The 143,768-nt window shown below is 44.5% G+C and overlaps 5 protein-coding genes across 9 annotated transcripts in view; 2 read left to right on the top strand and 3 right to left on the bottom strand.

Moving 5' to 3' along the window:
* Positions 1–32,725: 32,725 nt before the first annotated feature.
* FASTKD2 (FAST kinase domains 2) lies at positions 32,726–51,073 on the bottom strand. Its single transcript, XM_081921396.1, has 12 exons — positions 50,953–51,073; positions 49,442–50,273; positions 48,544–48,647; positions 46,880–46,988; positions 45,557–45,680; positions 44,810–44,949; positions 41,826–41,998; positions 40,488–40,651; positions 37,716–37,937; positions 36,134–36,212; positions 34,659–34,773; positions 32,726–32,912 (listed from the first exon to the last, which is right to left on the bottom strand). The coding sequence occupies exons 2-12, from the start codon at positions 50,171–50,173 to the stop codon at positions 32,814–32,816; spliced, it is 2,061 nt and encodes a 686-aa protein (XP_081777522.1). The 5' UTR covers positions 50,174–50,273; positions 50,953–51,073; the 3' UTR covers positions 32,726–32,813.
* Positions 51,074–51,095: 22 nt separating this feature from the next.
* MDH1B (malate dehydrogenase 1B) lies at positions 51,096–75,825 on the top strand. Of its 5 annotated transcripts, none has more exons than XM_081925043.1 (14): positions 51,096–51,257; positions 55,199–55,311; positions 56,107–56,241; positions 57,943–58,085; positions 60,205–60,707; positions 62,949–63,090; positions 64,405–64,568; positions 64,886–65,025; positions 65,871–65,922; positions 67,212–67,268; positions 69,454–69,519; positions 70,132–70,182; positions 73,404–73,484; positions 75,131–75,825. In XM_081925043.1, exons 1-14 carry the CDS (start codon positions 51,236–51,238, stop codon positions 75,145–75,147), a joined length of 1,686 nt encoding a protein of 561 aa, XP_081781169.1. In that variant the 5' UTR covers positions 51,096–51,235; the 3' UTR covers positions 75,148–75,825. The 5 variants fall into 5 exon arrangements, with proteins under 5 accessions (XP_081781169.1, XP_081781172.1, XP_081781171.1 ...); XM_081925042.1 differs by having other exon boundaries at positions 51,097–51,257; positions 73,395–73,484; XM_081925046.1 differs by lacking the exons at positions 73,404–73,484; positions 75,131–75,825 and adding an exon at positions 72,783–72,898.
* A 1,630-nt stretch (positions 75,826–77,455) lies between these two features.
* Positions 77,456–112,177, top strand: DYTN (dystrotelin). Its single transcript, XM_081890245.1, has 16 exons — positions 77,456–77,676; positions 78,693–78,750; positions 80,955–81,029; positions 81,671–81,872; positions 84,025–84,110; positions 85,438–85,535; positions 86,147–86,218; positions 87,772–87,935; positions 88,646–88,757; positions 89,942–90,087; positions 93,937–94,159; positions 95,660–95,730; positions 99,445–99,604; positions 102,390–102,843; positions 107,803–107,957; positions 112,096–112,177. Exons 1-15 carry the CDS (start codon positions 77,668–77,670, stop codon positions 107,946–107,948), a joined length of 2,076 nt encoding a protein of 691 aa, XP_081746371.1. The 5' UTR covers positions 77,456–77,667; the 3' UTR covers positions 107,949–107,957; positions 112,096–112,177.
* FAM237A (family with sequence similarity 237 member A) lies at positions 112,136–120,457 on the bottom strand (the record flags this gene model as incomplete). The annotated part of the gene is made up of 3 exons (XM_081899236.1): positions 120,287–120,457; positions 116,701–117,123; positions 112,136–112,281 (listed from the first exon to the last, which is right to left on the bottom strand). The coding sequence occupies exons 2-3, from the start codon at positions 117,107–117,109 to the stop codon at positions 112,136–112,138; spliced, it is 555 nt and encodes a 184-aa protein (XP_081755362.1). The 5' UTR covers positions 117,110–117,123; positions 120,287–120,457.
* Positions 120,458–133,670: 13,213 nt separating this feature from the next.
* Positions 133,671–143,768, bottom strand: part of ADAM23 (ADAM metallopeptidase domain 23) — a 67,703-nt gene continuing 57,605 nt past the window's right edge. Inside the window, exon 25 of the mRNA XM_081899560.1 lies at positions 133,671–134,014. Coding sequence (XP_081755686.1) covers positions 133,782–134,014 — 233 coding nt within the window. The 3' untranslated portion in view covers positions 133,671–133,781. The remainder of the gene's footprint in view (positions 134,015–143,768) is intronic.

The raw sequence follows: 143,768 nt of genomic DNA, 5'->3' as shown, positions 1-143,768 counted from the left end.
ATCCCGAAATGCCCTCAAGAAATATGTCTCATAATATAACAGTTGCTCTGAAACAAAGAAACACAGGCAAATGAAGCAGAGACCAAGTGACTGGAATCAAAGCACTTGGGAAATAAAGCTTTGTTTGCATTTGAGAAGCTGGCTGTTTTTGGTTCTTTGCAGTGCCTGTTCCTAACTTTGAAACAATCTCCAGTGGCCTTTTGTTCTTGTAAAGAAATTGCCAGGAAGAGAGAAGGGTGGCTAAGATCAAACCAGAATCCTCATTGACAGGTCTCCCTGTCAATGGAAATATCGCCTGGTTTTGCCTTCAGGCTTGCCGTTCAAAAGGCTCCCAGTAATTGGTTCTCTTTCTTTCACGTCCTGCTCCTCTCGCCCAATGAAGTGATGGGGGCGGGGTTTTAAGAGAACTTCTGTGCCTCTTAATCACTTTGCCTTGGTGCTAGTGAGAAAGCAGCTTGATGCCAACGTGTTTTATTTAATGCTAACTGGACATAAATATAATTGTTGACAGAAACCTCAAATGCCAGCTTTGATAGGTAAAGGTCCCGTCCATTAGGTCCAGTCATGACCGACTCTGGGATTGCGGCGCTCATCTCACTTTATTGGCCAAGGGAGCCGACGTACAGCTTCTGGGTTATGTGGCCAGCATGACTAAGCCGCTTCTGGCGAACCAGAGCAGCGCACGGAAACACCGTTTACCCTCCCGCCAGAGCGGTCCCTATTTATCTACTTGCACTTTGACGTGCTTTTGAACTGCTAGGTTGGCAGGAGCAGGGACCGAGCAACAGGAGCTCACCCCGTCATGGGGATTCGAACCACTGACCTTCTGATCGGCAAGTCCTAGGCCCTGTGGTTTAACCCACAGCGCCACCCGCGGCCCCACCAGCTTTGATAGATACTGGATTACTCCAGAACCCCGGCACATATGCATGTAAACTTTTGCAGGGAACTTATCAAAGGACACTTCTGTGCTCCCGGTGTCATGCAAATACTTGCCCAAAATACCTTGTGAAAAGGTCGCAGAAACTGCTTTACTTACTTTAAAATTTAAAGGTGCCTGGCACAAAATCTCTTGGATCTATCTGGCTGAAATTTGGCAGGCTTCATCCATGCAGAAGATTTCCTCCAATTTTATTTTTTGAAAATGTTACTGGCACATTGGTGATTTCCCCATTTCAACACCAAGCACAGTTTATGAAATGAAGCAATCCTATGAAGTGGGAACGAAATGATGCAATTTATACCTGCAAGTGAACAAAACAAGGTGGCTTCCCAAAAAATCTGAATACCATTCCCCTCTTGCCTTCTTGCTTTTGCAAAGCCTTAGAGAGACTCTTGATCTCAAGGCCGTGGGTTTGAGCCCACATTGGGTGAAAATTTCTGCATTGCAGGGGGTTAGACTAGATGACCCTTGGGTCCCTTCAGCTCTGCAATTCCATAATTGTGAATTCACTCATTAATGAAACAGCCCTTATTCCTCATCTTTCTCCTTCCTGGTTTCAAAGCCTTTTCAGTTCTGGCGCCTATCCTATGGAAGATTTGAACCACCAATGGCTTGGTCTGTTGATTCTTCCTATACCCTGGGCTACAGGGACCCAGATGGTTATATCACATTTCCATCATTTGTGCCTTTGTGTCACCAGGGAAGTCATTCGTTGTGAAAGATAAATCTACTTGGGGAGGGAAGGAAGCCAAGGAAGGTGTTGCTTTGAACCATACTTCACACCAATAGCTTCCTTATTGTTTTGGGTAACAGCACTGCAAGATGTTTTTACCCAGAGGATATGTACTGTATCATGAAGTTCAATGGAGTCGAAAGATGACGTTCATTAGCTTCACATTTAAGACAATTAGAGCGGAGAGGGCCATAAGAGAAGCACTTACTTTGTCGTTCTCTCGCTGCTTCTTGCAAACCAAACAGCTTGGAGTCCCTCGCCAAGCTTAATGGCTCCCTTTTGAGTCCTCCCGCTTAGACGCTATCGCCACGGATTGTCAGCCTTGGAGAATGGAGATGGATGGCATCTGAAGGTGGAGCGTCAGCGAGCCCAGGTGACCTTTGCGCCGACCTCTGTTGCCCATAAGGAGAATGCATTAAAAAGATGTTTGAGCTGGACTGGAAGGGAAAATTCGAGGTACCATAGAGACCAAGCCGTTGCTAAGGATGTGATCAGAGTTCTGATTGCAGCAGAGATAATTGCAGGGCCCTCATTGCAGTTCTCAGGGGAATACCTGGAGGGGAAAGGGGGAGGTTGGTGTTTTAAAAATCCATCTGCAGCTGTGTACAGTGGTACCTCGGTCTACAAACAGCCCTGTTAACGAATTATTCGGTATACGAACTCCACAAAACCAGAAGTAGGTGTTCCGGTCAGTGAACTTTACCTCGGTCTACAAACAGAAGCCGAACGGTGGAAGGGCACTAGTGGTGGGAGGCCTCATTAGGGAAAGCGCACCTCGATTTAAGAATGGTTTTGGTTTAAGAACAGACTTCCAGAACGGATTCAGTTCATAAACCAAGGTACAGTGGTACCTCTGGTTACATACTTAATTTGTTCTTAACCTGACACTGTTCTTAACCTGAAGCACCACTTTAGCTAATGGGGCCTCCTGCTGCTGCCGCCACGCCGCCGGAGCACGATTTCTGCTCTCATCCTGAAGCAAAGTTCTTAAACCGAGGTACTATTTCTGGGTTAGCAGAGTCTGTAACCTGAAGCATATGTAACCTGAAGCGTATGTAACCCGAGGTACCACTGTACCACTGTATTTGAAAAGTCTAGAAATTGCAACATTGAACAGTGTGTCTTGGCGTGTTTGTGTGTGTTTTAAGCATCTTTCTCTTTTATTTCTCTATCCTCTCTACACACACACCTGTGAGCAACACTTTATTGTGGTTCCTTCCTATTCCTTGGATGCTTAGGAATTCTCACCACCCCCTTCCCCCAAAAAGCCTTTCAGTTCAGCTATTAAGCTGAACGTGGCTCAGGGAAAAGAATGGGAATGTCTGGAAGGAGAAAGATAGTCTCATGAAAGGGGAGGGGGCTGGCGTAGCCTGAGGTAATAGAGATGGATCACTTAATCTATCCACAGTCTCAAATAAAACCAGCTGAATTTAACATGTTAGGTTACAGTTAAAACAGCCAAGTTATTTTGCTCCCTGTATCACCGTTTCGAATGATCATGGGGAGTTATTTTTTATTTTCGCATTTCTAAGTCATTTTGCAGTCCCCTGTGTGGATGAGAGTGTATTTATTATGTTTGTCCCTGCTGCTGTGTGACCTATTAATATCAAAAGGTGGGGGAAGAGATGAAAGCAATGAAATGATCTGGTGTCGGGAATTATTTTCAAGTTTTGCTTTCAATGTAGCTATGTTTAGAAAAGCGTTCCAGATCTCTTAGGCAGCTTCCTCAAGTACGTTTCCAAACTCTTCTTTTGCGGGCCTCAAAGTTTTAAACCACAGAGCCTAGGACTTGCTGATCAGAAGGTTGGCGGTTCGAATCCCCACAACGGGGTGCGCTCCTGTTGCTTGGTCCCTGCTCCTGCTCACCTAGCAGTTTGAAAGCACGTCAAAGTGCAAGTAGATAAATAGGTACCGCTCTGGTAGGAAGGTAAACGGCGTTTCCGTGCGCTGCTCTGGTCTGCCAGAAGCAGCTTAGTCATGCTGGCCACATGACCCGGAAGCTGTACGCCGGCTCCCTCGGCCAATAAAGCGAGATGAGCGCCGCAACCCCAGAGTCGGCCACGACTGGACCTAATGGTAAGGGGTCCCTTTACTTTTACACTAAGTTTTAAATCACAGAACCTAGGACTTGCCAATCAGAAAGTCGGCGGTTCGAATCCCCGCGACGGGGTGAGCTACCGTTGCTCAGTCCCTGCTCCTGCCAACCTAGCAGTTCGAAAGCACCTCAAAGTGCAAGTAGATAAACAGGTACCTGCTCCAGCGGGAAGGTAAACGCCACTGCTCTGGTAAGGTAAACGGCACTGTACGCCGGCTCCCTCGGCCAATAAAGCGAGATGAGCGCCGCAAGCCCAGAGTCGGCCACGACTGGATCTAATGGTCAAGGGTCCCTTTACCTTTAAGTTTTTAAAACGTAGGCCCTGTTTGGCAGAAGCAAAATAAAATATCCGATTGATCCAAAGTAATAAACATTTATTGAAATCTGCACCTCTCCCTCTGTTAAACCACAAGGGTCCATTTAAACCCACAGCTTTCACAGACTCTGAAACAAACTGACTCTCGCCATGGAGGAAAAGCAGGTGGCAGAATTGCACCTTGTCCAGTGTTTCCAATATCTCTTCTTTTTGTGAGACTTTTGTGGGTCTACTTGAGAGTTAGTTGGGACCCTGGGTGAGAACCCAGAGGAGGAAGGGTGTGTCAGAAGGAAAATGAATTGATATTGACATATCTTTGCTGTTTTCTTACCTTGTGACATTTTTTCTTTAAGACGTGTATTTTATCTTACAACATTTCTCCTCCAGTAAAACAAGTGCTAACTCAAGCAGTTACTAACCTTCCCCCAATCAGCAAAAGCCATCGTGGAAGAGCCATCATGTTAACTTTCAAAGTATAGATTATCATTATTGAGCTTGTATTACTTTTGGCTGGCAGCCCAGCATGTCCTTGGTAACTCAGGGTCACCAAAAAAGAAATGAATAATACTCTGTTGCTACTCTATAATGGCATGGGATTCATAGGATTAAATTGGTTTTTGCATTCAGACATTCTTTCAACACCACACTCTAATTAGGTTTAAAGTGATTTGGCTTCTAGTGACCCTAAATTGCTGTTAACCTCTTGCAACTCTCCATGCCCTTACTGGACATCTCTATTAATTCCCTTTTGGTCAAGAGTGAAATGTGAAAGACTATTAAACGACTCTGGGAATTGCAGCTCTGTGAGGACAATAGGGGTGCCCTAAAATCTCTCAGTGCCCTTAACAAACTACAGCTCCCAGAATACTTTGCGAGGTGCCATGGTATCGTGGGTGGTATGGATGTGGCCCATATTAAATAATATTTTTGATTTAATTGAATATCTAGACGTGCATTAAGTTATTTATAATAAGATTTGGTTTGAATTATTATTAGTGAATATCAATATACGTATCAAGGCTTGGAGATGAGACCACTGAAGAAGCCCGGAAAACTACCTTGGGAGTGTGCTACCTGCAAGCCCCAGTAAAATTGGGGGCAAACAGCGGCCTCTTGACTACTTCGACTGCCAGGGCGAAACAGGTGCAAAACGCCGGCACCCTGTCTACAACTTTATCAACATCCATCTACAACTTCACTAGCATCTCTCGGTATTGGGAACAACACCGAACTTACCTTTTGTTGGTATCTTCATGAACTTACCTAAAAAGATAAAGAAAACAAAAGACAGAGTTAAGCACTTGAAAAATCTATTGAAATCAGACATTATAAGTTCATCTTAGGTTGGGTAGTTCACAAGTCTCTGTGGCTTTGCATAAGGTTTCGTATTTTTCTCAGAAGATTGATAAAGAACGTACAATCATTTTAGCAATTCTTGTGTGTATATTAGTCGCCAACATGTTGCATGAGTTACATGTTAAATAAGCGGGTAAATAAAAATATTTTAAGTTGTTCTGCAAAATATTGTAATACAAGCTCCACTTGCGAAAGCTGCCTCTGTCCGATTCTTCACAATTCCCCCATGCTGCAAACCCCTCAGTGCTTTGCAGTGGCGTAGCGTGGGTTGTCAGCACCCGGGGCAAGGCAAGTAATTTGTGCCCCCTAACCCGTGGATTTGCGCCCCCTAACCCTAAGCCCCAGATGTTGCACCCGGTGCGGCCGGGCCCCCCTGCACCCCCCCCCACGCTACGCCACTGGTGCTTCGAGCAGTTGCTCCTTGCTTTCTCCGGGAGCAAATAACACCACTCTCTTGTCTTTGCATCAGACAAGGGGAACCCAGCTCACTTTAGCAGAAGGAGGTATCTCCATTTTACAGATGGAATCGGAATTCAATAAGCCACACTTAACACCATGATGGTTGGTTGAAAATGGAGCAAGCGCTTCTAATTTCCGTGTGGCCAAGCTGGTTAAAGAAGAATGGAAGAATGGAAGTGTGTAAGTCCAGGGCTTGCGCCTAGGTAAACTAGGCCTCAATACTGGAATTAATATGCATATTTTACAGGTAGGGTTTTTCGTTTGCTTTTAATTAAGTGGATTTTCATGTTTGGGTCTCTGCTAAGCAACTCTCAGCTCGCACAGGGGTTAAGTTCCCAGGATAGTGCATAAAGCCAAAATCACATCTAGTCAAAACACACTGGGTACGATCAGTGCTTTTTTTCTGAGGGGGACGCAGGGGTACACATACCCCTAAACATTTTGTGAATCTAATTTTGCCTCATTGAGGGGCAGTATTTCAATATGAGTAGGAAAATGAGAGTACCCCTAAAAAAAATTTTAGGAAAAAAGTACTGGGTGTAATGGTGGGTGGGGTTGCCAAAGTCTTTTTTTCTAGATGCTGGCCCACTTTTTAATTTTTAATTATTATTATTTTTTGCCAAGCATGTAAAGCAGAATGCATGAAGGTGAATGTGCTTAAGTTGCACACTACCTGTATGCAACTGTTACATACTGAAGGTATCATTGTGAGTTCCCTTTGATTTCTGAAGGCCAGGAATCTGCAGAGAACAGCAAATAACATAATTCACAGTCATTTTGGCACAGCCAAAGGGAGAGAAAGGCAAAGAAACTCAGATCCAGAATATGAAGCCATTTGCTTGCATAAAAGTCCCTCAAAGAAAATAATCACGAAGGAATGCAGGACAAACAAGTGATGGAATTGCACCCTAAGACATCGACATGGCAAGTTCAAAAGTTCACCTCCCTCAGATCTCCCTTGAGCATAATGCGCTTGCAAGGCATGTCTCTTGTGTCTGGCTCCTTGCATAACGTTAACTAATTTGTGCAGAAACATAGTGCCTCTCTTTCTTTTTCAGAGCGTAGGAATGGATCCTCCAGTTCCATAAAACCATCTCAGAGCTGTGGCTTGATTTAAACAGCAACAATGTGCAGCTCTAGGTAGGTCCGCCCCAACTGGATTTCAAATACTCTTGGTCCTTTTAGATAAAAGTCACAGGAGGCTAAGTTGAGCCATTGGTGGGGTGGAAACAGAAAGGTAATTCCTTGTGCCTCAAATAATGCAAAGCAGCGAGCATGCTTTCAGGTTCCTCAGAACCCTTCTTCAGCAGAGAGAGACAAAGAACGGTGACAATGCCAAGTGTACTTTTTGCAAGATGGAGTGGATTCGTGCATAAATTATTTATTATTCTAAAACATCTTAGTATTTTAAACACCTATAAGCAAATAACAACAACAACAACAATAATAATAATAACGTATACCCGGGCCAGGCCTCCTGAGCCACTCTGGCAGCTTCCAACAGGATTTTAAAAAACAAAATAAAAGATCAAAAATTAAGAACGTCCCTAAACAGGGTTGCCTTCAGATGTCTTCTAAAAGTCAGAGAGTTGTTTATTTCCCTGACATCTGGTGGGAGGGCCTTCCACAGGGCGGGCGCCACTACCGAGAAGGCCCTCTGTCTGGTTCCCTGTAACCTCACTTCTCGCAATGAGGGAACCGCCAGAAGGCCCTCAGTGCTGGACCTCAGTGTCCGGGCAGAACGATGGGGGTGGAGACGCTCCTTCAGGTACATTGGTACCTCAGGTTACATACGCTTCAGGTTACAGAATCCGCTAACCCAGAAATAGTATCTCGGGTTAAGAACTTTGCTTCAGGCTGAGAACAGAAATCGCGCAGTGGCGAGATCCGAGATCTCCCCCACCCACCCACTCCAGCATAGTCTCACCTAAGCCGAGACCACATAACACCGGACCTGAAAGCCCTACACTGGCTCCCAATACATTACCGAGCACAATTCAAAGTGTTGGTGTTGACCTTTAAAGCCCTAAACGGCCTCGGCACAGTATACAGTGGTACCTCGGGTTAAGTACTTAATTCGTTCTGGAGGTCCGTTCTTAACCTGAAACTGTTCTTAACCTGAAGCACCACTTTAGCTAATGGGGCCTCCTGCTGCTGCTGCCGCGCCGCCGAAGCATGATTTCTGTTCTCATCCTGAAGCAAAGTTCTTAACCTGAAGCACTATTTCTGGGTTAGCGGAGTGTGTAACCTGAAGCGTATGTAACCCAAGGTACCACTGTATTCGGGCCAATATGGTAACTGATCTTGAAGTGGTTCCCATGGACTCACGAGAAATCGCGAGGCGCAGGCGGCATCAGGGACTCGGCCAGCGCAAGGACAGAGGAAGTCAAGCCGGACAGGAGGGCTTCCTTTCAGAATCTTCCCCTATAAACTGCAGTTGACCCCATGGCTGATGCTTAATATGGACCTTACTGGAAGCCTTTTGCCAGTCTGCATTAGGGTTTGGCTCGAGATGGCGCTGAGCGGAAACCGAGAAGCTTTCACGCAGCAGAGTGTTATCAAAGAGGAGCAAACCCCTGCAGCTTTAACCCTTTGCGTGCTGGCCTACGCTTTTCCCTCCTGGGCCGCAGCCTAAAGGGCCTGCATATCACCCCAGTGTTTTTGCCATCAGGAGATTGCTTCTTCCCGGGGAGAGGGGGCTGACTCGTCCTACTCCTCTGTGCGGGATGTGTGTGAGGCATCACTGTCAGATCCAAGGAATGGCAAGGACAGGGAGATGACGAACATTGCTGGCAGGCTAGCAGCGACTGCAAGGACACCTTTCATTCTGGGGAATCCTATAAAGGAGCTTTTTCCGAAGGCTGAGCTGTTTTGCTGCTCTCTTTCCCTGTTTCAGCGACATGTTAAAAGTCTCCTGCATCAAGAAACTGAGGCTAATTTGCCTTTTATCCATAAACTTCCCCCTTTTATCAAATTTAAGAAACAAGGGATGGAGGGCAAGGCTGGACATATACTCGACTTTGGGTAGGCAGCCTCCAAAAGCCAATGCCCGTTTTCTTTTTTTTTAAAGTAATATTTATTAAAGATTTAAGGATTACAGGGGGGGAAAAGAAGACACAAGATTAAACAAAACAAAACAACACATCACAATAAAGAAAAAAAACCAGAAACCACTACTTATCTTAACAAAACAAAAACAAAAACAATTAAAACCACAACAAATATTCCCATAACTTATCTTTCATTTGCTTGTTTCGTTGACCTCCTCACACCTCCCTTTTTTGTATTCTAGTTCAGTTAGCTATTTCAGCAAATCCTTTCCATCTTTCCCAGTTTTTGCCCTATAGTTTGTCTTGACATAATCTAACTTTACTTTTCCTTCTTTAGCCAATTAACAATCTATTTTTACTTAATCCTTTATAACATTTCTGCTAAAGCCATATAACTTCATTCCAACATCCTTCTAACATTCATTAATTTTACAATGTTTCTGTAAATAATCTTTAAATTTCTTCCAATCTTCCTCCACCGACTCTTCTCCCTGGTCTCGGATTCTGCCAGTCATTTCCTCCAATTCCATGTAGTCCATCACCTTCATCTGCCATTCTTCCAAGGTGGGCAGATCTTGTGTCTTCCAGTACTTTGCAATAAGTATTCTTGCTGCTGTTGTAGCATACATACATAAAGTTCTATCCTTCTTTAGCACCAATTGGCCGACCATGCCCAGGAGAAAGGCCTCTGGTTTCTTCAGAAAGGTATATTTAAATACCTTTTTCATTTCATTATAGATCATCTCCCAGAAAGTCTTAATCCTTGGGCATGTCCACCAAAGGTGAAAGAATGTACCTTCAGTCTCATTACATTTCCAACATTTATTATCGGGCAAATGATAAATTTTTGCAAGCTTGACTGGTGTCATGTACCACCTGTAGATCATTTTCATTATATTCTCTCTTAAGGCATTACATGCCGTAAACTTCATACCTGGTTTCTCTTCAGATCGTATAAATCTTTCGCCTTGTGCCAATGCCCGTTTTCGTTTCCACGAGGTGGCAAGGACCGCTTGAAATCTAGTGAGAACTTTGCACAGCTGTTTTTCCTCTTATTATGGCGCAGCACCACCTGGTGGCCATGGGAAGTGCTTCGTTACATGTTTAAGAAAACATTTTACCCACAAGGCAAACACTGGAAAAAAAAAATGTCTTTGTGGTCTACAAGCTATTCCATTGTCTGAAAACAAACAAACGACTCTCCCACAAAAATAGCAGTAATAGGTCGACTTAATGATACAAGTATTTTCTTACTTTCATTCGTTTTTTAAATGGAACAAACTTTCATTATCTCTTACAAAACATTTCAGGCCATGTCTCCCGTACTGAAAATGCAGTGAATAGTGCCACTCATTCACTCTTTGACATGCCTCAGTGGCAGCAGCATTGGAAGGGGAAAGTGGAATATTCCGGGATCAAATCAGAAGCCGGGATGGCTTCTGTGATTTTGGGAATGTCCTGGGAAAATCGGGACATTTGGAAGTGTATGCAATATCAGGAGGTCATATATTTGTGGAAACCAGATGTTGTTTCACATTTGGTGGACTTGTAAAAGGGCAAAAGAGTATTGGGAAATAATCCATAATGAATTGGAAAAAAATGTTTAAAAGTACCTTTCCAAAAAAAACAAAACCCAGAGTCCTTTTCATTGGGGATAATTCAGACAGAAATTCCCAGGAGTCAAAAAAAGGTTATTTATTATATACAACGAATTGAAAAAAATGTTCCATTTAACATTTGTTAAAAAAACCTGAAACATTTTTGTTAGGGATTGTAGGAAAAGATCTGCCAAAAAAGCTGAAAAACATCTTCATGTATGTGACAACGGCCGCCAGAGTTCTAATAGCACAAGGATGAAAGACTGAAGAAACCCCAACTAAAGAATCATGGCAAGAAAAATTGATGAACTATGCAGAACTGGCAAAACTGACATATAAGCTACGGGACAAGGATAACTGTGACTTTAAGGATGAATGGGAACCCTTTACAAAGTATCTGAAGACGCAACAAAGCGAACTGGACTCCTCGGCTGGCTTTGAATAAACATTCACAAACTTTTTATTGATAATAATCAGCTAAATAGTTTGAGGATCTATACAACTTTGTAACATGCAGAAAACAGCATTATCAGAGAAACCAAAGACTGGAACTGAGGGAAGCCGGGGGTGGGGGTTCTGTGGGGGGGGAGGGGGAGGGAAAATGGGGGTGGGAATAAGGATGATATGTTTCTGGATAATATATTTTGTTTTAATTTTGAATAAAAAAAATGTTTTTTTAAAAAAGGCTATTTATGTATGCCACTACTGCGGTCCGTGTTTTGTTAGCTCAAAAATGGAAAACGAACAAGGTCCCAACTAAATAAGAATGGCAACTAAAACTGATGGAATATGTGCAGCTGGTTGGAAAACATCTACTGAATATATGGGAAATAACTGTGTAGAGCTGAAAATGCTGGCAGCATTAAGATAAATTCAACAGTGTAAATAAGTTTTTATGGGTGTAATAATGGAATACTGAATGGTTTAGTTTTTGTAAAATATGCAGGGATTTATGTTATGCAAAATGAACCATGGAAAGTCAAAACCTGGCCATAAATATAAGCTCCAATTCTGTGAATTGGCCATATTTCCACTGTTATTTGTAGCACAATACTACTTATAATGTCATATTTTTTATAAATTGCTTTCTGGTCATTGACCATATTAAAGATATTTGATTTTGAACCATGGAAAGAGAAGAAGGAAAGTCACTTATATTTTAAGGGTGTTCAAATGAGTATTTTAAATTGTAAAACAGAAAACTTAATAAAATTATATATACGTATAAAAAGGAATACGAGCAAGGGATCGTGCTTTTACGCTTATGGGCTTCCCTTGGGGATCTGGCTGCGGCAAGAACAGGATATTGTACCAGAGAGACTGAGCTGCCCAAGGGAAGAGGCCACTCAGGAGAAGTCCCTGCGCGTCTTCCTCCAGTGTGGTGTAGTGGTTAAGAGCAGTGGACTCGTAATCTGGTGAACCAGGTTCGCGTCTCCGCTCCTCCACCTGCAGCTGCTGGGTGACCTTGGGCTAGTAACACTTCTCTGAATCTCTCAGCCCCACTCACCCCACAGAGTGTTTGTTGTGGGGGAGGAAGGGAAAGGAGATTGTTAGCTGCTTTGAGACTCCTTTGGGTAGTGATAAAGCGGGGTATCAAATCCAAACTCTTCTTCTTCTTCTCCCCAAACTCAGCACTGGTGGCACCAGGGGCGGGGTGGATAGGGACATTCTGGGATCAAATCAGAAGCCGAGGTGGCTTTTGCAATTCCCAGACTGCCCCTGGAAAACAGGGAGACTTGGAGGGTATGCATCCCTGCTCCCATAGAGAGGATGTTGCCTAAGCTTTACTCAGGCACATTCCTTTCTAGAAAGTTAAACAGTCCTGCAAACACCCCCAAGTAGTTTCCCCTGAAACAACGATGGCCCTTAGCTCTTAAACCAGCAGTTCCTGACAGCCTCTCCAAAGTCCCATGCCTCTTCTTCTGTTATTCCCTCACAATACAAAACAACAAACCCCTGTGTTGCAAACTTAACACAACAAGCAACACAAGCAACACGATGACCATTATACTAGATAGCACTGCAATTCCTATTGCATAATATACATAATTTAGTACAACAAAAACAAAATGTGTACACTTGTAAATTCTCTAATATATTTGAAATCAAATGAACACACGTCTGTCAATCTTTGTATGACAGCTCAATCTTTGAAAGTCCGTAAAAGTATAATAAGACTATAGTTGAAACAAAGTAATAGATGCTATCCTGTGGGCTAAGGGATAAAACGTTTTAGGTGTTCATGGTGCCGAAGTAGTAAGTTAATAACAACGTAGGACAGTGATCCCGGATAATCTGACTGTTTCGCTGGAATCTTCTTCTGCACAACCCATAGGTTAGAAAAAACGCACAAGGAGCAGTGGTCATAAGGATATGTAACCGGCAGTTTATGACAGCCTCTCCAAAGTCCCATGGCTATTCTTCTGTTATTCCCTCACAATATGCAGACGGAGGCCTCCTGAGAATGGACATGAAACAATGATGCTTTCCCTGTGAGGCTTCTGCGCTGTCTCACACGACTTCATTCCCATAGGAATGCCTCAGATTTAAAGAAGGTTACAGTGCAATCTTGTTCGTGGCTACTCAGAAGTAAGCTCCTTTAAGAAGAGTCCTGCCACAGCCTCATCTGCCCCATCTCATCTTTTTCTACCACTCCACTAGGCCTTACTGTCAGGGAAGGGTGCCTAGGGTTGCAGCTTGAGTTTAAAACGCACAATATCTTCAGGAAGGAAGTTTCCCATTGTTACTTCACAAAAAAAGTGGCGCCCCATGCAATTCTGTGCAAGTTTGTTCAGAAGCATACATCTCCATAGGATTGCAGCCTGCCTTCAAACAACGTACAAAGACAAAGTCGCTACATTCTCTATCCCACTCGTCTGTCAGTACTAGATTTCTTCTTTCTCAACTTGTCTCCGCTGGTAGAATCTGAACAATTCATTACAAATGCATCAGATTATTAGCAATTCCAGGATCTATATCTGGCTGGTAAAAGCTCCTGTTTCCAAAGCCCTGAGATTTGCGGATGAAGGGCAGTATACAAATTATATTATTTATTATTATTATTATTATTATTATTAGCTAGTTCCTTTTCCTAGTTCTGGGTACAATTCTACCAGGGAAATAATTCCTTCAACTGAACATATGGCTATGGAACGTACACTCGTGAATTTCATACCATTGTCGTTTTTTGCTTTCATTTTTCGGTCTGAACATTCCGTCCCCAGCATTTCCAGTTACAGGGATCATGAGAAGGAGGATTAGCCTTCTTTTTCTAGAAGTGTGAGAAAAATAAAACTCTTGTGTCCTCTAAGGAATTTTGTGTCAGCCCTAGGCCTCTGTGCAAGACCCTGGAGAACAGCTGGCCAGTGTCAGAGTTCACAATACCAGCAGCCTCGGTGCTTTGATTTGGTGTAAGGGACGTGGGTGGCGCTGTGGGTTAAACCACAGAGCCTAGGACTTGCTGATCAGAAGGTTGGCGGTTCGAATCCCTGCGACGGGTTGAGCTTCCGTTGCTCGGTCCCAGCTCCTGCCAACCTAGCAGTTCGAAAGCACGTGAAAGTGCAAGTAGATAAATAGGTACCGCTCCGGCGGGAAGGTAAACAGCATTTCCGTGCACTGCTCTGGTTCACCAGAAGCGGCTTAGTCATGCTGGCCACATGACCCGGAAGCTGTATGCCAGCTCCCTCGGCCAATAAAGCGAGATGAGCGCCGCAACCCCAGAGTCGGCCACAACTGGACCTAATGGTCGGGGTCCCTTTACCTTTAAGGCAGCTGAATGTGTATGATCTCTCACTCATAATGTTATTGGATTCCATAAATGCAGACCTGCAAGGCCAGGCCTTAATCTGGAGAGAACTAGTCAACTTGTACAGTATTTTTAAGGCTTTGCCCAACTGACACTGGTCCATTGAGCCGGCGATTGTGTCCTCCTCCTAACCGACTAGTGTTAAAGAATGTTCCTAAATGATTACAAATCCCTTCTCTGCACAGGTCCATCTTTCCATGGCCCTAGGTGGACCTCTTTCTTTCCTAGATTCACAGTGCAAATATTCCCTAAGGCCGTGATGGGGAACTGGTGGTTCTCCAGATGTTGTCAGGCTACGCCTTAAATCATGCCTGACCTTGCTGCCTGGGGCTGATGGGAGCTGGAGTCCAGCAACACCTGGAGGACCACAGGTCCCCCACCTCTTTTGTGATGGATGCTTTCCTCATTCATGTCCCCTGCAATTCACCAGGACTCTCTGAGTTCACTTTGCAAAGGAGTATCCGGTTCACTTCCTGCCCACAGATATATAGCAGCAACCTGGCAGGTCCCTCCAAAAATGCAGCCTTCTTCCATTAGCTCTAATTAAACATTAAAAGCTACCAGATATCGTCAAGCATCCTTGCTTCTTGCAGCTTGCAAGCCTTACAAGATTAGCGGGAACAACAAAGAGAATCTATTTTCTCTGACAGGACTGTCTGCTTCTCAGTGGGGAACAGTCACTTTAGATAGAGCAATCTTGCCAGAGCAATAGAATAGAGCCTCGTTGATGTCGGATAAACTCTTCTTTTATGCCGGAAACAAACATCTCATCCTGTATTTGGGAGTTTTATTTCCCATAAATGCTCCCACTTGCCTTGCTCTTTTTTCTCCCCCTATCGGGAGGGAAACAATCGAGATGGATAATGACTGTCTGTCCCCACTGGCACTGCATTTTAATTACCACCCATAGAAAACCATGCCAGCTAGTCAAATTGCTGCCAGATGGCTAGCCCTTATTTACTGATAAAAGCTTTTACAATGGCTATTTTGGAGACAGACAATTTTTAAAAAATATGGATGAGGTTGTTCAACAGATACCACACAAAAGTCATTCTGCGTGGCCTAATTTGAGCAGGCACATTTTCCAGAATGAGGGGGTATAATCTGACCCTTCAAATGAAGCCCCTGTGGTACGGTTGGGCTTCCTGACATTGTCACAAGGTGGAATAACCACCACTAGTGTTCATTACTAGTATTCTTCATTTGTTTGGGGAGTTAAAATGGCATGAGCAAGCACAACTGAACTTCTATGAAGCAGTCATAGGCCATAGTAAAGGTAAAGGGACCCCTGACCATTAGGTCCAGTCGTGGCCGACTCTGGGGTTGCGGCCCTCATCTCGCTTTATTGGCTGAGGGAGCCGGCGTACAGCTTCCGGGTCATGTGGCCAGCATGACTAAGCCGCTTCTGGCGAACCAGAGCAGCGCACGGAAACACCATTTACCTTCCCGCCGGAGCGGTACCTATTTATCTTCTTGCACTTTGACGTGCTTTTGAACTGCTAGGTTGGCAGGAGGTCATAGGCCATACCTCCTCCCCAAATAGTGATTTTAAGTCTTTGGAGCTTTTTCCATCGTGTTGCCATGCACCCGGGGTTTCCCTGACATTTTGCCGATTCTGCAAAATTCCCCCTGGCGCCATTTTTACACACAAAAACTAGAACGTATCAGGAATTTTCCTGACATATGGCAAGCCTAGGACTTCAACTCCCATCTTCCCTGGCTGGGGCTGATGGGAACTGGAGTCCAACAAAGCCTGGTAGGCAGCCACAAGTTCCCCACCCCAAGTTGATTGCCACGTCTTGATTGGCCCATGCAATTTGAGAAGAAATTGTGCATTCAGAATAAAGGCAAGGTGCAGTACTCCTAATTTTGATCTCACACCTTCGAAGCTTGGTGCCTGGACTAAAATCTCATGATTTGGCCCCTGAACTATAGGAAATGAATGGAACAAACAGGTGCCCTTCGGAGTAGGAGTCTCAGTAGAAAAATGGCCCCATGAAGAAGCTTAGACCTTCTAGTGTCCTGACCCCGTGGCCTACCTGGCAGACAGACAGTGCGCCAAGACCAAGTCCAAAATCTGGACATAACATAATGTTTGCTGACTGGGAACAGTTGTGGACCACAGGTATGAAATTTACGGCATGTAATGCCTTAAGAGAGAATATTATGAAAATGATATACAGGTGGTACATGACACCAGTCAAGCTTGCAAAAATATATCATTTGCCCGACAATAAGTGTTGGAAGTGTAAAGAAAATGAAGGTACATTCTTTCACCTTTGGTGGACGTGCCCAAAGATTAAGGTCTTCTGAGAGATGATCTATAATTAAATGAAAAAGGTATTTAAATATACCTTCCTGAAGAAACCAGAGGCCTTTCTCCTGGGCATTGTCGGCCAATTGGTGCCAAAGAAGGATAGAACTTTATGTATGCTACAACAGCATCAAGAATACTCATCGCAAAGTATTGGAAGACACAAGATCTGCTCACCTTGGAAGAATGGCAGACGAAAGTGATAGATTATATGGAATTGGCGGAAATGACTGGCAGAATCCGAGACCAGGGAGAAGAGTTGGTGGAAGAAGATTGGAAGAAATTCAAAAACTATCTACAGAAACACTGTAAAATTAATGAATGTTAAAATGACGTTGGATTGAAATGGCTTTAGCAACAAAGCTAAAAAGAATATGTAAAAATGGATTGATAATCAGATGAAGATACGAAGTTTTAATATGTTAAGATATAGAATTAAGATAAAAACAAAGAGGGAAAGGATTTGCTGAATTAACTATGTGAACTGGAATACAAAAAAGGGAGGTGTGAGGAGGTCAGGAAACAAGTAAATGAAATATAAGACACAGAAAGATTGATCTGTTTTTAATTGTTTTTTATTTTTCATGTATTTTGTATTTTTCTTTGTATTTTTGTATCTTTTTTCTTTTTCTTTGTATTTTTGTATCTTTTTTCTTTTTCTTTTTAATTTTTTTTCTTATTCTGTAACTTTCTTTTGTCTGTAAAATTTCAATAAATATCATTTTAAAAAACAAAAACAAAATCTGAGGGTTGATCAGCATCACCAAAGTCCACAGTCCGAGATCCAAAGTTGAAAGGCCAAAGGTCAGGAGACGAGAGTCAAGGTCAAATCCAAGTCCAAAATCAGGATGCAGTCCAGTGTCAGGTCCAAAGTACAAATCTGTGGAGGTCCAGGAGCATCCAAGACAATGTCCCTCAACATGGGCAGTTGAGCAGACATAGCACCTCAGCTCTGCTAATTGATTGCAGCATCTGGGCTTGATGAGGCAAGTGGCCCTCACCTGTGCTCAGCCTCCTCCAGCTGAGGAATCACATGCCTGCTTCCCCACCTGGCCAGGTAGTGAACTGGGCTGCAGTTCACTACCTGGCCAGGTGCTTGGCCTGCCTCTGCTTCCTGGAGTGTATCGCCTGAACCAGCATCATGGGGACATGGTCTCCTCTGGCTCTGGTGAGGGATCCAACTGCTCGGCTTTCTGTTGTTGTTTTTTTGAGGGTTTTTTTTAAATAGATATTTATTAAGGTTTTGCAAAACAGAAACATAAGTAAAACAGACATACAACAAAAACAGACATATCAAAAAAGAAAAAGAGGGGAAAAAGAAAAAAATCCATTTTTTTAACTTCATAACTCTATAACCCTCTTTCCTGACTTCCTCACATCTCCCTTTTTTGTGTTCCCCTTTACTCAATCAAGTTCAGCAAATTCTAACCCTCTTTCAAACCTCATTTATAATTATATGTTTCAACCTATTATGTCTCTAATTTTTCTTCTCTTTCCACATCATTTTTTACCTAATCTTTATATCTTAATCCCTTATACCACTTTATATACCTTTGACATAATATTACTCTGGTCTTTCCCACCTTTTCTTTTTAATCATTTTTGCATACTCCTTCTAACCATGTCACTAATGCCATATTACCTTTATATCCAACATCATTTTAACATTCAAACATTTTACAACGCTTCTGTAAATAGTCTTTAAACTTCTTCCAGTCCTCTTCCACCGACTCTTCTCCCAGGTCTCGGACCAACTGCTCGGCTTTCTGTGCACTGGCCCCCGTCCCCTCATCATCCTCTGTGAGTATTACCTGCACCAACCTCCTCTTCCCCATCCCCAATTTGACCCGTGTGTCCCAGTCCCGGCTACACCCCTTGCCAGTATCCTCTAACTCCTCCCTGTAGTGCTGCCAGTTCGTGACATCTAGAAAGGTTCTGGAGCGGAATCCTTTTAGCTCAAGGCAATGGGGAGTTTTTCTATATCTATGCCCTGTCAAAGGATGTGGTGGCTCACTCATAAAGGAAGGAAATGACTGCAGAATTGGGTCCTGTCCTATAACCATTCACTTTTCTGATACTGAATTTCTGTGAACTAGCAAAACATCCTGGAAATTGGGAATAGGCTAATTGTACCCAGATGTTCCCTCCCCTCCACTATATATTTGCTACTTCCTCACAGCTACTTCCATATCCAAGAGACGTTCGCACTCACCTCAAGTGCAGGCAAGCATAATATGCATATTATCTAAATCCGATGGGTGAATTATGCAAATACGATCCACTACATTAGCCTGTTTAATTTGTGTGATTTCCACTTCATGTACTATTATGGACAAGGGAAGGCATTATTTTCCTAGTGGCATTCCCTGTCTGCAAAATTGTGGTCTGTCGTGTTGCTAAAAATTATGGAAATATGGAGGCTCACCTCCCAATCCAACGCATGTCTGCTTAGAGGCCGTGGTGTGTTGTGGGCTTAGTAAGGTAAAGGTAAAGGTAAAGGACCCCTGGACAGTTAAGTCCAGTCAAAGGCGCCTATGGGGTTGTAGTGCTCATCTCGCTTTCAGGTGGGGGTCAGACAGTTTTTCTGGGTCATGTGGCCAGCATGACTAAACCACTTCTGGAGCAACGGGACACCGTGACGGAAACCAGAGCGCATGGAAACACCATTTACCTTCCCGCCACAGTGGTACCTATTTATCTACTTGCACTGGTATACTTTCAAACTGCTAGCTTGGCAGGAGCTGGGACCGAGTAACGGGAGCTGACCCTGTCAGGCGCAGGTTCGAACTGCCAGCCTTCTGATCAGCAAGCCCAAGAGGCTCAGTGGTTTAGACCACAGCGCCACCAGCATCCCATGAAAAAGGAGCAATCACTCTACTCTGGTTAAGATAAGAAATGGCAATAGAAGCCTCAGTTCTAGATATATGGCGGTTGGTGTAGGGGTTAAGGTGTTGGGCTAGGACTTGGGAGAGGAGGGTTCAAATCCCTGTTTAGCCGTTAAACTCACCAGGAAGGGCACCATCTCTGAGCCCAGCCTACCTCATAGGGTTGTCGCTCAGAGGGGGAGAAATGGCAAGGGAGAGAAGTACATTTGCTGCCCTTGATGGAAAGGTGAGCTATATATGTAATAATAAATGAATAATAAACAAGAAAGGTAGCATACAGATGTAATAATTAACAAACCAATGCACACCTATGATTCTTCATTTTTTAAAAAAACATGTGCTTGCTGTTACTAATTGACTGAAAAAGAAGAAAAAACACCCATCCCAACTATTGTTGACAAGTAGGGAAAAATTCACTTTGTTGCAGCCTTCTCCTTTAAGCAGAAATGATTACGTTTGCATTGCTAACAGGTTGTTATAACAGCCGATGTGTCAGCGTGAGAAAGCCTTGTAGACGGAGGATAAATGTTTTGCTGCTTGAATATAAATACATCAATTTCACTTTCCATAAATGCTCCAGTTTGCTTTCCTTGTTGACTGGAGACAATATCCGGCATAATGTCTTTGACTTCCCAATTGACATTACATCTTAATTATGCTAAAGGAGAGAGATGCCTGCGAGTCAGATTTCTGCCAGATGGCTAGCACTTATTGACTGATAAACCTTTTACAGTAGCCATGGTGGACACATAAATTTTTAAATTTTGTTTTATTTTAACAGTACCACTGAAATTAGAGACTGCCTGCTCATTTATGGTTATCGGCTAGGTTTACAATCGTGGATGAGGCTCATGACAATGGCTAGACATTCAACAATCTGTCTCTCGAGGTCCAGAGCTGTCCCTTAATTGGCATGAGAAGTCTCCGTAAAGTAGATCACTTCCACAGTGAAGCGATCAGCCACACATGCCAACCTAGCAGTTTGAAAGCATGCCAATCCAAGTAGATAAACAGGTACCACTGTGGCGGGAAGGTAAACGGCATTTCCGTGTGCTCTGGTTTTCGTCATGGTGTCCCGTTGCGGAAGAAGCTGTTTAGTCATGATTATCTGGGACTTATAGGTTCATGATAGAATCTTTGGGAACATCAGCTTTTATTGTAGAACCCAGAACTATGTTGCGAGCTCCTATTATTGCACAGAAAAAAACAGAAATGCTGATTAACGGATGAGGCTTACTCAGAAGCACAAAAGCTTAATGGCGTGAGAACTAAATGGCGATTTAAAATATATACGCAAGCTTCACAATTTCTAAACTCACTGCATTGATTCTGAGGGGGTGACTGATGGATATGAGCATTTGGTGCGAGATACACCAGGGATCTGGGTTATCTCAGCCAGTTGGCAAACTCAGCTGGTGAGAGGGCATGGATCCACTGTCCATATTGCCAGGACTGTTTTTTTAAACCCATGAAATTGAAAGGGCCTCTCAGGCACGTAATAATAAAATGCATGCAGAGAAGCCACATTTGGCATTTGACAGCACCCTTGGTGTTCAAGCAAATGTTATGCAAACTGTTAATTATGTTAATTAAAGTATGCAAATCAGATGCTATCTTCCAGTTTATGACACATTTCAAGCCTGATCAAGCTGGCCACCTTTGAGATACTGTACTGTCTGCTAACTCCAGCAAGTCGTCTTCTTTTCACAATGATCTGGTTTTGTTTGTTTTTTTCAAGAGAAAAAGAAAAGTGTTTGGTCCAGGTTCCAGGGGATTTGAGGGCTGAAATTGTCTTCCGCCTTATAGTTTCAGCCATTCACAAAAGGAATCCTCAACAATCAGTGACTGTGATCTGGATTAGTTGCTGTTTCTACTCCTTTGGCAGACCCACGTTCTGCCATGCCCCCTATAAGTTGGCATAGCAGGGGTAATGCCATTCTTGCCTCATCACCCACTAAAGGTCCTTTAAACCCCTGGGCAGCATCTTGACACAGAATGACCGTATTTTTAACTCTATAAGTCACACCCGACCATAAGATGCACCTAGTTTTTAGAGGAGGAAAACAAGAAAAAAAAATATTCTGAATCAAATGTTGTTGAAGAGGCTTTGCACGGCTATCCCTGAAGCCAGAACAGCAAGAGGGATTGCTGCGTAGCAACCCCTCTTGCTGTTCTGGCTTCAGCGAAAGCAACGCAGCCTGCATTCGCTCCATAAGACACACACACATTGCCCCTTACTTTTTAGGAGGGAAAAGGTGCGTCTTATAGAGCGAAAAATACAGTAAGTGACCGGCAGGATTTTGCTCTGGATTTACACATAAGGATTATAGGCTTCACCTTTCATTGCGTGGACAGGCGGAGTCCCCCAAACCCTGGGCAGCCCCGAAGTGGAATAACGACTCAAGGCAACATGCTATGGGATTAAAATTGGCCACAACTTTATTATGCTTCAGATCTAGGTAGACCTTGGCTCAGGCACTGGGTGTTATCCCTCCCAGTCCCCCACTGGGGATCTGGGGACCATCAGGGTTATCCAGAGTGTGGGGGGGATGGGCTGGCTCTGGAGAACGTATGTTGAAGCAGAGAGCCCACCCCCCTGTTACGCTGCCATCACAGGGGAGAGCAATGAGATCCTTTCTGCCACTGGGGACATGAGTAAATAAAGATCTTAAAGCATCCAAGCACTAAAGAAATAGAAACACATAAAGCACACAGATGTATTCAAATAAGCCTTTGGGTGGTTCTGTTAAAAACATCTTTTTGCTAATGCCTTACTTGTAATAACCTCATGGAATTTTGTATGTATATGGAAGCTTATTGCTATCATCTTGCCCGTAAAAGAGCAACCCATTATTATTCTATACCAGTCTAAAAGAGATTACTGCAATGTACTGTGTGATAACCAGCCACTTAAGTTTTTATAGGTTTTTATCACGAGCAATAAAACTGCATATTAACTATTTAAGCACAGTATAAATGACAGCAGTTGAAAAGTCTGGGATATTAGCACAACGCCCAGGCAATATACCGGTATTTATTCTCTGTGTAAATTATCTGCTCATGATCTGTTCAATTTAGCAGAATGTTTATTTTAACTCTCAAGCCTGCATGCATTCCACTGCTTGGGAATGATTTGGGTTCTGTCTACAGAGTTCCCTAGTGAATATTTTCCAACAGCAACACATAAAAAATTCAGAATTCTACAAAAAAAGCAAATAAGCAAATCCAAAGTTAAGAATAAGAAGGGGCTAACTTTCTGCCAAGGGACACAGGTGGTGCTGTGGGTTAAACCAGAGAGCCTAGGACTTGCTGATCAGAAGGTCAGCGGTTTGAATCCCCACGATGGGGTGAGCTCCCGTTGCCCGGTCCCTGCTCCTGCCAACCTAGCAGTTCGAAAGCACGTCAAAGTGCAAGGAGATATATAGGTACCACTCTGGCGGGAAGGTAAACGGCGTTTCCGTACACTGCTCTGGTTCACCAGAAGCAGCTTAGTCATATTGGCCACATGACCCGGAAGCTGTACGCCGGCTCCCTTGGCCAATAAAGCGAGATGAGCACTGCAACCCCAGAGTCGGCCACGACTGGACCTAATGGTCAGGGGTCCATTTACCATTTTTAACTTTCTGCCGGAAAAAAGGGGGGATATTTGCATGCAACTTCAAAATGCATTATCAGTACAGAATTTGAATGGCATCTGATACAAATATGGTCCATCAGTCATGACCTGATGTCCATCATGTCAATTCAAATGCTATCCAAGGACTCATAAACAAACATTTATACAATGGTTAAGCTGCTGAATTCACCTTTCTGGCACCCCACCCTGAACAATCTCATTCTCATTAGCACACTTGAATCTTGAAAAACACATACATTTCATGTGCTTGACAGAGGCTGTTTGTTACAATTCTTCAAGTTCCTAAAATCTCTTTACCCAGTCCTTTGAAAGCTGAGATGCATATATTTTAGGACCCACCTGATGCTTTTGACTGTAAGTCGTTTTAACAGATTTTAATATTGTATATCTATATTGTAGTGACCTGCCCTGGGGCCTTATGGTGAAGGGAAGGAACCCAATAAAATAATAGGAATAGAGAGTAGTAAAAAAAGACTGTACCGATCATAAAACAGCAATTATAAAGCAAAAAGAAGATTGCAGTCCCAGTTGCAGCACCAGTACTTCCCCACCCCCCTGGTGTGTAGGATATAGTTATGGTGTAAAGAACAACAATCTGGGATAAAATTGACCACAACTTTATTGATTACAGATGTAGGTGGACTTGGGTTCAGGCATTGGGTTTATCTCTATTTTAGCCTCCTACTGGGGGGCTGGAACCTCTTACAAGGTCGTGCCACAGATTGTGGCCTCCCCAAGATGGCCATGTACCGAGGTGGCCATACTCAGGCCACCGCTGAGAGCCCCAGTCTACCCCACACTTGGCTTCTGGACAGAGACTTCTGCCTAGACCCCTCCAATGGGGTACCCTGAGTACGTACCTGCTCTTAGCTCAGGCACCAATTCACTCAAGACCTTAGAGACAAGGAATCCACCCAATTCCTTACCCACCAAAAATGGGGACATTTTGCTATGTGGAAGTCAAAATCTGCAAACGGGCCCAATCTGCTTGCAAGCAAATTCCTTCCTGGCTCTGAATGTGGCAACCACTGGGAACCATAGCAAGGTCAAGCAGAGTGCAAAGGAGGCGGAACAAGGTTGTTGTTGTTTAGTCGTGTCCGACTTGTCGTGACCCCATGGACCAGAGCACGCCAGGAACAAGGTTAAAACAAGTCAAATACAGTAAAGGCAAAAAGCCAAAAAAAGATAAAGGTCCCCTGGATGGTTAAGCCCAGTCAAAGGCGACTCTGGGGTGTGGCACTTATCTTGCTTTCAGGCCAAAGGAGCTGGCGTTTGTCCACAGTTTTCTGGGTCATGTGGCCAGCATGACTAAACCGCTTCTGGTGCAACGGGACACCGTAACGAGTGCCAGAGCGCATGGAAAACCCGTTTACCTTCCCGCCACAGTGATACCTATTTATCTACTAGTGCTGGCGTGCTTCTGAACTGCTAGGTTGGCAGGAGCAGGGACAGAGCAATGGGAGCTCACCCCATCGCCGGGATTCAAACCGCTGACCTTCTGATCAGCAAGCCCAAGGGGCTCAGTGGTTTAGACCACAGCGCCATCCACATCCCTTAAAATAAAATATATATTTTTTCTTCTTCAAAATACAATGCCACGTGAAAGCAGAGGAGAGGTTGCTCTTTGACCAACTACGCTGTAAGTGCTGGGCGCAGTTGGCTTTTATAGGCAGTCGACGGACCAAAATGAAAACTTGTGCGTCCTGGTCCTCCAGCTAAGCTCTTCCCCCTATGGTGCTTGTGATTGGGCAGTTCACACTGGGACAATTGGCAGGCAATCCTGCCCTGCGATGCGGCCGACCAGCGATCTTCCACGTGGATACGACTCCCAGCAACTGGGAATGGCAGCCAGCCAACAAGGGGCTGCAACTCTCACCCAGCCAGAACAGAGTAAAGCAGCCCCTCCAGCCCTTGAGATTTCACAATGGCCAAGTTAAGAACAGAGGAGGGTTTGTGGTCGGGGAAACATATCTGTTTTTTTCTCCAGATCAGATATCTTGCTGCCGTAGGTATCCTGAAAGGAGGGTTGCAGCATCAGAGTCCTGTCTTATCCCAGTGAAGATCTAAGCATAAGGCAGGAACGCAGAGAAGAAAAAGAGGAGTTTGGATTTGATATCCCGCCTTATCACTACCCGAAGGAGTCTCAAAGCGGCTCACATTCTCCTTTCCCTTCCTCCCCCACAACAAACACTCTGTGAGGTGAGTGGGGCTGAGAGACTTCAGAGAAGTGTGACTAGCCCAAGGTCACCCAGCAGCTGCATGTAGAGGAGCGGAGACGCGAACCCGGTTCCCCAGATTACGAGACTACCGCTCTTAACCACTACACCACACTGGCTTGACAAGAAGGCATTCAAAAGAAATGGCTCCCTACCACAGGCTTCTGACACAATATTCAGTATCTGCTGCCTGCCTGATGGCATCCGCACGAAGCTGGCAGGCGATAAGGTGTTTCACTTCCACAGTTTCCACCTTGCAGCAGAGCAGGCGCAGTGCATGGCTGCTATGGCAACTGGGTTTCTTGGGGGTTTGCACAGAAATTTCTTTTATGCAACTGGCAGCCGCGCAGGAATCTTTGCTAATGTTACGGGCTGTAACAAGCACCTACAAAACATGTCCTTTCAGCACAGAGCTGCTCCAAGGAAACAGAACAGAAACTCACTGGGAAACAAATCTCATTAAATTCAGCAGCACTTTCTCTGGGTGTGTTCAAAAGGCTAGACAGCAAGGAAAGTAGTTTAAAACCTGAAGGAGGAATTCCATTTGTAAATCCGCAAGCAGCAGATTCTGACAGAAAATGTGCCTGCATAGCATTATTAACAACTGAAGACTTCAGCTCTTTTTTTGACTGTACTTCTTTCATTGCTAGTGGCACTGCAACATGGGCTTTGTAATCTTAAAAAGCGTCTTACAAGAGGGAATTATTATCTCTGTGTATGTTTCATGCACAAAAATGAAGATAGCTTGGGCTCCAATAACCCCAAAAGGCAGATTTTATAGCTCAAAAGCCAAAATGTTGCGAGAACACAGGCTGTCATCCAAATTCCTGACTGGTTTTTTAATACAACCATTGCCTCTGTGTTAGGATAGAGCCACAGGCTGCACGATACACTGCAATGCAAAAATCACGCCTAGCTAACAGCCTATTGTTTCTCCACTTCCACTTGCTCTCCACTCGGCCAGAGTTACTCCCAGGCAGCTTTAGAAAACAATCATCTAGTGGCCGAGAGTAGGTCAGAAACCAGAAACGTCATAGCCAGACACTGGAGAGACCTGTCAGGAGTAAGCATGGACCAATGGTACCAAATAGTATGGGAAACAGCCTTACTAGACAGGAGAGCAATCCTGAAGCGTTTTGACTCTCCCAATGACCTCAAATATTCCTCTGCAGTAAGGGAGGAAAATGGGGAAAGCTTTCCCATTATTTTTGCTTAAAAATCCTGTCTTAAGGGGTATTTGTGTATGACTAGGGTGAGCCTGTGACCTGGATTCAAGAACTAGAGTATTAACCATCACAAAAGAATGCCCAGGCTGCCCAGGTAATGCAACCAGTGACCATTATCAGGTATCCTGACAGACAGGATTTCTGCTGTAGACCACCTCCTATGATGTATGAATGATGATTTTGCGGTGGTCTTTGGCTAAAGGGGTTGGGCAATGTCCAAAGTCTTTAAAGGTTCCTGCACACTTTTAATCAGGGTCGCTCCCTCCTTGCAAAGAACTCACGACCCACCTACTTTCAGCAGCCAGAAACACCATAGCCAGATACTGGAGAGATCTGTCAGGAGTAAGCATGGACCAATGGTACCAAATAGGATGGGAAACAGCCTTACTAGAAAAATTAAGCAATAAACTGAAACTGACACAGGGACAAATAGAAGAAGATAAAGGTATGGCTTCCCTTTATCACATACACAGCCCAACAAGACAACGACAAGAATCCACCAACAGCATATGAATCAATATGGCAAACCTGATTCAAAAATACCCACCCACTCCACTCACACACGAAAACAAGGTTTACCACAGCCAATCACAAACAAGCAACCGCACCCTAGGCCAACCCCAACCTCTCTCACCACCAAAGGAATACAAGTGAATAGCAAAGAGAACCCACACAAAGGACACTGACACAAAACCCCACACATACATTAAGCAAATGAGAAACATCGCCTCCCGACCCCCCCCTTGCCTTTCCCCCTCCACCTCCCCCCCCTTTTCTTCCTAATGTAACCCTAACGTCTCAACACATGAAACTGACCTATGGAAAATGGAACTTGAAAAAAGAGACATTGAGCATACCTTTGTAAACCAAGAAAACTTTAATAGAAAATAGAAAACAACCCACTGCTGTTCCATTGCAAAACACGAGGGGCCAAAAGCAAAAAAGAGGTGCTGAAGGATTGGCGCATCACGATACACACACAGCTCATTGTAAGTGGTACAATGATAGTTAAAGGTAAAGGGACCCCTGACCATTAGGTCCAGTCGTGACCAACTCTGGGGTTGTGGCGCTCATCTAGCTTTACTGGCCGAGGGAGCCGGCGTGGCGCTGTGGGTTAAAGCCTCAGCGCCTAGGGCTTGCCGATCGAAAGGCCGGTGGTTCGAATCCCCGCGGCGGGGTGCGCTCCCGTTGCTCGGTCCCAGCGCCTGCCAACCTAGCAGTTCGAAAGCACCTCCGGGTGCAAGTAGATAAATAGGGGCCGCTTTCTAGCGGGAAGGTAAACGGCGTTTCCGTGTGCTGCGCTGGCTCACCAGATGCAGCTTTGTCACGCTGGCCACGTGACCCGGAAGTGTCTCCGGACAGCGCTGGCCCCTGGCCTCTTAAGTGAGATGGGCGCACAACCCCAGAGTCTGTCAAGACTGGCCCGTACGGGCAGGGGTACCTTTACCTTTACCCTTAGGCTCTGTGGTTAACCCACAGCACCACCCGCATCAATGATAGTACTCTCTGCAAATTTGATTAGGTTTAGGAAACCACATGCCCACCTCCCGGTTTATGCTGTGGGAGTGGATGAGAGTGGACACATTCCCATGGCAAATGGGGTGCTGCCCCACCAACTTCAATCTGCCCTCCACCCGTTGACTTAAATCCAGTGCAATATTGGCTCTGCATGTAATTCAGCAGGGAGTGGGACTTCCCCCTAGCTGTTAAGTTCCACATTATATCCACATTACACCTGAGCTTTCACATGACGTAAAAGCCACTTCGGAACTATCACGGAATACAGCTTAAGTTGGATACTCATTTCCGTGTTACTCGCATCTAGAGACACACTTCTGTGATTACTGGGCTTGTGGGCTAACTGTGCAGTTGCCTTAAAACTGTGGCTTCTGTTATTTATTTCAGTATTTATATTCTGCCTTCCTATGGAAAATATTTAAGGCAGAAACTCTCTAGTGATCCTGTTTGCAGGAGGGATTATATAGCAAAAAGGAACAGATAGGGCTAATTCATAGACATAAACTACATTTCATATCCTGTACGTGTAACCCATTGGAAAATACGATGGTGGTACTATTGTGCAAACTTCACTCAGTCGGCTCCTGTGCCATTCCATGAATGGAGCATCTTTTCCCCCCAGGGTTCCTAAAAGTGTAGTGTATCTCTCATGTATAGTTGTGGATATGCAGTCTTCAGATCTTACATTTTAAAATGTATTTATAAGAGCATATATAAAACCAATTATATTTAAAATATTACGGCAGCATAGATGAAAACCATTAAGTCATAAAATACCAAATGAACCAATTTAAAATGCATGGCGAAACAAAAAACATTTACAGTAGGTAACGGAATATTACATTTGCAGGTGTGTCTCTGATTCCAGTACCAACAGGGCTCCAAAATACTGGTGCCACAATGCTATAAGCCTTTACCTGCATAGAAACTAAATGAACACAAGATAACTGTGGGCCAGTTACAATGAACATGCAGAGTTTGGGGGCAGAGCCTGCCACTGCAATGCGTCTCTCTCTCTCTCTCTCTCTCTCTCTCTCTCTCTCTCTCTCTCTCACACACACACACACACACACACACAGACAGACAGACAGAGCTGCAAAAACATTCTCATTGTTCACATAAATAATGTGTGACAAGAGCTAAAAGCTTCTTGTGATCAGCTTAGGAATGCTGCCTGATGCAGGCATGCAAGACTGCAGTTCTATGTGCAATTAAGCATATTTAAAACCAGGTGTGCCTAACCCAAACTACAGTCAAGCTGCTATAGACAGAAATCGACCTCTGTGCTGAAATATTTTCTGTATCAGGACTTCTGTACCAAAGTACAGTTAATAGGAATGCATTATTTTCATTTGTTATAATACACATGTGTATTTATTTTATTGCTGAAACCCCTACTAGACTACAAGTATTTACCTAATCCTTTTCCCACACACACACCTGTTGAAAAACCAGACTAGTTACTTTGACCATTCAGCAGTAATTCCAACCATAGCAAGAAAACCAGCGTTTCTGTCCCCTATGATCGGAACAACTGGCTAGGGAGTAATCATCCAAAGAAATATCCTGCATATTATCTTGGGTGACCCTGCGTATCACAGCATGAAGATGCATCAAAAGTAGTCTCAGGTAGATATACCTGGGGATGGTAATGAGAAGAATCTGTGGGGTGGTGGGGTTTTTTTAGGGGGAGGGGGGATACTGCAGTGCCCAACTTTGAATCTGTCTTTTTCTAAAATGTGGCACGGTTCTTATTATCTTTTTATACCCAATAACCAGCTTTTCAAGCCTTTTAACAATGGATATTAGTGGTGAGCAGATAATATAGCACAAGAGGTTGACAACTTTCAGTTCACAGTAGAATTCAGAAAACGTACTCAAAACCAAGCGCGCTGGGGGTGGGGGTGGTTTGCGGGGTCGTATTTCCCATTTCAATGATCACACAACGAAGTGCACTCAGGATGAATCTGAATGAGATGCCCAATGCAGGGGGTTAGACTAGATGACCCCTGGACCCCTTCCAGTTCTATGATTCTACGTAATGCTTGCAAACATGACCCTGTGAAGCATCATACATTCCTTTTGCTCTGGTCAGACCTCACCTGGAGTACTGTGTCCACTTCTGGGCACCACAGTTCAAGAAGGACACTGACAAACTGGAACGTGTCCAGAGGAGGGCAACCAAAATGGTCAAAGGCCTGGAAACGATGCCTTATGAGGAACGGCTAAGGGAGCTGGGCATGTTTAGCCTGGAGAAGAGGAGGTTAAGGGGTGATATGATAGCCATGTTCAAATATATAAAAGGATGTCACATAGAGGAGGGAGAAAGGTTGTTTTCTGCTGCTCCAGAGAAGCGGACACGGAGCAATGGATCCAAACTACAAGAAAGAAGATTCCACCTAAACATTAGGAAGAACTTCCTGACAGTAAGAGCTGTTCCGACAGTGGAATTTGCTGCCAAGGAGTGTGGTGGAGTCTCCTTCTTTGGAGGTCTTTAAGCAGAGGCTTGACAACCATATGTCAGGAGTGCTCTGATGGTGTTTCCTGCTGGGCAGGGGGTTGGACTCGATGGCCCTTGGGGTCTCTTCCATCTCTATGATTCTATGATTCTTTTGGGACCATTTATGGAATCACTTTGGGCAAAGGCTCCCTTCAAACACCATGTGGGAGTCACTGCATACCCAACGCCACATCAAAAGGTGGTCGTGTGTGTGCACACACGGGAAACACGTAAGCAGCGCTCATGGGGTTGGGTCTCCCCAGGTGGTTATTGCTGTCCCTTCCACTGGGAACGTGGTGATCAGGCAGGAGAGAGCCATGCTTTCAGCCTCTCTTCCAAGCAGCTGTGAGAGGCACATATACTCCCCAGTGGGACTGCAGCCCAGGGAAGCAATTCACAGGCCATTCTGGGTCCCCATGTGCGCTTTCTGGGAACCTACTTCTCTATTTTGGAGTCCAATTTTATAGAATCATAGAATCATAGAGTTGGAAGAGACCACCAGGGCCACCGAGTCCAACCCCCTGCCAAGCAGGAAACACCATCAGAGCACTCCTGACATATGGTTGTCAAGCCTCTGCTTAAAGACCTCCAAAGAAGGAGACTCCACCACACTCCTTGGCAGCAAATTCCACTGTCGAACAGCTCTTACTGTCAGGAAGTTCTTCCTAATGCTTAGGTGGAATCTTCTTTCTTGTAGTTTGGATCCATTGCTCCGTGTCCGCTTCTCTGGAGCAGCCGAAAACAACCTTTCTCCCTCCTCTATGTGACATCCTTTTATATATTTGAACATGGCTATCATATCACCCCTTAACCTCCTCTTCTCCAGGCTAAACATGCCCAGCTCCCTTAGCCGTTCCTCATAAGGCATCGTTTCCAGGCCTTTGACCATTTTGGTTGCCCTCCTCTGGACACGTTCCAGTTTGTCAGTGTCCTTCTTGAACTGTGGTGCCCAGAACTGAACACAGTACTCCAGGTGAGGTCTAACCAGAGCAGAATACAGTGGCACTATTACTTCCCTTGATCTAGATGCTATACTCCTATTGATGCAGCCCAGAATTGCATTGGCTTTTTTAGCCGCCGCGTCACACTGTTGGCTCATGTCAAGTCTGTGGTCAACCAAGACTCCTAGATCCTTTTCACATGTACTGCTCTCAAGCCAGGTGTCACCCATCTTGTATTTGTGCCTCTCATTTTTTTGGCCCAAGTGCAATACTTTACATTTCTCCCTGTTAAAATTCATCTTGTTTGTTTTGGCCCAGTTCTCTAATCTGTCAAGGTCGTTTTGAAGTGTGATCCTGTCCTCTGGGGTGTTAGCCACCCCTCCCAGTTTGGTGTCATCTGCAAATTTGATCAGGATGATTATGTAGTCTTACAAAGCAGCCTGGGATTTAAAAGCAAGTTCTGCCACCAATTAAATACCTTAAATACCTTAAATACTAGGGATGTCAAGCAGCAATATAGTGAGTGTCTCTGAGCATATGCAGAACGCATTCTCACCCATTAAAGAGAATCACTTCCAACAGGCCTGCGTATAGTAGCAAGGCTTCTCATCAGGCTTGAACTCAGGCACTTCTCTTTTGTGAACTCTTGATGCTCTACTCCAGGCTGCGTCAACCTCGGCCCTCCAGATCTTTTTGGCCTACAACTCCCATGATCCCTAGCTAGCAGGACCAGTGGTCAGGGATGATGGGAACTGTAGTCTCAAATCATCTGGAGGGCCGAGTTTGAGGAAGCCTGCTCTACTCTCAAAGGACCACACCAAAATATCATAATGTTGGACTGGATGAGCCTCAGGGTCTCTTCCAATACTACGATTCTCTGTGAAGCTAGATGATTATGTCCTTAAAGTCTCATGTTAGGCAATAACTAAGAATGTACCGTTTCACAGCCAAGTTCTTTCTAAGGATGGAGGCAACTGATGATTAGTTTTATTTACTTGAAACATATGTTCTGCAGTCTTCACTAAACAGTGAGGACTCAAAAGTGATAAATACTACCAGAGGCAAAGAAATTCATCCTTCCTCAGTCTATAACAAATCTGAGTCAACAGAATTCTAAGGCAAGGACAGGCAACGAGGGAATCTTATTCATTTATTTTCTTAAAATGCAAAAAGGAAAAAAAGCAATGTGGTATGTTAATTTAAACAGTGATCCTGGATGTTCTAATCAGAATCCAAGCGTGCCTCTGTTGAAAATATTTCTCCCTTTAAGAACTCAACTGCCTCGTCTTTCTTCAGTTTCTGGAATTCCTGGTAATGAACCTGAACAGAAAAAAGGAAGAATGAAATCATGTCAGTTTTCATGCGAATTACAAAAGACCTGTACATTTTAGGTGATTTATATAAAAAATAAAGCAGGAATCCTAATCTCCCACCTGGGAGTGGCAGGCCAGAGCCACTGTTGAATCCACAGCCCTGCCATTCACACAAGCCCCATTCTTTTCTTTGCCAGCACCAGGCTTCATTGCAGAAGCTTTCGCTGGCTATTACCAGCAGAGAAATCACCATCTGCCCACCCATGCCCTTGGCGAGTGCGGCGGAGCTCCTTTACCAGTAGAGCTGAGCTGGGCAGAGGAAGCCCACCAGTGTGGTAGAAAAGGGGCTTGGATTGCTCCACAAACAGCATAATCGTCTGCATGTACGCTCATGTTTCCAAAGTTCAAGAATTAATATACACTGGTACCTCGGGTTACATACGCTTCAGGTTACATATGCTTCAGGTTACAGACTCCGCTAACCCAGAAATAGTGCTTCAGGTTAAGAACTTTGCTTCAGGATGAGAACAGAAATCATGCTCCGGCGGCGCAGCGGGTGCTAAAGTGGTGCTTCAGGTTAAGAACAGTTTCAGGTTAAGTAAGGACCTCCGGAACGAATTAAGTACTTAACCCGAGGTACCACTGTATCAATTAATATATCTATTCAAGCCATGTTCCAAACCAATATAAATACTTTGCCTTCTTATTGTGAAGTTTATGCAAAGCCTGTAAATACAGGGGTTTGGGTATTAAAAATAAAAGTGCTTTTATCCAGAGACACAAATTAATACAGGCAGCTCCTCATTTGTGTGTATCCTGTTTGCTCACGACCACACACATACACGGTGTCAAGTACCCAGAAATGGGGAGCACCCTCAAGAGGACGTCCTCTTTGGGCTCCACAGAGAGTCTCCTCACAAGCCGGAGGGGCAGCTGGGCTTTGTTGAACTGCTCAGCCTCCCTGGCTAACAGCTGACATCCGGGGTAGCGCAGCAGCCTCAGCCACTTCCCTGCCTGTCAGCTGTGCAAATATTAGGGGAAATAAAGTGGTGCCTCGCAAGACGAAAAGAATCCGTTCCGCGAGTCTTTTCGTCTTGCAGTTTTTTCGTCTTGCGAAGCAAGCCCATTAGCGGCTTAGCGGATTAGCACTATTAGCGGTTTAACGGGCTTAGCGGATCAGCTGATAAGCGGCTTAGCGGCTTGGGGAAAAGGGGGGGGGGAGGAAAAAAACCCCGCAGGAACTCACAAGACATTTCCGTCTTGCGAAGCAAGCCCATAGGAAATTCGTTTTGCGAAGCACCGCCAAAACGGAAAACCCTTTCGTCTAGCGGGTTTGCCGTCTTGCGAGGCATTCGTCTTGCGGGGCACCACTGTAAGGACAGAGGCGCTTCGTTGACCAGCTCAGCTGACGTGCTGGGAAGGTTCCCTGTGTGTTAGCTTTCAGCCTCAACAAGCCTCTGACTCATGAGACAGTGCCCAGGGCCCGAAGAGGACGCCTGGGCTTGCACAGTTAGGGGCAGGAGCCTTCAGGATCTGGGGAGGGTCTCTGCACTACCTGGAGAGACAGTGGGATTTTCTCAGCAGACACACAGGGTGTTCCCCATTTTATGTGATTTGGTGTATACACACAGGGGCCTGGAATGTCACCCCGTACCTTGTTTTGTTTTTAAATTTTTATTACAACCTGCTTGAGACTACTGAAATTAATAGAGTTCCACGTTTTCTGATGGAGCAGCATATTGGCTTCTCTTACCAGAATCACGCGATAGCCCAGAAGACGCAGGTGTCTCATCCTCATAGCCAACCTCCCTCGGGGATGTTTGGACGCAAAACAGAGCGCGGCCGCAGGAGCACACAGCACGGCTATCCTATAACCAAGAGAAGCAGTAATGATGTCTACAATAGTCATGAACTTGGCTGCACTAGTCGGGAGGACACTGCAGCTAACAGTGTACTGAAACAAGGATCACGGGGCTGAAGGCCCGTATGCATGCGTGTTCCGTGACAATTACATTGACACTTATTTTTTTAAAAACACGTCGCCACTTCTGACTCGCAAGGCACTCTTGAGTGTCCAATGGGGGGTTGTCAAAACCTCACATTTTTGTTTTAGTTATCAAATTCCTTGCCACAAACTATCAGGTGAGCAAGTGTCTATGATCTAGTTAGTAAATACATTTGTAATACAAATAGGCCAGAAAATAAGGCAGAGTGTTTGTTATAGCTCTCCACTGAAATTATGTTTCCAGCACATTCTGACTAACCTCTTCACTAAAATATATAATAATAATAATAATAATAATAATAATAATAATAATAATAATAATATATTATTTGTACCCCGCCCATCTGACTGGGCTTCCCCACTCTGGGCGGCTTCCACAGAAACCAAAAATACACTAAAATATCACACATTAAAAACTTCCCTGAACAGGGCTGCCTTAAGATGTCTTCTGAATGTCAGGTAGTTGTTTATCGTTTTGACATCTGATGGGAGGGCGTTCCACAGGGCGGGCGCCACTACCGAGAAGGCCCTCTGCCTGGTTCCCTGTAGCTTTGCTTCTCGCAACGAGGGAACTGCCAGAAGGCCCTTGGCACTGGACCTCAGCATCCGGGCAGAATGATGGGGGTGGAGATGCTCCTTCAGGTATACTGGGCTGAGGCCGTTTAGGGCTTTAAAGGTCAACACCAGCACTTTGAATTGTGCTCGGAAACGTACTGGGAGCCAATGCAGGTCTTTCAAGACCGGTGTTATGTGGTCTCGGCGGCCGCCCCCAGTCACCAGTCTAGCTGCCGCATTCTGGATTAGTTGTAGTTTCCGAGTCACCTTCAAAGGTAGCCCCACGTAGAGCGCATTGAAGTCCAAGTGGGAGATAACTAGAACATGCACCACTCTGGCGAGACAGTCTACGGACAGGTAGGGTCTCAGCCTGCGTACCAGGTGGAGTTGGTAGACAGCTGCCCTGGATACAGAATTGACCTGCGCCTCCATGGACAGCTGTGAGTCCAAAATGACTCCCAGGCTGCGCACCTGGTCCTTCAGGGGCACAGTTACCCTATTCAGGACCAGGGAGTCCCCCACACCAGCCCGCCCCCTGTCCCCCATGGACCACCCATGCAAATAAATTAACTTTTCATGTCTTTGAAGATTAAGAAAGCTAAACAGTTGAGGCTGGAAAAAGCCCATGAAATAAAAATGGAAAGAAACTCTACTCAAGCTAAAGGTACCTTTGAATGTCAGACTTATCTGTCACTTCAGCATTTGGTATCACTATTCCCTTCTCTGCATCCATTAAGATTTCAAAATCTGAAAAAAAGGGAAAATATTACATTCTCATAAAATAAATTGTTACAAGATTGCACTCTATTCAGAAATGTGCAGTAAAAAGAAAAGGTGCAAACACTAGTGTTTTAGTAACAGTTATACCAAATATACATTATCAGGGCTATAAATTTTTACAGCCACTAATAAAGGCAACTACAACTCTTGCAGCGGCCTGGGGAAAGGCAGGTTTAAATGGGGGAAAAAGGGAAATTGCAGATATGAGCCACAATCCAGCACACGCTGGATATTTTCCTCAGACCATGGGGTGGCGTTAATTTGTGCCAGGTGCAACCCAGGCACTTATTTCCAATGCCATGGTTTTATCCAGAAATGAAAGGTGCACAAATGGATAAAAATGGCATCTTGGCATACGCAACGCTAATTTCTCTCACTGCTGAGAAAGGAATCAAAGAACTGTACCGCTGGAAGGGACCCAGAGGGTCATCCAGTCAATGCAGGAATCTCAACAGAACCCACACTCAGGAGGGATTTGGCAAAGGGCAAGAGCTTCCAGATGAGAAGTTAGCATTTCCAGAAAGACCTGAGCCTCAGCTCCCCTCTTTCTGGCCCACTGAAAGTATCAGAAGTACCATATTTTTCACTCTATAGAGCGCACTTCGAAAAATTAAGGGGAAATGTGTGTGCATCCTATGGGGCGAATGCAGGCTCCCTGGCTTCAGCGATAGCAACGCGTTGCTTTCGCTGAAGCCAGGAGAGTCTGGTCTTCGCGCTGCTCCTCGACCTGGTTTTGAGGCTGGTGGTGGGGGAAAGCAGCGCACCCCCCCACGCCAGCCCCACAAGCTCGGTCGAAAAGCCCGCAGGAGCCGCGCACTCTTTAAAGGGTGCGCGGCTCCTGTGGGCTTTTGCGGGAGATGGGGGAATTCCCCCACCTCCCGCAATAGCAGGGAGAAGGTCTGGGAGAAGTGCACAGGCTGCGTGCAGCCTGTCTGCTGATCCCAGAGCTTGGGGGGGGGGGGATTTCCCCCCTTGATTTCCCCCTCTGTAAACTAGGTGCGCCCTATAGAGCGAAAAATACGGTAACCATCTCTCCCCACCAGATGATCAGCATTCATCCTGATTTGCATGCGCAAATGTGGTGATTAAATTATCTCCGGTCTTTTTTGAGCATTTGTTTTAATCTGTTTGTGGAGAGACGATACCATTCATGCTGATTATCTTGTGGGGTGTTTACTTGTCTTCCCATCAAACATTCATTTCGGGCCACACTTTACATTTCCTGGTCACTTTCCAGATTGCAAGAAGTCAGGATTCTTTGCTAGATTTGTTGTGCTAGGACAACAAACTGCTTTAATCTACTTTAATCATGCAACCGTAGATCACAACAAAGCTCCTACTGGCACGTTTCTGCTCAAGCCAAGTGCCTCTTTGTGCTCGTTGCTCCTCTCTTCCCACTTTGCCCTCCTCTGCTTTCCGCAAATTGCCATTATTTTATAAAGGCAGTAACCGTAATGCGCTCTCCCATACCTAGAGAGAAACCGTGAATCACTGGTACGTTTGCTCGAAACAGACTTTCATCTCCCAACAGTGAAAGCAGAACCTCCTTAACATCAGGAAAACTAAAAGTAGGGGTTGATGGTAGTTCCTTCGCCGATAAGGCTGCTGGCTTAGTGGAACAATTCCTATCGAGTTCTAAACAAGCATTTATGGTATGCAACATTACTTCGTTCTGCTCTATATTCTGGCCATCTGGGGAAAACAAAAGAAACAGCAATGTTATTTTCAAACAACCTTAACATACAGTTCTTCTGTAGCAGGAAAAGTCTTGATGAACAGTAGTTTAATATTTTTACACGACTTCACTGAAATAAATCTGCTCTAATGCCCTACAAGATATACAACTGGCTAGACCGCATTCATCTAGGTTTTACCAGAGTAGAATCACTGAAATTAAGGGACAGGACTAAGCCAGGGTTGTTAATTTCAATAGGTTCTACTCTGAGTAAAACGTAGGTGAATACCACCCAGAGGCTTTAATTACAAGGAAACTGAGAAGGGAGGGATTTGAGGAAGATGTTTAAAAGGTTGGATTTGTGAATAATTAAGTTTGTTGTTATTGTTTATCTGTTTATTGTCCCCCCCTTTTTTCTTTTTTCTTTTTCTGTTTTTGTGTATCTTGCTTTGTGGTTTGTGTTATCACTGTGGAAAATCTAATAAAAAAATATTTTTTTTAAAAAAAGAATACCACCCGGAGGCTATAGGATACCTGGTCATCAGGTAGGGAGAGAGTGAGCAACTAGGACAGGGGAAGGACAGGGGATACTGCTTTATAAAACGAGAGGTGGGAGAACTGATTTATTTAAAAATCTGTTTAGATTCCTTATCTATAACAGTATCCAAAATGCAAAAATGAACAACCCACCACAAAACAACTCAGTGGCATCAACTGCAGAGTTACCACTATTCTACTGCATATTACCTTGAGGTTTGCATTCTGGGGGAAATAGGTGATGCCTACTTACTGCGGGAATGATGTACAGTGCAAAGAAAAAAGTGGGGGAGGCAGATTTGCGAGCCCAGCTGCAGTGGAGCTGCAGATGGTGGCACCGGGGCAGAAAATAGTTACAGTAAACACAGGATGAACTGGGATTTAAACAAGCCCCAACTTTATTGATTACAGGTGTCAGCAGGTTTTGGCGTGGGCACTGGGTGTGTACCCTGACTGCTGGTCGATGTGGCAGGGTTAACCAAGGTTAAGGATCGCCCTATGGCATACACCAAATCAGGGTGACACCCCCCCCCCCCAAGATGACCAATGCGGGGTGCTGTGGCCCATCAGCATCCTATTTTGGTGTCTGGACAGAAGCACCTCCACAGGATCTCTTTAAGGGGATACCCTGATCCCTAAGAGCAGAGTGCGGGGAGGACCCCCTGTCCAATTTAACTAGGGATCCAACCCAATGCCTTATCCCCCACAAAGCTGTGACAGTTGCTGTGAGGGAGGCAAAACGCTCAGAAAGGCCGTTAGTCTGATGGCAGGACCCTTCCTGACCCCAAATACAAAGGCCGAGGACTTAAATAGCGAAGTCCTACACAGGGCTTGCCGCTGTATCCTTGGGCAGCCCGTAAGCATAAAGATTGGGAGGGTGGGTTGGGGAATCCAGCAACGACTGAGGCTGAGACCTGGGCATGGCTGGCTTTTATCGCCAGGGACTGGACCAGCAGGACGAAGTCTTCCATCTGGTCTGCTCCCAAACCGTGCCCCCTAGCTCGCCTGTGATTGGCTGCACCTGTGGGTGAGCTCCAGCAAGCAGCATGGCTGGGGGAGAAGAAAGCGATGTCCTCCCTCGGCTGACCCAACTCGCTGCACCAGACCACAACCGCCACTTCTCTCCAGCTGATGGTAAGTGTTCTTTGACAAAAAGTTTCTGATTTTTAGCCATCCAAATACCCATGGAAAACAACATTTTGTAGGTCACTGAATTCCTGTTTTGTTTATTGAGGCATCTGTCACCCAGATTAAATTAGTTAACAATAATGTGGAGGGGGGGGGAGTTCCGTTGTGGAAACAGAAACTATTGTGCTTTGTTTGAGGCTACCCACAGTGGCAAATCAAGCACCCTAATGCGATAGAATAAAAATGCACTGGAACTTTCCTTGTTTCTTACGTGGGCACAGGGAAGAAAACTGCAAAACCTATATACCAAACCACTATAAGCAGTTGTTTTCCGCTGAAAGCAAAATGAGCATTTAATGCACTTTTTTATTATAGGACTAATTTAAGGAACTCTAAACACAGTATTGATTTTGCAAACAAATACAGTGGTGCCTCGCAAGACGAAAAGAATCCGTTCTGTGAGTCTCTTCATCTTGCGGTTTTTTCGTCTTGCGAAGCAAGCCCATTAGCGGATTAGCGCTATTAGCGGCTTAGCGGATCAGCTGATAAGCGGCTTAGCGGATCAGCTGTTAAGCAGCTTAGCGGATCAGCTGTTAAGCAGCTTAGCGGATCAGCTGTTAAGTGGCTTAGCGGATCAGCTGATAAGCGGCTTAGCGGCTTGGGAAAAGGGGGGGGGGGAACCCGCAGGAACTCGCAAGACATTTTCGTCTTGCAAAGCAAGCCCATAGGAAATTTGTTTTGCAAAGCGCCTCCAAAACGGAAAACCCTTTCGTCTAGCGGGTTTTCCGTCTTGCGAGGCATTCGTCTTGCGGGGCACCACTGTAACACAATTCATACACAATCTAAAGCTGTGGCGTCAGCTTTCATTTGAGGAAGTATATGAGTCAAGAGGAATATCTGACCTGTTGCTACCAGATTGTGGAGGATTTCATCTAGTAGAAGCTGCTTAAGTGCAGATTGGGGGAAGTATCCTAAAATGCAGAACGAATACACAGCTTTCAGCAAGTCCATGTTGGAGATCTTGGGGAGATACTTATCCAAGACACTATTCAGTGCCTCAAGGAACCTTCAAAATGTGAGAAAAGAATACTGTCAAGCACAAAATCATGATTTAATTAACAATATACTCTGCCTCACTACAGATATAGAGACCTATATAATTAATAAATATGACTGGCTGACAAGACACAGATGCTACACATAGACAAACAACGAGTTTTCATCTGACAGATACAAGTTCCCGTTTTCTAATGGAAATGCAATCTCCGACTGATTCCAGTGTACAAAGAGCAACTTCATTTTCACAGCCTGTCCCATCTTATATATTTCTGAGTTGGTTTGCTCTGTACTAGAGTGGGGGCTTCTGTTTTAATATTAACCAGGTCCCAAATTTTGTTTAGGTAGTCAAGTCACCCTAATTGCATCTTTTTACGTGATGTGATAGTCCCATGACAATGTAGACAGTCCTATATGCCTTTAATTTTATGTATCAATCAAGGAAATACAGTTTTGTACACCAGAGGCACCCTCAGCCATTCCTGAACGGCCACTAAAATCCACACAGAGCTGATTCATACAAAGGTTCCATTCCTAGCTGTGACTGGTTATAGGCACAGCCAATGGTCTTAGCCCAAAATATCTGGAAGGAAGGCTGGCCTAAGCCATCATGCCAATGCCCATCACATTTGAAGAATTGGATGGGTTACCGTATTTTTCACCCTATAGGGCACACTGGCCCATAGGGCACACCTCATTTTTGGGGGAGAAATAATTTTTTTAAAAATTATTCCCCCCCCAGCCCCCAGAACAGGCTGCTATCTGCAAGCCTTGCAAGCCCGGAGGCAACTCCCACCGGGCTCGCAATGCTTGCAGACATCTGCGCAAAGCATGGGGCGCCGTCCAGAGAGTGCCCTGTGCTTCGGGCTGCAGTCCACAAGCCTTGGGAGCTCGGCTGGAACTCCCGCTGGGCTCCCAAGGCTTGTGGATAGCTTCCTGAAGCCTGGAGAGTGAGAGGGGTCAGTGCGCACCGACACCTCTCGCTCTCCAGGCTTCAGCGAAAGCCCGCATTCGCCCCATAGGACGCATACACAGTTCCCCTTCATTTTTGGAGGGGGAAAAGTGCGTCCTATAGGGTGAAAAATACGGTAATTCTGTGGCAAATGATGGTATTGCTATCTGGGCTAAATTTCTCCATTAGCTACCATGTAACACAATAATAAACGTTCTAAGCCAGAACCTACTCCTGATTTTGGCTTTTGGGGGTGTGGTTGAGAGAAGAATAGGCTCGCAGAACGGTCACAAGATCCCTCATGCTTAAGCATTCAGGATCGGACATCACTTTCTCAGCAAACGCATCCATCAGATCAACGGGTCGAAAGCCAACATTCTCAAAGGCGGAAAGAAACAGGACTACCTGAAATCAAAAGAGAAGTCAGCATAGTATGCATATATCAAGTGCGCTACTGAGACAACTGGGCTGAAGACTTTTCTTAATATAAAACTATATTCAGCTGAAATATGTGTAACTGAAACAAATGCACATTCTTGCCCAGCTTATGGCTTCCTTAATTTCCCACCACCTCCTCTGCTGTACCCCCTATATCTAATTTTAGACACACACCCTTCATTTTGGAACATCAGATTCAAGATGCAATCCTAATTCCAGTTGGCAGCAGTGCTCACACTGGCCAGGACAGGTTGTGGGGTGGAGCGAGGGGAAAATGTCCCTTTGTCACACCAGCACCCTAGCTGACACAGCAGAGACGCCTGGATTGCGCATGCTGCCCTCGTAAGACGGAACCAGCAGGTCACGTGGTGGCTCAGTCCTGCCTCATGTCGGGGGGTTTCCACAGGCTACTGCTGTCAGCAAGACCACGGGAGGTGGCTTAAGCCCACCTGCCTCTTGGGTGGGTACACTGGGGCACTCCTCACTGGCAGGGCTTTCCTACTGATGCCAGACCTCCCTCACTAGCAGAAGCAAGCAGATCAAGGGTTGGGATTGCTCTGCAAAACAGCATTGCCAGTAAACACAATCTGGACTAGATTATTGCAATGAATTGGATTACTGTCAGGCTGCCCTAGTGAATCTGGTGTCAGGGCCTCATTATTCAGAGTTGGATTATCTTCAGAGTTAGATTATCCCAGCAGATATCGGCCATGTTTGCAGGTAACAAAAAAGGTAAAGGTAAAGGGATCCCTGACCATTAGGTCCAGTCGTGACCGACTCTGGGGTTGTGGTGCTCATCTCGCTTTATTGGCCGAGGGAGCCGGCATACAGCTTCCGGGTCATGTGGCCAGCATGACTAAGCCGCTTCTGGCGAACCAGAGCAGCGCATGGAAACACCGTTTACCTTCCTGCCAGAGCGGTACCTATTTGTCTGCTTGCACTTTGATGTGCTTTCGAACTGCTAGGTTGGCAGGAGCAGGGACCGAGCAACGGGAGCTCACCCCATCACGGGGATTCAAACCGCCAACCTTCTGATCGGCAAGTCCTAGCCTCTGTGGTTTAATCCAGTGTTTCCCAACCGGTGTTCCGCGGCACACTGGTGTGCCGTGAGACCTTGCCTGGTGTGCCGTGGGAAGAGCGAGAGAAGGCGCCTGCGCGGAAAGAGCAGCGAGCAGTGCGCCTGCACGCCGCGGCGCCCGAGATCGCTTCTCCCCACCGCCCCTTGCTTCAAAAGAGGTCCGGGGACAGCGGGAAGCGCAGCACTTCTTCCCCGCTGCCCCCGGACCTCTTTTGAAGCAAGGGGCTGCGGGGAGATCGCTTCTCCCGGTGCTCCGAAGCGGGGCGGGGGGGCGGGAACACCTGCCCCAGCCGCCCCGCTTCGGAACGCTGCTCCGAAGCGGGGCGGTGGGGCGGGAACCTCGCACCCCGCCGCCGGGCATCGGAACGATGCCCCGATGCCGGGCGGTGGGGCGGGAACCTCTCCCCCCACCGCCGGGCATCGGAACGATGCCCCGATGCCGGGCGGTGGGGCGGGAACCTCTCCCCCCGCCGCCCGGCATCGGAACGATGCCCCGATGCCGGGCGGTGGGGCGGGAACCTCTCCCCCCGCCGCCGGGCGGTGGGGCGGGAACCTCTCCCCCCGCCGCCGGGCATCGGAACGATGCCCCGATGCCGGGCGGTGGGGCGGGAACCTCTCCCCCCGCCGCCCGGCATCGGAACGATGCCCCGATGCCGGGCGGTGGGGCGGGAACCTCGCACCCTGCCGCCGGGCATCGGAACGAGGTCCTGGACCTCTTCTGAAGGCAGGCGGGGGCAAAAGTCTTTGCTCCCCCCGCCTGCCTTCCCGGGACAGCGGAGACTTCTCCGCTGCCCCGGGCGATCTTAAAATGCTGGCGGGCGGGAGCGAAGTGTTCGCTGCCGACCCCCAGCATTTTAAATTCTCCTCGGGGCAGCGGAGACTTCGCTCCCGCCCGCCAGCATTTTAAAATCGCCCCGGGACAGCAGGGGCTTTTAAAATGCTGGCGGTCGGCAGCAAAGCCCTCCTGTCCCCGGAGCTTGCGGGGCGGGAGGTGGGAAGAAGGGCTTTTCTTCCCACCGCCAGCCTTCAGAACAGCCTTCTGAAGGCTGGCAGTGGGAAGAAAAGCCCTTGTCCCCGTCCCCCCCAGCCTTCAGAAGAGGTCGGGGGACAGACTGTCCCCGGACCTGGTCTGAAGGCGGTTTCCCTAGGAACGCATTAATTCATTTTCAATGCATTCCTATGGGAAACCGTGCATTGCAAGACGAAAAACTCGCAAGACGAAGAGACTTGCGGAACGAATTAATTTCGTCTTGCGAGGCACCACTGTACTTTTTATATAGTCAATATAGGCACAGAGTTAATTTTTTTAACATTTTCTAATGGTGGTGTGCCTCGAGATTTTTTTCATGAAAGAAGTGTGCCTTTGCCCAAAAAAGGTTGGGAAACACTGGTTTAACCCACAGCGCCACCCTCGTCCCTAACAAAAAGCCACAGCTAATGCAAATCAAGGTTTATAAGCTTCTTCGTGGTTTATAAACCATGGTTAAGCTGCTGGGTCAGGTTTGGATAATCCAATAAACCAGTTTAATAAACCATGACTTATCATTACATGTAAATCAAAATGCTGAGAAGTTAACGCTTGAATGAATGCAGTTTGAGAACTACAACTACTGAAGTCTACAGCCAGCTCCATATTGGCATCAATTTTCTATTTAAAATGCCAGAAATGTGCAAATTAATATTGTTATCCCAAAGTTTACCTGCTTTGTGTCCCACATATAGAAGACAGATGCTGCATAATCCGCTATTGCAGAAAAAAGCTTGCTGTTGCGGTACAGGAGGTCTTTGCAAGACCTCAAAATATTCAGCAGACGCCGGAAGGGAGTTCCAGGGATATTCTCTGATACACATACAAAAATAAAAATGGAAATTGCACAAACTGCATTGAAGTAACCCTTGAGATGGATGTATTTCATTTGTTAAAAGAAATGTCACTTAAAATCACAGCAAAACATAAGGGTAATGGAACCAAGGAGCTGCTTAAGATAATAAAAGGGACCAGAGTTAACCCAGGAGTGTTTTGATATTCCTCCTTTGAACAGCGGAAGCCATGCCATACAACAAACCGTTCTTAAAACATTCCTTGGTTGCAAATTCTGCTTGTCCTGTGATAGTGGGGGCTGCAGTTACAAAGTAAATTGAGCCCCACCCACCACACACTTGGATTCAAAGAATTAGCTGCATAGTTCCTTGGATCCTGGTCCATATTATTTTGGACCAACCCTCTCAAACCATGGCAACTGGACAGATTCAAACAGAGTATAACTACATGCAGAGTTGCAGAGAACAGTTCTCCTTTGACTATCCCAAATCCCTGTTTCTCTCTTCTTTTTGCGTTCCTTGGCAGATGGCTCTGCTCTCCATACTTTCTTATTAAACTGTTGTCCCCCTTTAGTTAAAGCAAGATTTAAAAAAAATGACAAATTCTCACATTCTTTCTGACTTACCTATTATTTTGTTACTGCAGGCATTCAGGATTGGAACAGAGCGGTAATTCATTTCAGCCAACGAGGTGAACATGTGCTGAGCATTTGGGACAGTAAGTTGGTCTATGTGATACAAAATCTTGTTCTGAAACAAAACAGATTTGAATGAGACAGAAATATCAATATCCTAATATGCACAATTTGTATGCGGTGTCTGTTTGATAATGTGTGGTTTGCTATGCCTAATAAAGGATATTTGATTTGAATTTATTTAAAGACCCCTGTAAACGGTTAAAATCATTAGCAGGGATGTAATGACACTTGTAATGTGGAACTGCTTATGATAACTATGGATATTTAATAGATGGGTAAGGGTAAAAGATGCAGCAGATTTAATCTTAAACATGGGTCTGAAGGTTCAAAAGAACCTTGTATTTTAATGTTTGAAATGGTTAAGTTAAAATGTATAAAATTGTGAAAAAACCAATAAAAGTATTTTTTTTTTAAAAAAAGGAACAGATATCTACAGTGGTACCTCCATTTAAGTACTTAATTCGTTCCGGAGGTCCATTCTTGACCTGAAACTGTTCTTAACCTGAAGCACCACTTTAGCTAATGGGACCTCCTGCTGCCACTGCGCCACTGGAGCATGATATCTGTTCTCATTCTGAAGCAAAGTTCTTAAGCCGAGGTACTATTTCTGGGTTAGCGGAGTCTGTAACCTGAAGCGTATGTAACATGAAGCGTCTGTAACCCAAGGTACCACTTTATATCCAATTACTTATCAGTTTTCCCCTTTCTACATTGAATGTGTTGCTTTCTTTCAAAATGGTTGAAAAAGAGCTTCGGGCAATATTGCATTTACTTCTATTGTGCAGATCCAATTACGAGAGTTAATATGATATGAATTAAATGGATTCTTTATATTACATGATACCACTCTCAAAACCCTCAGAATAATGGAAGCCTTTTCCTCCATTGTTAAAATATGTTGTGGTCTGCAGGGTGTGGCTGTGTGGGAATCACATTGGGGACTGCTTCTAATACAAGCTTCTAGTCGTAGAATGACTTACATACCTCTTCCTTTACCTAATGCCGTGCCAGTGGTGTTTTGCTTGTGAAACAGTATTTCCATTTCCTCTCCCCCTGTGCGCCCCCAAAATCTTTCCCAGTTGGTCTCCCAACCCTTTAGCATGGGTTTTGAGGATGTAAGCAGGCTGGAGGGGACAGAAATGGAAGAGGAAGCTCTCTTGCACAGAGGAAGTCCATTATGCAAGCAGAGCTGCAGCAACGGTTATGGCCCTATACCTGGATACACTGAATTAATAACTCCCATTTTTTTACCTCCAGTTTTGTCTTAAGCTTGAGTGGTGCATCCTTCCCAAGACCCTTCATCATGTTTTGCAACATAAGCACATTTGAGATTTTGGAGATTCTCTGCTCCACCAGTAATCTGTTTTTTTGAAAAGAGCAAGGGATTCAATCAGCTTGGAAAAAGAATGTGATATGGGCAGAAGCATACAGGAGAGTTAACAACAACAACAACTTATTTCTACCCTGCCTTTTGCTTGTGACAGGGACTCAAGACGGCTTATAGACAAAATAGTAAAGGTAAAGGCACCCCTGACCATTAGGTCCAGTCGTGACCGACTCTGGGGTTGCGGCGCTCATCTCGCTTTATTGGCCGAGGGAGCCGGCGTACAGCTTCCTGGTCATGTGGCCAGCAGGACTAAGCCGCTTCTGGCGAACCAGAGCAGCACACGGAAATGCCATTTACTTTCCCGCCAGAGCGGCACCTATTTATCTACTTGCACTTTGACGTGCTTTCGAACTGTTAGGTTGGCAGGAGCAGGGACTGAGCAACGGGAGCTCACCCCGTTGCGGGGATTCAAACCGCCGACCTTCTGATCGGCAAGTCCTAGGCAAAATAAAAGCAGCTAAAAACATTGGGGTGGGAAATTGCCCAAAGACTATAGAAACTGGGAGAATATGATCTTTCAGATAGCTTAGACCTAAAACATAGAGGGCTTTATAGGTTGTAACCCGCACTTTGAATTGTGCCTAGAAAGAATTAGCAGCCAGTGCAACTGTTATTACAAGGGAGTTGTATGCTTCCTGTAACCAGCCCCATTCAACAATCTGGCTGCAGCTCTTTGAGCCAGCTGAAGTTTATGAGCACTTTTCGAAGGCAGCCCTACATAGAGTGCATTACAGTCATCCAAATGGGATTTAGCTAAGGCGTATGTCACCATGACCAAATCAACATCTCAAGGAACGGTCGCAGCCAGAGCATTAGCTTCAACTGTGCAAATGCACTCCTGGCCACCAAAGAGACCTGGAGCATCCATGCTCAGGGCTGAATCCAGGAGCCTGCCCAAAGCGCAAACCTGTGTCTTCAGTGTTACCCCATCCAGCACAGGCTGAATACCCTGTTCGGCCTTCCAACTGACCAAGGGCACCTCTGTCATGTCTGGATTAAATTTCAATTTGCTCACTCTCATCCAGTCCATTAAGGATGACAGACACAGGCTTAGAACCAAGACAGTTTCCTTGGATTTAAGAGGAAATGCCTTTTAAAAATGGCAGTATATGAATGTGGCATTTTAGATGTCATGTATTCTCCATCAGAAAGGAATCATTTTGTTTCTGAAACATTAAGAGAGAAAAAACACATGACTGATCTTAAGTGGGGGACTGGTATTGTGCTTGCCTTATCTGTTCCCAGGCATCGCCACCTGATCATATCACACATTGTAAGTTAAAGAAAGAACAGTTATGTAGCTTGGGGTTGCTCTCGGATCCATTACTGTCATTAGAGGCCTAGGTGAGCTCTGTGACAAGGAGGGCACTTCCAAAACTTGCTTGGTATGTCAGCTATGCCCTTTCCTGGACAGGGATGGTTTGACCAGTGTGATCCATATACTGGTGACCTTACAACAAGGTTTTTGTAATTATTATCAATTACAAGCATGATGCCTATTAGAAGTCAATGTATTGTTTTTCCTTACTGCAACCCAACTTGAAGAGCTTCCACATTCTTGGACTTTTCCATTCCTTGCAAAGTGTTTGCAACAACTGAGAGACATCGGTCATCAAATTCATTGAGACGTTCCTATTCAAAGCACAAGAAAACCTGGTTTTCAGCAATCTTTCACGTAAAGGGAACACGTCTCCTCAGAAGTACGTCTGAGAACTGCAGCCTCAAGGACAGTTATTCATTCCAAATTTTACCATTTAAACAAATATTAAACAAATGCATTTTCAACTCCAGCTTTACCATGACTCAATTACGTCGAATTAACAAAGTGTACTTGTTTGGTGGGATTACTCCTTATTTACTGTTGTGGTCTTCAAACTGTAAGTATGGCAATTCTTACAATGTGGAAATTCCCGTGTGCAAAATGTACATTAAGAAGTTAACAGGAGCCTTCAGCAACACCCTGTCCACCAGGAGGGCTTGCCACGCCTCTGATGGTCTGTGTATCTGGCAAGTTTCTACTGCTATGGGGAAAGAATCACAAACATGCAGTGCCACATCACCACCTTGCATTTTTCACAGGGCTGCTATGCCAACTGCTATGTGGTTCTCTCATTCTCCTATCTATCCTTAAAGAGCAGGTGGAGAACAGAGTTCACAAGACTGTGTGCCTCAGAGGTAACAGATAGGAGAGTTGGAAAAGGAATGAGTGTTAGGGCTGCTCTATCACCTATTTTACCCAATTATGAGAATGTATGTGGGAGAACTTTGAAAACCAAAGTATTCATTATAAAATCATTAGTTTAGCTTGCTAGAGTTTCCCTGCCCATGCCAGATGAATGGCCCCATTGACAAGTCTGGAGCTCAATTCACTACTATATAATCATCCCTTATGTTCAGTGCAAGACTATAGAATTTCTGTGACTTACCTGGCATACCCTCAGCAAGGTCTGAACCAACCGGGTGTTCTGTGGGACGCCCAGTTTCACCACAGCTAGCAGGCTGTATGCCAAGTCATCACGCCACATGTATTTGGCCTCCTGCATCACACACTGACAGACCTGGCTAAACTGAGGGTGCTCAAACATCAACCGTCTCTCATAATGTTTCTGATCTTCCGAGAGCCTTTTTGTGAGCGTCCACATAGTGGCAAGACAGTTACTGGCGTACTTTGGAGCATCTGGAAATTTTGAAGCAAGGTCTAGTACATCACTGGGAGATGTACATTTTTGAAGGTCCTTAAAGAATTGCTGGGGCGTGTTTTCTTCATCCTTTTCTTCCACTGTACTTCTGACCTCCTTTGGGGATCCCAAGAAGGCAGATGGAAGCTGAGTGGGTGCAACAGTCATTAGGTCAGGGCCTTGCACATGGTCATCTACGAGAGCATCAGCAGTTTTCTGTTCATTTGCACTGGTACCGTCTGCATTAATACTTAGGGTATTATTAATACCTTGAGAAAAAAATCTAATAGATGATTGCAGCTGGCAAGGAGATGCATAAGACAGGAGTCGCCTCAGGTAAATACTGTGTGCAGCACTTTTAGGCCCATCAACCCCCAGTGCAAACGCTCTCCTTGTGGTTCGAGAAAAAGAACTCTGTGCATAATGACACGCCTGCAGCTGTCTCACTGTCCTTAGAAAACAATCCAGGTTCTTATTCATTTTGCTCTTTAGTGCTTTATGATGACTTGTTCAAAGAAAACAACTTCATAAAATTCTCAGAACACAAATAAGGCCGTCAGAAGTAGGTTGTGTAGATTACCTGTTAAATGAATTCAAAATGGTAGTTTCATGAACATAATACACTTGCAATATTACCATCAAATGTACACATACTTGGTGCAGTATGTATGTGTGTGTGTGTGTGTGTGTGTGTGAGAGAGAGAGAGAGAGAGAGAGAGAGAGAGTATATATATATATAGAGAGAGAGAGAGTATATATATATATATATATATATATATATATATATATATATATGGTGGTTTTATATTTTAATTTTCTTCTGTGAACCACCCTGAGACCTCCAGGTATAGGGCAGTACATAAATTTATTATTATTATTATTATTATTATCATCATCATCATTATTAAAATCACTCTAAGAAAAACACAATCACATATTACATGGCTTGATCTTTTCCCAACACAGAGGTGTGCCCTATTGTAGCTCTGATCCAAATGCGGGAGAAAGGAAAACTGGCAGGAAGACCAGGCAAGTGAGACATGGACACTCCACTCCCATGTAAAGCAAATTCAACATTTGGGGAGCGTAGAAGAGAAAGAGAAGCCTTAGGTGCAGTATAGACAAGACCTTGGTGTAATCCATAATAGACCCAGGCCACGCGCCTCCGCTCCCCCCCCCTCAGCCCCCCCCCCCACCCGCCTCTCTCGGAACCGCCAGGGGACGCGGGTCTGAGGCCGCTCTATCTGCCTCCCCCTCACCTGCCGAAGTCTCCTCACATGGGCGCCGCCATTGCGCCAGGCTGACACGTGACCCGAGCCGGCGAGTGAAGTGGGCGGGGTGCGACCGGGAGAGAAAGGAAAGGAGCCTCCCTCGAACGTACGGGTGCCCGGAGCGGACAAAATGGCCTCTTCCGGCTCGGTCCGTGCGCGCGTGCCTGGTTGCCTGGCAACCGCCCCGCTCTCCTCCGGCCTAGCTCCCGAGGCGCCCGCGCGAAAACACACACCTGTTGTTGTTGTTGGGGGGGGGTTGGGGGGGGAAAGGATGGCCAAATTCGTGCTCGCAGGTGAGGCGGCTCCGCCATGGAGTCTCTCTCTCTCTCTCTCTCTCACACACACACACACAACGTCCTGCTCGGGTTTCGCAGGGCTGGGCTGGCTCGCGCCCCCTGAGCATGCACAGAGTGCTGCACTCCCGGCAGTCGCTCTGGGATGAGGAATGAGTTTGCCGGGCGCGTCGAAGCAGCTCCATCAGGCAGGAATAAATAAAGAGGAGGCAGCGTCCACGGCGCACCCCTCTGTTAGGATCAACCCAGTTAATATAGGATTGTGTTTTTCTTAGAACGATTTGTTTTTATTATTATGGTGTGTGTATGTGTAAAATAATAGGGGCAATTTGCCTTCCCTGGAAAGTAAGCAGGCAGCAAGTATTCATAAGCTTGCGAATATACCGGTATATACTGTATTCACTCCTTTGACTCCACAAGCTTGCTGCCTGCGTACTTTCCAGGGAAGGCAGATTGCCCCTATTATGCTAAGGCGGATGGAGATATTATATATATATATATATATATGCAGGTTTTGGTGTCCTCGGGTGTCTTCCCGTGTAAAAGTTGGGGTGTCTGGGCGACGTTTCGACGAGGTCTCACTCGTCATCTTCAGGCTGGTGCTTTCGGCTTCTTGTTACTGGAACAGAGCAGGATCTCAGTGTTTGAGTTCCTATAAATACTGTTGAGGGGGTGTGGTGTATAGCCTCCAATGTTCTGGGCAGAGAGGAAGTTCCCAGGCTAGTGTGCCTTTTCTTCTTTTGTTCCTTAATTACTTGAGGGATATCTTGAGTGATTTCTTGAGTGATATCCTGAGTACCACTTAGGTGGGTCATTAGGTGTGGATTAGTTGCTAAAGTCTTTGTGTCTTGACCTCTTGAACTTTGTGAAGAGTTTTTCTGAGAAGATGGCTGTACTGCACTTAGTTGTGCTCTGGCTTGGCTTCGTGTATAGGGGCGAGCTGTGGTTTTGTGGCCTGTGTCAGCCAGATCTGTGTAGGGATTGCAGGGGGGTGCAGCATCCAGAGGTGCCACCATGGTTTGGCTACTGGATGGTGTCTGTAATTTATCTGTGGAGAGGGTCTGGGTTTGGGTCTGGTGTGGTTGATTGGTGATGGCGTTCTGTGTGCCTCTGGATCTGGTGTCAGTTTTTGTGGGGAGGGCTAATTTCCAGATGTCTGGCAAGCGGGATGTGTCGTCACGCTTGTTCATGTTGTGAGGGTGTTTCTCTATCTCGATGGCTTCCATGATTATTCTCTTGTGGTGATGTTCCATGTTAAAGAGCAATTTGGAATCTGCAAAATTAATTTCGTGTCCTGTTTCTTTCATGTGTTGGAAAAGAGAGGAAGTTTTTTCTTCTTTTTTGACGGCATTCTTGTGTTCTGCGATACGTGCATTTATTCGTCTGTTTGTTTGTCCAATGTACGTGGCTGGGCAGACTTTGCAGGGTATTTCATAGACCCCTTGGTTTTCCAACTGGATTTTATCTTTGGGGTTTCTGAGGATATTGGCTATTTTTTGGTTGGTGCAAAAGGCTGTTTTGATATTGTGTTTATGGAGGATTTTGCTAATTTTATCTGTAGTGCCCTTGATATAAGGAAGGAGGGCCATGCCATTGTTTTCTTCTGTGTCTTGGTTTTTGGGGGGTGTTTCTTTTTGGATTAGCTTCGTAACCCTGTTTTGCTGGTATCCATTGGCAATTAACACATTTGAGAGATTCTGTAACTCAGTTGTCAAGTGGTCTTTGTCAGCCAGGCGTTTGGTTCTGGAGATGAGAGTCTTGGCTACGGAGTTTATTTGTGCAGGGTGGTGGTGTGATTGTGCATGTAAGTAGCGGTTGGTGTGTGTTTTTTTCCGGTAGATAGTGTGTCCTAGGGAGCCATCAGGTTTTTTGTAGATTAGGACGTCAAGGAAGGGAAGTTGGTTGTTGGCTTCTATTTCCATAGTGAATTGTATTTTGGGGTGTAGGCTGTTGAGATGTGTGAGGAAGCTATCCAGTTTTTCCTTCCCGTGTGGCCAAATTACAAAGGTGTCGTCAACATATCTGAGCCAAAGTTTGGGTTTGTGTTCTGACTTGTCTAAAGCATTGGTTTCAAAGTGTTCCATGTACAGGTTTGCGATGACCGGTGAGAGGGGTGATCCCATAGGTGCTCCTTCTATCTGTTTGTATCTTTGTCCATTGTGGATGAAGTACGTGTTGGTTAGGCAGTGGTTGGTCAGGTCCAAGATGTATTCGGGGGGATTGTATTTGTTTTGAATGGCTGTCAAGGCTTCATTAATGGGCACTTGTGTGAAGAGAGATACAAGGGGTCTATGAAATACCCTGCAAAGTCTGCCCAGCCACGTACATTGGACAAACAAACAGACGAATAAATGCACGTATCGCAGAACACAAGAATGCCGTCAAAAAAGAAGAAAAAACTTCCTCTCTTTTCCAACACATGAAAGAAACAGGACACGAAATTAATTTTGCAGATTCCAAATTGCTCTTTAACATGGAACATCACCACAAGAGAATAATCATGGAAGCCATCGAGATAGAGAAACACCCTCACAACATGAACAAGCGTGACGACACATCCCGCTTGCCAGACATCTGGAAATTAGCCCTCCCCACAAAAACTGACACCAGATCCAGAGGCACACAGAACGCCATCACCAATCAACCACACCAGACCCAAACCCAGACCCTCTCCACAGATAAATTACAGACACCATCCAGTAGCCAAACCATGGTGGCACCTCTGGATGCTGCACCCCCCTGCAATCCCTACACAGATCTGGCTGACACAGGCCACAAAACCACAGCTCGCCCCTATACACGAAGCCAAGCCAGAGCACAACTAAGTGCAGTACAGCCATCTTCTCAGAAAAACTCTTCACAAAGTTCAAGAGGTCAAGACACAAAGACTTTAGCAACTAATCCACACCTAATGACCCACCTAAGTGGTACTCAGGATATCACTCAAGAAATCACTCAAGATATCCCTCAAGTAATTAAGGAACAAAAGAAGAAAAGGCACACTAGCCTGGGAACTTCCTCTCTGCCCAGAACATTGGAGGCTATACACCACACCCCCTCAACAGTATTTATAGGAACTCAAACACTGAGATCCTGCTCTGTTCCAGTAACAAGAAGCCGAAAGCACCAGCCTGAAGATGACGAGTGAGACCTCGTCGAAACGTCGCCCAGACACCCCAACTTTTACACGGGAAGACACCCGAGGACACCAAAACCTGCATTCCTGTACCCGTGAAAATCTACGAAAGCATATATATATATATATATATATATATATCACCTTCTTTCTCTGGCAGGACCTCAAGGCAACTTACAGATAAAAATAAGAACAGCTAAAAACGTGGCAGGGGCCGGGAAACGACAACAAATAAGAAACAATTAAACCTTAACAGAATTAAAACTATAGTACGGTGATCGCCTTTCTGCCGTTAATGACACTGTGACTAATTTTCGTTTTGTACACCTCAGTCAGTTTCACTGGACGCTTCTGAGTGCCTGCTAATGTTTATTTCTTCATTCATTAGGATGGAGCAGGAGCCCCGTTGGATCCGTGAAGGGGACATAAAGCCACAAAGATCTGGCCCTATTTCTGTCTAGGCCAAGATCCCTTCCTTCCTGCTTGCGATTCCCTGCTCAGAGGCATACTGGTTGCCTCCAACAGTGGGAAGGAGAACATTGTGGCTAGCAGGCCCTGATCACCTAATCAGCCCTCGGCTAATTTGCCCAAGCCCCTTTTCATCTAAACCATTCTGGCCGTCACTACATCTTATGGCAGGAAATTCTAGGAGTTGACTCAGTAGAAACTTGCAGAGCGGGGTGCATGGAAATCGTGCTTGGGGAAGTAATGCACTGTTGCTCTGCCCCGGTTATCACCCCCCTTTGCAATAAGCGTTCGCTCCTTCATGAGCTTATGAATACTTACTTGCTTTCTTACTTTCCAGGGAAGGCCGATTGCCCCTATTATGCTAAGGCAGAACTCCTTGCTGATTATTTGCAGAAAAATCTGCCTCACTTCAGGATACACAAGATTACTCAGCATCCAGACAACTGGGAGGTAATATATATCCATGTGATTCACTAGTGCAGTAATGACACCTCGCAGGGCTGGTCCTGTCATTAGGGATAGTGAAACATAGTGATTATGTTTTCGTAAAAGATGTTAATTTATGGTTGGTGATGTTAGCCATCTTGACCTTTTTATCAGGGAAGGTGGGGTACAAATATTTTACATAAATATGTGATGTGGGCAAACCTGTAATGGCCTCGTATTTCTCTAGCACAATTATGCTCCCTAGATGGAAGTGTATAAATGGACAAGCACCGACTTATATGGGCACAGTGCCTCTGTTGACCCTTTTGGGGATATATTTCTATTTCTTTTGCCTTCTTTCTATTGAAAAATTATAGCCTGGGTGCTGAAGGAGGCTCTTGGTTGAAACGTTTGAAATCCTGCCCACTAGTGGATGCATCTGTATATTTGACTAGCATGCTGCTTTGCTAAAAAGTGTGTTGGCTAAAGCTTTCTTAAAATTTCCTGAAGCAGTACTGGTCCACATTGGTCCTTTCATACATTCAAGCAGACATCGGTCTGCATTTTTTCCCTCACTGCAGCTTCCAGTTCAATGCACTTGCTTGCAACTAATCCATAAATGCCTTATTAATGTATACATTCAAATTAGCATTAGATGCACAGGTACAGAATGTATGAGCCTGTTATAAAATATGAAGGGAAAGTGTTTGGGCGTATCATCTTGGGAAATTACTGTTTCAGTATTGCCTTGAAAGCTTTTTCTGGATTTAACACATTAACAATACATTTCATGTGTGCTTTTGGGGATTTTGCTTCTAGAAGTGGCTGCAGGAGATCTGTGAACAGAATGGATGGAAACATAAGCGCTCTCCAATTATTTGGAGGGAATTGTTGGACCGTGGAGGAAAGGGACTTCTTCTGGGAGGATTCAATGAATTCCTTGAACACGCCCAGGTCTGCTGCTTCTTCTTCTCTGCTTGTCTCTACGTTTAGTGAGTATTCAGTTGGCTAAATAATATCCCATCTCCCAACAAAATACTGCAATCAGAAGAATGCTTATGACAGAGATAGTAAATGCGAACTTATATTACTTTGTAACCACACTAGAATCGCACTCAAAGGCCCTAAGACCTTTTAATGGACTTCCAACTTCCTTCAGCCCTAAGCAGCATAGTCTGTGTTTAGGAATGGTGGGAGTTGTAGTCCAAGAACATCCAGGAACGGACACAAGTTCCCCATCCATGTCATAAGGAGCTTGGAAAACCTACCATAATTAGAGAGAAGTTTTGATTACTGAGGCCACTGGGAAAGGGCAACGAGGAATGAGTTTGGGCTTAATTTGATTATCAGGAAAGTATTCCTAAAGGTAGGGATTGCCTATGGCCTGGGTTATTTAAATCTAAAGACTGGCCATGGTAATGATAATGATACAGTGGTACCTCGAGTTAAGTACTTAATTTGTTCCGGAGGTCCATTCTTAACCTGAAACTGTTCTTAACCTGAAGCACCACTTTAGCTAATGGGGCCTCCTGCTGCTTCTGTGCCGCCGGAGCAAGATTTCTGTTCTCATCCTGAAACAAAGTTCTTAACCCGAGTTACTATTTCTGGGTTAGCGGAGTCTGAAACATGAAGCGTATGTAACCCGAAGTTTGCTGTATTCTGCTTTGATCAGAACCCACGTAGTATACAGTAATTTAGGAAGGATATCAACAAAGTGAAGCATGTCTATAGGGCACAATTGTGAGGAGCTTATATGGCAATAAATATCGAGATCAAGTCCTGCGAGGAAAGGTTGTAGGAATTGGCTGTGCTTAGCCTGAAAAAAAGATTACTGAGAAGCAAAATAGTAGCCATTTTCAAAAATGAGGTCCAGTGCCAAGGGCCTTCTGGCAGTTCCCTCGCTGTGAGAAGCCAAGTTACAGGGAACCAGGCAGAGGGCCTTCTTGGTAGTGGCACCCAGCCTGTGGAACTCCCTCCCACCAGATGTCAAAGAAAAAAACAACTTCCAGACTTTTAGAAGACATCTGAAGGCAGCCCTGTTTAGGGAAGCTTTTAATGTTTGATGGACTATTGTATTTTAATATTTTGTTGGAAGCCACCCAGAGTGGCTGGGGAAATCCAGCCAGATGGGCGGGGTATAAATTAATAATAATAATAATAATAATAATAATAATTAATAATAAATATTTGAAGGACTGTCACCCTAATGATAGATCACATTTGTTTTTTTGTTTTTGTTGCTCCAGAGGGTAGGAACCAAACCAAATAACCCGAAAAGTATTTAGACTAAACATTAGAAAGAACTTCCTAATGGGACAAGCTGTTTGATAGTAGAGGCTGGATGGTTGCTGTAGTACTGTAGTGGGTTACTTGCTTCAGGAGAGGTTTGGACTAGATTCCTTTAGAGGATCTTTCCAGCACCAATGATTTGATAATGATAGTAAATTATTATTTCTCTTCTACCAACATGCTTGGAGCATCCATCACAGATGGAACTTAATAAAGGATTTCCCTATTCTGTCCCTTCATTCCTCCCCCCTCCCCCAAACACACACTTTTTTAAAAAAAAGGTTTTGTTCTTCAGATTTTTTATTAAATGGTGATAATGTCTGTGCCATATTTGGATGCCTGCTGATGACTCTTTTTAATCTTCAGCAATACTATAACATCACATCCGACATGATGACTGAACAGATGCTCTTAATAGCCAAGGAGAACTTGCAGACTCACATAGTGATTGACCAAGAGGAGGAAGAACTTAAAGGCCTTATCAATCCATTACACATTTGGATAAACAGGTGGGAAAGATGAAAATAAACTGCATAGGGAATCTCAAAAACTTAAGTCTGATCCTTTTCTTTTTAAACAATGCAGCTGTCAGGGAACCTGGAAAATTAGCAGAATCCGGAACCTGTACATGACTGAACACAATCTATGCTTGTAACACAAAGATCCACATTTGTATATATGAGCACTTACAGCACAGACCATAATTCCCATTTTTAATTTTCCAACTGCAGTGCCTTGCATTTCATCAAAGATCTCAACATTTCATCAAAGATCCCTTACCTTTCCCGCCCCGACCTGGCCATGGTGATCCATGCGATGGTCACCTCCAGGTTTGACTACTGTATTTCGCTCTACGTGGGGCTGCCCTTGAAGTTGTCTCAGAAACTCCAGCGGGTGCAGAATGCTGCAGCGAGACTCCTCACGGGGTCCCTGCCATGGGAGCATATTCACCCAGTGCTTTACCAGTTGCACTGGCTCCCGATGGAGTATCGGCTCAGGTTTAAGGTGCTGGTTTTTACCTTTAAAGCCCTTTATGGCTTAGGGCCCTCGTACTTATGGGACTGCCTCTCCTTGTATGCCCCACAGAAGACCTTAAGGTCCATGAATAATCATAGTATAGAGGTCCCGGGCCCTAAGGAAGTTAGATTACCCTCCACCCAGGGCCAGCACCTTCTCAGTGACTGCTCTGACCTGGTGGAATGCTCTGTCCCATGAGACCAGGACCCTGCAGGATTTAACTTCCTTCCGCAGGGCCTGTAAGACAGAACTATTCCTCCTGGCTTTCAGTTTGCTCCTGCCAACCTAGCAGTTCGAAAGCACATCAAGTGCAAGTTGACAAATAGGTACCGCTCCGGCAGGAAGTTGAACAGCGTTTCCGTGTGCTGCTCTGGTTCACCAGAAGCGGCTTAGTCATGCTGGCCACATCACCCAGAAGCTGTACGCCGGCTCCCTCGACCAGAAAAGCGAGATGAGCTTCGCAACCCCAGAGTCAGCCACGACTGGACTGGACCTAATGGTCAGGGGTCCCTTTACCTTTACCTTTAGCCACCAAGCTGTTCCTCAGAGCTTCCTTGACAGTGAACTGTCTGATGCTTCCACTTTTATCCATTCTGACTCCTTATGCCCACCCCCTCAACTTCCTTAATCTCTACTTTCTTTCTGGTTTTAGTTTTGACTTACTGGAAAGCAGTCCTATAGGGTACAGCCGATCCCCCCTTCCACCCGCAGAGTGGGAGATCCTTGGGAGACAAAGAAGGCCTCCCTTCATGAGCTTTCCTGCTGTGGGAGCGGAAATCTCAGCTAATGCAGTAACAGCAAAAGGGGTGTGTGCAGACCAGAGGAGGCTTGGGGTCCCCTGGATCCAAAGACATTCTGTCCCCGCCCCCCCCCCCGAACTGAGGTTGAGAAAAGTGCACCAGCCCAGGATCTGGAATACTGATTTTCCCACCGTGAAAGGAAAGTTTTTTATGTTGCACACTGCCTTGCTGTATTTTCTATGAATGCGCGATTGTTAAATATTTACATAAAGAAGCAAACAGCAAGCGACAGAAAGGAGAGAGGAGAGAAAATGGCAGAGCCACAGTCCTACTTGCCCCACACTTGGCTTGCACAAGTCCAGCAGGCCTTTAGATCTGGCTGTTCAGCAGCCACAACTCCTCCCTCCCTTGACCTAGTCTGTTAATATTATTAAGCAGCTTTTCCTGCATTCTCACTGCAGAATTGCTATGGAATGACTGTTTTGGGGGGGATAAATCTCAGTAGTCTATCAGCCTATGTGATTGTTAAGTCTTCAGTGTTAAGTTGTTGTTGTTTTAATAAAAAAGTAAAATAAGTAGGTTATAGTTTAGAAAAATCAAACAGTTATGCAGTTAAATTAATGTAGTCTTTAACCACATAGCTTTAAAATAACTCAGCTTCAATACCTGCTGTTAGAAGAGAATGTCACTAGATTTCATGGCAAGGTATCCTTGTTCATTTCTTCTAATACAAGCACTAAGAGTTGATTACTGAGGACCATGAAAACCTGTGGAATAAAAATATTTTTTTTGGGGGGGGAGGGAATATCTCTCCTCTGCATAAAACCAGTGTTTGTTTATTCACTGCTAACTACTTTTCTGATCTTAACAGAGCATCAGCTAGTATCTGCTATCATCTGATCCCTTTGTTAATCAACGGGGAAATATTTGGAATGGAAACTGAGATCAGCCTCCACTTGCTTGACAGGAAGGGCTGCGAAGAACTTCTTGAAACTATCGTTATGGAGACTGAGGACTTGGCATCTCCTGTCCTTCGTGGCATCACTTGGTACACTGAACTGGACGACCAGACTTTTCTCGAAGCGGAAGTCATCATTTTGCTTGATGACATCCTCCAAGAGGCAATCCCGTCTCTTGAAGACTGCATCCAGCAAGTCACCAATCAATGTGAAATATATGGTCCTCTGATAGAGAAGAATGCCAGAAGTAATGTCAGGGTTGTTGTGATGGGGAAAACCTTTGTCAACCTGAAGGCGTTGATGCTTATTACACATGCTCCATCCATCAACCCTCAGAATATCGTCACTGTATCCCTGCTCTTGGAAAATGAAGCCAAGGCCATGCTGGCAAGAAAAATGGGAATGCACCCAGCAGGTGTGTAACAAATGATTGCAGATTGACTAATGTTTATTTAGTTACAGTGGTGCCCCGCAAGACGAATGCCTCGCAAGACGGAAAACCCGCTAGACGAAAGGGTTTTCAGTTTTGGAGGTGCTTCGCAAAACAAATTTCCTATGGGCTTGCTTCGCATGACGAAAATGTCTTGCGAGTTCCTGCGGGTTTTTTTTCCTCCCCCCCCCCTTTTTCCCAAGCCGCTAAGCTGCTTAACAGCTGATCCGCTAAGCCGCTTAACAGCTGATCCGCTAAGCCACTTAACAGCTGATCCGCTAAGCCGCTTAACAGCTGATCCGCTAAGCCCGCTAAGCCGCTAATAGTGCTAATCCGCTAAGCTGCTAATGGGCTTGCTTTACAAGACGAAAAAAACCGCAAGACGAAGAGACTTGCGGAACGGATTCTTTTCGTCTTGTGAGGCACCACTGTATTTTGGATTGTTATATTGTCTTGCCTCAGGGCAAATCATGTTAAGCAAATGAAAAAATAAAAATAACATAGAAGCACACACCCATACTAAAACCCATAAAAATAACCAAGGTTTAAAATATTCTAGACCATGGGTAGGCAAGCTAAGGCCCGAGGGCCGGATCAGGCCCAATCGCCTTATAAATCTGGCCCGTGGACAGTCTGGGGATCAGCGTGTTTTTACATGGGTAGAATGTGTCCTTTTGTTTAAAATGCACCTCTGGATTATTTGTGGGGCATAGGAATTCATTCTTTCTTTCTTTTTTCGTTCTACCCGGACACTGAAGTCCAGCACCGAGGGCCTTCTGGCGGTTCCCTCACTGCGAGAAGCCAAGTTACAGGGAACCATGCAGAGGGCCTTCTCGGTAGTGGCACCTTCCCTGTGGAACACCCTCCCATCAGATGTCAAAGAGAACAACAACTACCAGGCTTTTAGAAGACATCTGAAGGCAGCCCTGTTTAGGGAAGCTTTTAATGTTTGATGTATTTTAATATTCTTTTGGAAGCCACCCAGAGTGGCTGAGGAAGCCCAGCCAGATGGGCGGGGTATAAATAATAAATTATTATTATTATTATTATTATTAAAAATATAGTCTGGCCCCCCACAAGGTCTGAGGGACAGGAAGCGCCTGCTGAAAAAGCTTGCCGACCCCTGTTCTAGACCATACAGTCCGAAGTCACTACTGAAATGGGAGGACTTGAACTTTCTCTGAAGGAAGCTCAGACTCTGATGCACTTTTAGGGAAAAGGCAATTCTCCAGTGTGACACTGCCTCTGAGAATGTATCTCTGCAAACCCTTTGCATGCATGCGGGCTAGCCAATAGGCTGGCAGATCATAACATTGGTCCATGCTAGAAGATTTCTCAGTTTGATTCAACATAATCAAAGCTAGGGTGCAGTGGGAAAGGGGAACAACACAAGGAGGAATTTGACGTAGCGCTGTGTCAATCATTCCATCAACACAAGCTTTTCAGCTTGCCAGATGGAACAATCCCCACCCAGTGTGGTGTAGTGGTTAAGAGTGGTGGGCTCGTAATCTGGTGAACTGGGTTCGATTCCCCGCTCCTCTACATGCAGCTGCTGGGTGACCTTGGGCTAGTCACATTTCTCTGAAGTCTCTTAGCCCCACTCACCTCACAGAGTTTTGTGGGGGAGGAAGGGAAAGGAGATTGTTAGCCACTTTGAGACTCCTTCGGGTAGTGATAAAGCGGGATATCAAATCCAAACTCTGCCTGTTGTGCGCCGTTCTGAGGTTCTCTTGACCCTCCCTAGAGCTAGTGGATTTCCTTCACTAGTGGAACAAATCTAATTGAATCTTGCCCATTATTTACAGACTCTCTAAAAGGTCTGCAGTTCTACTGTGGTGAACCTCACCAGGCCTTAGTTAAGGACCTTAGGCAGTTTCTTGCCTCATGGGACACAGCAGAAGACATGTCTTTTGAAAGTACTCCTTGGTAACATGAGTTAACTGTGCCATGTGAACGGTTACCATGATCAGTGGCTTCCAAAAGCAATGGCTATGTTGAGCCTCTGGATTAGAGCCAATGTGCTTGAGGGAGCAACACCAGGGAATGACTTTTGCCTTCATGGCCTGCTTCATGTGGGCTTCACAGAGACATCTGACTGACCACTGTGGAAAACAGGATGCTGAACTACATGCATCCTGCAGAACCTTTGTTCTGTTCCAGTGGGGTTTTTCCCCTTCCATTCTTACCAGTTATACTTATGCATCTTTCGATTGTTGTCTTCAACAGGAATAAAAAATCTCGTAGTCTGGGGTAATATCAGTGGGAACAGCTTCATCGATCTGAGTAAAACACAGCTCTATAGATATGACAGCGCCATCTGGGGCCCACCAAGCTTTTCCCGTGATTTGATGGATGTCCTGTTTGATCGGTAATTTTTTGTGATATTTTTGATTTTTTAAAAAACTGGCTTTTATGCCATCCCTCCGAAGAGTCTGAAGTGGTGTTTGCACCTTACACATTGGCCCAAGACCTTTGCCTCTTTCAAAGTCTCTTGCATTTTACAACCCCAAAGTCTACTCTTCAGTGCTTTGGGGCATTGTGATGGTGTTTGAAAAATCTTAAACAAAAAACTGAGAGCATCCAACTCAAAGGCTTGAAAAATGAAAAAAGTATTCATGTGCTAAGAAGCAGAAGCATTGTTCTTTTCAGGACTCAGTTCTCAGGACAAAACCCCCAAATTGAGCCCGGAAAGGCACAAGAATGCCAGTGCTTCCGTTTACCAAATGCAGCTTCCAAGTGAAAAGCAAAGGAAGTGTGAAAAAGAATATTCTAAATTAAGCTTCTCTCCTGATCTTTACTTCCGCCAACAGAGAGAGCTCTGCTCCAAATCAAAGCTTCTCTAATGCACTTTTGAACCTCTATGGAGTGTTACATAAGGAGCAGCATGATTATTACTTAAAATCTGATTTGGTGCTTTAAAGTTATTAAGGTCAAAGTATTTAATTAAGAACTAAATGGTCTAGTTGTGGCAAGGATCATAAGCAGCAATAGCTCAAGTGCTGTGTTAGAGTCATACCATGTAAGGATCTGAAACACATTTTCCCACCCAAAATACTGTAGTATTATTACCATTATTCATTAAATTCATTAAATGCTGGTTTCTAGATTTTGCCCTGAAGTACGTCTATATTTGAGAGCTCCTGTTTTGTTTTTGTTTTTGAGTGCTCTTCATCAGAGTTTCCGTCCCACGGCTCCCCTGTTGCAACCTGCAGGCTCCCCTGTCACCTTCAAACCTGCCAATAAGTTGGACGATGAAGCAGCCACACCTTCTCCAACCTTTTGCCCCTTTTGTCAGCCATCTTCTTCCCCGGCAGCCCTGCTGCTTCCTGCAAGCAGGGGAACAGATAATAAAACTTGAAGGGAAACAGAGGGGAGAGGAGGTGGCTGTCTCATTTCCCAGTTCAGCAGCAGATTATAGACAAAGGAGGAATCTCGACTTGACAGTCCTTGCACGGAATGCCTGTAGGTGAAAAGGCACAAAGTTCAGGGCACGTTTGCCCTGGTACTCCCATACCACTCCAAACCTTGCTGAAGAGATATGACAATGTGTGAGGCTTTGGGGGGTCTGAGACTTGAGCTTCTTGATGAGGAGCTGCATACTTAAAAAAGGTTTGGAACATAGTCTCTTCCTGTAGTTTTCTTTATTTGTATTTAAGGAACGCTCTGCTTTCTCATTTTACAGTGAATGGATACGAGCAGAGTTTCTGACTGCAATGAGTTCGTTGAGTTCCTGGGAAATTCATTGCGTAGGCATAGCGCCAGCACATGCCATTTTTACTGTGCTGAGGTACTGGTACCTGGACTCCCCTCCAGGAGAACTGGTCTCCCTGGGAGTACTCAGTGAAGGTAAATGTTGCTCTTCAGTCAAATAATTGTCAAATGCTTCTCTGTCGCAGTGCTCCATTTCCACCAGAGGCCATGTGGAAGGGCTTGTGTTTTTCTATCCGAATTAAAATCTTTGCCTACGATACAGCCAAAGTGTAAAAAAAGTCCCATTGATTTCAGTAGCAGAATTTCATGCCCGCTTAAATCTTTCCACTGAAATCAGTGTGGCAGAATATTGGGATATGGTCCATGTAATTCACAGTTTTAATGGCAAATATATGGGTGTGTTGTTATCTGTGAATAAAATACACTTTGGAGGGACTGTTTCTGTTCCTTAGGTCAGTTTGGGATTCCTGAGGGAATTGTCTACTCGATGCCTGCAACTTTCCAGAATGGCAGCTGGAAGGTCTCTACAGATCTACAAATTAGTGAGAAAAACCAAGAAAGTCTTCAGAATCTAACCTATGATCTGATTCGGGTAACCTCATGCTGCTTTCATGTCCTGTACTATTGTTTTCATAATTCTTCCTTCTAGTTATGGACGCATTCCAAACAAGAGACTCCCTTCATGTTAGATTTACTCCACATATGGTGGGTGGTCTGATTTCCATTTGGATTCAGCATCTAAATTGATCCTTAGAGGGCAGCACTGGCTACTGCAAACAATAAGTTGTTATTAGTTTAAAGAGTGCAGTTAAGGCAAATTTCATTAGCACTGAAAGACTGCCTAGTACTTCCTAGATTGTACCCATTTATTTGGCCAGTTCGTGATTGTTTTGCAGACAGGAAACAAACAAAAACTCCTGTATCTGTATAATGGGGCAAATGAGAAGCAGTAACTCACAGCTCTTCCCCTAAAATGTTCCTTGATTCTCCAAGCTCCGAAATAAATATTAAGGTCATGGATTTGCCCATGAGTGAAATCTGAGTTGTCCGTCATGCGTATACGATTTGCACAAATACAAAAGGCACAAACATAACCCATAAATAAACCCTGACCCATCACTTTCAGCAGAAATTGTTAAGTGTATTTAGGATCAAAGCTTTGGGGAAGTAATTAAGATCACCCTGAGGTCTTAGTATTATTCTTTCATCAGTTATTGTATTGTGTCTGTGTACGCTCCCCCCCGCCCGCCCAGTATTCGACTTTCAGATTACTTAGATGAAAGATGCTACCTTAAAACACCACTCTAATTTTTTGGGGGGCAGCACTGATTATCTTAGTGGCTCAAACTGGTAGTATTGGCAAATAAATGCCAACTGAAAATGCACTTTATTTGGGTAATAATTGTTGTGTAATAAATTTCTTGTTTCCCTACGCAGGAAAAGCAAGTTGCATTAGGTGAAGTAACAGAATTGTATCCAGAGAGAAAAGGTAAAAATCAGCAGGATGCGAGTGCTTTCTATTAATAGATAAAACACAGTGAATATGAAGACCAGATTTAAAATCAGATGTTCTCAGTGAGATTTTTAAACTGAACATGCCTCTTACTAGACCTTTGGAATCCCCAGTTATTTCAGCGATGATCATACAATCTGAGTTGCATTTCTAATTCTGCAAGTTATAATGTCAAAAAAAAGATATGAGACTGTTTCATCTTAAGAAATAGAGAATTGTCTGGGCCAGGAGCCAAAGAAACTAGGCTGAGGAGTCCAAGGAGATTTGACTGACTTTTCCCTCAAAGATCAGCCAATCCACCCACATCACGTGACAAACTTCTTTTGAAACTGAGGCAGGTTTCAAAAATAGTTTGTGAAATGAGCTGGAGGCTAGCTGCTTGAAGACCAAAACAAAAACCCAGACCTAGCACAAGATCCTTGCAAATGCAGCCCCTTGGATCCCTTTGATTGGCATTCTTGAGCACTCTGTGGATTTTTCGAAGGACTATATAGCACCGGATCCAAAATGCTAGGTGCACTGAAGGGGCTGCATGTTATATAGGTCCGATTTATGTTTACGTAGAAGTGAATCCTACTGAGTTCAACAAGGCTTACGCGCAGGAAAGGGACGCGGGTGGCGCTGTGGGTAAAACCTCAGCGCCTAGGACTTGCTGATCGTATGGTCGGCGGTTCAAATCCCCGCGGCGGGGTGAGCTCCCGTCGTTCGGTCCCAGCTCCTGCCCACCTAGCAGTTTGAAAGCACGTCAAAGTGCAAGTAGATAAATAGGTACCACTTTATAGCGGGAAGGTAAACGGCGTTTCCGTGTGCTGGGCTGGTGCCGGCTCGCCAGAGCAGCTTCGTCACGCTGGCCACGTGACCCAGAAGTGTCTCCAGACAGCGCTGGCCCCCAGCCTCTTAAGTGAGATGGGCGCACAACCCTAGAGTCGGACACGACTGGTCTGTACGGGCAGGGGTACCTTTACTTTCACTTTTACTCGCAGGAAAGAAGGCATAGGATTGCAGCCTTAAAGTTCAAACGACGACGAATAACTTATAGCACCTGATTAAACTCCTGTTAGTTCTCAACTGAAGCCTCTCTTCTGGATTTTATATATCACCTTACTTTTATTTATTTTTTGCTGTAGGCTGCTTTTTCAACTAAAGCTTTTGACCTCAAAAACCAGCCACAACAACCCAGTTTGTTATTAACATTTTCCTTTAGCTTGGCGAAGTGCATTTCGTTGATACAGTTAATGTCATTACGTGGATATTGTTTCTTACAGTCAGCCCTGTGCCACATTCAGCAGAAGAAGAGGAAAGCATCCAAGCTGAGGAGGAAGGTAACTCAACAAAATATTTTAAATATATTATTTTATTGAGGGGAAATTGAGGGCACATTTGTTTACCTAGGTTTTGGACAGGTAAAGATATTTTTATGTTTAAAGCAGCGATGGTTTTGAGAATGCTTCTAATTATTGGAGACTCTGCTTTTCAGTCATTTATATAGGTTTTTATGTGGTAGCTGCATATTTTTGTTTTTAACTGTTGTTATACACTGTCCTGAGCTCAATTTAAAGGAGGAGCAGTATAAAAATACAATTATTAAAAAAAAAATAGAAAAGCATTCCCATCCCCTTCACTTATTATGCAGGATAAAAATATATAAGATACCAGCTATGTACTCTGGTTTTAAGGAGATGGTGATGTCATATTATTGAACTTTCTTTATGCACCTCAGAAGATGATAGAAATTATTATTATTATTATTATTATTATTATTATTATTATTATTTTATTTTATTTTATTTTATTACTTATACCCCACACATCTGGCAGGGCCTCCCCAGCCACTCTGGGCGGCTACCAACAGGAGATTAAAAACACAATCAAACATCAAACATTAAAAAACTTCCTAAAACAGGGCTGCCTTCAGATGTCTTCTAAACATCAGATAGTTGTTTATTCCTTTGACATATGATGGGAGGGCATTCCACAGGGCGGAAGAAAAACAGTTTTATGATAAATACATGAATAATGGGGCAGTTAGTGACTGCTTCCTCACCCCTGCAATAACTGACAAATTTTGAGGTTTCTGTAGACTATTGCAAATTTGCAAGTCAATATGCAGAAAATGCAACATTTTTTTTAAAAGTGTACAGACTGACTACCTTTCCAGATGAGCTCAGAGAGTATTTTTATATCCATTAGCACAGAGGAGGGAGGGAGAAATACGTAAATGCAGTAAACATTTGCTTTATTTAAGAATGGGCGACTTCTTGAGCACCATAATTTTTGCAGAGTGGCAATGCATTTTATAAAACTGGAATGCTTGTGGCGAAACTTGCACCGTAGCTGTCAGAAATGCACAGTGAGCAGAATGCCATTTGACTGCTGCCTGCAGAAGTGACTAGAAAACATAGATTTACCTTGCCTTTTATTTGCAGAATCATTGTCCAGCTCTCCAGATGATGGCCCAAGCTTAGATATCATGAGGTTTTGGGGAGGGGGGGATTTACATTTGGTTATCTTCAGAATCGTTCAATCTTTTGCTTGCCTTCTGAAATCTGCCATTGAGTTTTGAGAATTTTTTTTGGTAAACGCAAATTAAGGACCTATTCCGTGACCCACGGTCCCGTGACCCAGTTGCTCCCTATGTAATGAAAAACCAGACGAGACAGCAAGATATACATTTTGACTTGTTTTTGACAGGTTTTTGAGAAACTCGTGCTGGGTCTTAGTAATCACATTAGCCTGCATGTGTAGAAAAAAGACATGAAATGGAAGAGGCAGGTTAATTCCAGGTTGTGCTAGTTAATTCCAGGTTGAGTTGGGCAAATAAACAGGCTGTTTCCCGGTGAATGTGTCACTGCATCATACAGGCAGCTAAAGAATATAGCAGGTTTTTGTACCACCCGAAAAAAGTGGTATTTCATTATTGATAGTTAAGGCAGAGCAATTGTCACTGCCTGTGTTGCCCTACTCATCACCTAGGTGAATAGGTGACTAAAATAAATAATACCCTTAACAATCATTACAGTTTTGCTAACAGATAGACAGACGATGGGTAGGCAAACTAAGGCCCGGGGGCCGGATCCAGCCCAGTTGCCTTCTAAATCAGCATGTTTTTACATGAGTAGAATGTGTTCTTTTATTTAAAGTGCATCTCTGGGTTATTTGTGGGGCCTGCCTTGTGATTTTACATGAGTAGAATGTGTGTTTTTATTTAAAGCGCATCTCTGAGTTATTTGTGGGGCACAGGAAGTTGTTCATCTCTAAAAAATATAGTCCGGCCCCCCACAAGGTCTGAGGGACAGTGGACCGGCCCCCTGCTGAAAAAGTTTGCTGACCAATGAGATAGATAGATGTAATGGGTCTGGGAAAACTTCAGAGAGGATGAATTCCAGCCCTGCCTGCTTCACAGAGATAAGGGGAAAATAGCATACACAGTAGCACTGCAGAGGCTGTGCCACTGCTTTTCTCATTGAAAAAGCTCTCAGGTCTGTTCTTTAATCCGGTTTCTTTTAGGACTTGGACTTTCACCCAGTAGCCAAGGAATTGCCTCTGAAAAAGGTGGCGAAACTCCTGCTGAAGGTAAATCTTAAACCGTGTGCTTGTGTTTAGGACTGAGCTAAAACAGCCTCCCCAAACTATACCCTTTTTCAATGGTGAAGCTGGAGGGCAGGCGAAGAGACATCAAATTTTCTAGGAAAGGGGGGTGAAATTCTTCAATGCTTTTCCCTCAGAAAATTCTCTCCTTCAGAGAGGATGAGCTCCAGCTGTTATGTACTGAGTTGAATAGGATTCAGAATGCAGCAGTCTGTTTGGTCCTAGAACAATAGGATCCAGAATGCAGCAGTCTGATTGGTCCACAGGAGCCACCCAGTCCAGCTCAGGTAGAAGTGAATCCGCAACCTGATTGGCCTACAGGAGAATCCTGGAATTAGCCAACCACGTGGGGCCCATTGTGTCAATAATGTATATAAGGCAGACATTCTGGGGGAACTTCCATTCCTCCTCACAACTATGAGCTGAATAAAGACCATGAAATCCACTCTCGACTATTAGTATGTTTCACCAGCCCTGCTTGCTTCACAGAGACAAGAGGGAAATAGCGCACACGGTAGCACTGATGGCTGTTTCTGTGCCACTGCTATCCTCATTGCCAAAGCTCACAGGTCTGTTCTTTAATCCGGTTTCTTTTAGGACTTGGACCATCACCCAGCGGCCAAGGAATCACCGAAGAAACTTCTGAAGGTAAAATCTTAAACTGCAAGTATGTGCGTGTGTGTTTAGGACTGAGCTAAAATAGCCTTCCCAAACTACGCCATTTGTCAGTGGTGAAACTGAAGGAAAGAGAAGAGTCATCAAATTTTCTCAGAGAGGGAGGTGAAATTCTTCAACACTTTTCCCTCAGACAATTCTCTCCTTTCAAATTTTGACTCAGTGATGAATTCAGTGCTTCTGTCCTTATACACTGATGAAGGAAGCAGTGGGCTAAGAGAGAAAGGCCTCTACCTTCAATGACGCTGTAATAATTTTCAACAAGATCAAAACTGGTCCATAGTTTCATCCAGAATTAACGTGGCAAAATTGGAGAGACCATTTTGCCATATTTATCCCGTGGGAGGACTGCAATTCTCCAATAGTTTGGGAAGAGATTGGGTAAGGGAAGTTTTCCAAAACTGGCTAAGAAAAGCTATTTTCTGGATACTTCTAGCCCAGCCCTAATTTCTTCTCCTCCGAAGTTTTTAAAAAATCTCACAACAACAACAACAACCCAAATCTGTCCAGGCATACTTCAAGCCAGGGCAGAAAATGGGCAGATGAAAAGAAGCAACTTTCCCTTTACCACGAATTGTTTTTTGTCTGAAAATCACTCCCCTCAAGGTGCTTCTACCTTTGATTCCTCAAGTCACTATTTGATTTGCAGTTATCAAATGACAAGCATGTGTGTGTAAAACTAGAGAAGAGAGAGATAATTTTACTCAGGGAATTTGAAGCTGAAAAGCTGGCAACCTTAGTCTCTTGCGTGTCCTTGCTTGTTGTTGTTGTTGTTTAGTCGTGTCCGACTCTTCGTGACCCCATGGACCAGAGAACGCCAGGCACCTCTGTCCTCCACTGCCTCCCGCAGTTTGGTCAAACTCACGCTGGTAACCTCGAAAACAGGTGTCCTTGCTTAATTACCAGCAATGCTACTCCCAAAGCCTTTCTTTAAAAAAAAAAAATTAATTTTATATACCACTGAATGTAAAAATAGGCTTTCAATTACAAAGATAAAAACCAATTACACAAACATTAGAATATAAGCATCCACAATTAAGATACACAATTAAAGATTGTTAGCTGCAAGTCTGTTTTGTGCCATTGGCTGCTATCTTTTCCTAGCAGCACCAGTTTTGGAATTCAGGTTGGGCTGTTTTGCAAGACAGCATCAGGGCAACTTTTAGAAGTCAGCACTGAAGCACTAATATGTTCGCACAAGCCTTTGTGTGTGCACTTTCTCCTCCCTAAAGAGTTTCTGGATCCTGCCCATTGGCCACGGTTGTGTGTAGGCATGGGGTTGCGGCAGAGAGAGAAGATGGTGGCTTAAAGCCTTTCGATTGTAGTGTAGTCAATCTGGGATTTGTATTCATGTTTCCTGCATCCCAAGCACAACACCCTCTCCATCAAAGCAGACCGACATTTTCTCCCTTTTCATTCTGAAGCACTTCGTTCTGATTAGCCTCTCTTTTTTTTAAGAGCAGATACAAACAGCTTTCCTTTTTTTAAAAAAAATGCTTTATCGGTTTTAAAACTGTAGAACAGAAATGATCAATAAAGGTTAAAGACAAATTAAAAATAATCACTCATTCCTTAATTGATACTTGATTTGTACATCAATTTGTAATTACATTTAACATGACCTCTGATCTTCCCATTATGTTCCTTAATTGGATTCCTTGAATACGCACTTAATTGTATTTTCTCCATGTTGTTTAACTTACTTTACATTTTATAATGTTATCCTAGTTACACACAGAAACTCAATTGAAACCTGCCAACAGATTAATATTTTGACAATGTTCTTTTACATAAACTCTGTATATGACCCACACTCTGGTAAATTTTTCATCTGTAATGTCTTGTTTCCTTGCTGATAGCCTGGCTAGTTCAGCGTATTCTCTTTAATTTATTTTGCCAGTCAGATTGGAATGGGATAGCCTCTCCCTTCCAACCTTTGTGATTAAAATTCTGGCAGCAACTCTAGCATACATAAAGACTCTCCTGAACTTTTTTGGAATTTCGTTACCCATAATTCCTAGCAGGAAGGCTTCAGATTTTTAGGGAAAGAACATTTAAACATTTTCTTAAGTTCGTTGTAAATCATTTCCCAAAACTGTCTGATCTTTTTACAGTTCCACCACATGTGGATCCATGTACCTTCAGCATCTCTGCATTTGCAGCAAATGTTTGTCCTAGATCTAAACATTTTAGCCAATTTAACAGGTGTTAAATGCCACCTGTAAGGCATTTTAATACAGTTTTCCTTTAGATCGTAGCATGCCTTCCCTCCAGAGTCTCTCCCAACATTCCATGTGGATGTTGTAACCATGGTTCCTGGCCCATTGCACCATTACGGATTTGACTTCTTCCTCCTTGACCTCCCAGTCAAGGAGTAACCTATACATTTTAGAGAGTGGTTGGCATTTATTTTGAATCTCATCTTTGAGTCTTGAAGGTTCTGTGGAGAAACCGGTTTATTTGTCTTTTTGGAAGGTCTCGTTCAATTGAAACTATTGCATCCAATCTATCAAATGGTGCCTTTCCCCCCAAAAATTTTAAGGTTTTAACTTACGGTCTTTTTCTTCCAGCAGAACTTTCTAGGTTTCGCAGATACGATTCACTTTCTTCTTTTTAACCGAAAATGCTTCTGTCGGGGACAACCACCACGGCGTTTTAGGTTCTAATAAAGTCCCATATTTAGACCACACTTTGTGTAATGATCTCTTGATTATGTGCTTTAGGAAGCCTTTATGTACCTTGGCCTTCTCATAAGCTAGATAAGCATGCCAACCGTATCTATTGTCGAACCCTTCCAGGTCTAGCAGGTCAGTATTATTCAGTGTCTTCCATTCTTGTATCCAGGAAAGGCATTCTAATGAGCATCAATGGTACAGCCCAAATGGCGATCCTCCATGCTTTTCTTAAGGGAGGTTGAGGGCCATAGTCCCTGGTGGGACATCTCTTTTGCATGAAGATGGCTGCAGGTTCAGTCCCTCACATCTTTAGTTAGGTCTGGGAGAGAGTTTGGAGTCCATCAGTGCAGAAGATGCTGAACTAGATGGACAAATTGTCTGACTCAGTATAAAGCCCCTTTCTGTGTTCCTAGCTTCTTGTGAAAAGAAGGTCAAAATATGCTAACAGATTATAAAAGAAGAATGTTTGAAATGTGTGAAATGTCAAACTAACAATTCTTTCTGCATCAGTGGCTGAAGGTTCCCCTAGTGAGGCAAAGAATCCTGAAGAAGAAAACATCGAAGAACCCACCGGCAAAAATGCAGAAGATCCTGTAGATGGTAGGCCCAAGCTGCTTAAAAATAAATAAAAAAATTACCCCTTCAGATGATAAAGCAACAGTATCGTTTTAGCAAGTACACAGGGGTAAGCTCCAACTATTTGTAAACCTTATATTTGAATTGTGAAACCAGGTATTTCTTCCAGTTGGGACTCTTTAACTCAAAAAAAGTAATGTAAAAAACCATTCTATTTGTTGGTAGTAGGCTTCATTTTTAAAACTGTTGTGGTATTTGTTAACGCATGGCATCTTCTCAAATCTGCTTTACTTTCTGGCTTCTATTAACAACAGCAGAATTGCTTTCACAGTACAGTCATACCTCAGGTTGAGCGTTTTCGGGTTGCACTCCACAGCGATCCGGAAGTAACGGAACGCGTTACACGTGCGCAGAAGCAGCGCCTCGTGTTGTGTACTTTTCTGGGTTTGTATGGACTCCCGGAACGAATTAAGTTCGTATCCAGAGGGCCCACTGTAATGAACTCTTTCAACTCTCGCAGTTTGAGTCCCTGCCTCGGCTTCCTTCTGTCAGCATCGCCCTTGAGCCAGTGCCAGTAACTGGACTCATCCACTTCAGCCCCGACTGGGCTAGGCGAGCTGGGTAGCACTTCCAGAGACCACCTTCTGGACAGGAACAGGTCAAAGTGCTGTGGACTCACAGCTTAGAGTTGTGAGCACCGGATTCACTTCCACAAGAAGACAGTCGTTGCACAGCAGAGTATAGCAGAGTCTAGCAGAGTATATAAACGACTTGAAGACCAGCTCTGTAGAATATCTTCTTTATTCTGTCTACAACTATAATACAACTATATACAGAGCTTAATGAGGTCTAAGCATAAATGAATGCTAAACTGCACTGAGTGTCTGCAGCTGCTCTTAGCAGCAACCTTATCTCTACACACAATCTCCAACACTCAGTCTCTCTCTCTCCAAACACTGACTGACTCACTCACTCAGTGCTGGAGTAGAATAAGTAGAGAAGCAGAACACGTCTCCTTCTCTCTGGAGAATCAGCAGACTCCTCAGGAGATTCTTGGATATGGGAGGGGTGAAATCTCCTCACCTTCATCCCTCAATACCAGAGGCATCCCTTCATTTTTAACAATAGAGACTTTTCTGAGTTTGGAGGCCTCTTGAGCCCCTTCCCAACTTTCTCTAACAACCAAGTTTGCCATAAGCACACCACTATTGGCTCTGGTGAGGACACTAAGTGTGCAAAGAAGACTTGCCTCTCCAGATGCTTGAGAATACGTGGTGGGAAGCTATGATGAGCTGCAGCTCCCAGGCACATGTCACCTCTGTATTTGGAGGTAAAAGTCTCCTTTGCGCACTTCCCTCACTGCATACAGTACAGAAATCACAGCGTATTGTTACATAAGTAGCCTTTTGTCTATGGCTACATGAGTGCCCCGAGTACTGATACATTGGTGGCCTTTGAGAAATGTGACTGTGGGTTTTCCATTTCTCTTAACTATCGCAGTGACTAAAATGTCTTTAAAAAAAAAAAGCAAATACAGCAATCCATATAAAAACCGTAAACATATTGGATAACCACTTAATTAGGCAGTCTCCACGACTGTCCTATTTGGAAAAGCAAAAACAGAAAGAAACTAAAATGCTTCCTTCTATTTGTTTATTTTTATTCTGCAGCTCCTGATTTGTCTTAAGCAGATGCCAACTTGAACAATCGAGAATTAAGTTCAGAATTCACTGCTGCTTAATTCAGCTGCCTCAGAGAAAATCCCTGGATGCAGTAGCTTCTGTTGCTCAGCGGGAAAATGTTAATTCTTCTTTCTGAATGTAATGAATTAAGTAACTGCGTAAAAACTTAAGCGTGTTTGTCTTCCGTGTGCATACTAAACAAGCATGGCACATTTTTGTTGGAGTATTTGGATCAAACCAGTTTAGCTCCATTTAAATGCAGCAATATCATCTCGAAGATCATTTTGTGGGCTGAAAAAAAATGCATTAAGAATTCAAAACACTCATATTCAAATTTGTAGTGGATGATGTTCAAATCCATAGCGAAATTTGGATGATAGACACTTCTCCCCTCTTACTACACTTGATGCAGGAGCAAGATGAACCCTTTGGAGCAGCCTGAAATCTGTTTTGCACGCTCAACCATCTAATCGACTCAAGGCTTCCCAGCACCCTCTACATTCCAGCTTTAAAGACTGCTGGTTCTGGGGCTTTTCCTTCACAGCCAGCTTTCCTCCCTTACCCCCTTGTTGCGTTTTTCTCAACAACCAGCCTCAAGAAGATGTAGCTCTGGAGAAATGAAAAAACTTGCTTGCCAATTTGCGACATTTTAGTGCATTCTAATAAAGATGAAATCTTAATAAGGCTTTGAGATTTATTTCCATTGGAACAACCCAGGTACACTGCTGTTTTTGAAATAAGGAAGTGTTTCGGATAGGTTATAAGCCAAAGAAAGTGCAGATCGGCAGGTAACTCTTTATGGAATGGCGCTTTCTTGGGGGATCATTTGAGGGGTGGGGTGGGCATCCAAGAAGGTGCAAAAACACTGAACTTGGCTGTATAGGTTCCACATAAACTAAAGCACAGGGGGTTTGTAAGAATGAAAAATGCAGCGGGCAAGCATTGAAAACAACTATGATTTGGGATTCTGCATACCGTATTTTTCGCTCCATAAGATGCACTTTCCCCCTCTTAAAATCTAAGAAGAAATGTCTGTGCGTCTTATGGAGCGAATGTCTGGTCCCTGGGGCTGGGGGGGGGACCTGGGCTACCCCCGCCAGCCCCGACCTGCTCTTTGGGGCTGGGGGTAAGGGAAAGTGCTTCCCCCACCGCCAGCCCCACAAGCTCAGGGAGCAGTGGGAAGGCTACACACAGCCTTTCCGCTGCTCCCCGACCTTTTTGGCGCTGGGGGTGGGGGAAACCTTGGCTTCCCCCGACAAGCTCCCGAGCAGCTCTGGGGTAGCCCGTGAAGCCTCCGCAGGGCAGTGGGGAGCCTTCATCCTGCTGCCCTGGGGAGGCTTTGCGTGGCTATCCCTGGCTTTTGCGGGAGGTGGGGGAAGGAACAGAGCAAGGCTCTCACACTTCCCCCACCTCCCGCAAAAGCTCCCAAAAACCGCATATTTTTTTTCTTGAATTCTCCCCCAAAAAAGTAGGTGCGCCTTATGGTCAGGTGCACCTTATGGAGCGAAAAATACGGTACCTCAAGGTTTCTCCAAGCATCATAATGTTTTCCAGTTACCCTGTCTTGGCTTCAGCCCTGTCAATAGTCAACCACTTCATCATTAGAGGGAATTAGAAGATGAGATGGTTAACTTCAAGGGCTGCTACAATCAGGATTTTGTGCTTCTACAAGAGCAACATAATTACTGTAATAAAGAAATCTTTTGTATTGGTCTTTTGGCTTGGTCTTCCAAAAGCATACACAGAAATAACTAAAGCCAGCGTGGGTCTATGACGCTTGTACCTATATTTAATATCCATCAAAAAAATCAATATGATGAAATTCCTAAAACTGATTATGGTGGATCGGATTCCAAAAGCACCAATTTTTGTAAGTTCCTTCCTAAGGAAACCTAATTGTTCCAGAGCTTGATTCATTACAATGAGACTTTTGAGGCCACTCATCTTGAGACTTGCGAAAGTACATTTTATGTCCTTAAAATAATCTCTCTGGCTTTTAAGAAATTCTTTATTGCTTTAGGGGGAGTTTGTGAATTTGACGCAAGGACGGTAGCTCGCTGCCCTTTCATGTTTTTCTTCCTGTGTTACTGCTAATGGCTCCTCTGCTCCTCAGTCTCTATAGCAGCATCATGTTTCTTAGCTACCTGGAGATGCTCAAGTCTCACTTTCCAGAAAGACAGGGCAGACCTGTGCGTAATGGCCTTCGGAGACACAGTTCAAAGACGCTGCCCGTTTTCAATTATTCAGAATCTCTATTATTAATTGAGCGCACTTGGGATTTTGTTGCTGTGAGCGGAAAACAGTTGCGAGGAAGCTGGGTGTTTTCGCTGTAAAAGTAGTGAAAACTCCCAATTATTTCAAGGGCTTGCACTTATCCCCAAACCTGGGATGTCAGTTTATAATGGGGGGCAGACTGTTCTGTCTTCCTTGAACCCCCTCAGGCCTTTTGTAGATGACGACCACAGAGGTAAGGTCTTCCCTGAAGGAGAACTCGTGTATGCGGTGGCAGCAGAGTGAAAGAAAGGATGACGGAGGTGATATTTTTGATTACTGTACTTTACCTTTTGTACTTTACTGTATGTGGTATTTCCAGGCTGCAGCAGAACTGCCGTCTTCACTGATCCCTCACCTTTGCACCTGAGGGTCCTGAAACCTGTGTTGTGATAAAGACCTGGGAAAAGGATGGTTTGTATGTGTGTAAAAGGCCCAGGAAATAATACTAAAGAGCCTCAGTTGAAACTTAAGTTCCTTGTGTGTTGTTGCAAGCCATACCTTACTGAAACGTCAGATATAGCTCTTTTTACACAAACAAATGGCACTGCTGTATTTTTCCTTATCACACAGTGAATTGTGAGTCATTCAGAACCGTGGATGAGAAGGCTGGCATTGATTTGCTTATATAGTTTCTTTTGACTGCCTTTCTTTAATCAGTGTTGATGTTTTAAAGGTACCATCAGCAAGCATTTTGAACACGTTTCAGTCCACTAGTATGACCGGCTGTATAGTTCCACGCATTTCTTCAATTCTGGGAGTGCTTAAAATTACCGTATTTTTTGCTCTATAAGACTCACTTTTTCCCTCCTAAAAAGTAAGGGGAAATGTGTGTGTGTGTGTTATGGAGCGAATGCAGGCTGCGCAGCTATCCCAGAAGCCAGAACAGCAAGAGGGATTGCTGCTTTCACTGCACAGCGATCCCTCTTGCTGTTCTGGCTTCTGAGATTCAGAATATTTTTTTTCTTGTTTTCCTCCTCCAAAAACCAGGTGCGTCTTGTGGTCTGGTGCATCTTACAGAGCAAAAAATACGGTAAACTATTAAATTTGTTATGGAGACATTATATCTTAGTATTATTATTGGAGCTATCATAAATAAGAGGTATTACTGATCATTACTTAACACTGTGCTGGTTCTCGCTTTTGCTGTTTGGTCTTCCAGGACACGAGTTTGAGATCTAGTTCCAGCTCTGTGCCCTTGCTTGTGTTGTGCCGCTTGTGTATTTTCTTGCGGCTTCTTGAAAGCTGCAACTTTCTAACATAGTTCATTTACTTACAGGGACACCACAATTGTTTTCCTGTCTCCAAGTTGAATAAGATGGATCTGGACCAACAAGGTAAATATTAAAAGGTTCCTTGTGCGCCTCAACAAGTTCTCAGTTATCTCATGCGTTGGCCTCCTGTTACAAATGGAATTGGATCTTTGGGGGACGTGGGTGGCGCTGTGGGTTAAACCACAGAGCCTAGGACTTGCTGATCAGAAGGTTGGCAGTTCAAATCCCCGCGACGGGGTGAGCTCCCGTTGCTCCGTCCCAGCTCCTGCCCACCTAGCAGTTCAAAAGCACGTCAAGTGCAAGTAGATAAATAGGTACCACTCCAGCGGGAAGGTAAATGGCGTTTCTGTGCGCTGCTCTGGTTCGCCAGAAGCGGCTTAGTCATGCTGGCCACATGACCCAGAAGCTGTACGCCGGCTCCCTCGGCCAATAAAGTGAGATGAGCGCCACAACCCCAGAGTCGGTCATGACTGGACCTAATGGTCAGGGGTCCCTTTACCTTTACCTGAATGTTTGGTTTGCTTTTAAAGCAGAGGGGCTCTTATGCTAATTCGGGCAATGGGCCCACCCAGAAAAAAGTGCCCTCATGCACACACACACACACACATACACACACACACACACCCTCCTGCCTTTGGGATATGCATTTCCAGTGGCACACTTCCAAGCTATAATCTATACACAATCATGCACTCACTTTGTCTCTCTGGTGGAATCCAGACACATATAAAAAAAGCTGTGCAAATGCCTTTTCAAAAAACGTTATGAAAAATATATTGAATTTGCCATAAGCTCACCATTGCCATCTAGTGACACATTTGAATAATGCATTAAAATGTACTTAAAATGTTGCATTTGCAGCTGTATAGCTGAGTCCTCTGTCTCTGTTTCTGTCTGCCTGTCTCTTTCTCTGTTACACACACACACACACACACACACACACACACACACGTGTACATGCACTTACTTGAGAGGCTGCCCCCTGGGCTTCCCTCCAGCGTGGATGCAGTATCAGGGCTTGCAGCTGCTGGGTAAACTGGGCAAAGAACATCTGGAGATAGTAGTGGGGAGGGAGAGAGTCAGGGCTATTGACAGGGAGGCCTCAGAGTTCCTGATAACTGAGGAAGAAGGCAAGAGTTGGGGCAGAGAGGGTTGGAGTGGTGAGCCAAGCCAGCCAAAGTCCAACAGAGAGTTGGGGCTGACAGATCTGAGGGTGAAGTGTGAAGCTTCTGCCCAACTGGGGCTCCAACAAATACCAACCGGTGGGTATTCGCTGGGGAAAGAGCACGTGGTGCAACACGCTGCCCCAAATAAGTAAATAAAGGCAGTAAACTGGGGAGTCCTGTGCTTGTAGCTATTCGGGTGCAGCCTTGTACGTCTCCTTCCAGCAACTCCTGCAGCCATGCTGGTGTCCAACGTATTGCTCTGCTTTCCTTTGGACCACATCAGCGAGTTTTGTCACCTGGGCAGCACAAAACCTCCATACACACTGCTCAGGTGTTCACCCCAGGGAGGTCACATTGGTGCTGCTAATGCAGCGGTTTGACTTCACCCCCAGAGGCGCACTCCGTTGTCTCCTGAGACAGACAGATGCCAACAATGTCCCTATGAAAAGTTTACAATCCTTTCATGTCCCTGACTGTTCTTTCCTTCAAACAGTTCACTCCCCCCCTTCTTGTTTCAAAACTGTCTGCAGTGGTACCTCGGGTTACAGACACTTCAGGTTACAGACGCTTCAGATTACAGACTCCGCTAACCCAGAAATAGTACCTCGGTTAAGAACTTTGCTTCAGGATGAGAACAGAAATTGCAGAGCGGCGGCAGCAGGAGGTCTCATTAGCTAAACTGGTCTTCAGGTTAAGAACAGTTTCAGGTTAAGAACAGACCTCCACAACGAATTAAGTTCTTAACCTGAGGTACCACTGTATTCATAGAGTTAGGGTAACAACAATGTGATGAAGTACATAAGAAAAAGGAAGGAACATAATAAACAGAAAGTGAATGGCATTTCAGGTCAACATCAGTACCTACGCAGGATTGCACATGAGGGAGGGAAAGAGTCCTAATAATAGCATGAGGTACAAAATAGGTCAACAAACATCTTCAGGCTAGCGAATCTCTCAAGAAGAAGCCATGACTACTGAGAGCTCAGAGGTCATATACCTTCTACAGAGAAATTAACGCAATAAAGGGGAACCATGTATTTCCAAATGTATCAGGTTGAGCCTCCCTCTTTGATTACCTGATGTTCTGCATTCTCTTCACAGAGGCTCTGAATACCATTGAGAATTCTGTCTACAGAACAGCCCTGAAGCTCCGTGCTGTGCAAAGCCTATGCCAACGTAAGTGTAATAGTCTGGCCTCCTGTGCAACTTGGAGGAGCTGAGTTGGATTCAGTGTTGAACCTGCAATGCATGGCTCTTAAGGGTCTCCAGCGTTCAGCATATTATGTTTTCATCTGGATAAACAGGTGGGAAGGACACCTAAAGAAATGAAACACCATTGAAGCTCCCAAGCGGAGATAAGAAACTTTCACTTCAGTTTTGGATTAACCACAGTTTCGCATGTTGTCAAAATCGTAAACGGTGGATAATCTTAACTATTGTTTGATAATCAAACCAGCTTTAATCCAGTTAGCGTGTTTCAAGCAAACCACAGTTAAGATTAATCACAGTTTGTCCAAATTCAGTTGATATGACCAGCTGTAATTAATGGAAAAAAGGAGGATGAAAACTTCCAGACTCCTCCTCACAGCTGTGCCAGAAGAGGACCAGAAATGCAAAAGCCTACACTCATTCCCGCCATTGTGAAAACCATGGTTTATTGTGATGTCTGAACGCAGTCACTAGGAGTTACAAAATCTGAGTTAACTTGGAGGAGGTCTTCTTGGAGGAGGCAGCGTGAGAAACTGAACAAATGAATGACAATTTCTTCGTTCGGAGCTGGTGGGACTTCGGAATTAATTTGTTGCTTTATTTTTCAGTCAAGTTGACTGACGTCTCTTCGATTCAGCAAATCCTGCCAAACCACAAATGCCGGGCGGAGAAGCAGAAGCCTCTCTCCGTGGAGCAACTCATGCGACTGCTAAAGGAGCTGTTTAAGAGAACCAGATTAGAGAAGCCAGGCCAGGTGGACCCAAAGGCCGCTGAATTAACTCTGAGCCTCCTGACTTCTGCGTATGACAGGTGACAACACAGAGACACCCAGTCTCTCATGGCAAATTTATGACAGCTTCACATTTTGATGCAAAAATGCCTGGTTCATTTGTTTTTTTTAAATCCATGGTTCTAGATATAAATATACAGTGGTACCTTGGGTTTCATATGCTTCAGGTTACAAACTCTGCTAACCCAGAAATATTACCTCAGGTTAAGAACTTTGCTTCAGGATGAGAACAGAAATTGTGCAGCGGTGGCGCAGCAGCAGCAGGAGGCCCCATTAGCTAAAGTGGTGCTTCAGGTTAAGAACAGACCTCTGGAACGAATTACGGTAAGTACGTAACCAGAGGTACCACTGTATATGGAAATTCCAAACCAGGGCCAATTTTCAGATCGACAGGTACAGAAAATATCCCTTAGAGGTGATTAGTATGGCATGTATCTCTGCCTACACATACTGCTTTGTTTTCAGGTTGCAGGTTATGGTATCTTGGCCTCAGTAATGGGCTCTAGACTCGTGGTTCCCAGTGTGGGGCACCCCCACACACAGGGGAGCAATTTGATTTTTAAGGGGGGGGGTTGAGAATGAGTTAGACCAAGTTAATGGCCTTAATGGGACGCAGGTGGCGCTGTGGCTTAAACCACATAGCCTAGGGCTTGCCGATCAGAAGGTCAGTGGTTCGAATCCCCGTGATGGGGTGAGCTCCCATTGCTCGGTCCCAGCTCCTGCCAACCTAGCAGTTCGAAAGCACGTCAAGTGCAAGTAGACAAATAGGTACCACTCCGGCGGGACAGTAAACAACGTTTCCGTGCACTGCTCTGGTTCGCCAGAAGTGGCTTAGTCATGCTGGCCACATGACCTGGAAGTTGTACGCCGGCTCCCTCGGCCAGTAAAGCGAGATGAGCGCTGCAACCCCAGAGTTGTCTGCGACTGGACCTAATGGTTAAGGGGTCCCTTTACCTTTAATGGCCTTTTAGCTTCCTCCACGTGCATAGGAATTCAGTTTTTGAATAATAAGAATTACAGGGGTACCTCAGGTTAAGAACTTAATTTGTTCTGGAGGTCCGTTCTTAACCTGAAACTGTTCTTAACCTGAAGCACCACTTTAGCTAATGGGGCCTCCCGCTGCCACTGCACTGCTGCCATGCGATTTCTGTTCTCATCCTGAAGCAAAGTTCTTAACCCGAGGTAATATTTCTGGGTTAGCGGAGTCTGTAACCTGAAGTGTCTGTAACCTGAAGTGTCTGTAACCCGAGGTACCACTGTATATGTCACTGGGGGGGGGGCATCAGGATTTTAGAGGTGCTTAGGTGGGGCATAACCAAAAAAAGGTTGGGAACCACTGCTCTAGACCTAAGGTGGGCAACCTGTGCCTAGCAGAGATTGGCAGAAGGGGGGACATTGCAAACCTGGTTTCTTGATGCCAGGTAACACTATCACCTACTGAAAGGAGGAGGTACTGGTAGTTCAGCGTCATAAAAACACAGAATTAGCAGCATGGGGGGGGGGGTCTGAGATTCCTTAATTGTGGGTTTTCCTCCCGTTTGAATTTGTCTCATTTTGTACATTGACTTACTGGACACCCATACCTCTTGTATTTTGTTGTAAATCATCTTGAGTACAGCTCATTGTGGAAAGGCAGCATACAAAAAAATAAAACAAACTACATTTAGAGGGGGGACACGGGTGGCGCTGTGGGTTAAACCACAGAGCCTAGGACTTGCCGATCAGAAGGTCGGCGGTTCGAAGCGGGTGAGCTCCCGTTGCTCGGTCCCAGCTCCTGCCAACCTAGCAGTTCGGAAGCACGTCAAAGTGCAAGTAGATAAATAGGTACCACTCTGGCGGGAAGGTAAACAGCGTTTCCATGCGCTGCTCTGGTTCACCAGAAGCGGCTTAGTCATGCTGCCACATGACCCGGAAGCTGTACGCCGGCTCCCTTGGCCAATAAAGCGAGATGAGCGCTGCAACCCCAGAGTCGGCCACGAATGGACCTAATGGTCAGGGGTCCCTTTACCTTTACCTTACATATAGAGGGCTGCAGATTCTTGGCGCTGGTGTAGAACTTTTCTCCTTTTTTTCGGTCAGGAAAAGGGACTTCAAATTCCAAAGTTGGGAGATAGCTCATGTAGCAGCTGTTGATTTTCCTCTTGCTTCCTGCCCCTTTTTCTTACGTTGTAGGAATGGAGTGGGCTTTATCCAGCCTCGATCAGCTGCAGCTGCTCTAATTGCTCTCTCAGGGGACGGCCTGCTTACCAAATATAGAGGTAAGCAGTATTGCTCTTCTGTATTTATTCTCCGCAACAAGTCAGGCTCAGAGTGCTGACAAACATATACGCTTTTTTGCACAGTAAGCAATCAAGTCTTGCTAAGCACAGACGAAAACGTGAAAAATGAACCGCCCGCCCAAAGAGAATAGCAGAAATAAATGCAGTTTCATTTTTCCTTTACACCTCTCAGTTTCCCTTTTTGCATCAGTAGAGGCAAGCAGTGCTGGATTTAGGGCACTGGAAGTGGTTCTCCCGGACTGGATGCTGAGACGAGGGGTGCAAAATTGAGAAGATCCATAATTGAGAAGATCCATTGGGGTACCAAGTTTTGACCTTACTCAGGGTGCCATTATTACCCAAAATTACCGGGTGGCGCTGTGGGTTAAACCACAGAGCCTAGGACTTGCTGATCAGAAGGTTGGGGGTTCGAATCCCCGCGACGGGGTGAGCTCCTGTTGCTCGGTCCCTGCTCCTGCCAACCTAGCAGTTCAAAATCACGTCAAAGTGCAAGTAGATAAATAGGTACCACTCTGGCGGGAAGGTAAATGGTGTTTCCGTGTGCTGCTCTGGTTTGCCAGAAGCAGCTTAGTCATGCTGGCCACATGACCCAGAAGCTATACGCCGCCTCCCTTGGGCAATAAAGCGAGATGAGTACCGCAACCCCAGAGGCGTTCACGACTGGACCTAATGGTCAGGCGTCCCTTTACAGAGGCAAGCAGTGCTGGATTTAGGGTGCTAGAAGTGTTTTTCCCCCATGGAATGCTGAGCTGAGGGGGTGCAAAATTGAGAAGATCCATAATTGAGATGTTTTGGACTCTCTCAGGGTGCCATTATTACCCAAAATTACCATCCCTGGAGGCAAGGGCTGAGTATAGTAAGGAAATGGCAGAGAGACAAAATCTGCAGTGCAGCACACAGTGAAGTATGGTAAGCGAAGTGAAACAGACAGGCTTAAATACATTCAGCTCCATTGTTGGATTGTAAGTAATTGTGTAATCATGCCATGTCACTGCACCAGGGTGTTATAGCGGTTAGAGCAGGGATCCCCAAACTCGGCCCTCCAGATGTTTTGGGACTACAATTCCCATCATCCCTAGCTAACAGGACCAGTGGTCAGGGATGATGGGAACTGTAGTCCCAAAGCATCTGGAAGGCCGAGTTTGGGGATGCCTGGGTTAGAGTGTTGGGTTAGGACTGAGGAGACCCAGGTTCACGATTGTGTCTCATGCATTTGGCTCCAAATACCTGACCTGAAGAACGCAGGCTAGGAAATAACTCTCTTGACTCTCCAGGAATTCTGACTGGTGTTCTCTGGTGCTGGCAGCTCTCTTTCAGCTTTATTCAACCTGTGCAGGAATGAGCGCCAGCCGGACTCATATTTCTCGAAACGGTGTGAGGAATCTGCTAACAGACTTACTCCAGGTAATTCAGCTACTGTGCAACGTGGAAATGGAGAAGTGGTGAATCTCCTGAAGCAGAATGGTGAGAAAAACTACATGGCCCTAACATGGATATCTGATGGACGGATATTCCCAGAGCATCCTTGTTTGTTCACTTCAGAGTCTCCTAGAATACTGAGAGATAGGAAAAATGAGGTGTGCAGATCAGAGAGGGTGAGACAATAAGGAGGAATGAATCAGCTAGTTAAGAAAGGACAAACATCAGATTCCAAGGATGCTTGGAGAAGAGGGAGGCACTGTCACCATGGCCTCTCTTGGTGCCAGAACTCCTGAAGAGGAAGGGCTCTTAAAGGCTGGTTTTGAAGCTAAATCCCAGTCTAATATGCCCTCAATCCCTAGACTCTTCCCCTCAGGACGGGAAGCCAGAGCCCTAGGTCATGACAACGCACTGACATGCCAACATACATGCACAGAGTTAAAGTTTCAGGTGTGACACCTTAAATAAGACCCATCATCTTTTGTCAGGGCAGAAATGCCCTTTTCACTTCCCTTTATTTTTATATAGCCTCTTCTCATTCCGTTTGATGGCGGTAGTCTTTTGCTGAGAGCTTATGGTGACAATGTGTTTTGCAGATCTTGGCGGTCGTGGGAGAACGCCGTAACCTGTCTAACGTGGAAATTGCAGTGAAGAGCTGTTTCAGTGGGGTAAGTTAAAATACAGTATCAAATGTAGCTTGGGTCATATATAACCATCTTCACTGGCAGAAAATGCACTTCTGAGTTATGTTACTTAATTGCAAAGTCCCTTCATTCTTCTGTCACAAAACAGAGTGGTTTCCTGAACTGTAAGAGACCAGATCCAATTAAGCTCGCATCTTATGGACCTTGAAGACCGCTATCACCGTCACAAAAGACATTCCGTCCTTTTTGAGCAAAGATCTCAGTAGAGGCTTCACTGGTACCCTGGATAGAGGGCTGGCCCAATACATTTTGGTACCTGAGGCGAACCACAAAATGGCAGCTCCCTCCCCATCAGGGAAGGAGGGCCATAGCTGTCAACTTTTCCCTTTTTTAAAGGGAATTTCCCTTATTCCGAATAGGATTCCTCACAAGAAAAGGGAAAAGTTGACAGCTATGAGGAGGGCTGAGTGAAGATCTTCATGAGGAACAAGGCGGAAATAAAGATCTACATTAGGATCTGCTGCCTCTGTGAATCCTGACGCCTGAGGCGGTCTCCTCACCTTGCCCCATGGGTGGGTCAGCCCTGCCTGGATTGTTCCATGCAAGACTCAGGCTGGAGACTCCATAAGAGCAGAACTGAGTTGTTGCTTCAGCAGGAGAGCTGCAACTCTTTTTCAGTTGCTTTCTCCACCCTCAGTGAGAGCAGCCATTTCAAAGACACCAGCCTGATTTAGCAGCCATTGGCACCTGAGGTGAATCACAAAACTGGTGCCCCCTCCAGGCCAGGAAGAAGCAGTGAGCGAAGATCTACATCAGAAATGAGGGGGTGGGGTAAAGATCTACACTGGGATCTGCTGCTGAGGATCCTGCCGCCTGAGGCAGTCGCCTCACTTTGCCTCATGGGTGGGCCAGCCCTAGCCATGATAGAGATTAGCTCCAAAACCAGAGAGTTATATTCAACTGAGTCATAGAGTAGACCCAGTGAGATCAGTGAGAGGGCTAACCTAAGAGCATTGGTTTTTATGGGTCTCTAAGTATGTCTTAGGATGCGGGTGGCGCTGTGGGTTAAACCACAGAGCCTAGGACTTGCCGATGAGAAGGTTGGCGGTTTGAATCCCCGCAACAGGGTGATCTCCTGTTGCTCAGTCCCTGCTCCTGCCAACCTAGCAGTTCAAAAGCACGTCAGAATGCAAGTAGATAAATAGGTACTGCTCTGGCGGGAAGGTAAACGGCGTTTCCATGCGCTGCTCTGGTTCGGCAGAAGCGGCTTAGTCCTGCTGGCCACATGACCTGGAAGCTGTACGCTGGCTCCCTCGGCCAATAAAGTGAGATGAGCGCTGCAACCCCAGAGTCGTCCACGACTGGACTTAACGGTCAGGGGTCCCTTTACCTTTACCTTTTAAGTATGTCTTATTTGGATTCTTTTGCAATTATAGATGAGATTTCAACACAGACTCGTAGAAAACCTGTGGGTTAGTTTTTAGAGTGATCTTTTCCAGTGAAAAGCCAGACTTTGTGCTACATGTTGTGCCTGAGACAAGTTATTGTTTGAGCTAAGGACTAGTGTTCTCCTTCAGGTTCTGGGTTCTGCAGTTGATGAAGAGAGGTTCTTAGCTTGGCTGCAGTCTGAACCTGCCATCCTTCTCTGGCTCCCCACCTGCTACAGATTGTCAGCAACAGAAATGGTCAAACACCAGGTCAAATGTAACATCTGCAAGAGCTTTCCCATCACTGGACTAAGGTGTGTTGTATCATAATAACTAGGCCATTCAAACTAGGCCATAATAACTAGGCTATTCAAAGATTCAGCTGCTTAATTGCACAAAAAATCTAGTTTTGAGGGGTGGCTGAATCTAGTTTCGTGGAGGTATAGGAAATTCTCATTTGGTGTTTTTTGTTTCATTTACTTATGGATATTCCTCTCAAGTAAATTGAGCCGTTTCTGTGAATCTCCCAGTAGGGATGGGAGGATAAGTCAGTTTCTCATTTTATTTCTCATTTTTTCCAATCTTAAATTCAGTTCCCCACATTTCTGCAGCAATTTGCAGGTTGTTTTTTTAATTCCTCCTGAAAACTATTCAACATTTTAGTGCAGATTTCTCCTAAGAAACATATTTCTGTATATAGTGTTAAGAAATGTGCAAATATTCCCCAAGCAGTTTCTCTTGGTGTAATACATTCCTGAATATTAATTTCACTAGTATCTTCATTTTGATGCACATCCTGCCCCCCGCCCCCCCGGTAATATGTGCATTTTTGTAAACATTGGCTGGGGAACTGCACCACAAATTCAGATAAGTGTGAATTTGGAAGGATGGCTGCATTCTGGTTCTCATATTGATTTGGACAGTCAGTGCAAATTTAATAAATTTCCTGTAAATGCAAACTGAATTGCATTTCTCTCCCCATCCCTATGGGTCTTTACTAGGTTTTCATTTCTTGTCTGTCCAGGTATCGTTGCCTGAAGTGCCTGAACTTTGACATTTGCCAAGTCTGTTTCTTTACCGGACAACTCTGCAAACCTCACAAGAAATCTCACCCTGTGATGGAGCACTGTGTGCCGGTTAGTCATGGACCCATTCACTCCTATTGCTTAGTCTACTAGCCTACTGAATGCTGAGTTAACTGGGTGGTTGGTGCTAAGTTTTGCATTCTGGCAATCTGGCATCAGATTGATTTGTGTTAAGAAAGAGTTATTTCCTAGGAAATGAAAGGATTATATTTTAGCCACAATATATTGTTGCACGCCACCCCGATCTCTGAACAGGGGTTCCAGGGCTGGAGGTTTCCCCACCCCTGATCTAAAGCAAAGTGGGTGCCTAGCAGAAAGAGAGGGCCTTTACAGTGGTGGCACCCCATTTGGGGAGTCCTCTCCTCACAGAGATTCTCTTGACACCTGGTTCATCGTCCTTTTGGCACCAGGCAAATGTGGTTTTCTTTCTGAATGAAAGCTTTTCTGGTGTAGTGTTAATACTGCTGTTTGGGGCTGCGTTTATAATTTTGTGGTTTTTAGTTTTTGTAATACAGTGGTACCTCGGGTTACATACGCTTCAGGTTACAGACTCTGCTAACCCAGAAATTGTACCTCCAGTGGCACAGCGGCAGCAGGAGGCCCCTTTAGCTAAAGTGGTACCTCAGGTTAAGGACAGTTTCGGGTTAAGAACGGACCTCTGGAACGAATTAAGTACTTAACCCAAGGTACCACTGTAATGCTAATAATAATAATAATTTATTTATACCCCAGCCGCTCTGGGCGACTCCCAACGGAATATTAAAAACACAATCAAACATTTAAAAACTTCCTTAAACAGGGCTGCATTCAGATGTCTTCTAAAAGTCAGATAGTTGTTTATTTCCTTGACATCTCTTGGGAGGGTGTTTCACAGGGCAGGTGCCACTACCGAAAAGGCCCTCTGCCTGCTTCCCTATAACCTCACTTCTCACAGTGAGGGAACCGCCAGAAGTCCCTCAGCTGGTTATTGTATTTACATAAACAAATCTTTACCTTCCCCCAGTTCCCTCCAAGAACCCCTCTTTAATCTTACTTCCCCGCCTTTCCTGCAGCCCTTCCTCATCTATTACACATCTCTCTCTCATCACCCCCTTCCGATTTTCAAATCAACCAAGGAGCTTTTTCCCCCCAACCCATATCATCCCTCATTTATCTTACCTGGGCCAACTCTTAACATTCTTAGCTGTCCTTTTGTATATGCATCTTCTTTCTCCATTGCCCTGCCACCCGGACAGGTGTCCACAAAGGAGAGAACAAAGTTGTTTTTCCGCATCATCCGAAACAACTTGCTACAAGGGCGCTGCGAGAGGAAGGAAGCTCTGAGAAGGAAGACCTTGATGGTGATGGGGGATGCAGGCTACTCTGCTGACAGCCAGGCACAGTGAGTGCATCATTCGATGCTGTGTGTTTGTAGCTCTTAGGCTGCCTCTCTCTGGCCCTTGGCAGCACGTTCTCAATAGTGCTGCCACCCTGGCCTAATGTCAGCCGAAATTTGTTCTCCTGCAGTTTCACTGAGCGTGGGAAGAAGGCCCCCTCTGGTTAGCCATCAGCTGGGCTTCAGTATTGCACTTCCTTTTTTATATAATATTTATTATTTTTCCAACAATTTAAACACTACAAAACAAAATGAACAATACAGTACAATACAAAAACACTACATAACATAACATAAAAACACTACATAACCCTAACACATTAGACTAACAAAACAAAATAAAAACAGTTTAAAACACATCAATCAATTTCAATATCTTATCTTTCATTCACTTATTTCAACGACCTCCTCACACCTCCCTTTTTGTATTCCACTTCCGTTAATTGTTTCAGCAATTCCTTTCCATCTTCCTCTGTTTTCTATCCTATAATTATCTTAACATATTCTAAGCTTATTTATCCCTTTAATACTCTAATAATCTATTTATACTTAATTCCTTATAACATTTCTACCAAAGCCATATAACTTCATTCCCACATTTTTCTAACATTCATTAATTTTACAAAACAAAAAAAATTCCTTCCAGTAGCACCTTAAAGACCAACTAACTTAGTTCTTGGTATGAGCTTTCGTGTGCATGCACACTTCTTCAGATACAATACAGTATTTCTGTAAATAGCCTTTAAACTTTTTCCAGTCTTCTTCCACCGACTCTTCTCCCTGGTCTCGGATTCTGCCAGTCATTTCCGCCAGTTCCATATATGGAACTATATGGAACAGTATTGCACTTCCAGCCTAATAACTTCGTAATGAGTTGCTTTATCATGTTAAAATGCTTTCCCTTCATGTGCTGCTTCCCTGTGCTCAGCTTTATGAGATGAGCAGGCCATTAAGAAAAGAAGCATTTTCAGAATCCCTAAGGGTGTCGTTCCCTCATCTGCAGAGGGGTCAACGCAAATGGAAAATGTTCCTCTCTCTTTCCATTTCAGACTCCACTTGTGTATTGGTTATTTTTCAAAATAATATTTTATTAATTTTCCAAATATAAAACAGAAAAAGAACAAAGAAAAGAAAAAATAACATCAACAATAGCACCAATAATACATATTCATAATCAGACATTAAAAAAGGAAAAAGAAAGAAATTGAAAAAGAAAGAAGAAAAGTTGGCTTCCCCTTAGTCCCTTCCCTGGTTTCATTGTTTATCATCATACCACATGCCCATTTTTATTTTAAAAAATCATTAAAATTACTTATTGTCCATTCATATTTCCTTACAGATATTTCTAGAATCCTGCTAATGTATTAACCTGTGTGCTTTGCTTCTATATATATGCAATAAAGCCTCTCCAGTCTTCTTTCAACTCATTGTCATCTCTTCCTCTTAGTTTCAACGTCAATTCTGCCATTTCAGCATGTTCCATTAATTTAACTTGGCAATCTTCTTTAGCTTGGACACCTTCTTCTTTCCAGTGCTGTGCTAGCAGTATTCGTGCAGCTGTAGTTGCATACTGAAATAAGTCTTTTTGTGGTCCTGGTATGTCCACTCCTGTTATACCTATTAGAAAAGCTTCTGGTTTCTTAACAAAAGTTATTTTAAGCATCTTCTTCATTTCATTATCAATCATTTCCCAATATTTCTTAACAATTTTGCAATCCCACCACCCTTGCAGACGCCACTTGAAATGCCTTCAGATTATGTACGAGGCAAACCTACGTGCTTTCAATAAGCTTCTGTATATCTACATGGGCATTGTGTGTGCATATTTGCACAATGTGCGTCGTGTTCTGCCAGCCACGTATCCATCTGGTCTGGCAGCTTCCTGACAAACCCTCATTTTTGCAATCTTAGGCGGGCAGCAATCATCAGGCCTGCATGGCTGGTAGGATGTGTTCGACTTTTTTTTCCCTTTAGCAAACAATAAAACATCTATTGGTCTTAACACTAAAGACCCAACCTCCCGTCTATTCCATATTTCAAATTCATATTACTTATTGCCAATACACACTTTTTATCATAATTAAACTTATTCTCAATAAATCTAATTTCTTATATCTACCTTGCAACTATTACTGGAGTTCCTCGAATGCTGCAACAGAATTTGAACTACTATATTTATTTTTCAGATATTCTTTGAAAACCTCCCATTTAGAAACAAATTCTTGTTTTGATTTATTCTTTATGTTTTTCTGATAAACCATCTAATTCGGCATATTCTGTCAGCTTTTGGATCCAATCTTATATAGAGGGGATTTCATTACTCTTCCATTTTGCTGCGATCAAAACTCTTCCTGCTGTCGTTGCTTATAAAAAGATACCCTTCCTCTTTTGTGGAATATCCAAATCTGTTATTCCCAGGAGGCAGGCCTCTGGTTTTTTATTGAAAGAGATCTTTAGCATTTTTTGCAGTTCTGCATGGATACTCTCCCAGAATACTTGTATTTTCCTACATATCCACCACATATGGTAGAATGTTCCTGAGTCTCCGCATCTCCAACAATTACTTGACACATTTTTATACATTTTTGAAAGTTTCCATGGTGTTAGATACTATCGATGTTGCATTTTTTGAAAGTTCTCTCTAATCGTGTAACAATTTGTGTTTGGATGTGTTTGACTTGGTGAGTCATTGCAAAGGAGAAAGCCAACTGGCTCCCCGGCTGCCCTCTAAACCTGGGGCATGGGACAACGAGGAGGAGAGAACGTAGATAAGATGTGCTTCATCAGAATGGCACACAGATGCCAGACCTCCTTGGCTGGAGCCCTCAATTCTTGCTCATTCAAGCAGTTCACCCCCAAACGTGCCCTCCTGCATTGTCTCCCAAGACAGACAGATGCCAACAAGAAGGAATCGCAGGGCTGAAGGCAGAGATCATCAGTACCTGCCCCCGAGTCAGCATTGGGTGGCTGCGTCTGAAAGCTGCCTCTTACTTTTTGTTGTTGTTGTTTAGCCGTTTAGTCGTGTCCGACTCTTCGTGACCCCATGGACCAGAGCAGGCCAGGCACTCCTGTCTTCCACCGCCTCCCGCAGTTTGGTCAAACTCATGCTGGCAGCTTCGAGAACACTGTCCAACCATCTCGTCCTCTGTCGTCCCCTTCTCCTTGTGCCTTCCATCTTTCCCAACATCAGGGTCTTTTCCAGGGAGTCTTCTCTTCTCATGAGGTGGCTAAAGTATTGGAGCCTCAGCTTCAGGATCTGTCCTTCCAGTGAGCACTCAGGGCCTCTTACTTTACTGCTTTCCAAATAATTATTGTGAATTGGATACCTCTATTGATGGTGGATGCTTTTGTGCTTGCTAATTCATGGATCTTCTGCCGCCCTCCAGTTTCACTATCTTCTGAACTTGTTGTTTTCTTCCCAATACTTCAGTTGCTGTAATATTTTAGTATCTCAAGCTGCCTTCTGGTTGCCATAAACCACGCTCTGGTCTTCATCTAGGCTTCAAATGTAGCCTGTGTCTGGGATAGTTTGGTGCATGCAAAATCTTGATTGTGTTCACTGCAGTGTTTGGCTTCTTCTTGGAATGGCAGATATCCCATCCCTGCCATTCCATGTCGCAATCAAACAGATTATCAAACTCTTCTTAATTTGATGGGAGGATTTGCTATGCAACATGGCGGGCAGGAGGACTTCTGATCAGACTTCCAAACATCTCTTGCGTATGCAGAACAACTGCACAGTTATTTGGATCCAGAGCGTTATTTATATGGAAATGTTCTGGCTGCCATATGGATAAGGGGAGGAGGGAGTTTCTTCAGCATCTCATTTTATTCCTTTCTACCTTATTTTTGCAGCTTCTGCTCTAGTCATTCCACTTCTTCAAGGCAGCATGTGCCATCTCAGTGCATCTGTTCAGTGCATACTTTGGACCGGAAGTTAAGCAGTCCTTTAGATGCTAAAGTAACCCAAGGACAGACGATGGCTAAAGTAACCCAAGGACAGACGATGGCTAAAGTAACCCAAGGACAGACGATGGCAAACAATAGCCTACTATGTCAAGAGAAAACATCCAGTCAGGTATGGGGTTCCAATAAACACCAGCTCAGCATGTGCTGATACTTTGTAAGCTGCAAATGGGGTAAATTTGATTTCATTCCCGCAAGCATATTTTACTTATTATAATGAAGATTCTGTGGGATAACCAGCCTCATATAACTAACATGTTTAAGTCTAATTCATGCATGAAGGGGTTAATGCCATAGAGTAAGTTGTCCTGCCAGGCTTGTAATGAAGGTAATCAAGGCTTTTATTCCCCTTCAGTCTACCTGAGAAGCTCAGCATGTAAAGAGAGAGGTCCGAGCTGCTTGCTCAGACTGCATGGCTTTTAGAAGCCATTCTTGTGTTCCTGTACCAATAATTTAGGAACTTTCACCACTGTAACTACTAAGCCAAGTCTTACTGCCTGTGTTTCCTGAGTGGTGTATGGAAAAGCACATGAACCTGACTTTTGGATAGTTTGTAAGTAAGCCATCTTTAACTTATTAAATGTGTGTTCTTTTCTATGCTAAGGAAAGAGGGAAGTTTTGGAACTTACAAGGGCATGTTTTAAAGGTCTTACAGACTTCATTTTCATGCTTTACCTTACTACATATTTTATGATTTTAAATCTCTGCTGAGGTTCTCTCACTGAAGAGCACTTGCCCCGAACCTGGTATCCAGAAAATTCTCCCCTTTATATACTTATTTTATATACTTATTTTCAATGGTTTCCTGTAGGAGATAATAATGGACATAGCAATGCTTTTATAGTATCACTAATGACTGCTGTTGTGAAAGGCCACTGTGATTATTGTGCATACACTTAAACTTTAATTAAATATCAATAGGCTGTGCATTTTGTATTTAATTGCCATTTTCAGTGTGCTGTCCCGGCCTCCACAGCTACACTCATGCATATACATTCCTGCTCCCTGAGATGAACACTTCATGCAAACTGACAAAGTGGAATTTCCACAAAAGCTTATGTTGGATTTTATGATGCCACAAGAAGTGTGTGTGTGTGTGTGTGTGTGTGTGTGTGTGTTTGTATTCCTATATAAGGGCAATCAACCTTCTGGCATAGCATGTGGCAGAACCTCCTAAAAAGCCATTGCTGGCCGTGTACAGAAGAAGCAGCCTACTGGTGTTAGACCAGGCATAGGCAAACTCGGCCCTCCAGATATTTTGGCACTGCAACTCCCATCATCCCTAGCTAACAGGACCAGTGGTCAGGGATGATGGGAGTTATAGTTCCAAAGCATCTGGAGGACTGAGTTTGCCTATGCCTGTGTTAGACTGATTTCCCCACGCCTCGTTCTGTTTTCCCCGTTCTAACACACACACACACACACACACTTCCTGTGGCATCATAAAATCCAACATAAGCTTTTGTGGAAATTCCACTTTGTCAGTTTGCATGAAGTGTACATAGCTAGGACAGCTAAAGGCAGCAGTTTTTGCCCAGCTGCCCAGCAAAACATGACTTTTTGCCTCTTTTGTGCATCTGCTATGAACTCCCCCCCCCTCATCTTCCCACAGACACTTGCTTCTCTTAAGGCAGAATTGGCTAAAACACAGGAATCCATCAAGGCCCTTCACAGCGAGAGGAGGTGGGTATGCAGACGTCTGTAGCCTTGATTAAGATCCTTGAGCCTTGGACTGTAAAGCATGTGTGAGCTATGCAGCCAAATGAGAGCGTAGCCGGGGAGGGAGGGATGGGGCACTCTCAATCAGTGGTTTACTTCCTCGGCGTTCAGGAGTGTTTATCTCTGCGTCGCTGTCTCAGCAGCAAGTGCAGCAAAGTGGCTGAGCCGGCTTGAAGGAGGCAGCACTTATCATCAATCAGGTCCGGCCGCTAGGTCAGAGAAGTGGGTGATAGGTATGTCTGGTGGTCCATCTCGAATAGAGAGTAGGCAGATAATCTCTCGCGCTTCCGTTCAGGTGTGGGGGGTGGCACCTTGATTGCAATCACAAAGGGCAGCGGCAAGTTGCGACGCCAGAGAAAACGACACAAAAGTCCCTTGGCAGCAAAGAAAGCCAGGGGGAAGTGACCGTCACATCCCTCCTGCCTTGGTAGCTAGTGAAAAGCGAGGGAAATCCTACATGCATATGCTCTTTGCAGCCACCCCAAGGTCGGGACAGGGCGAAGGCACTGGGCACTCTCCAGTTTTTGCCGTCTTGGTCACCAAACCCACAACATAGCAGTGCAAAGCAGGGCTCCTCAGGCAACTCCTTCCTAACATTTGTTCAGTTCTGTGCCAGAAGTTGGAATAGGCTGTTGGGGAATCACTGGGATGACATGCTGACGCTGTAGCTGAGCCGATCTGGCGGTGTGATGGCAAAATCCCTGACCAAGGGATTGCAACCAAGAGCAGAAGCAGCAGTTAAGAAGGAAAATAGGCAACAAAGCAGCCCAGAGAAATATTTCATTCACAACCCACCCTCTGCAAATGCATAACTTTCAGCTAAAGAAACTGAACATTTGGTGTAACCCTAAGTTATAGCACTTTTTTTTAATTAAAAAAAAGAAAGGTTCCATGTGTGTTGTTGGGTTTCCAAGGGAAAATATTTCCACAGCCATCAAGACTGCCTCTTTGCATGCTCAATGTTAAAGACTGAGGAAGTGGGGGAGGAGACATTATCTAAGGCAGGGATAGGGAACCTGCATCCTGCATGCCAAAGTCGGCACCCCTGGGGTCCTAACTGATGTCACACCAGATGTGGGCCTGGTCTAACCATGGCTGTGACTGGGAGCCTTAAGGTACACCTCTGATTGTTCCTTGGTCAATGGGTTTGCATGCAGCGTCTTTTAGATTTGGCATCTAATGCAGCTCTTGCTAGGGTTGGCTGTTGGGATACTGCCAGGGAGACGGGGGCATCAGGCAGGCGCACAGCTGGCTCCGGACGATCACCGGTCTCCCGTGGAACAGCATCAGTCAGTCAGCGACACGAGCCTCAGATATGTTTAGAGACCCATGCACGCTCTGTCAGCAGAGTGTGTAAATCACCTCACAGCAGAAGAGGCGGACAGAGAAATATGTGCAAGCATATTTACAGTATTTTTCGCTCTATAAGACGCACCAGACCACAAGACGCACCTCGTTTTTGGAGGAGGAAAACAAGGAAAAAAATATTCTGAATCTCAGAAGCCAGAACAGCAAGAGGGATCGCTGCGCAGTGGAAGCAGCAATCCCTCTTGCTGTTCTGGCTTCTGGGATAGCTGTGCAGCCTGCATTCACTCCATAAGACGCACACACATTTCCCCTTACTTTTTAGGAGGGAAAAAGTGAGTCTTAGAGAGCAAAAAATACGGTATTCATCGTAGTTCAGGAGCAAAGGAAAACATGTCTGCTTGCCTTCGTGTCCAGCAAAACAGCCAATATAGCAAAAGCAACATACAACGGAAGTTCCCAGCAAACTGTGCTGGGAGTAAACAGGCATGTGATATACAGAGGTCATGCCTGTACCCTTTTAAGGTGGAATGGAACTATATCCTAACATTGGCTTCATTAGAGAACTCTCCACTGCAGAGTTCCTCCCACCACTCTCTGCATCCAACCAGTCCAGGTAGACATGACGGTGTGGGAAGGTTGCCCAGGCAACCAAGCAGGAGTGGCAGTAGCAGCTAAAAGGACCCTGCCTAAATAAACTAAAAAAAAAAAAACTGGGCAAAAAAATCAAGGAAATTGGACACGCATTCACTGGAGAGCCAGTGTGGTGTAGTGGTTAAGAGCGGTGGACTCGTAATCTGGTGAACCGGGTTCGATTCTGCTCTCCTCCCATGCAGCTGCTGGGTGACCTTGAGCTAGTCACACCTCTCTGAAGTCTCTCAGCCCCCCTCACCTCACAGGGTGTTTGTTGTGGAGGAGGAAGGGAAAGGAGAATGTTAGCCGCTTTGAGACTCCTTAGGGTAGTGATAAAGCGGGATATCCAATCCAAACTCCTCTTCTTCTACCGCTCAGCTGTCTTAGGAGGACAAAGAGCCTACAAAAGTCCCAAGCTCTCATGTTGTCATACAATTCACCCTGTTGGTGAGGGAAGCATCCTCAAAGAATCTGCCTCACAGTCAGGCATCAGGAAAAGCAGATGTTATCGAACTGCTCATTTTTCAATTGTCAGGTGCCATCAATGCAGGCATAATGGGGATTACGGTATAATCCTATACTGCCACCACTGGGGAAAGGGTCACATTGCAGCCAAATAACTCTGCTGCCACTACAGGCCAAACACAGGTAGTACAACATCAACACTGCACTGCGCTGATCCCTGCTGAAAGTGGGGCACTGAGCAGAAATTCAATTCCAAAAGCAAGCCAAATTTTGAGCAGGAATCTTTGCAGCACTGGGTTGAATCCAAACTGCAGTCACCAAGATTCTCCCTTCGCAGCCTCGGCTTAAACCTGAGTGCAGTCTTGATTCTTCATTTGAAGTTGAACCATCGGGAATAAAATAATGCCAGGTGGCAGCCTCAGCTGCCAGTCTTACATGCCTCACGGAGAATGAGCCAGATCTGGATCCAGCCCACCAACGAAGACCAATTCCTCACACCTGCTCTAAGTTATGTATGGCCCAAGCTGTTAATAGGTAAAAACCAGCGACATAGATTTTGATAAAATATAACAGGAGAGGCAGCACAGAAAAAGGTCCACTGGCGGGATGTTTGCTTGGCAGTCTGTTCCCTGTTGAGAAGTAGAACCCATGTTCCATATCAGCTGAAAGCTATTTTCTGGAATAACCTCACAGAAAGCACACCTGAGCAGTGCAGTTTTGGAGGTAAGATAGCTTGAAAGGCAACGACAACCAGTAAGAAAGACACAAGTCTTTGGTATATATGTTAAAGTAAAGGTAAAGGGACCCCTGACCATTAGGTCCAGTCATGGCTGACTCTGGGGTTGCGGCACTCATCTTGCTTTATTGGCCGAGGGAGCCGGCGTACAGCTTCCAGGTCATGTGGCCAGCATGACTAAGCCACTTCTGGCGAACCAGAGCAGTGCACGGAAACACCGTTTACCTTCCCGCCGGAGTGGTACCTATTTATCTATTTGCACTTTTGACGTGCTTTCGAACTGCTAGGTTGGCAGGAGCAGGGACCGAGCAACAGGAGCTCATCCCATCACGGGGATTCAAACCACCGACCTTCTGATCGGCAAGTCCTAGGCTCTGTAGTTTAACCCACAGATGGTACACTATTCTTAAGTCATCGGAGTCCCAGCGCTTCCTGATCTGCCTTCACAAAACCCAGGCCAATGTACAGTGTATGAAAGCTCTCCTTGTTGCTTTATTTAGTTATTTTTATTTGTATGGAAACATTGTGTTTTCGGGCAGGTACTTGACGAAGCAACTGAACAAATGCAAGGGAAAAATACAGCTCCTTCGCTCGACTCAGGAAGACAGAAACCATGCACTACAAGCAAAGATCCGTGAGCTATTAGGAAGCCAGGATAACCTCAGGCTGGAGCTTCAGGAAATGAGAGAGGAAATTAAGGTAACAGAATGGGGTCAACGGCTCTTTGCTTAGGGACAATTCACCCTTAATTGCTTGAAGTGGAGCCTTCTGGGCCAGCAAGGGGTGACTAAGACCTGGTTTTCCCTTGCCTGGTAGGCCTGCTGTTTATCACTTGAAATTGCAGACATGGCCTCACATGACTCATCGCCACCCCGTCATGACCAATAAATCCCTCCAACACAGAATCCAAGATGTCGGAGAGAAAGATTTAAAACTAGCTTCATCCCTAACATGCATCTAGCGAGCTTATGGAGGACCATCCCATCATAGGGAGGGTCTCCTCCTACAGTTGTTAAGAGTCGTCAACAGGCTCATCACAGCTATCTGCCAATCACCCATTCCCACCACCCTTCTGAGTAATACCCCTCCCCACCTTCTCACTATATAGAAGGGTCTGGAAACTTCTGTTTCAGTGTATCTGAAGAAGTGTGCATGCACACGAAAGCTCATACCAAGAACTAACTTAGTTGGTCTTTAAGGTGCTACTGGAAGGAATTTTTTTTGTTTTGACTATGGCAGACCAACACAGCTACCTATCTGTAACTGAAATAATTAAAAGCCACACAGCTGGAAAACAGTCACATCAGGAATTTTGGCTTGTGCCTCCTTTGAGCTCCATGCACAATTTGGTCAAATCCTTGCAGTCGCAGGATAAAGAAGCAAAGCAGTGGCTTATCTTCAAGAACTTTACAAGCCTGCCTCCATTATTTTCCACGTTTTGTCCCTTAGCTTTTGCATATTTCTCACCTATTTATGAAATAAATAAATTTAATATACACCTATTGCCAGATTTGCGTAATATATTCCTTTGGGAGGATTTTTCCTGCTTTCATTTTCCAGCTTTTTAAATGATGTCCTTAGTTATAACATTATTTCCAATTGGATAGGCGTGATTTCTTTTTGGCTGGATGACCCTAACAATTTGATTGCGTGAATCACCCATTCTGGGCAACACACAATTTTAAAATCTACAATATGATCTCCTCCATTAAATACTTTGAGAATCATTTCCAAGCCAGTTACCCCTTGGGCTGTTACCCTCTCCAGCTTTTGTGAACATAGTGGGAGTTGTTTATTGAGGTTCAAATTGTGATAACTGATTTAATGACTCTGAAATGTGGAGAGACGATGGTGTATAATACATAACTGGAGTTTTCACTCTGAAGTTGAGGCAAAGCAGCAAGAAAAGTGCTAATCAACCTTTTCTTTGAATCAGGAAGGAAAAAAAAGTTGTGTATGGACCTGTTTTCTCAAGCAGTAATACATATGTTCATGTCTGCCATGATTTTCCAACCAAAGCAAATTTCAAAGGCTGTTAGTGCCATTGCCATTCAAAGGCAATGCTGTGCCATTGAGATTAACTGTCCAAAAGAAAAAGAATAAAAATCTCCGCTGAGCTAGCATGACCTTCGAGTAATCGTAAGATGTTATTTAGGTCACGTCTGAGAGTTTCCCCCATTATTATTATTATTATTATTATTATTATTATTATTATTATTATTATTATTATTATTTTATTATTATTATGTTCAGTAGTGAAACAAGCTCAACTCAGATGCCTTTATTTCACAGGTGAAAAGCTAAAGTCCAGGAATATTTGACAAAATCTCAGCATCACTCAGGGGGTCAGGGGGAAAGTTGACGAGTCACAGTTGCCATTCCAACAAGCTTATTCATGTTGGACTTTCAGGGCCAGTCATTGGGCAGCTGTGGCAGTAAAAAGGAATCGATCAAGTGGAAGGTGACCCTGAACTTGGAGGGGATGTCACAGGATCACACCTATCAGAATAGGATTCTGAATAAAGTAGCTTGCTGGGCCTTTAAGATCCAATCATCTTGTGCTTTATAGTCATCATTCCACCATTTTTACTCAGAGGTTGTATTTCGTTTTTATGCAGTAATTATTCACAATGCTAAATATGGAACTGCTCTACTCATTTTGTTCCTTTTGCTTGCTGGCTTACCGGTCTCCTAACGTTGCCAGTGCCTGACGACAGGACCTCTAGTCTTTTGGTCCTTTTTATTATGAAGAGGGACAGCCAGTGTTTCTTGAGCTTCAGAAAATTTCAAAGGAGCGTTACGTAACAGCCATTCTTTACCCCAGCGGTTCCTAATCTGGTGCCCTCCAAGATGTTTGGGACTACAACTCCCATCAGCTGCAGCCAGCAGGGCCCAATGGTCAATGACGATGGGATTTGCAGTCCAGCAACATCTAGAGAGTGTTTGAAGGCTGCAGAGAAAGGGTGTGGTGTAGAGAGAGGAGGTGTGGCTTGTAGAGAAAAGGTGTGGCTTAGAGAGAGGAGGTGTGGCCTGTAGAGAAAAGGTGTGTCCTAGAGAAAGGAGGCGTGGGATGAGGAGAGAGTGGGGCTGAGGAGGGGGTGTGGCCTGCAGAGAAAGGGTGTGGCGTAGAGAGAGGAGGTGTGGTGTTATGTACTGAAGTTCTCACCCTGGGCCAGCAGGGGGATACTGTAGATAGTTCAGGTCCACATATGCAAATAAGGGATCGAAAGTGACGTTCAGTGATTGGATAGTTACAGAAAGTTGTTACAGTTACATTGTACTGGAGCTCTATATAAGAGGCTGGCTGAACCCTTCAGTTCAGTTCTACCCATCCAAGGGAATTTCCAGATTCCTTATTGCATATCAAAACCACCCATTCAGTGTAATCCTTCTCTACAGCTTTTTCCGAATGATGATTTCCTTTCTCTCTGCACATACATGAACGTTTTAAGTCACATCTCATATTTCCTTTGCAAACTGGTAGAACATCACCATACGGAGCAAGGAGCCCTTGAAGGAAAGAAATCTCCAGACTGGATCTGGTTGCCCTTCGTTAAAGACCAACCATGTGGAATATTCAAAATACAAGTCTCCAGAGCTCCTCTCCTCTTGGATTAAAAGGAAGTGGCTTTTGGAACCACAGGGTGGTCATCTCACCAGGAATGCAGGAGGATCACCGGAGAACACGCTGAGAGCCCAATTCTTCCCGGATGCTCGCCCTGAGGTTGCTCATCATGAAAGCCACCAAGAGAGAACTGCTCCACTAACAGACTGCTCTGAAGCAAACAGGGACCGTCTCAGTAACGGGAGTAGGAGCATAAGCCCTAACTATTCCACGGCAACGGAAGCTCTTCACAATGAGATGCAGATGGAGGAGGAGGAACTGCAACAGTTAATGATGAAGTTGAAGGATGCCTTGTCTCCCCAAGTATGGCAAGGTAAGAATTCTCAATGCTGCCTGGATCATCAAAGAGCTTGATTTGATTTGCGACTCAGTCTTAAATTATTGTTATTATTATTTTTATTCTACTATTTATACCCCACCCATCTGGCTGGGTTTCCCACGCCACTCAACAGAATATTAATAATCAAAAAGCGATAAAACATCAGAAATTAAAAACTTCCCTAAACAGGGCTGCCTTCGGATGTCTTCTAAAAGTCTGGTAGTTGTTTATTTCCTTGATATCTGGTGGGAGGGCGTTCCACAGCACTACCAAGAAGGCCCTCTGCCTGGTTCCCTGTAGCTTCACTTCTCGCAGTGAGGAAACCGCCAGAAGGCCCTTGGCACTGGATCTCAGTGTCCGGGCTGAAAGAGGGGGATGGAGACGGTCCTTCAGGTATACAAGACCGAGGCCATTTAGGGCTTTAAAGCTCAGCACCAACACATCAAATTGTGCTCGGAAACATACTGGGAGCCCGTGTAGGTCTTTCAGGACCGGTGTTATATGGTCTCGACGGCCACTTCCAGTCACCAGTCTAGCTGCCGCATTCTATTTTCCATGCCACAGCTACGCACTGGTTATGAAGAAGAAGATCTCTGCCTTCTCCTGGCTTATCACGGTGAGGCCCCTTGTGGAATGCGGAGCAGGAATGATCTCCAAGTCACGGAGAATAGCTGTCAGCTTCAGCATCTGTTTCTTAATAAATAAACCACCCCTGGACACCAACATATTTGTGGTGCTGGGTGATATAAATCTAGTCTAGTGGGTGATACTTTCCATTGCTATAAATGGTCACATTACTAATCCAATCCATTGTGGATCATCTGAAGTAATTGGGATTTAGCCCATGTAGTAGAGTTTGAATCCAGCCTAGAACATGTGTCCTAAATCCAGGCATTCTACCTAACCAGACTGGACCTGTTAGTTAGGGATCTGTGACTGCACAAAATACCATATTTTTCGCCCTATAGGGCGCACTGGCCCATAGGGCGCATCTATTTTTATGGGGGGGGAAATAGAGGAGGGGAATTTTCCCCCAGGTGCAGGGCTGGGGCGGGGGAAGCCCGAGCTTCCCCCGACCCCAGCCCCCAGAACAGGCTTGCGGATAGCTTCCTGAAGCCTGGAGAGCGAGAGGGGTTGATGAGCACCGACCCCTCTCGCTCTCCAGGCTTCAGCGAAAGCCTGCATTCGCCCCATAGGACGCACACACATTTCCCCTTCATTTTTGGAGGGGGAAAAGTGCGTCCTATAGGGCGAAAAATATGGTATATCATATCTAAGTCATTATGCAGCAGAGATGTTCAAATGTCACAGGGAGCTGTGCTGAAGAAACCAACATCGCCTATAGAAGTCCATGCCATAATACTGCCAGCCTCCACCAATCTGATGCCATCAAAGAATTTTGGACTGCAATTCCCATCAGGCCCAGCTGGAGGGCACCAGGTTGGCAACATAGTTCAGGGCACAAAAATGTACCAAGATGCATTTTAAAATATATATTTAAGATGAAATATGTTCAGAAGTATGAACTTAGAGAGAAAATGGTATTTTGTGAGAAACATAAATATTCCCACAGGTTTTGTTTGTAAAAAAAATCACAGATCAGTGCAGAAATAGCATATATGGGGAAACTGACACAGACTAGAAATAAGCTGATCTTCCCATTCCTACCTCAGACCATTCTCCAGGTGCCACGGGTATTAGTAATCTCTATTAGCCAAAACAGAGCAGAACTGCTTGAACAGATTTTGCTGTTGTGGTCAGTGCAGCAGGTACAGCGGTTGGGTGTGGGAAATGGCTTCTGCCTAGGTTAAAGGTAAAGGTAAAGGGACCCCTGACCATTAGGTCCAGTTGTGGATTCAAACTGCCGACCTTCTGATCAGCAAGTCCTAGGCTCTGTGGTTTAACCCACAGCGCCACCCGCGTCCTGCAACCTGCCTAGGTTAAAGGTAAAGGTAAAGGGACCCCTGACCATTAGGTCCAGTCGTGGCCGACTCTGAGGTGGCGGCGCTCATCTCACTTTATTGGCCAAGGGAGCCGGCGTACAGCTTCCAGGTCATGTGCCCAGCATGACTAAGCCGCTTCTGGCGAACCAGAGCAGCGCACGGAAATGCCATTTACCTTCCCGCTGGAGTGGTATCTTTTTATCTACTTGCACTTCATGCTTTCGAACTGCTAGGTTGGCAGGAGCAGGGACCGAGCAACAGGAGCTCACCCTGTTGCGGGAATTCGAACCGCCGACCTTCTGATCGGCAAGCCCTATGCTCTGTGGTTTAACCCACAGCGCCACCTGCGTCCCTAGGTTAGGATGCTCTAAAAAAGTGGATTAGAAAGGTATTGAAGAGGAGCCCATATGGCCATCCATCATTGTATATTGACTTGGGAATTGTTGCCAAACCCGTTTCCCAGTCGGCACAATCCACTTCTCCTACGGAAACTCCGTTTAATGGCAAGAGCTTGTGCACAGCTTCCATCCATTCCAAGGCGGCTTCTGGAGGAGAACTTCCTAGTGGCCTGTCTGCTCAGTCTGTAACTCCAGAGAAGTTGGTGATCTGAGTGGTACAGCCCTGCTTTCGAATGATGCCCATATTTGCATTCTTGGATGTTACTAGCGAATATGTCAGCTTTTCAACTTGTGCCCTGTTGTTTTAGCTTTTGAAGCACCTACTGAATGTCATTCATGCCTGTTTTCCGGGAACAAGATTAAGTCTTTTGATGTCATTATTTTTCACCTTTTATATAAGTGTCAGGGGCTCAGGAGCAGAGGCACAGGGGAGAGAGGAAATGGAGAGCGAAGGGGAAGAATCTGAGGGCAGCGTAGGGGAGTATGACAGTGACCCGAGAGATTCCATGAGCTTCTCCAGCGAATCAGAAGATTCCCAGAGGGGGGCGCCGATGGCCAGGGCAAGCGGGGTCCCAGGGGGGACGCACCAGAAGCAAGGGGCCAGCGGGGGCTCCCAAAGCAGCAGAGGGAGATCAGGACCAGCTTCCCCACCAGAGCGTAGTGGGGGGGAAGAGTCCCATGTATCAGGGCCAGCATCTCCTCCAGCAGGGAGAGAAGATGAGTCAGGGCTGACCACGCCTCTATCGGAGAGTGGGGGAACGGAGGGGAAGTCAGGTCCAGCTAGCCTCCCCGAAGGGGGAAGCAGTGACAGGAACAGTGTAACGGTCAGGAGGAAGGTTGCCGGCTGGGCGCGCGCGCCAAGTTTGAATGTACAGGCGCGCGGGACAGCAGAAAACCCGGATTGGGAACCAGGTCCTAAAGCCCGCCGGAGGCAGCTGGAAGACTCAGGGGACTCAGCGTCAGAAGAGTCTAGAAAGGGCAAGACCCCAGCGGACAGGCGGAACCAGAGGAGGAAAGAGCAAAGGAAGAGGTGGGGCAAGGCTAGAGTCTTAAACTGGTGTCTGGGGAGGAGATTCAGACGGAGCTTCAGCGGTCTAGAGTTTGAGACGTAGAGCTGCGCGCTGCGGCTTTGAAAGCGAAACTGAACTTCAATAAAGACTTTTGTATATAACAACGAACTGGCGTTGGTCCTTTGTGAGCTGGGACCTCGGGCAGCTCTGACAATAAGCTTCAGGAGTGCTGTGGACTCTTTCGTACCCAAGAGGTTCCCATTCACTTGTGCCCCTCATTCAATTTAAAAGATGCAAATTTCATTCATCTCCCTGGTGGCAAAATTATTTTTTAGAAGGCATCCAGAGAGTACGACACGGGGGCTTCTAAGACCCTTTTTCAAGAGTGTGATTTGCGGCACCTGCGGATTTTATAGGCTTATTATCATATATTTGAATGTGCTTTCCTGATCAAGTGTGTTATTAAGTAGGCCTCTTGTGTCACTTTAGAGATGCAGCAGTTCTATCTGCACATACCAGCGTACTTTGAACTGATACCTCTTATATTGACATTTTATAAATGAGGGCCAAAAGAGGATATCTTTCTTTTAAATACTCAAACTTGCTAAGACTGCTCTTTGTTGGTATGCAGTGTACTAATGAGTTTATTGTAACGTTCTGCAGTCTCAGTGACCCTTATGTTAATGAGAATAAATCAAGATCAGGTATAGCAATCAGCGCATTCTTTTGGGTATATGCTCACACTTACATTACTTCCTCTGAGTAATTATATTGGCTTATCTATGTAAACAGGAAAGTGGGTGGCGTTGTGGTCTAAACCACAGAGCCTAGGGCTTGCCGATCAGAAGGTTGGTGGTTCGAATCCCTGCAATGGGGTGAGCTCCCATTGCTCGGTCCTTGCTCCTGCCAACCGAGCAGTTTGAAAGCACACAGTGCAAGTAGATAAATAGGTACTGTTCTGGCGGGAAGGTAAACGGCGTTTCTGTGCGCTGCTCTGGTTCGCCAGAAGCAGTTTAGTCATGCTGGCCACATGACCCGGAAGCTGTGCGCTAGCTCCCTCGGCCAATAAAGCGAGATGAGCACTGCAACCCCAGAGTCGGTCACGACTGGACCTAATGGTCAGAGCTCCCTTTACCTTTATAAGTAACCAAATTACTAGTAGCAGCGTCTTGTTCCTGCTTCATCCATCCTGCCTGCAACTGATTGCTTTCTGGAACTCTGCGTTTGCTCTGCTAAGGTCTGGCTAAGGTCCTGCAACAGGTCAAAGTTGCAAAACACCAATATCTTCACCCCCATCGTTCAGCCCAGACACTGAGATCCGTTTGCTCGTTGGCACTAAATCACGGTTTCTAATTGATTTTATATATGCAGTTGTTTGAATATGTTTTTATTCTATGGTGTGTGTTTGCTTCACAGTGCTGCATAGGAAGCTACTGTATTCATAAATGAAATTTATAACCAGTGCAATAATTATGAAATCTCAGTCTTTTATGGGAACTGAAAATTCCTTGCTCTGCATGACAAAGCAAGGATTTGTTTTGTTTGTTAAAATGTGCATTGGAGCCACATATTATTTCTGCTCTCTCTCTCTCTCTTTTCCAGGTCAGCTCTCTGGTCTTAAGGAAGGATTGCTCTTAACAGCTAAGAATGTTTGCAAGTCTTTCTCTGATCTTATCAGCCAAGTAACTTTGCCAACTAGGAAATATGGTTATGCTGATATTGGTTCTCCTGTCTCCATCACTGCTTGATTGCCTAAGGTAAAAAAGACAGCTTTGTTGTTGTTTAGACAGATACATAATACTAATTCTCCAAAAGTGTCCAGAAATTCATTTAGAGTAAGCTGGCATGGTTATATTCTGGAACAGAAGATTTTCATGCAATGCTACTGTCAAAACTTCCGTACAGTAGTTTTTCTCTCTGGTTTTGTATTCTAATTTTAATATTAATATTGCAGAGGCATATTAAACCATCATAGATGGATGTTAACATTTTTTCAACGTTCCTGTCTCCTGTCGCATGAGTTAAGTCCAATCAACTGAAAACTTTTACATCATCCCAGCGATTTCAGTGACAGAATAATATATCCTTACTATATTACCTAATATTACTTACTATAGTAATATTACTAAGGCAATATTACCTTACTATATTACCTAAAATCATCCTTACTATATTACCATATATATATATATATATATATATGCTTTCGTAGATTTTCACGGGTACAGGAATGCAGGTTTTGGTGTCCTCGGGTGTCTTCCCGTGTAAAAGTTGGGGTGTCTAGGCGACGTTTCGACGAGGTCTCACTCGTCATCTTCAGGCTGGTGCTTTCGGCTTCTTGTTAACAAAGCATATATATATATGCACAAGATATATATATATATATCTTGTTAACAAAGCATATATATATATATATATATATATATATATATATATATATATTTCGGCTTCTTGTTACGAAAGCATATATATATATATATATATATATATAGTAAGGATGATTTTTGCAAACAAGGAATGATTGGTCTGAGTGTTGATTATTGAGGCTCTTACTTTTTTTTGTTTAAGATTCTCAAGATGTGCTCAATACTTGCATGTACAAACACCATCAATGAATATACTCAGGCTGTAACCATTTTAAGGGAGAACCCCTAAGCTTCCAGGAAGGGGTCTGGAAGATCATTAGATAGGGCAGACCTCCCTTTCCCTAGTCAGTAGGTCCCCCAGTGTGGTGGTGATAAGTTCTGCCACCATTATTGAACTGCCCTCAGTTTTCCAGGGATAATGAGGACAAAAAAGGATGGTGCAGATCAGGGTGGACTGGGAGAGGCTATAGATCTGTCATATCTAAAGCTCTATCACCTGCTTCTTGGGAGAAAAGCAAACCTAGACAGCATCTTAAAAAGCAGAGATATCACCTTGCCAACAAAGGTCCGTATATGGAAGTGAGAACTGGACCATAAAGAAGGCTGATCGCCGAAGAATTGATGCTCTTGAATTATGGTGCTGGAGGAGACTCTTGAGAGTCCCATGGACTACAAGAAGATCAAACTTCTCCATTCTGAAGGAAATCAGCCCTGAGTGCTCACCAGAAGGACAGATCCTGAAGCTGAGGCTCCAATACTTTGGCCACTTCATGAGAAGAGAAGACTCCCTGGAAAAGACCCTGATGTTGGGAAAGATGGAGGGCACAAGGAGAAGGGGACGACAGAGGACGAGATGGTTGGACAGTGTTATCGAAGCTACCAGTATGAGTTTGACCAAACTGCGGGAGGCAGTGGAAGACAGGAGTGCCTGGCGTGCTCTGGTCCATGGGGTCACGAAGAGTCGGACATGACTAAACATCTAAACAACAAAATCATTCCCAAGACAAGTCCTTAACTGGGAGGGTGGACCAGGGTTGGTCATCCTGTTTCGCTGCCTGAGGCAAAAGTGTCATCACGATCCTGCCACCAACCCTGCGGCCTCCACCTCCCTCAACTCAGGCTTCAAAGAATAAACGAATATTTTCATAGAATCCTAGAGTTGGAAGGGACCCAAAGAGTCCCAAGGCCCTGCAAAGCAGGAATAACAGCTAAAGAATCCATGACCTCTTGTTTAACAACCTCCAGAGAAGGAGAGCCCCTCACCTTCGTTCCCCTATCAAAAAGTTCTTACTGTCAGAAAGCTCTTCCTGGTGTTTATCTTCTTCCTTGTATTTTGGGTCCTTCCCTCGAGAGCAGCTTTGGGTTCAAAACATCACAGAGTCCTTTGACTCCTTAAAGATTGCCTTGCATTTTATTTTTTTATTTATTAACATTCTTATATTACATCCGTAAACATTGTCATATTACATTACAGGACTTACTATAATTTCCAACATGTATACAAAAATTATATACAAATTTTATATACCTAGAAAGAAAATGAAACAAAAAAAGAACAAAGAAAACAAAACAAAACATTTTTTCCAAAAAATCATATACATACCAACACACTAGACAGGAAGTCTAGTCTTTCCCGTTGTATATTCCTTTTTTACAAATGAATGTACTCTTATTATTGTATATTTCTTTACATATTATCTAATACATTCCTATATCAATATGTGCTCTTAGTATTATTTCTCAACTCAGTCTCACTCCGTCAGTCAAATGCTAGCATAGATAGCGAACCTTTACTGTATTTTTGAACATCCCACTTTTCCATAAATTTTTGATTTGAATTGCCTCTCAGGGTATTTGTTAACTGCGCCAATTCAGCAAATTTTTGTAGCTTGTAATGCCAGTCCGTTATTGTCAGGGCTTCTTGTTCCTTCACCCCTTTGCCACCAAAGTCCGAGCTGCGGCCGTTGCATATCAGAATACCTCTCTAAGACCTTCGGGATTTCCCTGCCAACAATGCTTAACAGAAATGCTGACTCCTTAAAGATTACCAAATGGCTTGTGGCAAATAATGGTGGTCTCTAGGCCTTTCAAGATTACATTACTAGGGTGTGGCTCTCCCTTGGGTTTTGTTTGAATCAATACATTCAGTGTGAAACCACAAAGTGTGACACAAGGAACACAGTGGTTTGGTTTTTTTTTAATTAAGCACATACATGCACACATCCCGGGAAGGTCACAGTTTACTGTTGCAGAACTTGACTTTGGCTGTAAGGTGTGCATGATTTGTCTGACTGGGGCTCTTCTCCCTTAGAAAGACCATTGTTTTACACATGCTGAGATACAAGTGATTTTTATTTTTACTTCTGAGCAGTTGACGCCTTTGTCAGCATGCATGTGGGAGAAGCGCCCAATGGCATGACTTTAATTGTACCAGCCAGCCATTGGCGTAGCGTGGGGGGTGCAGGGGGGGCTGGCCGCACCGGGCGCAACATCTGGGGGTTAGGGTTAGGGGGCGCAAATCCATGGGTTAGGGGGCGCAAATTACTTGCCTTGCCCCGGGTGCTGACAACCCACGCTACGCCACTGCAGCCAGAACCTGAAGATGAAAAGCATTGTGTTCTCTTCTTTTCTGTATTGGGAAGTCAGTGCAAACACCCCTTTCTATTGCCACCTCCCCCAATCTCATGGAAGTTATACATGCAGAACCAATAAGTTGGCTAGCTACTTACAAACTTATTAAAGAAACAGAATTCCCGGGCTTCATAATTACTGTATTTTTCGCTCTATAGGACGCACCGGACCATAGGAGGGGGAGAACAGGGGAAAAAATTATCCCCCTCTCTGCTCAGCACCCCTTCAGTGAAGCGGCAGGAGAAACGGAGCCCCTTCCATTTCTCCTCATGCTTGGCTGAAGGGGCACTGCGCAGAGAGGGGAAACTGTGCAGTGCGCCTCCAGTGAAGCGAAGCCTGGAGTGAAGCGAAGCCTCCAGTGAAGCGAAGCAGGAACTCCCGCTGCGCTCCAAAGGCTTGCGGATAGCTGCCTGAAGCCCCCGGAGTGCAGCGGGAGTTCCCACTGCGCTCCGGGGGCTTCAGCGAAAGCAACATGAAGCCTCCGGAGCGTGGGGGAAGCTCTCCCTCTGCGCTACGGAGGCTTCGCGTTGCTATCGCTGAAGCCAAGGAGCCTGCATTCGCTTCGTAAGACGCACACACATTCCCCCTTAATTTTTGGAGGGGGAAAAGTGTGTCCTATAGAGTGAAAAATACAGTAAATCAAAATAAAAACAAGGACCAACCTCCAGTTTAACAAAGAAAACATCGTTCAGGAAAAGTTAGTTTCAACCAAGTACCACTGAAAGGAATGAAATGGGAGTTAGTTGCAAAGAACTCCTAATCATTTTAATGGGATGTAAATTTACAACGAGTTTTTGCTAGATTGTACATCTAGTGTGCAGGCAGTCTTTTTCCACGAGAAACAACTTCAAATGCAATTAAAGGCAAAAACCAAAACGGTAACAGTATTTGTTTAAAGGGAGAAAAGAGGGACGGGTGAAGAACTCAACTGTACAACTCTAGAAGAGTTTCGCCTTCATTGTTAAATGTCCAGTAATTCTTCCGTGTGAAGCAAACCTGCTCTTGTGCACATTGATTCTTATTAAGTTTTCTTTCAGTTCTTTCTTTTTCCATAGAGCAGTCATCTGAATTTGTGAAAAGATGCCTAGATGTTGGGAGGGAAAGCAACATAAACATGTATTTCTGATGCACCTGGAAAATTGTACTTTTCCTGACATTAACATGTCGTTTCATGTTTAATTTCATCCCATGATTTAGAAATATACCTTATTTGATATGATAGCTAATTTATAACAAGACCGTGGGAATCGCCGAATGAGTTCTGCCAGCGGAACCCGTGCACAAGGACTTCTGCTTGTGCTGTGATGCTTCCCCAAGCCCCCCAAAATTGGCTTTGGGGTAGGGAAGTTTGGGCGAAATCTTGGAAGAGAGTGCAGGGGGTGGACTGGGGAACATTGTGTCTGGCAAGTCAAAATGCTTGCACTTATGAGACAATCAGAGGAGTGTGATGTTTATACCCTCCCAACGGACATACTTCAAATCATTCTGATTGTTATGTACTGAGTTGAATAGGATCCAAAATGCAGCAGTCTGATTGGTCCTAGAACAATAGGCTCCAAAATGCAGCAGTCTGATTGGTCCTAGAAGAATAGGATTCAGAATGCAGCAGTCTGATTGGTCCTAGAACAATGCAGCATTATGATTGGTCTGCAGGAGCCACCCAATCCAGCTCCAGATGGAAGTGAATCCACAACCTGATTGGCCTACAGGAGAATTCCGGAATTAGCCAATCACGTGCAGCCCATTGCGTAAATAATGTATATAAAGCAGATACTTTGGGGGAACTTTCATTCCTCCTCACCACTATGAGCTGAATAAAGAGCATGAAATCCACTCTGGACTCTGAGTATATTTCACTGATCATGAGATCAAATGTTGCATGTGGTAAAATAAACCAGAGTGAATGAAACTGCTGCTCTTCACGTGCAAACTTACACAGTGTGCAAGGGCTTCCCATTTAGTGACCGAGATATATAAACGAGTGATTAACATTAATTGTCAGCAATTTAACAGGGATAAGTGGGGAAGTACAGCACTTAATTTAAATTAAGCATTTCATGCCTGTGGCTGCAAGTTAGGTTAATTAACAAGTGTTAACAGCTATTTAATCTATGTTAAAGTGATTTGCGTAGTAAATGAACATGGATTGGACTATCCCTCACCTGTACACTTCCCTGGGCATTGGATGAACTTGACACACACAACATTCAGATGACCGTTAAAGCTACAGTGAATTAATCAATCAGTCAGTCGAGTAAGGAAAGAACCAGGACAAAATATCAAATCTAACTAAGCATGAGATGGGGGAGGGGGAAAGCTCAACAATTTTGGGGTCTTCCTAACACTTTCGTTGTGTCATGGTTTCTTACTTTTTGAAATATGGCAACCTTAACCTATCCAAATGAACATTTTGCACAGCTCTAGCCATTGTGAACCTCCGATGAAATAAAGATGCTCCTGCTATAATGGTTACCGTGCTTAAGAATCAGCAGTTTGCTTCATTTTTATAAGATGCTAGATAATATGTTTCTCTGTGTTGTGTGGTCCATCGGTTTTTCTTTTTCACCAGTTAATCATGGAAGTGGATGTTTCTGTTAAATTAACATGGACTGACTACGTAGTGAAACAAAAGCCCAGCTGAAATTTAGATAGCCTGATTTATATCCTTCTCATTTAGGAGCTAGCAGAACCATGGCCCTTGCTAAGTTTGCAGCTTTTTAAAAATAAAATAATGATTATATTTTAGTTCACCGAGTCTATGATTTAACACTCAGGCTGAATAACATCGTTATTTTACAGTTCCCATTTGCTCAAACACCTGCCATTATTCACATTTTACTGACAGAGATCTGAGTCTGACAAATAGTGTTGTTGTGATTCTGGCTCTCTCCTAATCATAATTAATACGTAGGGAGTCAGTTTTGTGTATATGTGTTCTTGTACTTTCTGGAGCTAACTCAACCCTTCTTATTGCAGTTAAATTTATTGTTGCTGCCAGCGTGAACGATGGCTCATGCCAGCTAGGGTTTCAGAATCTGAACCTGCAAACTGATATCTAATCAATATAATCGCAGATCCTATATGAATTGAAATCTAGCAGATATTTGGGGGAGAAACACGTATCAGTCCAGTAAAATATGAGCAACATATCTTTGTCTACACATTCTCTGTTCAAGCAACTGAAAGGGGAGCAATGGCAGATCCCATTCGCTTTGAAGGAACTTGCTCAAACGAGAGTTTCAGCCATGTTAATGCCCACCTCGTGAATCTTATGAGCAGCAAAGTGATTTATCCATCCCCACTGAGATCCCTTTGATGCCTGCTTTGGTTGCATAGTTTTCAGCATGTATTACCATGACAGAAGTAATCCCTGGATTTCTAGAATTGTGCCACCATACAAAGGGCACACCATACAAAGGGGACATGGGTGGCGCTGTGGGTTAAACCACAGAGCCTAGGACTTGCCAATCAGAAGGTTGGCAGTTCGAATCCCTGCGATGGGGTGAGCTGCTGTTGCTCGGTCCCTGCTCCTGCCAACCTAGCAGTTCAAAAGCACTTCAAATGCAAGTAGATAAATAGGTACCGCTCCAGCGGGAAGGTAAACGGTGTTTGCGTGTGCTGCTCTGGTTCACCAGAAGCCGCTTAGTCATGCTGGCCACATGACCTGGAAGCTGTCTGCGGACAAACGCCAGCTCCCTCGGCCAATAAAGCGAGATGAGAGCCGCAACCCCAGAATTGGTCACGACTGGACCTAACGGTCAGGGGTCCCTTTACCTTTTACAAAGGGCACAATTCAATTACAGTGACAACTGTGCTCCATCTATAGTAATAGATTTAACGACAAATTTAAGCCATGTTTCTGGTTCACATGGATTTCACTTTGGCCAGGACCTCTTCTGACATTGCCACTAGTCGCATGGGACCTAGGCCTTGAGTCCCCTACAAAACACTCGTGGGCACCATGGCAACCTCTAACACCCCCCGAGGGCACCTCCCAAGCCTCCTTGCCCCTCCCAATTTTATTATTTTAAATTGAGGGTTTTGGGGGGAGTTGCTAGTTTGGGGAGGGGTTACCTGTTTGTTAGTTTTGGGGGGCTTTTTATGCCTGGGTTTTATTTGTTTTAAAGTGTTTGTAGTTGCTTTACCTGGGTATTTTGTGGGGTGGCGGTAGTTTTATGCATCCCCAGTGTTTCTTCTGTCTTAATGCTACAATGGTGGTATACCTTGGTTCCCGAATGGATTGGCTCCGAAACAAATTGGCTCCTGAACTCCGCAAACCCTACTGATGAACACCCAGCCCAAACCCACTGATGATCTCTCCCAGAGGCTGCATGTAGATGTTGAAAAGCATGGGGGAGAGGACAGAACCCTGAGGCACCCCACAGGTGAGAGCCCAGGGGTCTGAACACTCATCCCCCCCCACCACTTTCTGAACACAGCCCAGGAGGAAGGAGCGGAACCACTGTATGACAGTGCCCCCAGCTCCCAGCCCCTCTAGATGGTCCAGAAGGATGTTATGGTTGATGGTGTCAAAAGCCGCTGAGAGATCCAGCAGAACTAGGAAACAGCTCTCACCTTTGCCCCTAGCTCGCCAGAGATCATCGACCAGTGCGATCAAGGCAGTTTCAGTCCCATGATGAGGCCAGAATCCCGACTGGAAGGGATCCAAATGGTCTGCTTCTTCCAGGCGTGCCTGGAGTTGTTCAGCAACCACTTGCTCAATCACCTTGCCCAAGAATGGAAGATTTGAGGCTGGGCGATAGTTGGCCATATTGGCAGCATCTAAAGATGGTTTTTTAAGAAGCGGTTTGATAACTGCCTCTTTCAGGTGGGTCTGGGAAGGCTCCCTCACAGAGAGAAGCATTCACCACCCCACGAAGCTTTTATAAGCCAGGATGGGCAAGGATCAAGGAGACAGGTGGTTGGTTTCACTCGTCCAAGCAGCCTGTCCACATCCTCGGCGGTAACAGATTGGAATTGATCCCACGCAACTTGACTAGACAGGACTCTAGCACTCTCCCACCCTGGCCCTGCTCCCACGGTGGAGTCTACCTCTTCCCGAATCTGAGCGACTTTATCTGCAAAAAACTTTGCAAAATCATTGCAGGAAATCATGTGGCCTGTACTGGGCCCTGATGTCGCAGATGGTTCCACTAAATTGCGAACCACCTGGAAAAGTCTCCTACTTCTGTTTTCTGCAGATGCAATAGAGGCGGTGAAGAAAGTCTTCTTCGCTGTCACTACCGCCACTTGGTAGGCTCGACGTTGAGCTCTAACCTGTGCCCGGTCAGCTTCAGAATGAGTTATCTGCCACTGACGCTCTAGCCGTCTCAGCGATTGTTTCATTGCTCTCAGATCCGTGGAAAACCACGGATTTCCAAATGTGCCCCCAGGTACAAAAAGATTGAGGACCCTGATTTGGTTCATGTGGGAGCAAACTAGGGTTGATAAAAGTTCTGGACATTGCTGCTACCTTCCTGCCCACTGGATGAAGAATACTAACCTTGCTTACTCAATATGATCCAAGACGGAAGAGCTGCAGTTTGCCTCTGGGCTTCATCCAACTGCCTTTTCCCTAAGCCGTGGGTTCTGGAGAGTACGCAGTCCATGTAGATATCCCAGAAGAGCTGGGCCAGGTGCCAAAACAAAGCCCCGTGCTTCAAGTCCTCAGACGACTTCAGGAAGATCATAAAGTCCCAAAAGCCACTGACAGAGTCAGAAACAGGCGGCTTCCTCATCTCCAACAAGACGGCCGAGGAGGATTCCCAGCATTTGGGATCAGCTCGGCCAAGAGCCATGGGGTCCATCTGGCTATGGCAGAAGAAAGGCGTCACATGAAGCAAACCCACAATGAACAGGAAGCGGGTGAATCTCATGTTGCGGAAAAGCTTTCTTGTGGTGCCAGAATCCATTGACTTTCTGGAACCTGTCAAGAACAAAAATAGCATAATAATCCACAAACCGTCTTAAGAAAGTGCTATAGCTCCGTGCTAGAACATATGCTCTAAGATCAATGTCTGGCTCCTCTAGGTAGGTCTGGGAAAGACTTATGTGAAGTCCTAGAATCCAAAGGCACTCAGTGCAGAGGAACCAATGATCTGGCACTTCCTCTGTTATTGCGGTCAGGACCGCAATACCTCTTTCCATATGAACCTACCCAGACGCTGAGATCAACTTCTGAGGCCCTCCTTCGTGTGCTGCCTCCTTGAGAGGTCTGGAGGGTGGCAACACGAGAATGGGCCTTCTCTGCAGTGGCTCCCCTTCTGCGGAATGCTCTCCTGGCGCCTTCATTACACATCTTTAGGCGCCAGGCAAAAAAGTTCCTTTTCAACCAGGCCTTTGGTTGATCTGTTTGACATCCTATACCCTTTTAAAATGTGGCTCTTTTCGGGGGGGGGGGGGTGTTATTGGGTTGTTGTTTTTATTCTGATTATATAAATTGTAATCTTTTCTGTGAATCACCCTAAGACCTCCAGGTATAGGGCAGTATATAAACTAAACTAAACTAAACTAAACTAAACTAAACTAAACTAAACTAAAATAAAATAAAATAAAATAAAATAAAATAAAATAAAATAAAATAAAATAAAAATAATAATTGGGCTGAGGATGCAAATATGCTGCTCATTTAAAAGGTAAAGGGACCCCTGACCATTAGGTCCAATCGTGACCAACTCGGGTTGCGGGGCTCATCTCAGCAGCGTACAGCTTCCGGGTCATGTGGCCAGCATGACTAAGCCACGTCTGGCGAACCAGAGCAGTGCACGGAAACGCCGTTTACCTTCCCGCCGGAGCTATATATATATAGGTATATAGGTAGATATACCTATATATCTACTTGCACTTTGACGTGCAAAGTACATTTCAGTTAAATCTTTTAGCTGCAATCTGACACAGAATTAAGTATACCCAATTCTGTCTTGGGCTGTGGCGCCTAAGACCAGTTCAGCCGTGAAACAAGGTGAGAGTTGCATAGCCATGAGAAGTTGTGACAAGCTCCTCTGCCATGAAAAGTTGGGACATGTCCCTCTGGTTTTGCTGTTGGGACTATTCTGACGGGAATAATTTCTATGAGTGGTGGGGAGCCTGTGGCCACCCAGATGTTGGACTTCAATTCTTACAGAGCTTCAGACAGGATGGGCAACTGCCAGGGAAGATGTTCAGCAACAGCTGAACAGCTCCATTATCTCCATCCCTGGTTTAGAGCTACCTTGTATTCCTGCAAGCAGCCACATTAGATGAGCCACTGGGCCAAACGTCTGTCTCCTGCACAAAGTCCCCTGTTCTTAGCTCCTCTATTCAGCACTGTGTCTGTTCCTATATAGCGGTGCTGCTCTCTGTGGCTGGAATACTCTTTCTTCCTCTCTCAAGCCACTTTCCCCTCTTCAATTTCTGTGTTCTGCACAGCGCCAACTGCATTGTTTTTGCTAACACAGTGCAGTCCTATCAGTATAGTAATTCACTATGGGTTCTCTGAGCATAAGGCATAACACCCTATGATATTATTTTAACACTTTTGATTTGCTTTCATTTTTTGCAAATCTATGCCTTCTAAGTAATTCAGAATAAATTTATTATTAGTTTTTTGCACCTTGATTGTTATAATAAAATCAAAATATATGTAATAACTGCTTTTGAAACTCAGGTATATAAACAGCAGCTATTTCTGTCATTACTCAAAGATTTTTTGTTTGTTAAAAAACTTGTTTTCTCTCTCTCTTATAATAAGAAATATGGAATCTATAGTTGGCAAATGCTGTATCATGACATGTTTATACTGCAGAACAGATGGATTCATGAGTTTACAGCTTGCCGTATTTCTAAATTTTAACATGAGTCCGACCGGGAAGAAGGGTGGGAATAAAATCTTGTGCGTTCATATTGACGGATAAGTGTCTTTGAATTCCTCCTCTGGAACAATAAGAAGCCTCAACTCATTTTTATAAAGACAACAATATTCCTGCTTCTAAATGCAAGAGAGACGCTTCAGCTTTGATCCATGCTCCTTGTATATACATACCAGTCCTTAAGGAACTTTACGCATAATCTCTATATGATGAACAAGTATTTTATGGATTATGAGCTGTACTTTAGGTATAGCAAAACCCTTCATTGCTACCCCTTTCTTTTCCAATGCTTCCCCTCCTTTTGCTGTTTCAGCTAATCAGGTTTACAAATATATTTGGTCCTTGCTAAATTGGAAGTTAAAGAGGCAGAATTCCCTCTTTCTCTCCTCCTAATATCAGACTCGGGATGAGTGTCACCAGGATCATAGTGAAAACTGAGGAAACAACAAAGAGGTATAAACATGACTGGGAGAAACGAAGGGTTTATAGGAGTGTAAAGAATCTTTAAAAAGAACTAAACACACCCCCTACCCCAAACAACCCAATGATGACTGAGCAGGCGTAGAATATAGGGTGAACTATAGAAAAGAAAAACAGATGGGGCATGCCCTACGTGGAGGGAAGAGCTGTCTGGAACCACGAAGAGGAACACTCCTTTGATGAAGCAGAAGACACTACAAAATGTTGTTGCTGGTCTTACTCGTAACATCTCTACCTTAAGAGAGGACGTTTAGCTTTTAAAGCTCAGGAGTGAAGTATGTTTTGCACTTCTTGCTGCCTGTTTCCTGCATTCCCCACTCCTCTCTCTCTCTCTCGCAGTTGCTTCTTAGCAGTAGTTCTTATACCCTGTGAAGGCTGCTTGAGACACCATTAGCCCAGACTCCATCACTGCCTAACATAGCGGATTGTGCCGCAACACACTACCCCGCTGGAAACAAATAGTCCTCCAGTACTTTACTGATCAACAAATGCATTATGCCATAGGCTTTCGTGAACTAGTTTTGATTTTTGCTTGAAGGTGGGTCAAATTTCCACTGGTCCTAAGCTCTCTTGCACACCTTGGAAGCAGAATGCAGACTCTACAGCTGCTAAAAAGAGCATCAGACTCTGACTGTGTAAACGCCACACCTGCATGCCTGACTTCTAGGAGCTCTCCTTGGTGCTGAAGCCAACACAAGCTCTTGTGTTTTTCTTTCAGTCTCTGCTCTGGAGGAAAAAAAGACTTACAAGAGATCCACTTACCTTCCTGAATATGGTGTGGGGGGGGGTCTCTTCTGGTGACTGAAATTGCACCCAGGGGGAGCCTCTGTTCCAACTTTGTCTCTCCTGAGAATTGTAAGGCAGTATTAGACTTATGCCCCCCTCCCCTCCCTTTATAAAAGAAGTGGGAGTGGATAGCTTTTATTTGTCTTGCGTCAAAGCTCTGTGCAGAAACCCCCCCTCCCCTTTCAGGTTCAGTCCCTGAAGCAGACTGTTTCCTAGCCCTCCTACGGTTTACGGTTTATTTTGCAAGCACTTAAAAGAAAACTTGTCATCGATTTCACTCAAGAGATAATGCAAAGACTCGGCTGAAACCGTGCAACCACCTGGTATTTCTCCACTCCCAGCAGCTGTTGCAAGTGGACAGCAGGAGAGTGGGGCAGTAAACCACCACCTGAATTGCCCAAGTTCAGAATTCTTTGGTCAATTTTAACGGGGACTTTAATTTTTAACAAAAATTAGTAATTCACCCAGAACACTAAACCAAAATTAAGCATCCCTCTAGTCTGTTGGTTTCAAGGGGGGAGATTTAAACAGGCACATAACTCGTCCCTTTTAACCAATTGAACTAAAAAATGCTTAATTTTCACTGGATCGTCTTTCTTTCTTTCTTTCTTTCTTTCTTTCTTTCTTTCTTTCTTTCTTTCTTTCTCAGCAAGAACAGCATTTTGTGCTCTCCTGCAACAACCACATGTGGATGTGTGGATGTCTGCCGTGCTGTCCCTGACAACACAGAAAGGGACCTGTTGTCATTTTCTTTTAACGTCATCTCAAGGAAAAGCAGGATTGACATGCTGCAAAAGGTTCCCTGCATTTAAAAATCCCCCTACCCAAATCCTGCAAAACATGGGCAACAAGTGGAATGGAAATGGCCAAGAAGTCTACTATCTACCTCTAAAAAAGATTTTAGATAGGTAGAGTTCCATTGCCATTACCTCTCTCGCCCTGACCTAGCCACTGTCATCCATGCGAAGGTCACCTCCAGACTGGATTATTGTAACTCGCTCTACGTGGGGCTGCCCTTGAGACTGACCCAGAAACTCCAGCGGGTGCAGAATACCATGGTGAGAATCCTTACGGGGTCCTCGCTGCGAAATCACATTCACCCGGTGCTATACCAGCTGCACTGGCTCCCAGTGGAGTACAGGATCAGGTTTAAGGTGCTGGTTTTAACCTTTACAGCCCTATACGGCCTAGGACCCTTGTACCCACGGGACCGCCTCTCATGGTATGTCCCAGAGGAACTTACGGTCTTCAAACAAAAACATCTTGGAGGTCCCGGGCCACAGGGAGGTTAGGCTGGCCTCAACCAGAGCCAGGGCTTTTTCGGCTGTGGCTCCAATCTGGTGGAACGCTCTGTCACAAGAGACTAGGGCCCTGAGGGACTTGACATCTTTCCGCAGGGCCTGTAAGACAGAGCTGTTCCACCAGGCCTTTAGTCAAGGCACAGTCCGACCCCTTCCTTTGGCAATCTTTATAGAACTTTAGCCTAATGGTTGCCATCATTTTGAGTTGAATTAATTTTATAATGAAATGATTTTAGAATGTTGTACTATTTTATTGTTGTTAGCCGCCCTGAGCCCGGCTTCAGCTGGGGAGGGCAGGATATAAATAAATTATTTTATTATTATTATTATTATTATTATTATTATTATTATTATTGAACTTCTTTTTTATATAGTGAACCAAAAGAGGAAAAACCATTTCTGGAAAACCCAACATGGAAACAACACGAGGAAATTATAGAAGAAGAGTTGTAGCTTGGGGAAGAGAGATCTTCTGAGAGAGAGTACTGGAAACGAAGAAAGAGGACCGAAAGGTCCAGAAGAGTCAATACAGTCTGTTCTCCCTATTCCCCGATTTTGATTATTACTGGCCTACAAAAGGAGTGGAAGACAACGAAGGAGCTAAGGGCCAGTGTAAATATTGTAATCATACTGTGCTTATATAATAATATATATAATACGTCCATAAAATTTGAGGGCCATCCCAATGTTTATAGACTTTGCATAATAGTTGCATTGACCTTGTGTACCCAAGCAGTGTATTGCTCTAGTGTACAGTGGTACCTCAGGTTACATACGCTTCAGGTTACAGACTCCGCTAACCCAGAAATAGTGCTTCAGTTTAAGAACTTTGCTTCAGGATGAGAACAGAAATCGTGCTCTGGCGGCGCGGCGGCAGCAGGAGGCCCCATTAGCTAAAGTGGTGCTTCAGGTTAAGAACAGTTTCAGGTTGTGATGGCCTGGGAGTCTGATTCAGAAGCTGAACCTGAGGAATCCCAGCCTGCACAGGAGTCCCCGCCTCCAGGGCCGGCTGAGCCGGGGCAGGGCCTTGAATCTGAAGGGCCCTCACCTGTGCTGGATCCTCAGGAGCAGACACCAGATGAATCCACTCTGGCTCCGGAGGTGATTGAGGGCCCATTACCTGCAGGTGCTCCTCTCCCAGCCCTGTCAGGGAAAGGTGAAGCTGCCCCTGGGTCTAGTAACCCTCCAGCCTCTCCTGAGCTGAAAGGCTCAGGGCAGAGAGGCGGAGGGAACTACGTTCTCTCAGGAGGAGTGCTTGCCTTAAGGCCAGGAGAGGCGGGTCACCTGTGGGCCGGGACCGCCCCTGGCCCCAGGGGAGATAAAGGCCAGTCAGCCCAGTCCCTGGTTGCGGGAGCAACATTGTCAGAAACCTGTTTCTGCCAGCACCCAGACCTGTTCTTCCGGAGTTCCCGACCACGCCCGGCTTCTTGCCTTGGACCCCGCTTCGCCCTTTGTGGACAGTCTCCAGACCCTCGACCCAGGACCAGACTCTGACCACGCCTCACGGTAACCTCCCCCCGGGACCAGCACACGGGTTAAGTATGGACCTCTGGAACAAATTAAGTACTTAACCCGAGGTGCCACTGTACAGTGGTTCAAAGAAACTGGGTGTAGCTCTCACATCTTACCAACAGTACAGTAAAGACATAGATTACATAGCAGCCATACCTGCAAATTTGTGGTACTGAAGCAGGTATGGAGAACCTGTGACCCTTATTCATGAAACCAGGATGCACAGCCCATCGTGTCATTTCGGGATACAGGCTCCTCTGTTTGCATGTATCAAAGCCACATCTTTTGAAGGACCCTAGAAATAACATTGTAATGAAGGTGCCAGCAATTAAGTGGATGTGACCTGAAGGCCAGTTTCCTCATTTTGGTCAGAGGAATTTTACAAGGTAATTTACAATTAATTGTAATGACATCCGGGAGCGTTTAAGTGTATCATTTGCATTTTGCAAAAAGCACCACTTTGCAAATGAAGAAGTCAGCCCTTATTGCTGGGGCACTGGTTGAGAATTCCTGGCAAGGCAATAAAGGTCCTTTGTTCCATTCCTGCTTTCTCCATTAGCCTTCTTCGTAGGTAATAAAAAGAGCCAATTTCGCATTACAACTCCATGAAGGAGGTGAGTCACTCTGTTTCAATGGATTCTCAAGAAAATCCCTGGTTGGGGGCGGGTGGGAGAAAGTAAGTGGAACCAAGTTGAAATCCATCACAGGAAGTGAGGAAGATAAATTGGTTTTTTTACCCACATACCAGCCACTCTGATCACTTGAAATAAAAGGAGTAGCAACCCACATTTTGTAAAGGAAGCATAAATCCTCACCTCTGCTTCATTTAGTGCATATTCCAACTTGGTAGGCTGGAATCCTATACATCAGGGGTGGAGAAATTATTCTGGATGTTGGGCCAGATCTCCCCTAACTCTCCTGGGCTAAATTTGGCAGGTGTGTCAATCACAATGATGCCAGCTGATGGGGTGCTTTGAAGACCCCTGCAGTGTCCTGAAGCTTTGCTGATCAGCTGATTGTCAGTGTAGATCAAAGAGCTGAAGACTCTTTTCCAATGAGCAAGGTGCTAGCAAAGAGCCATGCTCAGCCCATTCAACAATTAGCTTTTAGTTAGTCCTTCTAGACAATGATCCAATATTTCAACTCAGAGTCTTTTTATCTTATCAACATTGAGAAGAAGTTCACTATCCTGCAAACTTTCAGGTCCCCCAGGCCTGCTACTCTCTTTCTCCAGTTCCTTGGTGGTGCTGTTTTGGATACTTAAACAAGGCTGGAATTAGTATCTATAAGCATGACTCATCACCTTGTCAACAAAGGTCCATATAGTTAAAGCTATGGTTTTCCCAGTGGTGATGTATGGAAGTGAGAGCTGGACCATAAAGAAGGCAGATCGCCGAAGAATTGATGCTTTTGAATTCTGGTGCTGGAGGAGACTCTTGAGAGTCCCATGGACTGCAAGAAGAACAAACCTATCCATTCTGAAGGAAATCAGCCCTGAGTGCTCACTGGAAGGACAGATCCTGAAGCTGAGATTCCAAGACTTTGGACACCTCATGAGAAGAGAAGACTCCCTGGAAAAGACCCTGATGTTGGGATACATTGAGGGCACAAGGAGAAGGGGATGACAGAGGACGAGATGGTGGGACAGTGTTCTCAAAGCTACCAGCATGAGTTTGACCAAACTGCGGAGGCAGTGGAAGACAGGAGTGCCTGGCATTTTCTGGTCCACGAAGAGTCAGACAAGACTAAACGACTAAACAACAACAAGCATGACTACTCCCCAGCCCCCCCCCTTAACAAATTTGCCAAAGCCCTGGGAATCTCTTGACCTGCAGGAAGCTTTTGGAGATGGCTCACCCTCAGCTACAACTCTTCCCTTGGGATTGTTGCTTCCTTGGGCCAGTTTTTTTGGGGGGTCCTCCAGCAATACCACCATTTTTTTTGTTTTTTGTTTCCTCCTTTCTCCTCAAAGTTTGGTGGCTTCTATTAGGAAGTGTTAGAAGAGTCTCCTTGTCAACCTGCTGGCTCCAAATAGAGTTTAGATCTTTTCCCACAACTCCAAGGAAGGCACCTGGAAGAATCTGCAGCAACCTCCACTTTCTGTATCACATTTGGAGTTTATTCTCCAGAAGATGTTGCATAGTTTTGAAAAGCTAGCACAGACTGGGGGGAAAGATGAAAGCCTAGCACAGAACAGGGGAGAGAGGTGAGCAATGGGGCTTAGTCTAATATAGAGGTTGGGAACCTCAAGCCTGCAGGCTAGTATTATAATAATAATTAGTAGTAGTATTAAATGTATTAACCCCCCCCCCCACAGCAGGTCCCAGGACCATGGGTGGTGCCAAAGGGGCAAGAACCCCCTCCCAAAATAAGGAGCTCCCCCCCCCAGTTGCTCCCCCTGCCCACTTCTGAACTCCTGTCATAAGCATGTTATTCATGTTTAATCACTGATCAGGTCAAGAAGTGGCGAGTGTAGTATTTATGTGCAGACATATAAATTCCAAAGAAAGGAATTACGTTGAGTAGGGGGAACAAATATTTGATGAACTTGGTGTGGAGGCTTTGTAAGCAAATGGGGGTGGGAGGGTCGGATAATACAGACATGCCTGTTGCATGTGGTCTTGATAACATTTTAGAACCTTGTGTTCTACGTGGCCACAGACAAGATTTCCAGGAAAGGGAGCCGGTTCTCAGCATATCTTCCTTTTTATTCTCCAAAGCAGAAGTCTCTCTGTTGGTATTATCTGCAACATTTCATGGCTAATTCTTTCAGGAATAATAATGATAATAATGATAATAATAATGATGATAATAACAACAACAACAACAACAACAACAACAATAATAATTTATACCCCGCCCATCTGGCTGGGTTTCCCCAGCCACTCTGGGCGGCTTCCAACAGAATATTAAAATACAAAAACCTATTAAACATTAAAATCTTCCCTGAACAGGGCTGCGTTCAGATGTCTTCTAAAAGTCTGGTAGTTGTTTTTCTCTTTGACATCTGGTGGGAGGGTGGGTGCCACTACCGAGAAGGCCCTCTGCCTGGTTCCCTGTAGCTTTGCTTCTCGCAATGAGGGAACCGCCAGAAGGCCCTTGGCGCTGGACCTCAGTGTCTGGGCAGAATGATTGGGGTGGAGACGCTCCTTCAGGTATACTGGGCCGAGGCTGTTTAGGGCTTTAAAGGTCAACACCAACACTTTGAATTGTGCTTGGTAACGTACTGGGAGCCAATGTAGGTCTTTCAAGACCGGTGTTATATGGTCTCGGTGGCCGCTCCCAGTCACCAGTCTAGCTGCCACATTCTGGATTAGTTGTAGTTTCTGGGTCACCTTCAAAGGGAGCCCCACATAGAGCGCATTGCAGTAGTCTAAGTGGGAAATAACTAGAGCATGCACCACTCTGGCGAGACAGTCTGCGGGCGGGGGGGTCTCTGCCTGCGTACCAGATGGAACTGGGAGAGAGCTGCCCTGGACACAGAATTAACCTGCGCCTCCATGGACAGCCGTAAGCCCAAAATGACTCCCAGGCTGAGCACCTGGTCCTTCAGGGACACAGTTACCCCATTCAGGACCAGGGAGTCCTCCACACCTGCCTGCCTCCTGTCCCCAAAAACAGTACTTCTGTCTTTTCAGGATTCAACCTCAATCTGTTAGCCGCCATCCATCCTCCAACCACCTCCAGGCACTTATGTAGGACCTTCGCCGCCTTCACTGGTTCTGATTTGAAAGAGAGGTAGAGTTGTCACCTTATGTGTATCCTATTGACTCATACCAATATGCTCGTCTCTATGACTCTTTTATCTATAGTAATTACTTTACATAACATCTTTTTAAACTTCGACAGCCACCTGCAGCTTTATAGACCTCTTCTAAAGGTTCAGCAAAATGGATGTGTATGTGTGAAAGCGCACGATAAGGCAGGCACCCCCAACTTTCGGCCCTCCAGATGTTTTGGACTACAATTCCCATCATCCCTGACCACTGGTCCTGTTAGCTAGGGATCACAGGAGTTGTAGACCAAATGCCTGGATATAGCGCATAGTTCTTGTGTTAATAGTGTGTATTACAAAACAGTAATGGTTTTATTTTGGTTGAATACAGGGGTTGTCAACCTCGTCCCTACTGCCCACTAGTGGGTGTTTCAGGATTCTAGGTGGGCGGAAGGGGGTTTTACAGCACAAGCTGAATCCTCCTTCCATTGAGCACTGGTGGGCGGTAAGGAAATTTTACCATCAAGAAAGATGCATTAGTGGACAGTAGGTATAAAAAGGTTGGCTACCCCTGGTTGAATAGTAGTATTGGCCGAGTAGTAGTAATACTGTAATGGACAAGCTTGTGTCTAGCATAGCCGTTTCTGCTTAAATGCTCTCTTGTGTATCCCAACAGAGGTGTTGTGGTTGTAGATGCCCCTTATTCTTGTATGGGTGCATGCAGGTAAAAGGTAAAGGACCCCTAGAAGATTACCGTATTTTTCGCACCATAGGACGCACCTTTTCCCCTCCAAAAATGAAGGGGAAATGTGTGTGCGTCCAATGGTGCGAATGCAGGCTTTCGCTGAAGCCTGGAGAGTGAGAGAGGTCGGTGCGCACCGACCCCTCACGCTCTCCAGGCTTCGCACACCTCTCCGCAAGCAGCGGGAGCGCTCCCTCGGCTTGCGGAGACTTGCCTGTTTGGGGGCTGGGGTCGGGGGAAGCTCGAGCTTCCCCCGCCCCAGCCCCGCGCCTGGGGGGGAAATAATTTTCCCCCCTTTATTTCCCCCCCAAAAATTTGGGTGCGCCCTATGGTCCGGTGCGCCTTATGGTGCGAAAAATACGGTAAGTCTAGTCAAAAGCAACTATGGGGTTGCAGCACTCATCTCACTTTCAGGCCAAGGGAGCCGACATTCGTCCACAGACAGCTTTCCGGGTCATGTGGCCAGCAGGACTAAGCCGCTTCTGGCGAACCAGAGCAGCGCATGGAAACGCCGTTTACATTCCCGCTGGAGCGGTACCTATTTATCTACTTGCACCTCGTGTATTCAAACTGCTAGGTTGTCAGGAGCTGAGACAGAGCAACGGGAGCTCACCCTGTCACAGGGATTCGCACTGCTGACCTTCCGATCGGCAAGCCCAAGAGGCTCAGTGGTTTAGATCACAGTGCTACCTGCATCACCCACAGAGAACCCACTCTTCAGAAGCTGATACATGAAGGGCTTCCCTTGCCCCCTTCCCTTCCCCAATGGAGTCAGTGAAGCCACTGGGAATGCCCTTCTTCAAGATCTTTCCTGTTTCCCACTCTGATGATTCCACAGCAGTTGGCAACCGCTGCCAACAACGTGGACTCCAACTTTCTATTGTTTCCAGAGTACTAATGGTGATCACCAAGTACTCAGGAAACGCTAGATCAGATTGGAGTGATTGGGATGTGTCAGGGAACTGCCTTCGGAGCCAGAGGCGGAGGGAAGGCTCCGGAGGGATGCCGGAGAGGGTCCCAGTAGGGAGAGAGGCAGCCCATCTGCTGGGGAAGGAAATCAGCGTAGCACCAGTGGAGAAGGGGGGCAGATGGGGGAATCGGAGAGGAGGCTCCAGGACTCCTCGCCGGAGACCAGCAGGGAGAGCACGGGTACTCCGCTGCCCACACCCTCCCTGCGCAGAAGACTTCCGCGCAGGGAGAGTAGGAGGAGACTTGGCGTCAAAGAACTTCTTTGCTGGAAGAGGTTCAAGAAACGCCCACTGACGGATTCTGCCAGCGATTGAGACAGCTACGGGTGAGAGGCTGTCCAGACAGAAAGGGTTCAACCAGGCAACCTAGCCAGGAGTGGCGGCAACTTACACAACCCCTAGAACCATTACAGGATGTTTAGCTAAATTGCACCAGGGCTGGTGTGGACTCAAGCAGGCCTCTGGTTTGCCCTCTTCCCTCCTTGGTGTACATTATGCTTCTAATCCATCGAATAACAGGGTCAGACCATTAAGGCTGCTTCTTACCACTGCAGCTTGAGCATATGATCACTATTATTTTTTAATGGAATTTCCGTCTCTCAAAAAAAACACATGTCAAACTTTTTCCCGGGAGCCTTGGCTATTTGCAGTTCCATGGACACTATGTGGTTCCAGACATGTGAATGTGCTCCAAATGTCACAAGAAATATGGAACGAGAAACGCAGTGACCATCTTTTCTGCAATGTGTGAAATGACCCTGCAGAGGTACGAGTAATGCTAAGCTGCAGTCGTACTCTTATTTTTGATGTCTGATAGAAACCAACTCAATATTACAGTTTTACCAATGGGAGAGATTTATGACAGCGTTCCCGTGAGTGAATATATAAACTGTTTTGATTAACGGTTGCCTCCAGTGTTAAGTACTATCCGATCTTTTAACTGCAACACGTTTTTGGATGTGGAACATAGAAATTTAATTTGAGGAAGAAAGATATAGAAGTTGTAACTTTCCATGTTCATGAAGTCTTTAATACTCATTTAACTAATATGCAGAACAATGACAACTGAATTTCCATTCATCAGCAGCCAACAAGGTATGAATGAGTATTAACTTCAAACAAAAACTGGTTTGTCATATTGTGCATTTTAAAAAGAATTACAAACAATTTTAAAGGAAGATTAATAGTGGAAGCAACAATGAATATAAAATATGACTGAAAGCTTCTTAGATAAAAAATAAATTCAAGTATTCTTTTGTAAAGTTCCTCAGACATTTGTCTTTGAATTTTAAGTTTGTGCAATACCTATCATTGCATAGTAAAGAAAACTTTGTAAAACTCCAGTTCTATGTAATTTATTATAACATGCACCTAGAATATTTATATATGTATATATGTATATTTTCAATTTGCGTAGTGGAGCTTTCCCCTTGTAGAGAATTTGCTCAGTTCAGTGGGATCATGCAGCATATCAACATAAGCTATATAAAATTTCCATACATTTTCCTGTCAGGATGAATCCTTTTTATGGAACAGAAGAATAGTGGATGAAATGGTAACTTAACATTTATTCTGTCAAAACACCATTAAAATGACACTGGTTGTGGTTTTAAAAAAAAAGGCAAGTAACATAGGCAACATATGTTCTCTTAAAAATGTGGTAAATGAAATTTCTAAAAAAGTAAGTACCTACCTTAACAGGTTTGATTATATAACTCTAGTACCACAGAAAACATTACAATCCACTTCTGTGAGCTATGTGGTTGCGTGGTCATTTACATTCTATACATAAAATGTGTATTTTAAACACACATACACATAACAGAACAGCAGAGGAGAAATTTAGACAAGAAATAATATTTCTTATGAAACTGCCAGTGTAACAAAAAGTTACACCAACTCTTACCGTATATACATAATTGGGGACCAGTGTGGTCTAATTAAAAACATCACATCGCACATTTACAATGTTTTTTTTGAATCACTTCAAGATTTTTTTAAAAATACAACAATCTGATTTTTAGAACCATATTGAATGGCGTTGTCTACTGTGGTTACCACGTCGCTCCCAGAACAGAACCAAAAAGGAGACCCCAGCACCAGTTTAGATTACCCTTATCCCAGATATGGTCAAAAGCAAAGTGACATGAAGCAAGATAGCTCTGCTGATTGATATTGTGATGCAAGTGGGAAGACCTGAAAGGGAACACGCTGGCTCAGTTTGCGTGTAACGCTAAGCCAAACTATGGCTCAACCCAAGTATGAAGACTTCCAGAGACTGCAGCCACTTGCTCCTGCTCCGGTCCTCTTGTTGCACTGAGTTAAACCATGGTTTGGCTTAGCAGGTCATCTGAGCCAAACCACGGCTTAGCACAGATCAGTAGCAAGACCTCAATAAAGTGCAATGCAGCCTTCAGCTCCTCTCTGGAAACGAGCCCATTTGCACTAAGCTATGGTTTGCCTTACCACTAAGTGTGACCCAGGTAATAGTTTGCTTTTAGAGACTCAGATCTAAGAAGGGAAGTAAGATACACAGCCTGCAAGACTGCCTTTATTAGAGCATTGTGAATGCTATATATCAAGATGCATTCCAGTAACGCCGCCTTCCCACTGCATCTTTAGCACATTTTAATCAGGTATATAACTCTGTGAAAACTGTCACCCACTAAACCGCTGTGACTTGCCCATAAAACGTTATAGGATTATAGGGTGAGGGCCACTGTGATAATCTACAACTGCTACTGCAGCTTGAGGAATGAAAAGAATCTCTCCCCTCCCATTACTTCATGAACTTAATGCCTACAGTTAAATTCAAAATCTAACTCAATGTAAATTTAGAAGTATCACAGTCTGCTTCATTTTAAAGACCGTTCCAAATTATGCAATGGGGGGAATCATTTTAAAAGGGCAAAATGTTTACACCAATATACACTGGAGGTCATTTTTACTGGAGCAGCTGAATTATACTAGGATACCTGAATACTCTGAATACTTGTAACCAGAACAAAAGCTTTTGGAGTACAAACCAAAGGTCAATTGTAATCAAAAAGTAGCTGACATAAATGTGAAAGACTCTCCTCCCTGAAAGAGAGGGGAGTGGTTGTGGGCGGGAGCCCGAGCACCGCCCTAGCAGGTGCCACGGAGGGGGCGTGCTCAGCAGCCTTTTGCTGCAGTGCCAGCCTCTCTCCAGCCTCATTCCTCCTCCTCGTCCCGTTGTGAGTCACCGACCCTCCACTCCCTTTGAGTCAGGGCTTAGGTCATTGGCCTTGCTATGGACCTTAGGTTGGTCGCCCTGGTTGGCTGGGGGGCCTGGTAGGAGTTTTTCCATTTGGCATTAGGCTTTTTGGTTTTTTCGCCTACCTCGTAGCAATCGTCACAACTTTTGTGGTATTGGTGGGTAGGTTAGGCATTGGAATAATGTGTTGTGGTGTGTCGAAGTGCTAGGTGTGGCCATCGCCTATGCCTTCAATTTTTAGGGGTATTCCGTTAAAGGAATCTGGCGGTCGTGTATTTTGTCCAATGCCTGCTTGGCGGGAGGCCATGGCACGACCCTTGGTCAATTGTAATCAAAAAGTAGCTGACATAAATGAGAACCAGACCAAGCATGTACAGTACTTTCTATTCATATCCATCTGATGCAGTAGGAATCGGGTTCCGAGATACTCGCCATCTTGAAAACCATAGCTGGCTGAATGCAGAATGACTTGCCACTAAAGGCGTGGAAAACTGGCAAGCGTTTTGGCAGCAGCAGTGCAGCAGGACGTTGATCTGGACTTCGGCATAAAGCCTTTTCACAAGTATCGTGCAGAGGTGTAGCCCAGCCAGCCTTGTTCACAATGCAACTCACTGTGGCATGCTAATGGCAGGTGCCACTGCTGCTCTTCGCATCTGTGATTATACCTGATAGCAGTGCTCAGAGGCTTGTGGGACAGGGGAGGGAGAATAATGCACACCTAAGCCCCCACTCCCTTTGCTTAAGCATGGAGAAGCGCTACCTGAACATATACAATGATACCTTTCTTATTTGGCCAAAGGGAGCTGAGCCATGACATTAACAACAAATAGTCTCTAGGAAGTAACATTCGAGACTTGAAAGATACATACTACGCAGGTAACCTCAAAGGAGACATGGCTATTGGGATCACTTTTATAAATGGATGTGGACCTGGGAGGTGAGGTGGTGCTGGGGACTATAAAACAATACATGGGAAAGCCTTAACCTGGTAAAAGCTCTCAATATTTTTATGGGTGTTTAAGGCTTATTTAGGCTTCTTTTCCTTTCGTATAATGTGAGACCGAGAAAGGAAAACAGATGGTAAAATTAAAAGAGTTATTATAAGCTTGGCACTTCTGTGATTGATTTGAGAGGGTGTTGACTTCTTACACTATATACAAAATATCTGCATGACAGCAAATAATGCATTTGAAAAGATTCATTGCATACATATGCACTTTATACATATTAATAGGTTTTGGATGGGTGGGTGTTTTTGTTTTTTGGTTTCAAGCATACAAATTTAAAAAGCACGCCTGTTTTCTGCTAGAACTCCCTGTGTCTGCATGCGATATGCCTTTCAGAGCAAGCCCAGAACCCCTGCTATACAACATGCTACAAAAACTTAAAAGGGGAGCAATGTTTTAAGAAAGCTTTACAACCCGAGAAGATAGACTCACACATAGAACAAAACCCTTAGGAAAATGTGTCATTATCTGAGAACGGCATGGCTAAAATTGCTCATTTTTATATTGAAAACTATACAAGACCTGCAGGACCATAAATAAGGTTGCCCCCAAAATAAAATTGAGATGAATGAGGAATATATATTAGGAAGGGGTTGTACAACTTGGAGAAGAGTGTATCTTGGTGGAACGTGATTTCCTAAGTACCCAGAATCAGCATTTCTATGTTTTGGTTTGTTTTCTTGGTATGCAGACTTGGCTTGGGGTCAGCTTGTTAGCTCGTTTGCTGTATATATGCCATGCAGTTTACCATTTCAAAAGTTAGCTTATCATGCCACTGGAGTCTGTCGTTAATATTAAAAGGTCATGCGAACTCAAGTTATCAGTTATGAAACTTTTTACCTATTTGACTATTTTGAAACAGTTCTCTTATTGCACTTGATTTGTTTGCTCTGTTCTTTGTATTTAAAAAAGTTCGGCCAAAATAGTTCATTTATAACATCTGTCCCATTTCTTATCACCTTAAAAAAGGAGAAATGAGTGGAGGGAGTCTTTAAATGTGAATCTCCGAAAAGGACAAGTTTTCCTTCAGCCCTTTCATAAGTATCTCCACTTGCCATTTGTAGTAAATCGCTCGTCTTAATTTTCTTCTGCAGTGACGTACTTTCTGTGCAGCTACTACAAAAAGCCACCATGTCTGGAATCCAGTAATGCACAGAAAAGCTCTTCCAAGGAGTTCCTTAGATACCCTGCTGACTTGGATCGTATCTTCTCTTTTTGACATTTCTTCCAGTTAAAGAGGAGACAAATAGTAGGACAGGGAAACAAGAAATATGTCAGTTAGGCATAATTGAAAACAAGGTCATGTTTTCATCATCACACTATGTAGTAAGGGCTCACACTAAGACGCTTGAGATGTAAACTGGAAATAAACCCGTTTCATATTAGGATGGGCTTTAAAGCTCAATTCTGATACCAATTCTTAAGGATTCTACAGAATATGAAGCTGTATTCACCCCCTTTTCTGTAATATCACTGATATGCCATAGATTATTGCTGCCAAAAGTCGCTGTTCTGAAAGGCTTCAATGAAGCCAAACTATAAAACAATTTGTGGGTCCCCTGTGTGAGCCTTTACTACAATAGGGAACAAAATACTTCCAGTCTCCAGCAGCAGATGCCAAGAAACTGCTTGTGAAGAAGAATGGACACCAGAACGTGTTAGTTGCGCCACTGCAATTTTGCTGCTGTTGTTAGCAAACAAAACTTTTTGTAGAAACGTCCATTCTCCTATTATACCAGTACTGTATATAAATAAACAGCAAGACATTACAAGGCAACACAAAAACTGGATGCAACCTCCCCATAATCTGGCTTTATGTGGGGCATCAAGCAAGGGGCTCATGCATTTAGTCTTAATACTGGGCATGTGTGCCGCTACCGCCACCAAATTGTCATGCAGTAAAACATAGAGCAGGATTTCACAGATTCCCTAACGGCAAGGAACATAAAGCCTTGGGTCTCCTCCACTGCATGCTCCTGCAACGGTGGCTGCAGTGAATAGAATTTAAACATCAGTTGTTGCGCTTATTGTGGTAAGTTGTGGATAACGGCAAAAAGACAGTTATTTTCAGGCTTCGCTTTTGTGCCACGTAACTAACTCAAACATGCACTTTTCAGATCAGTACATTATTGCATAAGAACCCTTTTTCATTGCCTTTTGTACACAGAATTATGTCCCCAAATATGTGCTATTAACCACAGTGATTGCACTATTCCCATAGAATGGAGTAATCTCGCTACTGCTCATTCAGCAATGGTGGGTCTGACATTTCTAACGCAGTGAGATCAGGTTTTTGCTTTCGTTTTTACTTTTCTACCTTGGAATACCAGCATAAATTGCCTAAAAGATAAGTATCACCAATGGCAGCTGTTGTGGATAGACCATGATTCTCTGTAGACCTGCTGCATTTTGTATCACACAGCCTACTGGCTTCACTGAATGTTCTTTTACTGTACTTACGTGCATATATAACTGAGAATAACATTTTGTGCATCTAATCCACAAAAGCTTAAACCATAATGAATCAGTTAGTTTACAATCCTATTTTCACTTACCTTGGAGTAAGCGCCATTGCACTCAATGGGACTTACAATGAGTAGACATGCAGACATGTACAGGTTTGCACTGTTTGTGTTTAAAGGTACCATAGGACTCTCGCTGTTCTAGCCGCAACAGAGTAATGGATAACTCTGAAATTTAGTATGAATAATAAAGACACTGTCTCTGCTAACAATGTTTGCATACCTCACAATGCTTTTCATGATGGAGAGAGTTTTAAAGCAATGCCAAAACCTGTATTCTAAATTATATGAATTCAAAGTCAGTTTTTCACAATAATACAATTAACCTTGCATTGATAGAGGTACTAAAACAATGCGGTTCAAAAGCAACAGAACAGTGCAATTATGGGCAAGGCTTTTTGCTTTGGTTTACAACATACAAAATGTAACTGACAGTTTATAAAACTCAGATCTCAATAGACATGAAAACTACATAGCTAGAAATGCTCTGTTAGGACAGATTCCGTCTCTCAGTACTAATACTTACAGTACAATCCTTTGCATGTCTACTCAAGAGCAAGTCTCATTTACTTCAATGGGACTTTCTTCCAAGTAAGCGTGCGCAAGACTACATCATAAGCTAACTACCGTCTTGGTGATAAAAGTTTGCATGTTATTTTTCCTCTAAGAAATCACGAAAAGTTGTGACACTGTAGACATGAGATCACACCTTCGGACCTCAGGTTGTATTCCATACTTTCCAAGCTACTATTCTTGCCTCCCCCAGAGAAAACGCTAAGTAGAATCCACCTTATCTCATGTCCCTCTAAAAACTGAAAGCAAAAGAGGGTGGGGAAAGGATATAGCTATTTTCTGCACTGCAAAGCAAGAAAGAAATGCACCTGCAGACTCAGAAACTGTCTTTTCGACCAGGAAATATTTTCCTCTTTTCAAAATATTAAAAATGTCTTTATTCTTCTTTTTTTTAAAAAAAACAAAACCCTAGGATGCATATCATCACTTTATCTTTGTTTGTAAAATAGTACATTGGTAATACTAAGCATTTAACCCTCCATTGTAAAAAAAAAAAATTCTGCAGATCTTCATACAAAATGAAACGAGTGAGAAGAATATAAAGAATGCATCTCCTCTGCCCTCCCTCATACTGGATCCTTTAATTATTGTATATTGACAAGGCTAACATTAGAAAACAGTACTTGCTGTGTCTGTTGGAAGAAAAGAGATGTACTGTATCTGTAGCATATCAGCCCAACAATTAAACAAGGCTTGTGGTCTTCCCTTATTTGCAAAATGTATGGCTTAATTGCATGATGTGAGATCATGGCAAGCAAACTAGAGTGACCTGAGTTTTCACACCTTCAGCAGCTTTTAAAACCACCCAGGATTATTCTACTGGTACACAATCAGCCCTCAAATGTTTATTATGCTTTCCATCGGCTGCACTACAGCAGTTGACACCAGCAGCTTGCTGTCATGATCCATCAGCTGATCAGACGTTAAGGCTCGCAACTGTTCAATCGTAGCTGCCCATGTGATGCCAGGTTCAGAGTGGATGGGTGTGGCTTTGGGGAAACAGCCTCACAGGCCAAACTGGGACCTTGGGTGGGCCTTAACTATATCTATGGGCCAGAGGTTGCTCATTCATGATTTAAAGAGATGATAGAGCTGGTTGCCAACAGTCCACAGGGCAGATCTTGCTACTCAAGCAAATTCATGTGGCTCCTGAGGGACACACTTCAATGATACACCTCTCATTTAGATTTTCAATGTGTGGCCACACCTGTGCCTGCCTACATTCCCTGCACACTTATATTCTTACTGATGGAGTTAGCCTCACTACTGAGGTCAATGCTTCCAGCCCCTGGGCAACAGTCAGGAAAACAGAATATAGTCTCCCACAAACAAAGTTGTACCATCTCTGGTACAAAGAGAGGAAGGGAGAGGGCAAGCTTCTGCACAACGTATTACAGAGACAGAGATCGAGCAACACTGCCAGTCTTACAAAAACACAGTGCTGCTTCTTCACCCTGCATGAGGTCAAGACTGATTCCTTTCCTGCCTTAACACGTACACTAAAAACACTTTGACAAGTACCTGCCACATCACACCGCAAGAGAGAAGATACTGCTAAAAAAGAATAATGTACATATTCCATCATGCACAGCGTCTCAGTACAATTCTCTCCAACTATCTATGTTACAAAGAATTCAAGTTTGTTTGTTTTAATTAAAAGGATTGTAAAAACCATGCACACGTATTTCAGTCGTTTATGGGTGCACACATAGAAACTGGGGGCTTGTCCTGCAGGCTCTTCTTATGTTCCCAGGGGACCCATACAAGGCTGCTTAGGGCAAAACGTTTGGGAAAATCATGAAGGAAATTATCAGGAAAATCGGTTGTGTCTAGAAATGTTAAACAGAAAGGTTATTTAAATGAAACCTTTCACAGTTGAGAAAACAGATAAAAAAGTTCTTATATGAACACCTAAATTTGTACTGTTCAACTGAACAGTATTATTTTAAAATTCTGAAGACTGGATACAAAATGGTTTGTATCAGGACCTGCATGAGCAGAAAACTGCTTAAGCAGACATTTCCTACCCTTTTTGTCCTCAATGGGGTCCTCTGGGCCGCCTGAAAAGCCACTCCTTGCCTCCTCTTGAATTTCATCAGCCTCCTCCCTCTCAGGCCCCCATGCCCCCTCTCCCACCCTGTTCAGATAATCAGAAGTGGCTTTTCGGAAGATGCTGGGCTACAATGTAGACAAGGGGCCAAGGAAAGCTCTGCTGGAGTGAGTGGCTTTCTGCTTGCACAAATCGGGATCCAAACCCAAATAAAGTTCAGAAAAATGAGTATTCATGAATTAAATGTATGGTTCTGTGCCTGCTGTGTTGGGATACAGCTCTGAAACACAGACACCATCAAAACCTTTGACACCAGAGCCGCGTCCCGCTGCTTTGCAGTGAATTTTCTTTCTTCCATTCCTACCAAATTATCATAAACATTCTCGGCTCCACAATAACCCTCACACATACTCAATGAAGCAGCAAAATATAAGGAGGCCTACCTGGGCTAGGCCTCTTCCACACAGTGAATACTTCTTTCAGTTTTACCCCAAAGAAACATGCACTTCAAGCTGTGAGCTAGGCGAGGCCATCATATTTGAGGTTCTGCTACAGAATAAAATACTTTCATTTTAAATTAATAAGAGAACTGTTGTGATACTTCTAGAGAACCGTTGTCCATACCGGGGAACCAAATTATTTCGTTGTATATATATTGTACACTAGAATGACACACAGGATGCAAAGTATTATCTAAGTGAGAAATATATGCTACAGATGAATGACTAAAGTGTGCATGGACAAAAGTCAAAAGGATCAATATAGTATTATGTAGTTTATAAGGAAATTGGGAGGGAGGTCATGAAGTTTAATAACCCAGTAAGTACACTGACACACACACACACAATCACACACAAACCCCCACACATTCTTTATTAAAATAGAAATATATGTGCCTGAAGTCAAAATTTGAATCTTTTATATGTATTTCACTGATGGGGTTTTGTGTCAATTTTCTATATTCAACACATACAACAAAGACTTATGATTTTACTATGGTGATCCCATGATACAGAGTGTCAGCATGCACAAACTTCCATGGAAAACTTAGAACTCCATTAAGAGGCAAGTAATTTGCCTCATGGATCTGAGCTCCAATAACTGATCAGTTACACAAACTGAATGTTGGTTTTAGGTAAGCATTATATTTCCTGATCATAAGTAAACTGCAATATTGATCAGATCTGAATTTATGTCATAATTCTGTATGTAAAAAAACGACGTGATAAATAAATGCTCAAGCAATACCATTTTAGCGTAACTCTTTATGACTATTTACATTGAAAGACTGAGAGCATTTGTGAATGATAATAAATCACAGGTGGTTCAGAATGGATAATGGGTGGTTTATTAATTTAATGGGGTTCATCTCAATAAAACTAACACCTTCGAGTGAATGTTTTGAATGGCATGAAGCATGGCATAAAGTTTGGGGACCTAATCCAACCTCTGAACAATTTATTTCTGCTCTGCCACCAAGACTCCACAATTTTGGTGGCAGCGGCAAAACAATTATTTTTATGTAGACACTGCACTGGGGTGGGCAGAGCCCAGCACCTTGAAAGATATGCAAATCATCCACTCCACAAATATCAGATTGATCATTTGATGAGCGGAGAGTGTGATAACACCTGCTTTGTGCAGATCAGCAACAGTGTGTGTGCGTGCGTGCGTGCGTGCGTGCGTGCGAGTGTGTGTGCTTAGGCAAGAGTATGTGTGGAATCTGGCACGAGCCCCACAGAAGGTTGGGCCAACAATGAATGTGGCTCTTAGGCAGTGGCATAGCGTGGGGGGTGCAGGGGGGGCTGGCCGCACCGGGCGCAACATCTGGGGGTTAGGGTTAGGGGGCGCAAATCCACGGGTTAGGGGGCACAAATTACTTGCCTTGCCCCGGGTGCTGACAACCCACGCTATGCCACTGCTCTTAGGCAATCCTAGCAACAGTAATTGTAGCTGCTGCATTCACAGAACCTTCCCCAAAGTTCAATGCTATATATAGTGCAGATCATCTACTGAATGAAAGATAGTGCAGATCATCTACTGAATGGGAAGGGTAGGAGGAGGTGGAATCATGGAATTGAAGAGTTGGAAGGGACCCTGAGGGACATCCAAGTCCAACTCCCTGCAATGCAGAAAGGGAGGACTTAGACAAATCCAAGTGTTTCCTTCTCTCCCCAGATGATCCGTGCTGTCAGATACTGACAGCAAGAGCCATCTGGTAGGAAGGGTGTGCAAAGAGATAGAGAAGATGCTTCTAATACTACAATAGAGGAAGCCATCTTGGTGTCCTTAAGAAAGCCCTATACGGCCTAGGACCCTCGTACCTACGGGACCGCCTCTCCTGGTATGTCCCACGGAGGACCTTACGGTCTTCAAACAAAAATATATTGGAGGTCCCGGGCCACAGGGAGGTTAGGCTGGCCTCAACCAGAGCCAGGGCTTTTTTGGCCTTGGCCCCGATCTGGTGGAACGCTCTGTCACAAGAGACTAGGGCCCTGCGGGACTTGACATCTTTCCGCAGGGCCTGCAAGACAGAGCTGTTCCACCAGGCCTTTGGCCAGGGCACAGCCTGACTCCCTCCTTTGGCAATCTTCACAGAACTCTAGCCCAATGGTTGCCATCAATTTGATCTGAATTAATTTTATAATGAAATGATTTTAGAATGATGTATTATTTTACTGTTGTTAGCCGCCCTGAGCCCGGCTTCGGCTGGGGAGGGCGGAATATAAACAAAAATTTGTTGTTGTTGTTTTTATTATTATTATGCTGTTGGACTATTGCGTCACAGTAATCTTCACTTCTAATTACAACTGGTGGAACATATTTATTTACTGATTATACTGCCCTTCATCCATAGGGCGGTTCACATATCACAGCATCTTAATGTTAGCTGTTATCTTATAAATGAAAGGGATGGTTCCCAAGTAAACTCTCTGAGAAAAAGGGATTTCTCAAAAGAGTAACAGAGATTGCAAACGAATTTCCATAAACGAACTTACGCACCAGGCACTGACTAGTATGTCTTAAATTTTTGTCATCTCAATGCCTTAGCAAATTTCAAAACCTTACAGTGGGGGAAGCTGTTGGGGGTGGGGAGGAGAAGGGAATATATAGTTTGAGTAGAGACTGGCAGAGAAGGAGTTAGGTCTCAACTTTTCCCTTACCCGAAGCGGTTTTTCATCTTTTAAATGCATTTGTATATAACAACCGTCTTCAACAGCAGAACTAGCATGATGGAGAATGCACGCCTATTGAGAACCCATCAGCACCATCTCCCTCCCTCCCCTCCAATGCTTTGTGTTACTTCTAGCAAGATAACATGCACGACATGGCTTCACTGTGCTGAAAATTCCCTTGTGCTAGCAAGCAGCAGCTAAGCAGAAGCACAGAGGACAAAGAAACTTTCAAAAGACAAGGTCATGTCAAGGTTGATACCAACTGTTGCCTGCAGGACAACAGCCATGCATTCTCCATATTTTCTAATTTTGCTCTAAAAATCAGTTCAGACAGCTAGGTTGACATGCCTGCTGTGAACGCAGAGGGCGGGCTGCCAGCAGATTTGTACTGAGGCACCAACCTTCAGGGCTGTACTTTGCATGATTAAAACAGCTCACTGAAAAGTGCTTTGCCACTGGAAGAGATCCCCTGAGAAGGTGCAAATTCATACAATCTGTCAATCTGGTGTATATTTTTATATTCTAGTTCCTGGATACCTGAGCATGTTCAGGCGCAGGTACATCTAGACTCTAGAATTCCTACCATAATGGGAAAGTTCCTATAAGGTGTTTATAACAGCACAAGCAGATAAACAGTACAGTGGTACCTTGGTTTAAGAACAGCTTAGTTTATGAACAACTTTGATTAAGAATGCTGCTAACCCGGAAGTAAGTGTTTTGGTTTGTGAACTTTGCCTTGGAAGCAGAACATGTTCCGCTTCCTGTTGAGTGTTTTCCATTTGTAAATTGAGTCCCCCGCTGCTATGGGAAAGCACGGCTTGGTTTAAGAATGCTTTGGTTTAAGAACAGACTTCCGGAACGGATTAAGTTCGTAAACCAAGGTACCACTATACGTTCCCCATTTTAAATCAGCATTTTGGCTCACATTCATTGAGGCCGTTAATCTTAATCTACTGGTTTTGCTATTTTGACAACTTTGCATCCTGGTGACAACTTTGAGATTTTGTAACACATATTTTAGCCCTTTCACTAAACACAGATTTATTACAGTAAAATATTACCGGAGATCTTGTAGCAGGAACTCAAAATTTAGTGATGTAAGCAGAAGAGAGATATGCCATAGCCACTGAAGAGAAGACATGCGGCATTGCTTACTTAAAGCCCCATCCTGTCCCCCCAAGGACAATAGCTGCTACCAGGATGGCACCAGCGATGGAGCCTATTATAAGATTGGTGGCACTAGGACCTGTGACAAAGGATTATGGGAAGAAAGACATAAGAACCAACCACTTAATTAATTCACATCAAGGGAAATGTAATCAAGCAATTTTAAATAAGTGTGCTATTCAATTACTTTAAACAAACATTGTGAAAAAGGGCCAAACTTATTTAATCTCTCTCTTGCTCAAACATGAATACACAGAATAAACCCACTGAAATCAATGGACTTATTCCACTGATTTTAATGGTCCCATTCCAAGTATGTTTTAGTTGGATACCACCCTGTTTGCATTTCCAAATTAATTCCTTACCGGAATATCTGCTGTTACTGAAACTCCCAACTCCAGTTCAAATGTATCCAAACTTATTACTATTACATATACCTAACCATGCTGCAACATTCAAATATTAGAAGTCATAGGGTGTTTTTGCTGTGTTTTGCTTTGATAAGACAGTCAACTGTTTTAAAAAGCTTACAGTATATCCAATCTCTAACGGTGTTTGAATTACTTTCGGAGAAGAAGCAACCACAGATGTGGAGCAAGCAGGGGTGACTAATGGGTCCAAGAGCCCATTCTTTTTGACCCCTTCACTCTCCAGGTGCATCGATGAGAGAATGTCACTGTTTATCGGAGTACATGAATTTTGTAAAGAACATTATGCTGTGAGATTAGTTTCAATACACCTGGTCCTAATAACAAAAGAGCACCACCCAGGGAACAAGGAGAAAAAGCATATCTACACAGGGTTTAAGACTTTCTGATTATATTGCTGTATGCTGTTTGCATGCTGCTGCTAAAAAATCACATTTAAACAGTAGCACCAGTGTTTGAAAGAAAATGTAGGCTTTGCAACACCGAGAGGCCGAATATTGTCACCTGCTCAAAATCATTTTGTGGAGCAAGCCACTGTTCACTTTAGTCCTGGTCCTAATGCCCAGGAGCAGGAAATGTATCCCTAGATCCCTTCCCCTCCTGGATACAGAGGGTAAGCACAGGAACATCTGATTTTATTACCTGTTGAGGGACAGGGAGTGGGGGGCGGGGTGTGTGAGCTGCTTGATATCAGTTTCCCCACAAAATATAACCGATGCTGTAAGAACGACACTGTCCAGTTGTCCATCTGTGCAAATATAGTGTGAGACATTCTACCTGCTCGTTATCAAGTACTCGTTATCAAGTGCTAAAAGGACTATGCCCGGAGGTAATCTCTGCATAGAACCTCATCACATCACCAGACTCACCCTTGCTGCATTGGAGTGAGTTCCAGAAAGGCAGGTGGGGGGGAAAAATCAAAGAACACTCCAGGTGAAATATCTTCCTCACCTTCCCACAGGCTCGTCCACCATCAGTTGCCCCGTGGGAAGGATTCCTGGAGGCCTCAGAGCCTGCTCTAGGATGGACTCTCTCCCACCCCACCAACTGCCCTGTGGGAAG

Source organism: Podarcis melisellensis (assembly GCF_964234715.1).
Source record: "Podarcis melisellensis genome assembly, chromosome: 1".
NCBI lineage: Eukaryota > Metazoa > Chordata > Lepidosauria > Squamata > Lacertidae > Podarcis > Podarcis melisellensis.
This window is presented reverse-complemented; position numbering and strand designations above follow the sequence as displayed.

Coding starts and splice junctions, on each gene's coding strand:
- FASTKD2 (XM_081921396.1), bottom strand. CDS start 50,173: ATGAATAAGAACCTGGATTGTTTTCTAAGGACAGTGAGACAGCTGCAG. Junction 48,648..49,441: donor CCTTGCTGAGGGTATGCCAG/GTAAGTCACAGA, acceptor TGCTTTGAATAG/GAACGTCTCAATGAATTTGA. Junction 40,652..41,825: donor CCCAAAAGCCAAAATCAGGA/GTAGGTTCTGGC, acceptor CACATTTTGAAG/GTTCCTTGAGGCACTGAATA.
- DYTN (XM_081890245.1), top strand. Junction 81,873..84,024: donor CTGACTTCTGCGTATGACAG/GTGACAACACAG, acceptor CTTACGTTGTAG/GAATGGAGTGGGCTTTATCC. Junction 85,536..86,146: donor TGCTAACAGACTTACTCCAG/GTAATTCAGCTA, acceptor TGTGTTTTGCAG/ATCTTGGCGGTCGTGGGAGA.
- MDH1B (XM_081925044.1), top strand. CDS start 55,078: ATGGAAATCGTGCTTGGGGAAGTAATGCACTGTTGCTCTGCCCCGGTT. Junction 60,708..62,948: donor AATGGGAATGCACCCAGCAG/GTGTGTAACAAA, acceptor TGTCTTCAACAG/GAATAAAAAATCTCGTAGTC. Junction 64,569..64,885: donor CCTGGGAGTACTCAGTGAAG/GTAAATGTTGCT, acceptor TCTGTTCCTTAG/GTCAGTTTGGGATTCCTGAG.